At 46.7% G+C, this 144,179-nt stretch overlaps 1 protein-coding gene, 1 long non-coding RNA gene and 1 pseudogene across 2 annotated transcripts; 2 read left to right on the top strand and 1 right to left on the bottom strand.

The window, feature by feature from the left end:
• The first annotated feature begins 40,941 nt into the window (after positions 1-40,941).
• On the top strand, positions 40,942-50,185 carry LOC144105162 (uncharacterized; annotated as a pseudogene).
• A 12,952-nt stretch (positions 50,186-63,137) lies between these two features.
• Positions 63,138-115,524, top strand: LOC144105161 (uncharacterized). The gene is made up of 3 exons (XR_013308714.1): positions 63,138-63,224; positions 64,495-64,642; positions 115,463-115,524. It is a non-coding gene; the product is annotated as an uncharacterized LOC144105161 (long non-coding RNA).
• Positions 101,103-102,878, bottom strand: LOC144105040 (uncharacterized). Its single transcript, XM_077638255.1, has one exon. The coding sequence runs from the start codon at positions 102,876-102,878 to the stop codon at positions 101,103-101,105; it is 1,776 nt and encodes a 591-aa protein (XP_077494381.1).
• Positions 115,525-144,179: the final 28,655 nt, after the last annotated feature.

A 144,179-nucleotide genomic window follows, 5' to 3' on the forward strand; every position in this document is an offset into this window, starting at 1 on the left:
ATCGGCGTATATTACAAAATGAATCGAAGGATCTATGCTAACAATATCATTTATGTATGCATTAAACAAAAGGGGTCCCAGTATGCTCCCTTGGGGACAACTGATAAGCAAAAGGGAAGAAAGTTCATTATCTACAGACATCGACTGACTTCTGTTTTGAAGGTAGCTTTTAAGCAAACTGAGTGGTTTACCAGGAATACCGTACATTTGAAGTTCGTTAGCAAGAATCGAATGGTTTAAGGAATCAAACGCCTTACTGAAATCAAGAAAAAGGAAACAGGCGCATTGTGCCTTTTTCCAGGTTTCTAATACTCAATGGTGTGCCGTAGTTTACTGTCGTCTCTTTTGTGTTGAGTGAGAATAGACGTGGAGATGGCGCCAACAAAAACAGAATCGTCGTCGGGGTCAGCTCGGTGGTCGCCATAGGAGCACGAGACAAACAGTCGGCATCACTATGCTTGCTTCCAGACTTATCGACGATGGTGACATCGAATTCTTGAAGTGGAAGGCTCAAGCGTGCAAGCCGTCCCGAGGGATCTTTGAGGTTCGCCGGCCAACACAGTGAGTGGTGGTCACTGACGACCCTGAAAGGGCGGCCATATAAGTAAGTGCGAAATTTGGTTACTGCAACACAGGCATTCTTTTTCGGCGGTGGAATAGTTCGCCTCAGATCGGGACAAGGTGCGGCTCACGTATGCGATTACGCGTTCGAGACCATCCTGCCTCTGCACAAGGGGCGCACCGAGGCCGATGTTGCTGGCGTCTGAGTGCAGTTCAGTGTCGGCTGACTCGTCGAAGTGTACAAGAATGGGCGTACTTTGGAGACGAGTGTCAAGGTCTTCAAAGGCCTGCTGTTACTCCACGCCCCAGAAGAACGGTTCGGAATCTTTCGTGAGTCGGGTGAGGGGCTCAATGATCTGGGAGAAGTTCTGCACAGAACGCCGAAAATAGGCGCAGAGACCCAGAAATCGGAGCACACTGCGCTTATCGGTGGGCACAGGAAAAGCAACCACGCCACCAGTCTTATCGGGGTCTGGGCTAACCCCTTTAGCGCTCACGATGTGGCCCAGAAACTTCAACTTTTTGAAAGCAAAGTGACACTTTTCGGGCTTCAGGGAAAGACGGGCCGACCGAATTGCTTCGAGCACAGCGCGCAGGCGTCTCAGGTGCTCTTCGATCGTGTCAGCGAAGATGACAACGTCATCCAAGTACACGAGACAGGACTGCCGTTTGAACTGCAGATTGAGCTAGTTGGTGTTGATGCTTGGTGGTGGTTCAACAGTAGAAACACACACAGACCAAGTAAGAGACGAAGTACACAAACCAGCGCTGAACACAGCTATAAGCGGAGAAAGGACCGCTTATAGCTGTGTTCAGCGCTGGTTTGTGTGCTTCGTCTCTTACTTGGTCTGTGTGTGTTTGCGCTGTTGAACCACCACTGCCATTTGAGATCGGCAAGTACGGTGTCCATCACCCGCTGAAAGGTAGCAGGAGCCGAGCACAGGCTGAAAGGAAGCACCCGGAATTCGTACAGACCCCCCGGTGTAATAAAGGCGGTCTTTTACCGATCCTGGTTATCAGCGGTTACTGGGATTTCGGCAGACACCAGTCGGGCACAGCACCTCATTGTCGTTGAGGTCTTCGGGAAAGGTCGTCGATTGGATCGTAGCAGGGAATTGTCGATTTCGGCAGAAACCAGTCGGTCACAGCGTGTCGTCGTTGAGGTCGTGAGGCCAAGTAGTCGTCGGTCGGATCGTAGCCGCGGATCGTCGGATGGAGGCTCTTGACTTTTTTTTAGTTTTCATACTGTTAGTCCCACTGGGACTGTTACAGGAGTGGATTAGTATAAATTAACAGACAATAACACAAGGGCTAGCAATAAGGTTTGATGAAACAAGATAATAATGCATCAATTAACGGTCATATCGAGTGCGGCATAGTTGACGGAATTTTCGCAATTTTGGTCTTAAAGCATGCGTTCAAACACATCCAAAGCAGTACAGGCAATTGGCCCAACATTGGAATCCGTATTAGCAAAGGCCGGCCTTACAAAGAAGCAGGATGGAACCATCCTGTTACATTCCTTCATATAAGTAATAAACTGGGTACACATCGAGCGGGCAACAACATAAAACCAATAAAGACTGAACATGATAATCAGGACTGGCTTGTTGATAGCACCGATGAGGATGCGCGCTCAGCGAGCTTTTCAAATGAAGCCTGTGCAGTTATAGATTTATCCAGGCCGTTCCATGCTCTTATGGCTCGGGGGAAAAAGGAAAAGTAATATGTGTTGTTAGCACAAGAATATTCATTAATTGTAAATTCATGCTTGTGACATGTTTGTCTAGAATCATTGAAACCAATGTAAGTAGAAGGATCCATGTTGAAAGCGTTATCAATTAATTGATAAGGAAGCTTTTGTCTGCGGAGTGTGACGCGGCTTTATAAGGTGTCTAGGCCTGCGCAGGAAAGCAGCTCTGTGGGAGAATCCGTGCGCCGGTACCTATGGTAGATAAACCGAACAGCTTTTCGTTGAACTGATTCGAGCATTTGTACATCTTTTTGCATATACGAAAACAGACGACGTTCGCATATTCTAAGATTGGACGGATAAGGACTTTATACGCGAGTAACTTGGTATCTGAAGTTGCAAAGCGCAAGGTGCGTTCAAGGAAGTATGAACTGTTCATTGCTTTTTTGGTAATGTAGAGCACAGATCATCAGAAATAATCACACCAAGGTATTACTTTTCAGTTACTGTTTTGAGAACGCCGTTGCCCGTGCCATAAGGGAAGTTAAATTTTGTTTTCTTATTTGTGACAGACATCACTACAGTTTTTTTCATATTGATTACCATTTGCCATGTATTGCATCACTGTATGACGTTGCCCAAAGCTGTGTTTAACCTTACCCGGTCTGCTTGAGTGTTTATTTTTTTATATAGCGCACAATCATCCGCAAAGAGACGCACCTTCGCATCAACGTGATATGTTATGTCGTTTATGTATAAAATGAACAAACATGGCGCTAGAACAGAGCCCTGCGGCACGCCTGAAATGACTGGAGCGATATCAGAGGCATGGTTATTGTATTGCACATATTATCGGCGTTTTGCTAAGTAGCTGGCTATCCACCTCGTAACGGGACCCTTACCAAGTATTTTGTTTAGTATTAAATTCAGTTTAGCATGTGCCACACGATCGACAGCCTTTGAGTAATCGAGGAAAATTATATCAGTTTGACTTTGGTAATTGATTCCCTGTGCGAGGTCATGAAATATTTCGGCCAGTTGGACAACAGTGGACAAACCTGCTCAGAATCCATGCTTGTTTTGGTGAATGAATTTTTGAGTCTCAGCATGTTCTTAAAGAAATATTAATAAGATGTGCTCAACAATTTTGCAACAGGTACATGTGAGGGATACAGGCCGGTAACTGGACGGGGATGTTACGCCGCCTGACTTGTGAATGGGGACAATTTTGGCTATCTTCCATTCAGCGTGCAGACAGCTGTCCTGAAGTGACTTAGAAAATATGATATAGAGATATTCTCGGATTGGTTCGCCATAACACCTAAGAAAGCAGTTCGAAATTCCATCAGGACCACAACTCTTTTCATCAAGGTTAAACAACAGAGAAATAATCCCAGGTACATTTATGATCGGAGCGCCAGAAAGTTGTGTTGACTCATTACTATGGCACGCTAATGTTTCTAAAACACCATTGTCGGGGGTGAAGATCGATTGGAAGTAATTGTTAAATGAGTCAGCTTCCTGCTTCCCACCTGTAGGTGAACTAGCAGCAACATTATTTGGTCCAATAGCGGCAGCCCTACCCCCAGAGGACGCCGTCTTCAGTTTTCCCGATGTGGGGACGTCCCTCTGAACTGGCCAGAAGACGACGGACGGCTTGGTGAAGGAAACCGCCTTGGGGATGGCGACCGAGACTGGCGTCACTGCGAAGTCGATGGCTGCACGTTGTCGGACAGACACTGCTCGATATCCCGCGGTCGTTCTCCGTAGCGCGGTCGAGGTGCGGCAGGGGAAAACCCCCGCAAGCCCAATCTCCGGTAGGGGCAGTGACGGAGAATGTGGCCGGCTTCCCCGCAGTGGTAGCAGAGTGGCCTATTGTTTGGAGCACGCCAAACGTGCGCTTTTATCTTGGTGGACCGGGAGTCCTACGGTTCGGTGGGTATAGCTGCAATTGGATAACGCAGTGAAGGTGTAGCGGCGCTGATGATCAGTCTTGATCAGTCTTGCCTTCGTCAGGTTAACCACATACGTTTTTTGGGCGTCACTATTGACTCACGTCTACAGTGGCGACGAGCTGTGGACTCGATTGTGGCTTCACTATCTTCGCGTCTCAATGTGCTTCGTAGAGTTGCTAGTGAGCATTGGGGAAACCATCCTGCTTCAATGATCAGGCTTCACGATGCCCTGGTGACAAGTCGCATAATGTACCAGCTCCCTTTAATTTCTCCCTCGGTATCGCAGCTGGAACGCCTTGAGGTTTTGCACAGAATGGGACTAAGGAGGGCTCTCGGCGTTCCGCAGGCTGCTCCAAGCAATGCAGTACTGTATGAGTCTCAATCGAAACCACTTCGGCTAGCCGCTTCACAAAGACTTTTGCTGCAAATTGGCCGCCTCAGAGAGACTGTTGCCGGGAGAGCGCTTCTACAGCGCCTTCAAAAGAGATCTGAGTCCCGGGAGTACTTGGCTTTAAATACTCTTCGTTCTCTGGGTCTCGACCATCGAGATCGACCTAAGACGTTGAAGCCACCTTGGTCCTTTCCGAACCTCGATTGTTCCTTGACAATTCCCCACGTTCGCGCTAAGCGGAATTCTCCTTTAGCGGCAATGCGTTCGCTTGTACTGGAACATCTTGAGACCGAATATGCCAGTCATCTTCAAATTTTTACAGACGGCTCTGTGGACAAGGTCAGAGGATCTAGTGCAGCTGCTTTTCATATTCCGTCTTTGAAGTATGATTGGTGTGTTCGTTTTACTAAAGTCGTGTCCTCCGCAATGGCCGAAAGCGTTGCCATTGAGGCAGCTCTAAAGAAGCTACGGTGTTGTACGCCTCAACCTACTGTCATAATTACGGATTCAAAATCTGCCCTTCAAAGGTTAGAGTACGGGTTCCCCACTGATGCCTTGAGTTTTAGATCCCTACGTTTGGTGCAGAATCTCCATAGCAAAGGCTTCTCTATACGCTTTCAATGGGTGCCCTCGCACATAGGTGTCTTAGGCAACGAGATAGCAGACAACCTCGCCCATACAGCTCTCTCCGGGATTCCAGTACATAGAGTCCCTCATGAAGTCAAGCAAATGTTCAGAGATGTGGTGTTGTGCCACTTCAGTTCTTTGTGGAGCTCACCTCATCAGCCATGTGTGACCAAGGGTCTCAAAAGGTACCAAGCCACTTTGCTGCACCGCGTTCGCACGGATTTTGCTCGTACGCCGGCGTGGATGTATAAGACTGGCCTAGCGTTGTCACCATTGTGTTCACCGTGCGGTGTGTGTGGTGACATAGAACATTACCTCTTGTGCTGTACATTGTACAACGCGGAACGGGCTGTGTTATTCGGATCCCTCAAGAAGGCAGGAGTTCCTCACAGTTCTCTTTAGGACATTGTTTTCCCGCGCGGGAGCCAGTCGAGTAGAAGGGATGCTTCTCGCCTTCTTCTACTTTACCTGCAAGACACGGATTTGGCCTCCACATGGTGACCTCAGGAGTGTCTATTTGGGTTTTTGCGGATAGTGTTTCTGTGATTTCTATTTAAGTGTCGCTACGGTGGAGCAATTGCCGGCAGCAACGCAAGGCTAATCCCACCGGTAGCTTACAACCACTCAACTCAACTCAACTCGAAGATGAAGTTCGCGCGACCTGCCTCGCGCAGACCAGAAGCTCTCGCTCGTGCAACACAGAACGCTTTGGGCAACCGGCCAGCCAGCAACGTCAACAGCCCGCTCCGCCGGCTCACCAGCCGCGGCTACCGGGACTCCAAAAAATGTGGACCTTCCACCACATCTGGTGACACCGGACGACAGCCCGACGCACGCAACGCCGCTTCCACCGGCTGTGCGCTCCTGCTCGTCCTGTCCCCCCACTTGGCCTTGTCGCTGCACGCCTGTTGTTCGCAACCGGCTTTCGCAGCTTTTCATCGCCATGTACGCGCCTACCACCGCATCCGGTGAGCTCCTTCAGTCCTATCAGCGCTCCTTCATTCCTCGCCTGCCCGGCCTGCCCACTTTTTATGCCAGGGAACCCGTTTTGTGGCTGGCGCTGCTGGACTCGCACTTTCATGTCAACGACGTGCCCAGCCAGCTGCTGCGCTATCAACACGCCAGCCGCGAACTTCTACACGGTTGTAAACTAGGAAGCGCACAATACCAGACGACGGACACAGTAAGGGACACAAAAAACAGGTTCACGAGCAGCTTGCTCTCCTGTTCTACACGGTCTCCTGGCACATCTGCGGTTTCCGCCTCCTGGCCCCGATATATGCGCCAATTTCAAGAAGGGCCTGACGGCGTATTTTGCCTTGGAGCTCTAGCCGACTCTCTGCGCTCCTGTTCCCGACTCAGCAGCGGCGGCACGACACGGCCCACCACCCCTGGCCGCATCCCCTACCCGAGCTGTTTCAGTTTTCAATCCGCCCGCTCCTACGTCAGCGCCCCTCCCCACACCAGTCTCTCCACTATCGCCACCACTGCATGTGCCCCCACCCACCGTTTGGTAAGTGCCACGCAAGCACGCGTTGGTGTCTTGCACACCTTCACACCCAGCTGCCTCGTACTACACCCCGGTCTCTCCCATGTTTGCTGCAACAGCCCCTACGGATGGCCATCCACCTGCGAGCTCCCGTCCCTGGGCGCCTTCTGCCCAGCCCTGCTTCCCAGCTGTGGCGCCTGCCCTTGGGCCATCATCGGCAGCACCCTCGCTCGATCCGGGTCCGGACTCGGTTCTATCCCTAAGTTGGCCTGCTACATCAGGCTCAATCGCAGTGAGTACAACTGTCATTCCGGTCCCGAGGCCCCCTTGGCCGCCAGCCCAGTGCCTTGTCGCGTGTAACGCGCCACTAGAAACGCCTGCCACAGATCCCTGCCCACCTGGCGCCTTCACCAGTGCCTGAGCCTCCGCGACAGACGAGACAGCCTTACCGTATCCTTCTCATTTCGACAACTACACCCCGGACTTGCTTCTTGTTCCCCCAGCCACCCGCCCCACTGCCACAGTGAGCTCGTTTTTGCATAAGGCCGCTCCACCTCGTCGACCGTTTCGACCACTTCCCTACTCGGCCGCCCGAGTGCCACGCAGCATACCACCAGCCCAGTGTCGTGTACCGTCGTTTCACCGTCGCCAGCGGCTGAGGAATCCCCTCCTCTTCAATGGCAGCGGTTTCCGCACTCCATGCCTTCGTCTGCACCCACTGGGCCAGCGCAAAACACATATCGCCCGTAACTCCCGCCGTGGGCGCATTTTCTGCAATGACATTTTCCGGCCCGCTTCAACCCAACTGGCGTCCCCACCAGTAGACCTTCCGACTGCAGCACGCATTGCTCACCTCCATTTTCTCGACTTCTCCCGCCTGTTCCTCACGTCATCATCCTCATCCTTTGGCGTCCATCGCCCTTTGCGCAGCAACCAGGCTCGACCGCCTGAGTTTGCTTCACCCTCCCGACGGCCTTCACGCACCTAATTGTGTCCTGGACTTGGCCCACCTGTACAAACTTGTACATACCGCTATTTTTTCCTTTATTGCGCACCGCGCTAGTGGAGGGGGGACATCTGTAGCGGCGCTGATGAAGACGAAGTTCGCGCGACCTGCCTCGCGCAGACCAGAAGCTCTGAAACAGAGAACGCTTTTGGTAACCGTCCTGGCCACCAACATAACCAGCCCGCTCCACCAAATATGTCACCGATAAACGGTTGACATACGCAGGGCTGCTTTACTTGCGTTACTTATACGCGCAAGATGTTGGGACGCGCAAGGCAACAGGCAGCACGAGAGATGAAGACGACAAAACATCTAGCCCCTAGATGACTGAAGGCTTGCCAACTGCCAGGAAATACAGCGTTACGGCGCCACTAGAGGAGTTAGTAGTGTTGCAATATACAAATATGCACTTCGCCTCAGGCTATTGTCGGTGTGGAGAGCGCGAAAGAGACCCAACAACGACAGAACGAAGCGAGGAAGAGACAACGCGCTCAAGAGACGCCAGATGAACGCACCGCACAACTCGAGAAGCTTCTTAACGAAGATGCGGCTAGAAGTCGTCCCACGTCCCGGAGCGACTCTTAAACTGCGGAAGAGACCGGTTTGAGTTCTCGAGAGCGTCGGTTGGTTGGCTGGTCGGTCGGTCGGTCCGTCGACCGTTCAGTAGCCACCAAGCATTCCTTTTTATTTTTTCTATATATATACTTAACGCGCTCCCGGTGTAATAAATCAGTTTATGAATTCACAATTTTCTTCATCTGCATTTTTTATTGTCGCCCTTCTCACCTCATGCAACCTCTCTGCTCTTGAGGCCGCAGAGGTCCAACCGCTTTTTGCTAGCTTTTGCCGCCGATTCATCCACATGACCAGTGTTGTCTCTACACCCTGGGGTCTCAGGGAAAGTGACTGTGCCTGCATCGACCTGCGAACAAACACCCCTGCATTCTAGTACACAATGTCCAGTACTTCTAAGGATTTACCACACACAGCACATGTGTCACATTCTTGGTTAAATTTCTTTTTTATATAGCTTCGTGTTTTAGGACAGGTTTATCTAACTGTAAAGAGTAGGCATCACCTCAAGAGTTGTCATTGAATGATGCCTTTCTTAATCGCTTTTACAGTTCTGTAAAAGCTCTATTTCTATTTGAAATAATTAATGAAAGCACCGTGCGCACAAGTGTTTCTCTTTTTTTGAGTTCCTTCTCACTCCACATTCTCCTTCCGCTCGCCGGTAGCAGACATCATTTTTGTTTTTGTTGCTGTTTCACTTTCTTGGGCACTCCTCTGGCATAATTTTCATTCCGCGATGGATAAAACGCGATTTCTGCCAAAAAAGAACTCCTTAAAGTTTGTTTCAAAACAAAGCACCCTTAACTTCGAAATATCTGGGTATTCACCACGTTTCATTAAGGTGCCACTATACAGTTTCAAACATACTTGGTTCGGTCAAAGGAAACATTGTGACGGAGAAGATGAAGCTGGCAGTGGCGCGGGACGAAAGCTCGCGCTAGGCCAGCGGCAAACAAATCACCTCATTGCCATCAGTCAAGCCGCCTCATTCTTCGGCTGGCCGTCACGCAACATTTGGTGGAGATGCTGGGTGTCATCCCCAACCTGGTCCCGGAGATTTGGCGTCCTGCGTCAGCCATGGTCGTCAGCCGTGAGTTCTTGGCCTGCGTCGCCCGGCCAAGGCCCCAGCCTTTCAGACCTGAACCGACCTCGGCGCTCCCCTCGCCTCGCCCACCCCAGCCTCGACCACCTGACATGACAAACTTGGCGGACGCAATGATCAGACCTTCCGACCCCACCGACACAAGACGCCGCCCATTTTCGAGGACACAGCCCCCCTGCACATGCTGTCGGCGCGTCCAAGCGTCCAATGGCTTCGGCCGTCGGCTCCTGGAGACCTGTTGCCCAGAAGCTTCGAGGGCCGGAAATTATTCCGCCATCTGCTTCATCATGGCGGCCACCACCTCACCATTTTCTCCTGCCTGTCCCACCAACCTCTGAAGCCCATCACCACTTCGTGCGTATTTTCTGACTGATCGGGACGACCGCTCAATGGCCCCGAGTAATGTGACGTAGAAGACGAAGCTGGCAGTGGCACGGGACGGAGCGCTCGCGCTTGGCCACCGGCCATCAGATAATCTCGTTGCCATCAGTTGTCTCATTCTTCGGCTTGCCGTCAGGTAACAATATGCTATGCAATACATAACGAGAGAGTTGTTGAGGTGTACGCGCCGTTCTCTGCTCAAAACGATAACAGAAGTGTAAGTTTCAACTCTTTTGCTATGCGAAAATGTATTAGGTCCCTCGCTCTACCAGCAATAACAATTTCCACAATGTTTCGATCTGGACTAACGCAGTGCATCTGATTTTCCTTCACACGGTCGGTAACAGTAACGTGCGTTTGCGTCGTCGTGGCCGCCACCTTATATAAAAGAGCACATAATCTGGTGAAGGACAAAGGAAAACGCGGCAAAAGTGTATCTGCTGTTCCCATAAGTGGTACTTCTTGATAACTGCTTTAGGAACCTAACTCACAGCGGATTCTGGCGACTTTTTTTGGTTCTTCTTTTTCGTCTTCCTTTGTTAGCGACATCTTTATCAGATGTCGCTAACAAAGATTACTTACAGATTAAGAAAGCAAGTCCTGTATTTCATTTTTTTTCCTGTGTAGAAGCAAGCGCTTTTTAAACGAGTGTTGAGCGTGGCTTTCATAGCGCAACTTTATGCTAAAAGGGGCACCTTCATTTCTCATATTCGTCTATATCTTTCGAAATTGTACTCAGGCCAGACTGCAATTTCCTCAAATTCAAGAATGCTGCTCCAATATTTAAGTTCACAGTCCTGATGGTTGAACTCCAAGTGCCTAGGCTCTCTTTTAAGCGGCCGGAGTAGTCCAGACATGCGTTGTTTGAAAACCTGAGCGCGTTTTTCCTCCTTTCTTCGCTGCATTTATCGAAAGCGTCCAGGTGTTGCGAAGCTGACGGGCGCTTTCCCCTTAAATTTCTTGCTCATCCAGCGCGCCGAAACAGCGCGGTATTTAAATTCTGCGAGCTGATCCTTTGCTGAAGGCTTCTCACAGGCGGGTGGGTTGCTTCTAAGCAATTTCCAGCGCTACAGCGATTTTCTTTCTACATTCACAATGTTATGTACTTGTAAGGAAGTTGATGAAGCCACAAAAAATTTCTTTCTAGATTACTTTTCCTCAAAAAAGCGCTCAAAGTTTGTCCCCGCTACCATGAAATATATTTTCTGCAAAGCCAACACTTTTAGGAAATATTTGTGAGAATATTCGTTTATTCCACTTTCGCTTAATCCGAACGTTTTTATTGTGACCTAAATTGTCCTGAAATACCCACATTAAGCTTAATCACTTCTGCACACATCTCGTAATGTTTGGGAAGAAAGCTTAGTTGAGGCTCTAATTCACTAAAAGTGCTTGTTAATCAAGCCGCTAACCTCTCCAAGTTACAATGCTCAGCATCCATCCTGGATGGTAAAAGCGTTAAGCCCTAATAAGGCTTGAAGTTTGTTACAATAAGGAAGTTCGCTTTCTTCTTTCTACTCGAAAGCGCAGAACCATCAATACTAAAAAGAAGGCTAAGCGGTCCCTGGCTGTCTGTTACTTCGAAGAAAAGTACTCTGTTGGACTTCGCAAAAGCTTTCGACAAGGTCTCATAAAAAGTTGCTTTGCAGATTTCATAACACAGTAAAAAGTGGCAAAATTGTTAACTGGATTTCATCATGCCTTAATAACGGTCAACAATATGTATCTTATGGTAGCCATTACTCTGAATTCGTTTCGGTTATCACTGCTGTTACACAGGGATCGATGCTTGGGCCACTTTTGTTCACTATATGAACGAGATAGTAAAAGAAATTCCAGTTCACATAAAACTATATGCCAACGTCAGTGTGCTATATTCCGAAATTAAAATTAAGACAGGCCAGCTGATACTAAAGGACGCTTTTCAAAAACATGACGCATGGTGTGACTCGTGGCAAATGCCAATCAACTTAAAAAAAACCATCTTCATGAAGACAACGCGGAAAAAAGATCGGCTCATATTCCATTATTCTTCCTCCGATAACATTCTTTCCGAGGTTGAACATACAAATATCTGGGTCTGTGGATCACTGACACTCTCGACTGGACTAGGCACATTAATCAGGCTTCAAGCAATGCAAACCATAAACTTTTCTTTCCGAGTAGTGTACTGAAACTCTCCACCCCCCAAGTTCGGCTTCTAGCCTAGAAACCAATCGTCCTCCGAATACTAGATTAGGCGGTGATAATTTTGAATACGCTCACGAAAACAAATATTGATAAAATAGAACAAAGAGCAGTCCGTTTTCTTTACAAAAGTTATGGACATACAACAGTGACTAACCTCTTGCATAAAGCTGGTTTGATACCATTAACCAAGAGGAATCACGTCTCGGCTCAATTTTTTTGTACCAACTCGTAAACGGTCAATTCAAGATTAATCTTGGTGAAGTAAAATCTTTCTCTTCAGGTTACAGCGACCCAATCTCAAAATTACTTCTTTTAGCCCTCTTAGCAATTGCTTCAAATATTCTTTTTTCCCAAAAGAATTAACGGACTGGAAACGATTTACAAACGACAAAATTTTACAGCAATCTGTGGCTCGTTACTAGAAGTCTAAGTTTTCCCTAATTTCTGCTTTAGTGTTGCATTTCGTTGTAGTTGCTCATCAGGTTTAAATATTTTTGTTACTGACCTGTTGTAATACTTGCGCTACGTTTTACTTTCTCTGTTTACTGCCGATGAGCGGGTTTTCATTATTGTGACTTTTATATCTAAGCTTTTACCTGAACTTTTGAGACTTGTACTAGTAACTTCTTTTTTGTATTCATGTATGTCATTTTTTTTTAAATCATGCTTGTACCACCCTGCTAAAATCCCCGTGAGGTAATTGCAGTATCTACAAATAAAAAATGAAACCCAACCTGCTAAAATTTCTTGTCGGTTTGGAGTATTGATAAATAAATAAATAATTAGTCTTTTTCCTCACCATCTATTTTGAACCAAACCACTTAATATAACGTGCACCTGTTCTATCAGGGCTCAGGTGTTAGTCACAAGCACAAATTGGGGATAATTTTACGTCGAAACAACACTTTTTTTTACTCAAAGGGATGGTGCTTTGCGCAAGCAGACACAGACTAAGCAGACGATATTAGACAATTAATGTAACCCTAACGTCTACCGTACTAAGTCTACGTCCGTTTGCATTTAACTCCGTGCTATATAGCGAACTGCACCAAACTGCTGAGCCTTCCACTCTCACCTTCCCTCCAAAACCACGCTAATCACCGCCACCAAACATTCTCTTCATGGTGCCATTATTTCCATTGTTACTTTTTTTACCTTGCACGGTAATGCTATTTTATTATCGGTGTTCCTCTTATTCGTTTACTTTCTATTTCTTATTTGCCTTACTGGGCAGTGTCTGTAGAATGTGTGGTTTTCGTTGTTTCTTACGTTCTATGTTACATCTACTTCCCTTCTGAAACCTTTTTGCGTGTCACGGGGTGCGCAAAATACGCAAATAAATGTAAAAATTTGTCCGGACATTCAGTCGCCTTGTGTGGACAAAATTCTGCCACAGTCTTTGAACATTAGCATTATTATTACATCGAAAGCTGCATCCGCAAGGTTCCCAGATTCCGACGCGTATGTATGACCATTATCACCTGCTGCACGCGCACACCTGTCATCAGGTGGAAATAGGTTGCTCGTCCCCGAGATTGGCCACCCATCCAACGCACCGATCAAGTACCTACTTTGCCCTCCGTACAGCATTTCAAGTCCTTAGGTCGGACGCGTGGCTGTAAGATGGGGTCAAACGCTCAGAAGCGCCTCTCTGACACTCAATGATTATCTGCGTGAGGCGTAATGAGCTCTTACCGGGAAAGCAAAGAGTGCAGTACGTTTTGTAGTTGGTAGAAACCTGAACATTTGCATGAATGAAACGATTAAGTAAGAGGAGAAGTGCGCAGAAATTGAAAAATGAAGATGTTCACGCTGGCTCGCACTGTTTCTCGTCTTCCGCACCATACGTACAAACCGTTTCCGTTTCACAAACCGCCTCGCAGCGCCCAGCCACCCAATGCATTTCCCAGGCCCTTTACACCATAATTGATTCTGCGTCATGTTTAAGAAAATTAACTGTCATAGCATATTCTGAACATTTTTGGAGACAGTTGACCTCATCCAGGTACCGTAGGCCAAAACTGTCTTTGCGTCATAAAAACACATTATCATAATTTAAATATTTCAAGGGTAAATTTTTGCTGGGATTGTTGGTGCTGGATACGGACCGAAAAAGCTGCAGCTCAATCAAAGGCAAGAAAATAACGCGGCTAGGCGCTCTCCCGGAATATTTTCTTGTGTTCGACTCTGTTGGCGCTTCTTTGGTTCATCACCGTATTTTACTGCATTGTTATTGTGACCTTCAGTGACCACTACGGGAGCTGGAAGTCAGCACAATTTTCTCTCCGGGGCTCTGAGGCAATTGTACTCTTCATAAGTTATTATGCACCCTAAGTAACAGCGCCCGCTCTGTTCACGTCTTGGCTGACACTTCCTGAGTTGTAAATATTTGCACCTGATTTGCGAAAGGCCGCTCGTGCGCTATTACTCGATGGTAATCTAACACAGTGGAAAGTACTGTGCGGGAATTCCAAAGCCATGCAAGTGCACATGATCGTTGCAAACGCCGATATGTTTTATAATCAAGATACTTCTGCCTGACTATTTTCAACTCAGAGAAAATCTACAGGAGTGAGGTACACTGTCATGCACAAATTTCTTCGACCTACATCTTTAACACCAAAGGTAATTAACATGGCTCTGCGACAAATTTATTGTTTCAGAAATGGCTTTTTTGCGTCATTTATTCACTTATTTCAATAGCCTGATCACTGTTTAATGAAGTCAAGTGACATGGACAACTGTTATTTCCAATGATGCATGACTTAATAGTCCAAAAATTGGTGTTGTAATGACTCCGTCTGTCATAATGAGTTTGTGCCGTTGGGCACTGGGTCTACTGCTATGACCGAGGTTGTATAGGCGGAGCGGTAAGTAAAATAAGTGAGGGTAATTTAAATTTTGAGCCTTCTTCTGATGTAGCAGACGTATAGCGTATTTTTTACCAGGCACATTCGGGAATTATCAAGTATCATATTGCCCCGAACATCTGTAGTGTTTGTTCATTCTTCAAAGCTGCCGCCACGCCGCTTTATCAAATGTGGATGCAAGAAGCGAGCAGATTTACCTTGACTGATCACATCCAGGCGAAGCCGATTCTACCTTTAACCGTATTGTTCTAGAACTTTGTAAGTTTTATCTATAAAGTTCGCTATCAGCTTTAAATTGAGCATGGCCGGTAGCGGCCGGCCTTCTGTGCAACGACTGCCGAGCACGCTTGCTGCTACGCGGCAGCCTAGCCGTTCAGTCTATTGTGGGCGCAAGTCAGCCCCAATGAAGAGTTTTGTTGAGGCAAATTTCAGATGTATTTCTCCTCTCCGGATCGCAGTCACCACTTCGCGAAATCTGGACGGAGAGGTGCGGTGTAGCCGTCCATGTGGCGGACACCCCCTTCAAGTCGTGACGCCAGAACTCCATGTTTCGCACCGGAGGATACGACAGCAGTTAACTGAGCAAGCCGACGTCTCCAGGGGGAGCAGCCTGAGTTCATGACCCTGCCGGACCTCAGCAGACAACGAAAAGACGCCGCAACGTCAACTATGTCCACGTCAAAGACGTAGACCCCGATCGTCCTGCAGCAGCTGCGAATGCCGCCACCTTTCAGTGGCTCCCCAGACAAAGACCGCGAGGAATGGTTGGACCAATTCGAGCGCGTTGCATCGTTTAACAGTTGGGATAATGCGACTAAGTATGGCACGCAATTTTCTCACTGGAGGGATCAGCGCGCACGTGGTACGAAAACCGCAAGTCTTCCCTGACGGTATGGGGGCTATCAAGAGAGAACTTTTGAAGATATTCACCAGTGTCGTGAGGAAAGAAAGAGCCGAACGACTCCTCGAGTACAGGGTCCAGCTTTCGAGCAAACCCTTAGGCAGTTACGTGGAAGAAATGAAGCGCCTCTTTCATCGCGCTGATCCCGACATGACTGAGGAAAATAAAGTTCAGTTTTTCATTTTTAATGCGCGGTGTCAAAGAACAACTCATTGCCAGCCACGTCCGCGAGCTGCCAAAAACCGTCAAGGAATTCATGCAAGAAACTTGCACCATCGGGAAGACCGTCGAAGTCAGGGACTCGGCCATACAAAAGCCCTGCTTATGTCTTTACAATTCGTCTGGACACGATGACCACCACCAGCGATAGCTTGCGGGAAGTTCACCGCGAAATCGTTCGCGCCAAGTTATGACGACTGCTGCCATCCTCCGTACAGCCCCAAGCAGCTACTCTCATGGATGTGGTGCGGCAAGAAGTGCAACTTGGTACCCAGGTCTCCACAGACCCCCAGGTCATGACCTACGCCGCTGCAGTGCGCACTCCTCAGCCGCAACGACACCCCCTAAGTCCTCTCTGAGTTGAACCACTTGTTTCATAACGGCGCCTCCTTCCCTCCACACCCACCCCCCACTCAGCCTACGAGGACGGTCAAGCCCAAGGAGAACGGCAGATTGGGCGAGTTGGAAATGCTCAAACGCATGTCCAAGGGAATGCGTCGCCTGGAGAACTTCCGACATCCGGCAGTTGTGCTTCCATTGCAGTGCGGTCAGCCATATTCTTCATCACTGCCCGTACCGACGTATCGGTCTTCGTGCATTTCCCGTGACGCACCACGACCAGACTTCAGCCAACGTCCGCAAGAAATCGACGAGCACCTGTGTCGAGAGGAACACGCGCCGAAGCGCCTTTTGAGCTCACCATCCCCGTGTACCTCGCGCTTTGTGTTGCTACGCCGCGGATACACACCCGCGGTACGAGGAAGGTCTCCCGGCCCACGTAGGAGAAACTAAGGCAGCAATCTCTGGAGGTCAGGTCGCTCTCGAGCGAAACTCGATCCTCCAATGACCAGGCCATATGAAGACGCCGTATACGATGACAACCTCGACCATGCCGCGAACCGCCTTCAAAACGACGCCGCCAACGAGAAGAGCTTCGACGACACGCCCTACCCGCGACTCCCATTAGAAGAAGTGGTTATAGACGGCCGGAAGGTTACCGCTCTAGTCGACACAGGAGCCGATTACTGGGTGATGAATGGATGATTCGCTACGCAGCTGAGGAAATTCCCGACTGCTTAGGACGGCACACAAATTCCCACCGCAGGGGGCCACTTCATTACGCCATCAAGACGATGCACAGCGCGTGTGACTGTCAAAGCACATACCTCTCCTGCGGCCTTCGTTGTGCTACGGCAATGTTCCCGCGAAGTCATCTTCGGTATGGATTTCCTTAATGAGCATCAGTGATCATCGACCTGCGATCCAAGCTGATCACGCGTCCTACGGACGAGGGCATCCCTTCGATGAAAACTCTCGAAAACCACGTTGCTCAGAGTGTCCTGGAGTAAGTGAGCATCCCACCAAGTTTAAGCGTCATCGTCACCGTACGCGCCACGAAGGCGAATAGCACTGAAGTTAACATCGAAGGGAACATGCACTTGCTTCTAGACCGAGGAATCAGCATCACAAGATCCATCGCACATTACCGCAATGGCCAGGCCGAAGTACTGCTAACTTCAGCGAAGAATACCGGCACATTAAAAGAGGAACGACGATTGCTTTCTTCGACGAAATATTCAACGTACGAGACTCCTTTGCCCTCTCCGACCCATCCGCATAAGATTCGCCTGACCAAGAGACCTCACACGCTTTCGACATCAACCGAGCCCTGCACCGGAACAAACAAGTCCAGATCATCAGTCTGCTTCGAAGCTGCAGCGAGTGTTTTTCGTCATCGCCGAAGGTCCGACAAACGCCGATTGCCAAGCACCGCAATATAACCTACCAGAAGTCCCGACTTCATCTCCAAAGCCCCTACCGTGTGTCGCCGCCAGAACGACAAGCCATCTGGGACCAAGCTTCGCGACGACGTCATCAAGCCCTCAGAGCTCAGGGGTGCTACCGGTTGTTCTCGTGAGAAATAAACGCGGCACACTTCGATACTGCGTTGATTACCGCCGCTTGAACAGCTAACAAAGAAGGACGTCTACCCCGCCAGCGTCAACTGACGGGCTAGTTGGTTTTCCATGGTGTTTTTCCACCGCAAGAAGACGCGGATGAAGGAACAAGGACAAAGGCAAACGGGCGCTGAACTGCAACTTTATTTTGGAAAAACGCAAAACCCTTTCATATATACCCACAGAGCCACCTCACACCAGCAAAAATAAAAACTCGTGAAATTAAAGCACGTGTCAATCGTCAGGATCAAAACGGCATGAACATAGAGTCAATCTATACAGACGAACAGATAACAAGCCAACCCCACATGGGTGAAAAAAAAAGCAGCGCAAAAAAATTGCGCGAAGGAATTTTTTCTCCTCTCTTTTTCCACATAAACGAAAAGCTGCTAATGAAACGCGACACGAAAAAAACACGCCCTTAAAAGTGAAAAACAAAACAAGGCAATTAATACACAGTATGGAAGCGCTAAGACCATGGACCCGATGAAAAGTATGATGCACTTGAAAGAAAACAAAGAAACACGGCTATACTAAAGTCGAGGTGGACGACAAAATGAGTTAAAACCAAAAAATGCACCTGCGAGCAAGCGTGTCATTAAAAGCGAAAAAAAGAGAGACGCGACCTTAAAAAGCCTTGAAAGGCGAGAAACTGTAAAAACCGTAACATGAAAGCAGTAACAGAATACAATGAACACAGCTATGCAACAAAATATTGAGGCAAATGACAAGAAGTGACAAGAGAGAAGCTAAAATATTAAAACTACAGGGGGAAGACAAGGCATGGAATGGCTACTATGGACGGTGGGTAAAGATAGGTAAATTCAATTAAAACCTAACAGGAAAGCAATCTCCTTCTCTGAAAGTAAAACAGAGGGCGTACTATCACATTCACTCTTGAGATTTAAAATTTTTGCTGTTTCTATTGTTTCGCGAGTCAGCTGATTGTGGCATTTCTTCAGAATCGTGGTTTTATCAAACTCGGGGGCGCATTTTTTATCAGTGCCTAGTTGGTCGTGCTGATTTTCCTTACAGTGTTGTGGAAGGTCTACCCCCGCCCCCTCCCCTGCACCGACGACACACTGGACCGGCTCTGCAACGCCAAGTATTTCTCATTGATGGACCTCAAGAGCGGCTACAGGCAAATTGAGGTCGATGAAAGAGATCGCGAGAAGACGGCATTCATCACTGCGAATCGGCTCTTTGATTTCAAGGTGAAGCCATTTGGTCTCTGTTCGGCACCAGCGACGGTTTAGTGAGTAATGGATGCAGTTCTGGCAGGCCTGAAGTGTCAAATTTGTCTCGTATATTCAGATGACGTCGTTTTCTTCGCCTGGAACATTGAAGAGCACCTCAAAAGAGTTCGAACAGTAAAAGACGCCATCAAGTCGTCCGGCCTAACCATGGAAGCCGAGAAATGCCACTGTGCCTATGAAGAGCTACTGTTTCTAGACCATATAATTATCAAGGAGGGAGTACGCCCAGACCCGCACAAAACAGCTGCTATTGAGCAGTTTCCATCACCGGCCCATAAGAAAGCAGTGTGCAGATTCATCCGACTGTGCGCATATTGCCGACGATTTGTTAAGAAATTTACTCGCACCGCCGAGCCCCTGACCCAACTGACGAAGGCAGACGTGCGATTTAAATGGGAAGTGCCGCAAGCAGAACCCTTCAAAGAACATCAGCGTCGTTTACAGTCCCCAGCGATCCTCGCGCATTTTGATAAAACCGCTTACTCAGAGTGCACGGCTCGCGCCTGAGGGACAGCATGGCTGAAAAGATTTTGCCCGTTTTGCAGGTCATGTCGTGGGTTTCTGATGCAGTGATCACTTGTGATGGATTCCAATTCTATCCTACAAATCATCTGGACAACGACATGCTATCGGATGCGACAAACGTGCAAGCCACGTGGGCCGTCATTCCTACTTGGCCGAATGGACGACATGAGGGCGGATTTGCGATTCGTCGGCCAGCTTCTTTCGAAAATTACGTCCACGGCCGAACTTCTGCAAAGGCAGCACCTCAACCCCCACGTCCTCAGAGTGCATGGCTCGCGCCTGAGGGACAGGATGGCTGGAAAGCTTTTGCTCGTTTAGCAGGTCATGTCGTGATTTTCGGAACAGTGATCACTTGTGATGGATTCCAATTCTACCCTCTAAGTCATCTGGACAACGACATGCTATCGGATTCGACAACGTGCAAGCCGCGTGGGCCGTCATTCCTACTTGGCCGCATGGAGGACATGACGGCGGATTTTTGATTTACCGGCCAGCTTCTTTCGAGAACTACGTCCCCGGCCCAACTTCTGCAAAAACAGCACCTCGACACCAACGGCCTCAGAGCGCACGGCTCGCGCCTGAGGGACTGCATGGCACTGAAACTTCTCGTTTTGCAGGTCGAGTCGTGGTTTTAGGATACACCGATAACTTGTGATGCATTGCCATTCTGCCTGCCTAGTCATCTCGACAACATGCTGTCGGATGTGACAATATGCAAGCCGCGTGGGCCGTCACTCCTACTTTTCCGTATGGAGGACATGACGGCGAATTTATGATTTGCCGGCCAGTTTGTTTCGAGAATTACGTCCCCGGCCGAACTTCTATAAGGAAGCACCTCGACACCCAAGGCCTCAGAGTGCACGGCTCGCGCCTGAGGGACTGCATGGCTCTAAAACTTCTCATTAGGCAGGTCATGTCGTGCTTTTAGGATACACCGATAACTTGTGATGGATTGCCATTCTGCCCGCCTAGTCATCTCGACAACATGCTGTCGGATGCGAGAATATGCAAGCCGCGAGGGCTGTCACTCCTACTTGGCCGCATGGGGAACATGACGGCGGATTTCCGGTTTGCCGACGAGCTTCGTTCGGGAACTACATCCCTGGAGGAACTTCTACAAAGGCAGCACTTCTACACCCACAGAATCAGAGGGCACGGCACGCGCCCGAGCGACAACATGGCTGTAAAGCTTCTGCACGTTTTGCAGGTCATGTCATGGTTTTTATGATACAGCGATAACTTGTGATGGATTCCCATTCTGCTCACCAATTCATCTGGACAACGACATGCTATCGGATGCGACAGTATGTACTCCGCGTGGGCTGTCATTCCTCATTGAAAGCATGGGGGACATAACGGCGGATTTCAGATTTGCTGGACGGCTTCTTTCGAGAATTACGTCACCGGCGGAACTCCTACAAAGGCAGCACCTCGACACCCACGACCACAGAGGGCAAGGCACGCGCCTGAAGGACAGCATGGCTGAAAAGCTCTTGCTCGTTTTGCAGGTGGTGTCGTGGTTTTCGGATACAGCGATAACTTGTGATGGATTGCCACTCAGCCCGCCAAGTCATCTGGACAACGACATGCTATCGGATGCGACAACATGCAAGCCGCGTGGGCCGTCATTCCTACTTGGCCGCATGGGGGACATGACGGCTGACGGCAGATTTTCGATTTGCCGACCAGCTTCTTTCGAGAATTGCGTCAACGGCGAAACTTCCACAAAGGCAGCACATCGACACCCACGGCATCAGAGGGCACGGCACGCGCCTGAGGGACAGCATGGCTGAAATGCTTCTGCTAGTTTTGCAGGTCGTGTCGTGGTTTTCGGATACAGCCACAACTTTTGATGGATTGCCATTCGGCCCGCCTAGTCATGTGGACAACAACATGCTATCGGATGCGATATCATGCAAGTCGCGTGGGCCATCATTGCTATTTGGCCGCATGGGGGACATGAAGGCTGATTTCCGGTCTGCCGACCAGTTTCCTTCGACAATTACGTCACCGGCGGAACTTCTACAAAGGCAGCACCTCGACACCCACAGCCTCAGAGGGCACGGCACGCGCCTGAGGGACAGCATGGCTGAAAAGCTTCTTCTCGTTTCATGTGGTGTCATGGTTTAATGTTAGAGCGACAACTTCTGATCGATCATTCCTACTTGGCCGCATGGGAGACATGACGGCGGATTTACGATTTGTCGACCGGCTTCTTTCGACAATTACGTCACAGGCGGAACTTCTACAAAGGCAGCACCTCGACACCCACAGGCTCAAAGGGCACGGCACACGCCTGAGGGACAGCATGGCTGAAAAGCTTCTTCTCGTTTCAGGTCGTGTCGTGGTTTTATGTTACAGCGATAACTACTGATCGATCATTCCTACTTGGCCGCATGGGGGTCATGACGGCGGATTTCCGATTTGCCGGCCAGCTTCTTTCGACAATTACGTCACCGGTAGAACTTCTTATTTTATTTCAAAATACTGCAGTCCAGCGTTGGCCAAGCATGAGGGGCATGACAAACCACAAATCACAACACTACGTGAAATACATTTTATGTGACACAGCAAAATTGAAAATTAAATAATTAACACAGCAAAGACAAAATAGAAATGCATGCTCAAAATTGAACACGGGAGAGTCACTGTCCTTTTATTTGAGCAAAAAGTTTTTGCGCCTGTTCCACGTAAGGAGAGTTAAAAATCAATTCAGGGATTGCTTTCCAATCTGCTATTGTTTGAGGGAAGAAACTGTGCTTAAATGCGTTTGTTTTAGCAAAAATAAGCTTTAGGGAGTGCACCCTACTATGGCGCGTCCTTCGAGCAGTGGAGTGCCTGAGGATTGAAAAGGGAGAAATGCTAAGCTTGTGGTAATTTTATGAAGGAAAGAAGTGTGGTTAACTTTGCTGTGCGTACGGAGCAACGGAATGTATTCTCTTTCATGAGCTGTTTTGGGGAGTCACACCTTGTATATTTATGAAACATGAAACGTTCTGCCTTCCTCTGGATGAGCCCTAGTTGATAAATATCTTTCTTGGTGTGCGGGTCCGAAATTTCAGAATAATATTCAAGTTTGAACTTGACAAATGTGTTATGAACCCAAAGCTTAATATTTTCAATATTTTTAGAAATATGAGTATCCATGGTTAATCGGTTGTTAAGAGCAATTCGTGGATATTTATATTGTGAGACCACTAATGTGGCTGTGGTGAAGGCAATATTGGTAAGTACTAATATTTTTTTCTCGTAACACGGAGAACTACACTCTTATCAATGTTTAAATCCATGGTCCATTCTTCACACCAGTGACATATTTTGAGGAAAGATTCCTGAAGCAAATGATGATCTCCAGTTGATGCTATTTCTCTGTATACAACGCAGTCATCTGCGAACAGTCTTATTGAGACAGACGGAGGAATGGTATCTATTAAATCATTTTGTATATATTAAAAACGGCAAAGGTCCTAACACACTACCGCTGAGAAACACCGGAAGTAACAGGAAGGGATTCAGAAAGAGTACCATTCACATCAACACACTGAGTTCTACCGCCTAAATATGCTCGGACCCATTCAATAAGATAAAACGGAATACCAAGTAACTGCAATTTATAAAGGAGCTTTGAATTTGGCACCTTATCAGAAGCTTTCGCCATATCCAAAAAAAGAACACCGATCTGTCCCGAGTTATCCAGCACTCTAGGAAAATCATCAGTAGTCGTAACTAGTTGAGTGGTGGTCAAAAAACCCTTCCTGAATCCGCGCTGAAAAGGGCACAGAATATTTCTTTTATTTAAAATGACAATTATAAAGCGGGCCACGATGTGCTCTAGAAGCTTACAGGGTGTAGAGATAATTGATACCGTTCGGTAATTAGTCACGAGTAACTTGTCCACAGTAAATTCAAGATGGTTCTTTGCGTTTCTTCGGAGGGCACAGGACCTCTTCAAACGTGAATTCGACGGTTTGAAGGAGCAGAAGAGGATTTATGCCAGATGATGGAGACAAAGAGAAAATATATCTACAGGATGTACATTGCCAAACTGCGTTACAGGTTGAGTCATGCAGACAGTCAACCTGTAACTTAAAAAGAAAAGATCTCACACAGAGAAACTCGACAAGACCTTACTCATCGACCTGAGGTTAGAGTCTAAGTCTATAGAATTACGTGCCGCTGCAGGGAGCCTTTAGCTGAACTGGACAAGACTGCCCTCCACTGATTTTACATGCAATTTTAAAGATTTTTCAAACAAAAAAGTTAGGGCGGTCATATTTCGAGGCCCGCCCTAAGCTTCGATAACCTGTGAAGGTAGCCACAGCCCTGAAGGTTGGACCCAACTTCAAGCCCGGGGCTTCGCTAAAAAGAAAAAGAAACACATACAACAAGCATCCTGAAAACCCTCTCCCGGGGGGGGGGGGGGAATTCTCGCCCTTATTTCTTGATGCTTTCCCTTTCCCTGCCGCACACGCGCGTCGCCTCTCGAATGGCGCGTTCACACTTGGACATTCGGCGGCGAGAGCAAGCGGAATCCGCTGCCGCGGCAGAGATTCCGCCGGAATACCCAGCGGAAAGGCCGATCGGTCCAGGACCGAATTCTGCCGCCGGAAAAAAAATCCGCTGAATCTCGTCAGTCAATAGGAAGGCGAGTACCCGCGGCGACAAACATGGCGGCGCCCTTCGATGCAGGACGCCTTGCTTGGGACTGAATTCGTCGCTGTTACTGCCTTTTTTAGCGCGTTTACTGTTCATAAAAGAGCTAGCGCTCTTTGGACTTGTCTTATCTCGCCCATAAGAAAACGTTTGAGCTATAAATTTGCTTTAATTTTTATGTCGGGTGACGATTCTTCCCCTTTTAGGCTTAAGAAGGGCGTCGGTTTGTTGACAACAATGGTTCCTGTCCTAAACACCAGATGGCGCCACAAGGCGTTTAAAATGTGAGAATGTTATAAATGGCATAACATCCGACAAAATAGCTGCGTTTAGCGTACGCAAGCGTACATACGGTTTTGGTATGTAGACACCAGCGATTAAGCTCTTGCACACCTGTGTACGCCGTGAGCAGACGACACACAGACGATGAGCGGCGACGCGGTGACCCGGAAGTGTGAACGAGATAGCAATTCGGCGGCCGCGGATTCCGCTCCCTCTCGCCGCCGAATGTCCAAGTGTGAACGCGCCAGAAGCACGAAACGTGTTTTTTTTTCAGCTAATTGGCGGGACCACTAATCCACTGGCTCGCCGCCGGAATGTGAGACGCCGGAGACCCGCGACGCTGCGGCGCCATCGAGCATGCCAAAAAAAGGGGCCCATCGCGGAATGCGAGGTGGTTCGCATATTTCCGCAGACGCGTAGTATCGGGGTCTGCCGCCGTGGGAATGCTGCCTAAAGCCCCAACTCGATGGACACATCCTACGCGTACCGGTGGATAGTTCTTCCATTGTGAAAGGCAGGTCTAACGCTGGCACTGCCGCCTTTGGGATGCCTGTTTGACAATCTGCGGAGAGTGTCGAATGCCCTGACCCTGCTGACAGCAGCTTGCAGTATTCTTCTGAGACTTCTTTTATAGATTTTTGTTCATGAAGGGAGAGTGCAGCGAAGGGGTGGAGTTGTTGAAGTGGCGTGCGCATACCTCTAACTATCCGCCAAATATTGGTTACTGGTTTGCGCACATCCAGCGTAGAACAAAAGTCACGCCACTTTTGCCGACTGAGTTTATCCATGTAGCGTCGAATGTGACGTTGTGCCCGTCGGCATGCACGTAGGTCATCGAGCCTTTTTGTGCGTAGAGCTTCGCGGAGACAAACAGGCACACGTCTCCGGGTCATGATGAGGTGACTTATGACGCCATTGCAAAGCTACCCCACACCTCCCGTCTTCGACTCCTGGAGTATTACAATTCTTCCTGGATGGCTGGTGAGGTGGTGGTGGTAAAAAAGTTTATTTCCTCTGAAAAGAGGGAGTTACATGGAGGGTGCTCTGGAGTCAGGCTTAGTGCCCTTCCCCTCACAATCACTAGGTGGAGTCCCTAGTACGGGACCCCAGTGGCTTCCGCTGCCGCCATAGCTCGTTCGACCATCGCCTTTTGGGCTTTCAGGTCGCAACAGGCGAGTAGGGTCGCCTCCCAGTCCTCCCGGGTGGGGTTTGGAGTAAAAGCAGGGTTGGAGGGGCACGCCCACACCATGTGGTAGAGGTCCGAGGACCTCTCCCCACACTGCGGGCACTCCCCGGAGAAGGCAGGGTCAAAGTGCTTTAGGGAGGCCGGGCACATCATGGTGTTCGTGACAAGGCGGAGGAACAGGCGTTCCTCCGCTCTCGTTAATCCTTTACACGGGTGGGGGTACAGTTTATGTCTATCTTTGTATAATTGTGTTATTTCCTTGTAAGTGTAGGTCGGCGTGGCTTCCGCTACTTCTTCAGAGGAGGCGAGGGACGAGGTTGCCCGGTTACAGAGCGCGCGGGCGGCTGCATCTGCTGCCTCGTTTCCTCCTAGCCCCGAGTGGGCCGGAGCCCAGACTGTGAAGCGGTGAGATGGACCTCCCACGTACGAGCTGTTTTGCAGTAGCCGGTAGGCCAGGTACGGGACCCAGCCCTGTTGGACGTTCCGACACGCCCCTCGCGAGTCGGTTATGATTGTCTTGGAATCGGAGTGTGTTGCCGCTAATGCGATGGCGACTTCCTCTGCTTGAGTGACGCTTCGGGCTTTGAAGGTGAGCCCGTTCACCGTTTTGGACTCGTGGATCACTGCCGCCGTGTACCACCCGCCTTGGTGCGGGCCGGATGCGTCCACGTAGTATACCTCGGGTTTCCTTCCGTAGTGGTGAGCTAAGGCCTCTGCCCTGGCCCTGCGTCTACCCTCGTGGTCGTCCCTGGACATCTTAATTGGGAGTGGTCTTACGTGCAGGGCGTAACGCCACTCCTGAGAGAGTCTTACTCTCTCCTCGGTTAGAGTCGTGTGTTCTGTGTGCAGACGGGCTAAAAGGCGGCGTCCTGACGGCGTCTGCGATAATCGCGTGTATTGACCTGTGAGGTGGGCTTCTCTAAGTTCATCGAAGGAGTTCGTCATACCCAGACCTTGGAGTCTCAGGTTAGACGTGGTTATCGGGAGGTCGAGGGCCTTCTTCGCCATTTTGCGTATTATCACCTCGATGATGTTCTGGTAGTGTTTGTTGAGGCGGAGATAGGGGGTCGAGTACAGGATTCTGCTTGTTACAAAGGCATTGGCCAGCCGCAAGGCGTCTTTGCTTTTTTTTTAATTGGTTTTTGGGGGGAAAAGGAGATGGCGCAGTACCTGTCTCATATATCGTAGGACACCTGAACCGCGCCGTAAGGGAAGGGCAAAGGAGGGAGTGAAAGAAGAAAGGGAGAGGTGCCGTAGTGGAGGGCTCCGGAATAATTTCGACCACCTGGGGATCTTTAACGTGCACTGACATCGCACAGCACACGGGCGCCTTAGCGTTTTTCCTCCATAAAAACGCAGCCGCCGCGGTCGGGTTCGAACCCGGGAACTCCGGATCAGTAGTCGAGTGCCCTAACCACTGAGCCACCGCGGCGGGGCGTCTTTGCTTCGCAATCCCCCTTTCTTGTTCGAGACTTTGCGGACCATTCGGCCCACCTGATCTCCCACCTTCTTTAGTTTGTCGAGCGTGGTCGTCGCCAGCCGACGCTGGTGGATGAAAAGACCTAGGACTCTAATTTCTTTTCTTTCGGGTATCGGTTCCGATCCAAGTCTCAATTCTATCTTGTTTTTGCATTTTTTGTTGGGGCGAATGTTCACGAATTCGGATTTTTGAGGGGAGCAATGAAGGCCACATCTTTTCGCGTACTCGTTCACCGCGGTGGCCGCCTCCTGCAGGCTGGCCTCCATTTCACCGAGAGAGCCCTGCGTGGCCCAAATGGAGATGTCGTCCGCGTACAGCGCGTGCTGCACACCCGGGACTTTCTCCAGGTGGACCGGCAGGTTCTTCATTGCCAAGTTGAAAAGCAAGGGGGATAGCACCGCTCCCTGTGGCGTCCCTCTCGTGCCTAATAGAAAGGGGCCGTGTTCCGCGTTCTGGATCCTCACGTAGGCCTGTCTGTCCGTGAGGAAGCGTTTTATGTACTCGAAAGCGTTCCTGCCGCATCCCGTCTCTGATAGGTGTGTGAGGATCGCCTCGTGTGTCACATTATCGAAGGCTCCCTTCAGATCTAGGGCCAGCACTATCTTATCCCCGTTCGGATGTTCGATAGGGTTTAGTACCTCCCTGCTGAGTTGCAGCAGGATGTTCTGAGCCGATTTATTTGGCCTGAAGCCGTACATCGAGTCGGCGAAGACTCGCTTGTTTTCTAGGTACTCAGATAGTCTATCTCTGACCATAGCTTCCATCAGTTTGCCCACGCACGAGGTGAGAGAAATAGGTCTTAGGTTATCCGTATCTATGGCCTTGCCCGCCTTGGGGATGAAAGTTATCAGCGCCGTCTTCCACTCCGTGGGAAGTGGAGCTTCGCCCATCCAAACCGAATTAAAGTGTTTTAGGAGGGATTCGTATGCGCGGTCCAGCAGATTGGCTAGGAGGTTTACCGAGATCCCGTCCCTTCCAGGCGCTGTCCCGCGTTTCATCCTCGCTAGAGCGGCCTTGAGTTCGTATATTTTGAAAGGTTCGTCCAGCTCAGCATTTTGGGCTCCACTGTATCTGTAAGCTTCTCCCCTTGGATCTTGGGTCGTGCTCAGGTATTGGTCCCGAAGCTTCAGTGCGAGCTGGGCCGTATTTCCTTGAAATGCATGTACCGCTCTCTGCAGGTGCTTCTGCGTCTCGTTGCGCGTCTGGTTGGGATCTATGAGCGCCCGGAAGAGGCGCCACGTGTTTTTGCTAGACATCTGCCGAGCGGCCGCGTTGCACCTATCTACCCAGTTCGCGTCCGCGAGTTGCGCCGCGTACTCCGCCGCTTCTTTAGTGATTGCCGCGATCCGAGCTCTTAGCTTTCGGTTATGCTTCTGTCTACGCCATCTTTTGACCATGCTGCGTCTGGCTGCCCAGAGGTGGAGGAGGTGGGTGTCCACGTCCGTCACCGCCTCTGAGAGCTTTACCTGCGTCTCCGTCGAACGCAGGTTGATCAGCAGCTGTTTTGTCCAGGCTTGATAACCCTGCTCCTGGATGGAGCTTACCTCGTATTCCTTTCTAAATTTTGTCCAGTCCGGCAGCATAGTGTGCCCCGTAGGCCTGGTAAGGGGTTTCGTACGGATCGTTATGGTGATCAGGCAGTGGTCACTACCGAGAGTTTCCTCCGTATTCGTCCACTCCACTCGCCTCGCGTTTTTCGTGAAGGTTAAGTCGGGACACGTGTCCCTCTGCACCGAGTTCCCTATCCGCGTGGGGCACGCCGGGTCAGTGTGTAGGGTTAGACCTAACGCGGACGCCGCCTCCGCTAGCTTCCGTCCTCTGCGCGTTGAAATCTCCCATTACTAGTAGCGGGTCTCGTCCTGCTTCCCTGATAGCTCTGCTCAGGAGTGTGGAGAAGGTTACGTTTTTTGCTTTAGGTGGGCAGTATACGTTCATGATGTGTAGCGGCGAATCCTCCTTTTTCAGTGGCAGAAGAGTCACCATCACGTGCGAAAAGCTGGTTTGTAATTCCAGATCTACCAAATTTGCAGTGAAATTTTTGTGCACAAAGATGCACGTTAGGGGGTCGAGTTGGAACGTTTTGTAGTTTGTGAGGCTCACGTTCCCGCCAGGTTCCTGTACGGCCACTACTGCCGGAGTATGCTGGTACGTAGACCGGTGCATCCTAAGATCCGCTCTCTTAGTCCTCGATTTCGTGCCTCGACTATTCCACTGCGTTAATGTTATGGAACTTTCTTTAGTTTGTCTCGCCATGTTGTATCTGGAGATTGTTATTATTCTGGAGGGGAAATTGCTCCTGGTGGTCTTCCTCCTCGTCCTCGCTCAGCACCCTACGCATCCTGTAGGCTCGGGGATTCTGGAGTCTCCTCGTGTTAGCGTATTTGCGAAGCGTCATCGCTTTCGCTATCTGTTGTGAGACTATGGTGGGAATGGATTCCTGGACCCTTCTTATCATAGCTTCTAGTTTATTTTCAAGACTAGGTTCTGTGTCGCTTTCCATCGCCTCCTCTTGCTGAGGTGCCTGGGGTTTAGCTAGCGCACTTTCTAGTTTGCTCGTTAGCACCGCGATCTGCGCTTTTAGGGCTGCTATCTGGTTTCGTAACTCGGTTTCTACTGGGTTGGGTGTGGGTGGAGAGGAAGGTTTGGGAGGAGGAGGAGAGGCGGTCCCACTCACCGGCCGCTTCCCGTTCTGGACTATGCTGGCCCAGGTCCTCTTTTGCTTGGGTTGATCAGAAGTCGACTCCCTGCTAGGTGGAGGGGGCGCGAGATTCCCGCTTCCTCCCTTCTTCTTCTTGTTTTTTTCTTCTTTTTCCTCCTCTTTTTCTCCTGATTGCTGGGTTGTTGCTGCGCGTTCGTGCGGAATTTCGCCGTGCAGTCTCTGGAGTTCGTGGCGTGTTCGCCGCCACACACCGCACATTTTGGTTTGCACACGTGAGGGGACCGCACCCCCTCCACAAACGGGGCTAGCGTTCCGCAGAGTCCGCAGTTTTCTTGTCTCGGTGTCGGGCAGGTATCTGGCCTATGTCCCACCGTGCCGCACAAGTTACACGCTGGTATGGTGCGGCGGTACGTTGCTACCGGTATGACTTACGTGTTGTACAATACAGCTCTGGGCTTGTACTTGCCTTCGAAGGTGATTCTGGCTTTGTTCGAAGTTCCGAACTTTCGGATCTCCAGGATGGTGCTTTCTCCGTGAAAGCTTTTCACCTTCCCTCGTAGGGACTCGGTGGTTTCCAGATTGGCCACTGTGATGACTCCGTGAACCACGTTGTCTTCGCTCTGTTTTACGTGCCCGTGCAAATGGAGGTCTGCTCCTTCTTGGATTTTTATCGCAAAGTCCCCGACCAGTTTGTCTGACGCGTGGATGCTCGACGTGCCCACGATGATCAGGTTTTGGTCCGGGGATATTGTGAAGTAAAAGTTGTCCGCTTCGGCCTCCCCGATTCGTTGTCGTAGGGCTAGGCCTTGCTCACCGTGTTGTAAGTTCTTCAAGCTTGTCGCCGTCAATGGTTTGATGATTAGCACCACATCGTCTGGTCTAAATCTGCAGAGAAACTTGGCTTTCCATGCAGCTTTGACTTGCCTTGGGCCTCCGGCTGCGCGCTCATCAGATGCCTTGTCGGGTTGCGCATGGTGGCCTCCGTGGGCTGACGTGGCCTTCCCTTGCGCGCAGGCTTGTAGTTTCTGGGCTCTTTTTTCAAAAGCCAGGATCACATTAGCGTTGCAGGCTTGGTCCCGACTGGTCTGCGGCACAGTTGACCATGCCATGCTTTCCGGGTCGTAGCCGCGTTGCTGGTTTGCGCTTGCCATGTTGGCCTGGAGCGGCCTCCCCGCCGCCGAACGCCGGCGTTCAGCCTTGAAGCTGCGTCGCGGCGCTATGGTGGATGGGAGGAAAAAACGCTAAAAAAAGGTCAACAAATCGGCCCACCTGGTTGGGAGTGGTCTCCCTGCGTGCCGGCTGACTTGCTGGTCCTGTCAAGTCCAAAATTGTCGGGATCCAACGCGTTGGTCCGCCACCACGGTCAAAAATCTGGCTTTTGAGGTCTCCACGGAATGGAAGCTGGCGAAAATCGTGCCCGTTTTGAAACCCTGTAAGCAGCCAACAAGCTACGCATCATTCCGGCCCATTGCCCTACTGAGCTACGTAGGTAAGCTCATGGAGCGCATGATCTGCAAGCGCATAACTTGGTTCCTAGAAAGCCGAAATGAGTTCCCCCAAGAAATGAACCGGTTCCGTCAAAACAGGTCTGCGAGTGACAATATCATCGCCCTCGTCTCATCAATTGAGGAGTACCTTCACGCTGGGTACATCCCAACAGCCGTTTTCCTAGACATCAAGGCCGCTTTTGACTCCGTCTTTCACCATGCAATTCTCGCAGCCTTTGGCAGTCTTGGCCTTGGAGGAAGGCTATACAAGTTGATTGGGCATTATTTAAAAGAACGACAAATTTTTATTACCACTCCAAACGGTCCAACACGCTTTCACGCAGTGGAGAGGGGCGTACCACAGGGAGCGGTGCTTAGCCCTCTCCTGTTCAATATTGTCCTTATTCACATAAGAAGACACCTTCCGCGAGGGGTCCGCATAACAATTTATGCTGATGATATCTGCATCTGGACCGCGTCACGTTCGCGCTATATTACCCAGCAACGTCTTCAGAGAGCACTATTGCACATTTCGATGTACCTGGCTTCCAGAGGTCTTCGTCTCTCGCCAGAAAAGAGTGTTGCAATGGCGTTTACAAGAAAAACGATGACCCGATATCCGCTGCTCCTAGGCGGACGATCGCTGCCATATGTACGATCTCAGCGATTCCTGGGTGTTGTAATCGACTATAATCTGTCATGGTCACCTCAGATCAAAAAACTTCGTGCGAGGATTACTGCAGCATCGCAAGTGTTCAGGTTCATGGCGGGAACAAGGTGGGGTAGCAACTGCCGATCAATGCTTCTGCTTGAAAAAGCCTACGTTGAAGGAACCTTGCGCTACTGTCTACCAGTGCTTCAAAGATTATCTACATCAAGCAATAAGACTCTCAATGCCGCACGGAACAACTGCCTGCGAATATGTCTTGGCCTCCCAAAGGGTTCCTCTGCATCAGGAACAGTAGCGGAGGCAGGATGTCTCCCACTAGAGGTAATTGCCGCCCAGGAAACTATGCGTACCCATCTCCGCCATGTCCTGCAAGGGAAGAAGCACTTCCTACACCGTGTCCACCTAACTCACAGCAACTCTAGCTTTGGCCAGGCAGTGCAGCTGCTGCCCCTTCCTACTATTATTCAGCCTCAGAAACTACTACCTCTGGCCTTTCCTCCATGGACACTCTCTCCTCTAAAGGTGAAGAAGTCTGTTCCAGGTGTGAATGCACAGTGTCGCATGCCACAGGCAGCACTTCTGCAAGCTACTCTCGCCTACTTAATCGAAGAATATACGCAGCACACCCATGTCTTCACCGATGGTTCAACTACTAAAGAAACTTCTTCTTGTGGCCTTTATGTGCCCTCAACAGGCCATGCCCTTTCTTACCGGCTGCAGCGGAGGACCTCCTATACAACAGCTGAGCTTCACGGCATTAAGGAAGCTGTTTCTTACATCCTGCGCCGAACCGCCGGCCGTTGGGTTATCTTCACCGATTCAAAAGCATCTCTGCAGATCCTGGCCAACCTGCTGAAGAAAACGAATCACCAGCCAGTTTACCTGGACATTGGGTATATCCATCCTTTAGCTATTGCCGTAGGCCACTGCATAACATTTCAGTTGGTACCTGCTCACTGTGGCATTATGGCTAACGAAAAAGCAGATGAAGCGGCCCGTAAGGGCCATCAACATCAGAGATACATTCGAAGTTTTCTCACGAAATCTGATGCGTCCCAAATGGCTAAAAGTTTTGCGTACGAAGAAACGTATCGGCTTTGGAGTTTGCCGACACATCACTACCAATTTCTTCACTCAATCGACCCACATCTTAGATCAAGACTCTCACCCAGAATTCCTCGACAACTCGAATCACTTTATCACCGACTTCGTCTGAATGCTGCATATACAAATGGCCTGCGATACCGTTTTGGACAAATGAACAGTCCGCATTGTGACAACTGTGCTTCGATAGAAACTGTGGAACATATCCTGCTTGAGTGGCCTGCGTATGCTAACGAGCGTGCGTACTATGAACATTGCATGCAGAAGCTCTGCCCAGTGCCCCTAGCAATGGACAGAGTTTTAGGCCCCTTAGCCTGCTTTAGGCAACAGAGACTTGCAATGAACTTTCTTTTTACATATTTAAAAGACATTGGACATCGCGATAAGCTCTAAATTCACTTGCAGGTTACCTTCATGCATTCTTCTTGCAGTGAACTTCGTCAGCCCATTCGTCGGACTATGCACTCCATCATTCCATAGGTTACATCAATACTCGCCACTGCATCCTTAGTACCCATTTCATTGCTGCATTATATCTTCGTTTTTTTTTCCACCTCTTCCACGCTGCTCTCCTTCAGTCTTTATCTCCCAAATTCCCCTCCCTACGCAGAGTAGCATGCCAGCGATATTGAAACGCCGGCTAAATTCTCTGTTTCTTCATTAAAGAGTGTCTCTCTCTCTCTCTCTACCGGTGGAGCGCCCACGCGCACGCTGGATCCTGTCTGGGCATGCGCAAAGTGCGACGCGCGCGCAGGCGCGAGCAGGTTTAGATATCTGTTTATGTCAGATATCCGCGCCTGAGCGCGCGCGGAAGCGCGCGCGTCGGAAGCGGGGTTTGGTTTACAACAATAGGAGGACCGCGGGGCTCTGGGGGACTCTTTTCTTTATGGCTTGAAGCTCTTTCAGGTTCCTGGAACTTTTCTTCGCGGTTTAAGTCATCCTTTCAGCGCCCCCCAAATCCCGTTTCTACACGCTTGAAATTCCTTCAGTCGGCTCGAGAGGGGAAACGCGCCAGGACAGGGAGCATGGAGGTGGATGCCTTTTTTCGACACCCATCGCGGCGCGGCGCTGGGCGAGTAGGCGCTCCGCCGTACGCCTAGGATGTGTGCATCGAGTTGGGGCTGTAGGCGCTCCGCCGTACGACTAAGATGTGTGCATCGAGTTCGGGATTAAGGCCAAGCGGCACCACATGCTCGTTGTGCGCGCCTCGCTTGCTTTCTTGGCGCGCTTAACAAAGCCAGGTATCTTCGGCCGTCACAGCGGTGCTGTCAAGCAGCCAGTGCCTCCTGCGCCTTTGCCACTGCGCACTGCGCATGGGGGGGGGGGGGGGGATGCGGGTAGGGGGAGCTTGGAGCTTCACTGAGAGCCCTCCGTGTAGACCCGAGGCCCGCAGTGACCGCAAGCTAAGGGAATAAAAAAAATGTACGCGTTGATGAAGCGCTGCCTTACATCCACTTTTTTATGAATCGGAACAACACGAGCCTTCTTCCAATCTTCTGACCACTCACTGGTTTGGAGAGATAAAGTGGAAAGTTTAACCATATGCTCCGAGACCTGGACCGCGTGACGCTTTAAAAAAGGAATTTGGAATGTCGTCCAGACCTTGGCCCTTCCGAATATTTATTTTTCGCAGCAGAGAGAACCTCTTCTGCGGAAATAACAGGAACTTCCTCAGGATCGATAGATTGTTTGCGTGCATCAACAACCATATCTTAAAGGCTCACGAAAAGACTTTTAAAGTACCTGTTAAAGAGTTGAGCGATATCCTTCACTTCAGTGACGAGGCTCCCATTCTCACTTCTTATTTCTTTGAAGGCTTCCTTTTGTTGACCAAGCTATCGCCAAAAGTGGCTCGGATCTGTTTTTATGAATGATTGAAGGGTGAGAATAATGAAGCGCCGACCAAGAGGTGTTGTCGAGATGGAAGGACGTTTCGACTTCCACACGGAAGTCTTGTTCACTGATGGAAAAATTTCGCACACAAAGCTTAAGTACGTTGTGCTAATCGTCGCAGGCATCTAGCGTACGAGGGCGGTAGATTGCCGATGTTACGGTTGAGCGTCTGATCTGTTGTCTGGATAAACAGAGACTCCAGATATTGGCGTGACATCCAGTTTTTCTCACGGCCGATAATTGCCGCTTCTTCCCAAGCGATATCATGCTTCGTGTTTTCAACGTGTTCAGCCAGTGCGTTGGAAAAGCCTTCTTTTTCTTGACATCATTCTTGTGCTCATTCAGCCGTCTTTCAAAGTTTCCGCTTTCACCTATGTAGGAGTGATCGCAGTCTGAGCAGGGGATTTTATAAATTACTCCGGGAAACTTTTCCTTTTTTAGCTTGTCCTTTACGGACACCAACTCGTGACGAAGCTTGCACGCAGGCACGTGAGCTATATGCACATCGTAGGTGCGAAAAATGCGGGCAAATGACTCGCTCACGCCTGGCACATAGGGTATTTCAGCTCGGGCACGGCAAGGTAGGCGAACGGGCTGAGCTGGCCTCGTTGTCTGCTGTATTACAGCGCTCACGAAGTGCTGTGGGTAGCCACAATTGTTGAGCTCGCGTCGCACTTGGCGTATGACAGAGGCTTTTTCTTCGGGTTTCGAGCATATTCTTTCCGCACGACGGACGAGGGTAGAAACGACGGAGCGCTTATGGCACGTAGGATGGACTGAATTAAAGTGAAGGTATTGGCCTGTGTGCGTGTCCTTTCTGTACACCTTGAATGATAGGCGGTCATCACGTCGCTCCACCATGACGTCCAGAAAAGGAAGACGGCCAGAAATCTCCTCCTCGACGGTAAACTGGATGGAATCTTCCATGCTGTTCAAATGGTTCGTGAAAGCAGCCAAGGCATTCTTTTTGATTATGCAAAAGCAGTCATCAATGTACCGCACGAAGACCTTCGGGCGCGGCTCGAACGAAGCCAAAGCGCGGCTTTCCAGTGCTTCCATTGTGAGGTTTGCGGTTGTGACCGAGATAGATGCTCCCATGGCACTGCCATGAACCTGCTTGTAGACAGTGCCCCGAAAGATGAAGTACGTGTTCTTCAAGCAAAACTGCAGAAGCTTCAACAGGTCCGATGGATCGATGGGTGTCCTAGCACTCAGTCCGTCGTCGTCTCGAAGCGCTGAACGGCATACCTCCACCGCCAGATCCACGGGGACGCTGGTAAACAGTGATCTGACGTCAAATGACACCATTATCTCGTCGCTGTCAATCGTGATTTCGCGTATTTTTTCAGTAAAATCAAAGGAGTTGCGTACGAAAGTCGGTCTCTTGCCAACGAGTGGCGAAAAAACTTTGTGCAAGTAGCCTGAAAGCCGGTACAAGGGAGAGCGGGTAAAATCCACTATTGGTCGCATTGGAACGCCTGGCTTGTGGATCTTCGGGAGGCCATATAAAGCAGGGGCAGATCCATTGTGGCAGAGGAGCGTGAAGTATAACGACCTGTGCTGTGGTGGAACAAACTGGAAGACGTCTGTCAAAAGCCTTTGCAACTCTCGCTCTACCTTGAGTGTAGGGTCCCGCTTGAGTCGCATCTACGTGCCATCATCCTCCAGAAGCTTCGTCATTTTCTCAAAGTAGTCGCTGTGGTTTAGGATGACGGTGGCGTTGCCCTTGTCAGCAGGTAGGATTACGATATCCGTATTGCTCCGCAGGCTCCTGACTGCATCACGCTCCTGAGCAAGGAGTGGGGTGGGGTGCCGATGTGGCAGCTTGGCGAGTATGCTGATCGCACGGGTACGAGCTTCTTCTCGGCGATTGTTTTCCACACGTCCCACAGCCTGTTCCACGGCACAGATGATTTTTCTTTCGTCCGGAGCCGCTCTCGTATTGAAGTTCAAACCAAGCTCCAGAACGGCGAGCTCTGTTCGAGTAGGCCTCTACGAAGACAGATTGTGGACGGTGGGGGTAGGTCTGTTGGCCGGACTCCCTTTACGGCCAGGTAGCAGTCTGATTAGCTTCTCTTTGTGTGTGCGCCCAGCTGACCAGACTGTAGACTAGGTACGAAGTTCGCGTGCAACTGGATGCTGACGAACTCGTTCGGACACTGGTGTTCAAGGCGGCGACGGGCAAAAAAGGCTTGGTTCTGAAGGTGCCTTATTGAGTCCTTGCACTCCAGGATTCTGGCTTGAAGCAACTGTCGTTCTGCTCTTGACACCACGCTATGACCGAAGGGCGTATCGACCGGTCGTAGCAAGCGGAGGGACCGCGGGGTTAGGTTCCTGGCTTTGCATATGAGGTTGAATTCTAGATGAGCCTTGAACGCAGAAAGCCGGACGGTTAGCGAAACGAACTGGCGCACTTGAGTGATGAAATTCTGGCCATACGACCGTCGTAGCATGATGAAATCTAAGGTTCGACGAAGAAGCGGCAATTATCGGCCGTGAGAAAAACTGGATGTCACACCAATATCTGGAGTCCGTGTTTATCCAGACAACAGATCAGACGCTCAACCGTAACATCGGCAATCTACCGCCCTCGTACACTAGATGCCTGCGACGATTAGCACAACGTACTTAAGCTTTGTGTGCGAAATTTTTCCATCAGTGAACAAGACTTCCGTGTGGAAGTCGAAACGTCCTTCCATCTTGACAACACCTCTTGGTCGGCGCTTCATTATTTTCGCCAATGTATTCACCCGACCAGACGAGATTTCGTCGAACCTTAGATTTCGATTGAAGGGTGACCTTAAAGAAATGTGATTTTGAAGTAGACAGTGCCTGTGCTAATCGTGTTTTAATTTCTGCACATACTGGGAAGTTAACGAGCAATGTCGCCTAAGACGTTTAAGTCTGCGCTTCATATGAATAGTATCACGACTCACCCGGGGGATCCTACCCTTGTTTCTAATTTTTGGCGAATGTACCAAATTTGCGGTACAAAATATAATACCCTTCTTTACGCGTTACCATAAGCTGTGTGTCACCTTCATTGGTACACATCAGCACATCATCCAGATAATCAATAATAGAAGTGTCGTCAGAGTGATCAAAATCATTAACATAGGCAACCGAGAAATTCCGGGTACTTTTAACGTGATCAGTAGGACAAGAAAAAAAAACAACTGGTGATCCGAAATGTCAGGTTCAACTCTCAATTCACCATTATTGAAAAAATCACTGACAAAAACAAATCCAACAGAATTTTTACGGGTACACATCAGCACATCATCCAGATAATCGATATTAGAAGTGTCGTCAGAGCGATCAAAATCATGAACATAGGCAACCGAGAAATTCCGGGTACTTTAACGTGATCAGTAGGACAAGAAAAAAACAACCGGTGATCCGAAATGTCAGGTTCCACTCTCAATTCACCATATTGAAAAAATCACTGACAAAAACAAATCCAACAGAATTTTTACGGGTAAACATCAGCACATCATCCAGATAATCAATAATAGAAGTGTCGTCAGAGTGATCAAAATCATTAACATAGGCAACCGAGAAATTCTGGGTACTTTTAACGTGATCAGTAGGACAAGAAAAAAAAACAACTGGTGATCCGAAATGTCAGGTTCAACTCTCAATTCACCATTATTGAAAAAATCACTGACAAAAACAAATCCAACAGAATTTTTACGGGTACACATCAGCACATCATCCAGATAATCGATATTAGAAGTGTCGTCAGAGCGATCAAAATCATGAACATAGGCAACCGAGAAATTCCGGGTACTTTAACGTGATCAGTAGGACAAGAAAAAAACAACCGGTGATCCGAAATGTCAGGTTCCACTCTCAATTCACCATATTGAAAAAATCACTGACAAAAACAAATCCAACAGAATTTTTACGGGTAAACATCAGCACATCATCCAGATAATCAATAATAGAAGTGTCGTCAGAGCGATCAAAATCATGAACATAGGCAACCGAGAAATTCCGGGTACTTTTAACGGGATCAGTAGGACAAGAAAAAAAACAATTGGTGATCTGGAATGTCAGGTTCAACTCTCAATTCACCATTAGAGAAAAAGTCACCGACGAAAACAAATTCAACAGAATTTTTATACAATTCGGCTAAGGTTTGAGGCTAAGATAACGTCCATTATTACATCCCTAGAAACGTTCTGTAAGTTAAACTATCCCAGTCAAGGCCTGGTAAATTAAAATCTCCCGTCCCAATCACATTATTTTCACGCTTGGCTCTCAGATGACCATATAAGCTCTAAAGAAATACTATTTCATTGTCAGGAGCGTGATAAACTGCACATAATAAAAAGGTCACACCCCAACACGACACGTTTAAAAATAGACTTTCATGATCAGGAATTTGGTCGAGGATAGTGAGCGGCACAAATGAGTTCACTATTTCTGCGACACCCCCGCCCCTTGAACCACGATCCTTTGTGAAGATGTGATAGCCAGGGGCAATAATCTTGTCTTTACTCATTTTAACATGTAACCATGTTTCAGAAGGAACAAGATAGTGTGGGTCATAAGAAAATAGTACAAGTTCAAGGGCGTCCGTTTTGTTCTTAATACTTCTGGCGTTAAGCTACAACAGGCATAGATCATGCGCTTGGGCCTGCAACCGTTATCTATCAGAAGTCTTGCCTCCTCTGATAGGCGCTGGAACACATGAATTCGAGGCATCGTCCCACGCGTAGTAGGTGTTATCAATTCGCAGGTTGTCATGCGAAAGGGAAACCTTTTTGCCACCGTCACCTTTTTTTTTTGCACTCAGCCAAAGTAATTAACTGTTTTCGACTGCTTCCGCAGAATAGTCATTTTGGATAGACACTCCGGTCTCTTTTAGCTTTCCAGCACTGCTCCAAACCTGTTGTTTTTCAAAGTAATCCTGGAAGCATAAGATAACTGGTGAATTCGCACCTCGGCGACCTAACCTGTGAATGCGGGCAACAGAAGGACACGTAAGCCCATGTTTATCGAAAAAACTTCGTCGATCACCTTTCGGCGCAATATTGCTTCAGTCTCGACTTCTTTTTTAATGCCAAATACAATCATATTGTTCCTGCGACTTTTATCCTCTTGATCAACTAACCTTGCAATCTGCGATTTCAGTGATTCTTGGACTTCTGCTAAGCTTTCATGTAGGCCATCTATTTCCTTCGTCTTTGCGGCTATTATTTTCAACTTTTCCTCAAGTTCGCTCTCTCGCAGGCCAAAGTTCGCTAGATTTTTTTCTCTCTGTTCAAGCATACTGATAACATCGGCCAAGTGACTGCGTATAGCTTGCTGGCCTATAACAAGTTGCTGAAGCAATCCCGTGACAGAGAGATCTGGACCAGGGTTTTGCTCAACGTCTCCGCAAAGCGACAGTATCGATGTACAGAAACGCTCATAACCAATGGTCAAAACAATATGTGGGTTAGCATCACGGCAAAATACCTTTCGTCCTTTCTGTACGAATTAACCCTACTAACCTGGACAGTAAAAGGAATCTTTGCGTGAGCGACATGATCGAGACCGCCTGGCCGAGACCACTGGTGAAATATCGCTGAGGACATGGTTTTATATTGCAACGGATAGAAGAAGAGATGAATGAAGACTCTCGGAGGCGCGCGTGCTCTGGGATTCGGTGCTCTGTGCCTGGTGCTCTGTGCGGGCCGCCCTGTGCTCTTGACCTGTGTGCTGTGTCCGGGCGTTCTCGCGTCGTTCTCGCCTGGACACGTAAAATCTTTGGTGGAGGTGCGGATTTTACTCTGCGCCCACCACGCAGCTTCGTAGTACTCGTCAGGCCGGGACTACCACCATGGCTCCACCCGGCCGGTCAAGGAGCCCCACTACCCCCACTACCACTCCTTTCGTCATCATGGCTCCTCCTCGCGACACCGGCACGTTTTCCGGCACAGAAGGCTCGGACGTCGAAGACTGGATTAACATCTACGAGCGTGTCAGCAACTACAACAGGTGGGACCCTACGCTAATGCTCGCGAACGTCATCTTTTACCTCAATGGCACGGCGCGCGTATAGTACGAGACCCACGAGGAAGAGCTAACAAGTTGGGACACCTTTAAGGAAAAGTTTAAGACTCTATTCGGTAGACCTGATGACCGCCAGCTCGCCGCCAAGAAACAGCTGGCTACTCGAGCACAGTCTTCTACCGAGAGCTACGTGGCCTACATTCAGGACATCTTGGCTCTTTGTCACAAGGTCGACGCCGCAATGAGTGAGACCGATAAAGTGGGCCACGTGCTCAAAGGCATTGCCGACGATGCGTTCCACTTGATTGTTTGCAAAGACTGTACCTCAACTGACTCCATCATAAACGAGTGCCGTCGATTTGAGCAAGTCAAAGGCCGCCGCATTTCGCCGTCGTTTTCTCGCCTTCCCAACACGGCCGCGACATCTTCCTGTGAGGACCACCGATCACCATCCCGCACGCCCTCGGACGCCCCTGCCGTCACCGATTCAGTCACCCGGATCGTCCGACGTGAACTGGAGGCCCTCGCACCTGTGATATCCCCGCCCTCCATCCCTGATACAACCCTGCCCGCTGTGTCGCTGATTCAGGCCGTCGTGCGGCAGGAACTCGCTCATCTGAACCTCGCTCCGGCAGTGTGCGCCATCAGAAGCCCGGACACCCCCCAGCCCCCTCCCTGTGCTTTTCGTCGCACCTATTATTCTCTGCCCCGTTCCCGCAATACCAATGACTGGCGCACGGCGGACGACCGTCCCATTTGCTTCCGGTGCTCTCGCATTGGCCACATCGCCCGTCATTGCCGCAGTCCATGGTCTTCAACGCCCCGCAACGTCTTCCCCTCCTTCTACAGTCCCGCCTCATCCCACAACTTCTCGACCCGCGCCCCGTCCGAACCGTCTGCACCAGCCGTACCCCCTCCACGCCGATTCTCCCGCTCTCCGTCCCCGCAGGGCCGCCGCTCTCGTTCCCCCCTGTCGCCTTCTCGCAGCCGCTCCCAATTGGAAAACTAAGTGATGCAGCTCCCGGAGGTGACGCTGCATCAACGACCCTACTACAAATCCTCTCTCGACCACTCGACCTAATCTTCTGAACGTCACTATCGACCGTGTTCCTGTGCGCGCCCTGATTGACACCGGTGCCCATGTATCAGTGATGAGTGCTGCCCTCCGCCATCGCCTCCGCAAAGTCCTCACGCCTGGAACGTCCCGTGTGTGTGTCGCGGATGGTGGCACGCCTGCTGTGGACGGTATGTGTACCGCGCGCGTTACTATTGCCGGCCAGAGTATACCAGTTCAGTTCACCGTGCTGACCACCTGTGCCCATGACCTTATCCTCGGCTTAGATTTTTTGACTGACCATTCCGCCCTCATTGACTGCTCGGAGGGTGTTCTACACCTCGCCCTTCCAATACTGGATTCAGACCCACTTGATGTATCACTGCGACTGTTCAGTACCGCATATGCTCGCCGGTCATCCCGAACCGCCTCTTTCGTTCCATTGACCCCATCTCGCCCAGTTCCCGATGGCGACTATCTCGTTATTCCCAATCTTGACCTCCTCCTGACCCGTAACGTTGCCCTACCTCATACCATTGCCACCATCCAAGCCAACGCCCCCTCTCTGCCTTTCCTCAACTTCGGCCTCACTGCTCAAGTGCTACCGTCCGGCATCTGCGTCGCTACGCTATCCCCTCTCGCTCCTTGCCACGTGGCTACATTGCCCGCTACCCCAGTTCCAGAAACCGCCGCACCGCGCCGGCAGTCTCTTCTGTCGACCGACACCTTCACAACCATGATGGCTACCGACCTCCATCCCGATCAAACTGCCAAGCTTCGTGCCTTTCTCGAATCTTCTTCGGATATTTTTGACTTGAACAACATCGCGCTGGGTCAAACTCTCGCCGTCAGGCACCGCATTGAAACAGGCGATGCCCCTCCCACCCGCCGCCGCCCTTACCGGGTCTCTCACGCCGAGCTTCAAGTAATCATTGCGGAAGTTACTGAAATGCTAGAAAAACACATTATCGAACCCTCACACAGTCCCTGGGCCTCACCCGTCGTCCTTGTCAGGAAAAAGGATGACTCATGGCGTTTTTGCATTGATTATAGCCACCTGAATAAGATCTCTAAAAAGGACGTGTACCCCCTGCAGCGTATCGATGACGCGCTTGAGTGCCTCCATGGTGCCAAATTCTTCTCGTCCATAGATCTTCGCTCCGGCTACTGGCAAATTGCTGTAGATGAACAGGACCGTGAGAAAACCGCTTTTGTGACTCCTGATAGCCTTTATCAATTTAAAGTTATGCCTTTCGGATTATGCAACGCACCAGCCACATTTGAACGCATGATGGATGCTCTTTTGCAAGGCTTTAAGTGGTCCACCTGCCTGTGCTATCTCGATGACGTCATTGTCTTTTCGCCTTCGTTTTCCTCTCACCTCACTGACCTTTCTCAGATCCTTTCCCTCTTTCGTCATGCTGGCCTGCAGCTCAACTCGTCTAAGTGCCGTTTCGCGCGCCGTCAACTCGCCATCTTTGGTCATGTCGTCGATGACACGGGGGTGCACCCTGACCCTGATAAGATCCGAGCCGTTAAACACTTTCATCAGCCACGTTCCTGTAACGACGTCCGCAGCTTCTTAGAGCTGTGCTCCTACTTTCGTCGATTTGTTGAAGGCTTCGCCGACATCGCCCGCCCCCTCACCGACCTCCTGAAAAAGGATGCCACCTTCATCTGGGGACCCGACCAAGCACACGCGTTTTCCACCTTGATATTGAAGCTTACTACCACGCCAGTTCTGGCCCACTTCGATGTGCAGCTCCCACTGAAGTCCGCACAGACGCCAGTGGCTATGGCATCGGCGCTATTCTCTCTCAGAGGCAACCCGAACAGCACCGCGTCATCGCCTACGCCAGCCGCCTCCTCTCCGCCCCGGAGCGCAATTACTCAATTACCGAACGTGAGTGCTTAGCCCTTGTCTGGGCGGTTGGGAAATTCCGTCCATATTTGTACGGCCGCCCTTTGACGGTTGTCACCGACCACCATGCGCTCTGCTGGCTCTCATCACTGAAAGATCCTACTGGCCGCCTAGGTCGCTGGGCTTTACACCTCCAAGACTACGACTATACCGTGGTATATAAGTCCGGTAGGCTACAGACTGATGCTGATTGCCTCTCCCGCTATCCCGTTGACTCTTCTGATCATTCTGGCAGTGATTCCGCCGCTGACCTCTTCTCGCTCTCTGCTCTTACTCACCTTGGCGATGAGCAGCGACGAGATATCGAGCTCCGCTCTATTATTTCCCGCCTCAGATCCTCTCCATCTGATCCTGTCCTGCGCCGGTTTGTACTTCATCATGACACACTCTACCGCAGAAGCCTGAACCCCGCCGGCCCAGACCTACTGCTCGTTGTCCCGAAGCATCTGCGCAACGACGTCCTCCACGAGCTCCATGACCTCCCCACTGCTGGACATTTGGGTGTCTCGCGTACTTACGCCCGCGTGCCTCGTCGCTTCTTTTGGCCCTGTATCTACCAGTCCGTCCACCGCTATGTTCGTGCCTGCGACCAGTGCCAGCGCCGGAAACGTCCCGCCACGCTCTCCGCGGGTTTGCTCCAGCCTGTTTATGTGCCCCCTGAACCATTCTATCGTGTTGGCTTGGATCTTTTGGGCCCGTTTCCGGAGTCCACCTCCGGAAACAAATGGATTGCCGTTGCGACAGATTATGCTACTCGCTATGCCATCACGCGGGCCCTCCCCACCAGTACTGCTACCGACGTGGCCGATTTTCTCCTCTACGACCTCATCCTCCGTCATGGTGCACCCCGCCAACTTCTCACCGACAGCGGCCGTTGCTTTCTCTCTAAAGTGGTCGACGACATTCTCCGTTCCTGCTCAACAAAACATAAGCTGACCACCGCCTATCATCCCCAAACCAACGGTCTTACAGAGCGCCTCAACCGCACTCTCACGGATATGCTCGCCATGTACGTTTCCCCGGACCATCGGGACTGGGACATTGCCCTTCCATACGTGACCTTCGCCTACAATTCTTCTCCTCATGAGAGCAGAAAGTTGGGCTAGTTGGTTGAAATGCATACTGAAGAAGTTGGCGCGGAAAACGAGGACAAGCGAGACAAACAAAGACGAGCGCTCGTCTTTGTCTCGCTTGTCCTCGTTTTTCCGCGCCAACTTCTTCAGTATGCACGTTCTCCTCATGACACTGCCGGTTACTCCCCGTTCTATCTGTTGTACGGTCGTGAACCCCAATTACCTTTGGACACGCTGCTTCCGACATCTCCTTCCCCGCCTTCTGAATATGCCCACGACGCTATTGCCCGCGCCGAACACGCCCGCCAGCTGGCTCGCTCCCGCCTACAAGCCTCGCAGGCCTCACAGCAGGACTACCACGACCGCCGCCACCGCATGGTAACTTTTTCCCCTGGAGCCCTCGTCTTGCTTTGGTCGCCCACACGCCGTGTCGGGCTTTGCGAAAAACTAATGTCCCGCTATGTTGGCCCATACCATGTGCTCCGCCAGGTCACCGCCGTCACCTACGAGATTGCCCCGGCCTTTCCGGAGACCACCTCCGGTGCATCTCAGAGTGTCGTTGTCCACGTCTCTCGCCTCAAGCCCTACGTGTCGCAATCCCTTGCCCCGCCCTAATTTCTACCGAGGCGGTGTTTTTTTTGCGACCGGGGGCCATGCAACGGATAGAAGAAGAGATGAATGAAAACTCGGAGGCGCGCGTGCTCTGGGATTCGGGGCTCTGTGCCTGGTGCTCTGTGCGGGCCGCCCTGTGCTCTTGACCTGTGTGCTGTGCCCGGGCGTTTTCGCGTCGTTCTCGCCTGGACCACGTAACAATATACCATGCTAGAGACGTCATTGATCCGGGAAAATTGTGAAGTGGAACGCTGCAGAAATTCCGAATCCGGTAAAGGGCAGCTTTCACCGACGGAGCCAACCCAAGTGGCAACACGAGCTTGAAATCGTTGACGCACCGGCTGTGGCGAACAGGCCAACTTGGAGAGTAAGCAGGAATTTTTGCGTTAGCGACATGATCCCCGCCGCCTCGCCGAGCCCCTACAAAGGCAGCACCTCGACACCCACGGCCGCAGAGGGCACGGCAAGTGCCTGAGGAACAGCATGGCTGAAAAGCTTCTGCTCGTTTAGCAGGTCGTGTCGTTAGGATACAGCGATAACTTGTGATGGATTGCTATTCTGCCCGCCATGTCATCTGGACAACGACAATGACAACGACATCGGATGCGACAACATGCAAGCCGCGTGGGCCGTCATTCCTACTTGGCCGCATGGGGGACATGGCGGTGGAATTTCGATTTGCCGACCAGCTTCTTTCGACAATTACGTCACCGGCGGAACTTCTACAAAGCCAGTACCTCGACACCCACGGCCTCAGAGGGCACGGCACGCGCTTGAGCGACAGCATGGCTGAAAAGCTTCTGCTGGTTTGGCAGATTGGTTCGTGGCCTAATTCTATTTCCTATCGCAGTGAGGATGGACTTTCGTAGTTGTGCCGTGCCCTCGCAGATGTCGAGCAATTTTGGTTGACTGCAGGTCAGTGATGCTGTTGTTGCTGACATCGGGAGATATTGAGGAGAATCCTTGGCGCCCCACCGAAAGAGTATTAAGGCCATCCTAGACAGCCAGGCAGAAACCAGCCGGAAACTTAATTTAATTCAAGATCACATTTGTGTTCTCTAAGCAAGGACAGAAAAGCTGTGAATTTACCTAGTGGTAATACAGGAGATGACCAGAAAAAGAAATAAGCTCGAGGTTACTGTCAGGCAACAGGCCAAAAAAATTAGTTGAGCTTCAAAAACGTGGGTGGCGCAAGAAGCTTTTAGTGTTTGGTGTCCCTGAAGAGGCACGTGAAACAGAGCCAGATCTCAGGGCAGCCGTTGCAGATAACAAAAAAAGCTAGGTGTGCATGTCACCACAAAAGAAAGAATTCATCGTATTGGTAGGAAGAAGCCAGAAAAACAAATACCTATTTTAATGAAATTCTATGACAGCAGAGAAAAAGAAAGCATTCTCAAAAATTGCGAGAAACGTAAGGGGAAATCTGTTCACGTCAGCAATGAATATGCAAATGCAACAGCAGACGGTGGAAAGAAATTATGGGAATCTGCCACTGTAGAAAGGGACAAGAAAAAGGTGTGTCCGGTTCATGACAGGCTTAAGATTGATGAGTAAACCTGAGATTTGAGCGAATTGGTAAATATTCATGGTGGGTGAACAGCGCAACAAAGGCGGGACAAAGCGCATGTCTTGCCTTTGTCCCGCCTTTGTTGCGCTGTTCACCCACCATGTAATATTGATGACCGTCTACATGCCTGAGAGCACAGTCAAAACGAGCGTATTCTTTGCCAATAAGGCCTTGACTAGGGCCGCTATGGTAATCGCAAAGTGTCAGGGCAAACTGGCGATGGCAAGGAAGGCATGCCTTGCTGCAGTGAAAATACAGCATAGTTCAGAATGGTATCGCTAAATGTCCGCACTATTCTTAACAAGCTAACTGAATTGGAATATATATGAGCAGCGCGAACACAAAACACAGGAAAAAAAAGGAGAAGATAGTACAGAGCGCTGAACTTCCAACTTTTATTTGAAGAAAACTGAACCCGCACTTATATACATACACCAGGTAGAAGCCCACCAGGGGGAGTGGTCAAGGCACGCGAACGAACTGGGACCCACACGATGTCCAGGGCATTAAAAGATAACAATAATCATGCTATAAAATGAGTTCTATGATAGCACGAATGACATGTGCAAAAAGAGCTTGTCCTTCAAGGGTCTCTCATGCATAGACAGGAAAAGGTCGCCCAAAATTTAATCCTTGAAGGAAAAGCTCGAGTCTTCAAGCGTTCTCAAAATTTCCGGTACGTTGATGACTTCTTGGATCTCTTAGATTGCGACACTGAAGCTTTTCAAACAGAAGCAACTCAAGTCCTGCACGTTTTTTTAATACTTTATTACCTCTTGAAGTTACCCATGAATTCCCAGAACAAGACGCAATGCGGTTTCTAGAGTTAAAGGTCTTTTTCGGAGAGAACCACGTCAACTGGTTATTTGAACCAAGAGCCAATAAGCCCATTCTGCCTTACGACTCAGCCCACTCAAATCTTGTTAAAAGGAACATCGTGAAGTCAACTTTTATAAAACACTCACAAAATCTTGTGAACACAAGTTGCATGACAGTTTTTCGAATCAGGTGTTGAGGCTGACGCAATCAGGGTACCCGCAATCTCTCCTGTCGTTAATAGCAAAAAAAGTCCTGATAGAAATGAAGCATGATAGGGAAGCACCGGATGACACGCGACAGCGGAACAAAAGGGTTGCTGTTATGCCGTATCTGCACTAAATATTTCATAATCTTAAGAAAGTTGGTAAAAAAGCAGGTGTAGACGTTGTCTTTTCAGCCCCACTGCGCTTGTCCAGCCTGTGCAATAAAGTGAACAAAAAGAAAAAGAATAGTAGCTGTACAATCCGGCGCCGAGACACTTTTGTGCCTTGTGTGGAAGGCGCCGTGTATTCCATCCCTTTAACTTGCGGTAAGGCTTACATAGGCCAAACAGGAAGTTGTTTAAATGAAAGTTTAAGAGAACACAAGAACGACTTAACTGGGGCGCCAATGAGGAACTTGCCCGCACATTGCCGGGTATGTGACAGCAAAAAGAAATGCATTCCTAACTTTAAGAAAGCAACTGTCTTGAAAAAACATAAAAACCAAATAACGCGCGAAATCGTTGAAGCAGCCCACATCTCAGGGCTGAAGGGAGGTTTCGTAAGCTCCCAATCTATCTCATTATCTCAAAAGGAAATCACCTTTTTAGGATTTCATCTGTTTTTACCTGGATTTTAGAGGCACCCTTAAAGGCACCCTTCACATGTTCAATTGTCGTTCTAGCCGTGCTAACTGTTGGAGCTCATCCTTCGTTTCGCCAATCTTTTCACCTTCTTCTCGCCTTCTCATGTTTTTAGCAAAATTCGCGCCCTCAATTCTGTTTTTTATTTTTACCCTTTTTTGCTACTCGCGCGCCCTCAACCCTGTTTTTCCAGTCTTTTTACACATGTCATTCGTGCTTCATGTCAGAAAACTCATTGTATAGTGTGATTCTTGTCATGTTTTGATGCCTTCGACATCGTGTAGTTCGCGCACCTTGATTACTCCCCCTGGTGGGCTTTTGCCTGGTGTGTTTGTGTATATAAGTTTGGTTCGTTTGTGCAACGCCCCCGTGACATTCGAGCGCTTTATGGACTCTGTCCTTCGCGGGTTAAAATGGGAAATATGCATGTGTTATCTGGATGATGTCATCATTTTCGGCAAGACCTTCAGGAGCACAATGCCAGACTGCGTGTTGTTCTCGAATGCATCGGCAAAGTGGGACTCATTTTGAACTCTAAGAAGTGCCATTTTGGGGGCCGCCAAGCTCTAATTTTTGGCTTCCTCATCGACAAGGATGGCATCAGGCCCGATCCGCAGAAGATCGCTGCAGTCCGTGATTTCGAAACTCCACGCACCCTGAAAAGCCTTCGGAGCTTCCTGGGACTCTCTTCTTATTTTCGTCGTTTCATTGCTGGCTTTGCGCAAATTGCCCACCCCCTCACATCTCTTCTGCATAAGGATTCACAGTTTGTGTGGACCCCTGAGTGCGAGTCCTCGTTTCATCTCCTCAAATCTTCTCTCACTTCAACACCCCTCCTGCGGCACTTCAACCCTTCTGCTGTGACGGAGGTTCACACTGACGCCAGCGGCGTCGGTCTTGGGGCCGCACTTGTCCAGCTGCATAGTGGGGCTGAGAACGTTGTTGCCTACGCCAGCCGCACGTTAACAAAATGTGAGCGTAACTACACTGTCACCGAATTGGAGTGTCTCGCAGTTGTGTTCGCTGTGCACAAGTTCCGACCCTACTTATATGGACGCCACTTCACTATTGTCACAGACCATCATTCTCTATGCTGGCTCATCGGACTTCGCGATCCATCTGGTCGTCTGGCGCGCTGCGCACTGCGCTTGCAAGAATATAACTTTGCTGTCTCGTACTAAAGTGGCCGCCGTCACGCTGATACAGACTGCTTGTCCCGCCACACATTGCCGACTTCAGTCGCCGATGAAGACTGTTTCGACGGGTGTTTAGCCTCGCTCGCGTCGACCTTCCTCAGTGAGGCGACCTTTCGGCGCGATCAACGTCGCGACCACTCACTGCAGCCCTTTATAGCAGCGGCAGAAGGAGGAGTAGATTCAACGCCCTTTACGGACGAAGATGGCATTTTGTTCAAGAACTACTACTCCGTTGATTGTGCTGCCCTGCTTTTGGTCGTTCCAAAATGTCTCCGTCGGCAAGTTTTGCACGCTATGCACGATGACATCACATCTGGACATCTAGGTTTCTCTCGCACTCTGCACCGACTTCGCCAGCGTTTTTATTGGCCGCAAGTTTATAAGAGCACCAAGTAGTACGTTGCAAAATGTGAAGAATGCCAACGATTTAAGCCACGAACCATCCCGCCGGCCGGTCCTTTGCAGCCCGTCAAACCACCCACTTCCCCTTTTGAAGAAGTTGGAATTGACCTTCTAGGTCCTTTCCCAAAGTCTTTTGAGGGACGCCGCTGGGTTATTGTGTGCGTAGACCAGATACGTGGAAACCGCCGCTCTCGTTACCGCAAAGGCTGATGCTGTTTCGACGTTTCTCCTACACACTGTTATTCTTCGCATGGCGCACCCCGTGTTATAATAAGTGATCGCGGAAAGCAATTTACTGCTGAAGTCATGGAAGAAATGCTCCGGCTTGACGGATCGGACTTCCTACACTCCACACCCTACCACCCGCAGACCAATGGTCTTACCGAACGCACCAACCGCACTCTGACGACAATGTTGTCCATGTACGTCTCGTCTGATCATCGAAACTGGGACGCAGTGCTGCCATATGTGACGTACGCTTACAACACTGCCAATCATAAGGTCACCGGATATTCTCCCTTCTATTTGCGTTAAGGCGCGCTCATATTAGCGGGAAAACGCGCAACGCAGGACGTTTTCCGCGCGCCGCTTCCCGCACAGCCCGGTTTTTCTCCCGCAGACAGCCTGCTGTGCCGTCCCGCAGAGCGATGGGTCCGGTACCTATTTTTCCCGTGCCGCTGACGAGAACAGCCAATGGGCGCCGACCGTGAACCGTGACGTCGGTCCCAGTTCAGCGACCCCGTCGGCGGAGGCCGAGGCTGCGCGCGTCCGGCCGGCCGGCCGGTCGGCCGGGCACTCGGCGGCTGCTTTGCCAGCATGAACATGCGACTTGAGACGGTGCAGAAGCGACGGTGCAGAAGCAGCGAACAAACAAAGAAAGTACGATTACCGTAGCCAACAGCTCATCGTTCGAACCAGTCATCCTCGAGACAAAAAGGGCGACGGGAGGAGAGCTAGCAGACGATCAAGAGGATGACGCGAGAAAAGGGCGCGCTTTCCAGTCTTCTCTGGTGTCACGTGACTATCCCCTTCTCTTTCTGCTCGTTCGGGTCCTCCCTCAACGCCTCCTCTCTAAATTCCAAGACAATCGCAGCGAGAAAACGCTCGCAGTGTGAGCGTCATTCCGACGAGCTGCGAGACAGCGTCGACGTTGACGCTGTGCCGCTGCGCTGCGGGAAGCTTCCCGCTGGTGTGAGCGCGCCTTTATGTCAGAACTCCCCTCGTTTTTATCGACATGATGTTCCCGTTTTCCCCCAACGAAAACGAGTCGGTTGGCCAGATACTATGCCGTGCCGAAGAAGCCCGTCGTATTGCCCGTTTACGTACCCTGGCCTCGCAACGCCGTTCGAAAGAACATTACGACCTGCGTCATCGTGCCGTGACTTACTCTCCAGGAGACTTTGTCTGGCTGTGGACGCCAATCCGCAAAAGAGGGTTGTGTGAGAAGTTCCTGTACAAGTACGATGGCCCCTTCGTCGTGCTGGACCAACTGACTGACGTGAATTACGTCGTCGCCAACGTGACGACGGATAAACGCCGTTCCCGCAAGACACAAGTTGTTCAAGTGGCTCGCTTGAAGCGCTGCCATCGCCGATCTACCTAACTTTCTCGGGGACGAGAATCATCTGCACCCGGGGAAATAGTTACGCCGCGGAGTTCGAGGAAGAAGAGGAGAGAGGCGCGCACAGTCTGATCTGGGCTCTGGGCCGTCGGCGACCAGCTTTCATCCACCGAGCTTTCACCTGTATTAAAGCCATTTTATCCGCTACAATATCATTATTTTCCTAGAATCAAATGGCCTCCATTCCGCATGCCAGCATGGGTTTCGACAGGGCATTTCCACAGTGACACAGCTCATTGGGACATTACACGATTTTTCCAAAGCTATAGACAACCGTGAAGAGATGGATGTTATATGCGTTCATTTTGCCAAAGCCTTTCATATGGTCCTCATTGTAAATTACTGTTGAAACTGTACAAAGCTGGTATAAATGACGACATTCTAAAATGGATTGAAGATTATTTAACAAACCGCAAGCAGGCAATTTGCGTTGATGTTTGCGAGTCTGGTTTTCTAGATGTATACTCAGATGTATGCTGAGTGGTTATCATATTATTTGCAAATTTTATTTGAAAAGTCATTGCGGGATCATTCTTTACCTCGTGACTGGCGCAGCGCAATAGTAGTTCCGGTATTTAAAGGCGGTAATCGACTTCTTGTAAAAAACTACAGGCCAGTTTCACTCAATTCCGTATGTTGCAAGGTTTTTGAACACATAATAGCTAAACACATCCTTCATTTTTTGGAAATAAATGACCTATTGTGTCCATTTCAGCATGGTTTTCGGACCGGCCTTTCGACAGTAACGCAGTTAATTGAAATAGTGAACGACTTTTGCAAGGCTATAGATGAACGTCAGCAGATAGATGTGGTCTGGGTAGACTTCTCGAAGGCTTTCGATAAAGTTCCGCATCATAAGCTTCTTTTTAAACTACGCAGATTAGGAATCGCTGAAAATATAGTACTATGGATTCAGGCCTATCGAAGTAACCGCTGTCAAGTCGTCAAAATAGAAAGTGCAGTATCGAATAGGCGTGAAGTTCTGTCGGGGGTGCCACAGGGCTCCGTTTTAGGTCCGCTTTTGTTTTTATTGTATATAAATGATATTTCTGCTATCGTCGAATCGCCTGTCAGAATGAAACTTTTTGCCGATGATTGTTTAATTTACTCTCCTGTGGCTTCCCCGGCAGATCAGATGAACATAAATAGGTGTCTTCAGTCGTTAAAGTCGTGGTGCCTGAAATGGGGTATGGAAATAAACTACCAAAAATCTAATTACATGCAAGTAACAAGGAAGCAGAATGTTATGATGTTACGATACAATATCGATGAAAATTCCTTATATCAAGTAAAGTGTCTCAAGTACTTGGGAGTGACATTAACAAGTAATCTTGACTGGCGCACCCATATTGAAAATGTCTATTTAAAAGCCTACCAGAAGGTCTGTTTCCTGAGGAGGAAGTTGCCGAATGCGACTAGAGAAATTAAATTGATTGCGTACAAGATGTTCGTGCGGCCAATCATAGAGTACGCAAGTGCAGTGTGGAGTCCTCAACAAAAGGGTTTAAAACGGCAACTGGAAAGATTGCAAAGGATGTCAGCACGTTTTATATGCTCTAAATACCGCCGCACTGATTCAGTCACAGCAATGCTAAAAGAGCGTCAGTTAGAATCACTCGAAGTAAGAAGAACAAAGCAGAAATTGAAACTTTTTTTTCTGGTAATGAATGATAAAGTCAAAGTTAATAAACATCACTATGTTACACCTCCCCTGAAGCGTTGCCCTCGGAAAAATCACAGTAAGGTATTACAGCCTATTATTACACGTACTGATGTCTATCACTACTCCTTTTTTCCCGATGCTGTAGAAATTTGGAATCAACTACCAAGTGACGTTGTGGACCAAACAGATGTAGAAAAATTTGTGATAGGTGTGAACGCGTTCCTGGAAGATTGCTGTGCAAATCTGTAATTCTGTGCATTTGAGTGTTTCTTTTTTTTTGCGAAGTGAATTGCACTTGTGTCTGTATATGTTTCCCTCCCTGTAATGACCCTCATGCAGAGGGTTAACACTATGAATAAATAAAAAATAAATAAAAAAAGATTTATTTTTGAACAGAGGTTGTCAGGTACGCCATTAAAATATATTAAAAAAAGCAGAGGTCCTAGAAAGGAGCCTTGTGGCACTCGAGATAAAACTGGAAAGGTGAAGGAGTAAGCGTTAATAGCGGCGACAAATCGTGAACGATTACTGGAAAACGAGCGCAGCCACCTAAGAACGCTATGGTCAAGGTTAAGTTTACTCACTTTAAACAAAAAGCGGTTGATGAGAGACCTTGTCCAGCGCCTTTGAAAAATCGGGTTATATGCAGTCGACAACGGAACAACTTATCAAGGAATGAATTAAGATCATGCATGAAAGTTAAAAGCTGGGTTTCACAGGAAAACAACTTCCGAAATTCATGTTGACTGTCAGTAAAAAAAGAAAGCATTAGAATCAAAATGATGCCAGGGGAGAGTAAATAACATGCTCGACAATTTTACACGTAATGCTGGTAAGTGAGATGGGTCGATAATTATGCAGGGAATGTTGATCACCGGACTTCTGCAAGGGAATCACCTGGTATGCAGGCTATTTCGAGAGATTGTTGAAATAGGTGAGAAAGAATTATTTCGCTGTACACTTTGGTTTTAATCAAGAACTTATAACTAAAAATATAACACCACATAATAAGAAAATCTTTTGTTTTCTATTATTTTTTTCACTCCAGCAGGATCAAAGAGAACAGAATCCATCGGTTAAAAGTGAGCACTGGTATAAGCAGGGGTCACAGAACACAAATTTTTGGAAAAAGCTGAAACGAATATGCTGTTGAGGACATTTGCACATCTATTAGGTCGGATTGCTCGTCACTGGAGTCTTTAAGGTTGATGAATGAATTGTCTTCTTTTGTAAACTATAGTCCAAAATTGCTATGGTTATTCGATTATTGGGTTAGGAAGGGTTGGAGCGGCACAGGACGTTGTGCTTTGCGAGTGTAGGCGCCCAACCAATCCGTGGTTCAACATCGGCCTGTCTTATGATGGTGTGGATAGGAAATTCGACATCGTAGCACGCAACCAGATCCTTAGGCTTTCTCATCTTCAACCGCGCCGGTGGCCTATTGGTTTGAGCATCCGCCTCGCATGCGGGAGGTGCGGGGCTCGATTCCCAGGGCCGCCAGGTCCCCACCGGTGACACAATGGCACATGCTTCCCCGTGGTTTGGTGCTCGGCTTATTTAGGATGAAACGCTTGGGAAATATTCGACCCCACCTTGAGAAGTCGAAGATGCCTTGTGTCATGGCGCTCTTTAGTGACCTGGATAAAACAGCTCAACGGAAGACGACACAAAAAGGACAAATACCAGCGCTGACTAACCATTAAATGGTTTATTGCTACAGGTGAGGCAACATATAAATGAAATGGCAAGAGTAACAGTGTTGTTTTGGAGTCTATTGTAGCATATTTTTGAAGCTTGGAAAAAAAATCCACCTTGGCGCAAATAAATTCACACAGACAAAGCCAAACAAACAAGAAGACAACAGACAGGCGCCTGTCCGTTGTCTCCTTGTTTCTTTTGTATTGTCTGTGTGATTTTATTTGTGCCAAGGCAGGTTTTTTTCCAAGCTTCAAAAAATGCTAAACCAACTAGCCCAGCAACATGCTTTATTGTAGCGTTTTGTTTATTTTGTTTTGTTCAATGAAATTGTACTGAGCTGTAACTATAATGTATGGGAGTGCATACGATTGCTCCGTGAGTTTATTGCGCGCTACCATTTCTGTGTTATTTTTATGCTTTGCAAAAAATTACGTCTGTGATGAAGACCGCATTTGCCTAATCATGAATTTGCTGGCATTCCCGCTTTTCCCAATCCAAATAGTAATAGATCATATATACTTGCAGAAAGCAATTTAATATGGCGAAGGAGTTACCTTAACAAAAAAGGTTTTTGGATACATTTGGGCTGCTTAAAGTTTTCGCTTTTGACCACATTCGGCCCACTAAGGAGGCCAATTTGGCTGTCTGTGGTTGGAGTGTGGCGCACAGTGGTACCACATACGGTGCGGCCACATTTATTGCTGCTGGTGCTGTGCCATGGAAGAGGGCGGTTTGTGCTAGCCTCGAGGAGCGGACGACGGCTGCCGTTCGAGTCGGGCACCTAACCTGTTCTGTTCTGCTTGTCTTCGCCAAGCCTCGACATGATCGCGCGAGCAGAAGCAGTGGCGCTACCGTTGCTATATCGCAACCCTGGTCAGCGCATGTGTGTGTGCTCGTTACTTTCGCCTCATCTGTTAGCGCTGCCCAGTTGCTTCCCGTTGAGAAGGGTATTTAGTCCTGCCGCTAACCTTATCAAGGCGCGTCCGGAAACTTTTTTCTACGAGAAATTGCCTTTTGTCTCTCGTAGGACAACGTTTGTTGTCCTCCTTGGAAGGTTTCCGACAGTTACTGCCCTATTTCCATTTCCCCCGCTCCGTTATAGTTATCGCACACCTCCCTCTCTCAATATTCCTCCACCTGTTTGGTGTTATCGCTTTAACTCTGGTGTGTTCCTTTCCCACCCTCGTATTGACCTCCTCTTTTGACTCTTCCCTTTTCGTCTCCATGCTGTCACTCCCTTCCTTCTGAGCCAATTGAGTCTCTCCAGCTGCTCTAATTCCACTTTCTGACCTATTTTATTCCTGTTTTATTGATTCCTTTGATGCCAGCACAGTTCTCATGTACATGCTCTTCACTGGTATCAACACCATTACCGCTTGCAATGGAGGTAGCGGTCACTATTTCCTCTATTTCTGCCAATCTTTCCTTGGGTTGCTAATGCGGCAGCATTGGGAGTGACATCTTTCTCACCCCGGTTCGTAAATGGGTTTGGGACGGCAAAAGATGCCGCCGCAGACGGAGCAGCGAGAGCCGCAGGGGGCTGGAGAAGATTGTACAAATTTTGTTTACATTTTTGCAGCAGTCAAGCTCTAGACGTTAGAGCACGTGAGAAAAAACAAAAAAGGCCGCGTTTGGGCGAGTGGGTTTTTCATGCTGAACATAAAAGCGCAAGAAACAAGGACATAAAATAAGGCAGACAGCATGAGCGCTCACTTCCAACTGATTATTTTACATGCAAGAAACAGAATCAAGGACAACATGTGGCTTTCAATAAACATAGTTGGAGTCAGCGCCCGTCCTGTGTGGTCTTTCTGTGTGGTCTGTGTAAAAATTAATAATAATAATAATAATAATAATAATAATAATAATAATAATAATAATAATTGTTTTTTTAGGGAAAGGAAATGGCGCAGTATCTGTCTCATATATCGTTGGACACCTGAACCGCGTCGTAAGCGAAGGAATAAAGGAGGGAGTGAAAGAAGAAAGGAATAGGTGCCGTAGTGGAGGGCTCCGGAATAATTACGACCACCTGGGGATTTTAACGTGCACCGACATCGCACAGCACATGGGCGCCTTAGCGTTTTTACTCCATAAAAACGCAGCCGCCGCGGTCGGGTTCGAACCCGGGAACTCCGGATCAGTAGTCGAGAGCCCTAACCACTGAGCCACCGCGGCGGGTCGTAAAAATTAGCGCTCTTCTTACTTCTGTTACACAATGTTACACCAACTAGTCCAGCAAGAGGTACTATATTCCTCGAACAGCACTGCTAGGCTAGCGTCACTGGATTAAGTTCTAGCGTTAAACGTTGCCAGGTTCAGATTCCAATGGCGGCCTGTCCGGAGCCAGAAATTCTTAGCACCCTCCGCTGCGTCACAGGTCTGACCGCCGCCGTGGTCACTTGCTCCGCAGCCGCTAGGACTGAGGGCCGAGGGTTAATTGGTTTGTTCATAGACGGTTGTGGCCAAGTACTACACCCTAGTGGCCAAATCCTGCTCTGGTGAGAGAGTGCGTTGTCGGTTCTGGTCACCGAGGTCCAGCCGCACACCAGGCCTGGTTATGGCCAATACCCGATCGTAACAGCTCGTCCGCAGCCAGAGTGGTCGCACCTGAACGGTGCACCATGAATGGGCACCAGTGCGCAAGTTGTCTCGTCGACAGGTTAGCCCGGAAGCCCTGCCCAGCTTGCGACGGTCCTCAAAATGGAGGATTAACGATGAGATCTGCGGCAAGCCCATAGCACTACCTGGGCAGCATGCGGCTAACGCCTGAGAAATGCCAAGTGTCAGGACAACCGAGCCTACTAATTTTGATATTCTGCGCAACTGTCGCTTCGGGAGCACATGTTTCGATGTCTGTTTCTGGGCAAAGTTCAGCCACTTTTAACGCGATAGCGCCAAGGAGCTCTTCTCGCAGAGGTTCTGGTGTCAGTGTGGAAGTCGTTGTCCGTAAGCGAAAAATCCATCTTGTGCCGTCACCACAACCTGGCCTCCGCTTTCTGAGAAAACAGCGCACCATGGCAGGTTGCTGTTAAAATAAGGATTTTTCGCTAGACGTTGCTCGGCAATAGTAATATGGGCCGGACTAGCCCCACCGGGGGCAGTGCCTGCCACCTCAGAGCAGTGGCGCTCCGCTTAATTGCTGCACCATGAGTAGTACGGGGACTCCCGGGGATCTGTGAATGTTAAGCAGAGATAAGCAGTGCTGCTATCGCGTCATTATCCATAAGGAGCACCTTAAGTGTCTCCGCCGAGTGTTTTCCTTTTCCCTTTGACATGGAAGCATTTGCGTCCGAATTTAGGCCAAAGAAAACTGTTCAATCTTCATCAGAATATCTTCATGAAAAGAAAAAAAATCCCTTTTTTTTTCCCAGGGACATTAAGCGTTTCTTGCAGGCTTCCTGACAAAAACTCTCGTTGAGGCAGTCGACGTTTCCTCGTCGCTTTTTATAGGGGACCTAAATTCGTATTTATCACGACAATTACCAACGCGCTCGTTTGCCCTTACTCGCAAAATTTTGCGCAACATCGCATCCAAAGTTTCTTTAACCTTATTAACTCTTAAAAGAAAGTGGCTCCGGGAGCTCACGCGAGCGAGGTAATCGAAAATTGCCCATGTTGGGCTTCCGCGTCTCAGCGAACTGAAACGCTACATCACTGCCTCGAAAAGTATTAAAAAATAAACAGTAATGCATTCAGGCATAGAGACTCTAAAATTACAGGAAATCAAAACAGAAAAAGCTAACGGTAAACTCAAGAGACGTTCGGTCTCAGAATCTGTTAGCGACCCGCGTTGTTAGTCGAAGGCGATGCCTATTCCTAAGCGGCCTCCATTCGCGGTCGGACGGCGGCTATTGGAGCGAAGACCCGAAAAAGGCCGCAAGGTCTAAGCTTTCTTCCGCGCTCCGGCAGCGTGTCGCCAATGCCTCAGCAGGGTATGAAAAGGTGAAAGCAAGAGGTGGACGATGAAGTGTGGAGGAAATTCCTTCTTATACTCGTCTCTGGGGTCATGTCTGCAGATCCTTATCGTCTGTGGCCGCTCGCGTTCCGCGGCGCTTTTACCACACGGCAGCTGAGCGTAGTTCTAAGTGGCCCAGGCGAGTCTCACCTGCATACATTTACGGCCAGGTTAGTGACCTTCTAAGTGCCGCGGGAGCAATTTAGGGAGGACACACGGATTCCTAGCCTTTAAAGTCCCAAACTTCTTCAGCCGTACATTTTCCTTTATCTCATTGCGATGGGTTCCCTTCACCCGAGGCCGCATTCTCGAAACTACCACACTAAACATTCGACGAAACACATAACGGGAGAAACACAAGGACTGGCGCAACTCGTTCATCTGTTTCACCATGCACCAACTAGGCCCAACAGAAGTGTTATTGAACTACCACACTAGTCTGTTAAAAGCGTCTCTAGTTATCTCAGTGTGGTTAGCGCTCAAACTGGCACACGAAGCCTAAGAAGCTCCTTTAGGCTCTGAGCCGCTCGTCGCGTGCAGGAATTTTCTCCCCCAGCTTCTCTTGTGCCTCGCTCCCAGTGCCAGTTGATGCATTCTAAACAAAAAGGAGCAAAGAAGAAGTAACTATACTCTAGAACACTCTCTTTTATCAAAGGGAATACCCTAGAGTACAGCTTATTTCGTATTTTTATTTTTTTTATTCAATTTATTACATACTGCCAACCTCTTCTACGAGGCTGTTGAAGTATTGGGCGAGTAGAACACTTACAAAAACAAATGAGAGGCCGGAATATACATATAAGGAACCTTGTGAAGACTTAAGAGGCACTGAGGAACATAAAAAGTTAATATTAGTGCCAGCAGCTCACAAAATTCACAACCTGGAACAGCATGAATAAGCAAGGATAACAGTAGCCGCGACAGGCAAATTCACAATAGTAGCACAAAAATATATAAAATAAAAATCAATAGAGCCAACAATAAAAAGCGAGAAGAGCATTGTATATGTTTCAGTCGAGAAGGGACAATTCCGAAAAAAAGGTATTCAGAGCCAATGATCAGGCAATGAATTCGTCTCAAATTGCTTGTGCAAAGAAATAAAAGAAAACCTAAATGTATTACAGTGTGTTTGATATTCTACTAATTGTTTTGAATGCGATGGGTTTCCCGGGCACAAAGCACAGAGCACAGCACTTCACAAAGCGCAAAGCGCAGAACGGCGTTCGCAGACAGTCAGCGGCTCCAGCAGCACCATCCCGAAGCACGCGCTCGCCGAGAGGGGTCTCGCTGCCGCGCGGGCACTTCATCGTTACAATAATGTTTTACATTTGCGAAAGCGACAAATACTTGTTCGAGTAAATGTTAGAGTCAATTTTTAATCCCACATAGGTGTGTTTGTGTTTAAAGTGCGGTTTACCTGAGAAGTCAATTGCTTTCGCAGTTTTCTACGAGCACGCTACATCGTAGTGGTTACATGTGAACTTCACTTGACAGTATTCATAACCCTTTCTTGGTTCGCTATTGAGTGTGGTCATCGAAATATCTATCAGTCATATTCAAAACGCATTTAGTATCAGCTACAGTTCCCTCTTTGTGACAATTAGCCAAAGTGCTCTTCTTTGTGGATCTGGTAAAAAACCGCGTCTATCAAAGTATAGGCCGACACCATTGGCATAATAGTCACGAAAAATGCTGAAACACATTATTCATAAGCGCAACATGATTTTCTTAAAATCTAATAATTTACTGCCTAAGGTTCAACACGAGTTTAGGCGCGGTTTTGGTACAGTAAGACAGTTTCCTGAATTCACGCTTGAGATTTCATAGACCTTGATTTTTGGTAAGCAAGATGGCTGTCATTTTCATTGACTTCTCGAAGGCATTTGGCACCCTATTGCATGATAAACCTCTTGTTAACCTAATGCTATACTATATAGTCCTCACCGAGTCAAGTGGATTTTCATCTTCCTAGCACATCGCTAGCAGTTGTTTTCTTGCAGCTGCACTAACTCTGCTTCAATTGTCACATAAAGAGTTCCTCAAGGCTCCGCCCACGGGCTATTACATTTTAAAACATATAAATGATATACTTAACAACATTTCGTCTAACAATGGGCTTTGTTTTCATGAGTGTGATTCATTTCTTTAAGTTATTATTCGCTATATTGATCTTGTTCGCCTATAAGATTCATTTGCCTTGTTTTGTACTTAGTGCACATTCGGCAGATGAGTATTGACTTCGATAAAACGCTCTTGCTTTCTTTCTTTAATAAACTTTTTTCAAATTTAGTTACTCGTTAAATGACTGTACCCTATGCAGTGTTTGCGAGTATAAATATCTTGGCGTGCTTTTCACGTATAACTTGTCATGGAGTAATCTCCTTGATTACTCCATACAGCTCACTCTTACATATTAATAAGTTGGAGGCTGACCAAAAAGAAGCTGTACATTCTATGTTTGCCGTTGCGATCGCTATTCCTCATCCACATAGGAATTTCATTCTCAGAAACTAACAAAACATTCTGCACGTCACCACATCAAATCGTTAAAATTTTGGCCTTTCATTATAAGTTTCTCAGTCACGCTCACATCCAACCAGTGCACTTTTGCTACAGGGACATCAACCTTAAGGCATCATGAACTCAACTTGACTTCTTTTTACGCCCCTGTTAACGTGTTGAAATATAGTTTTTTTTTCTCGCATCATTGATTCTTGGGGCGAATAAATAGAAGCATTCGCAGCTGTGATTAGAAACTTTTGTAACGGCCATTGAAAACACTCTTATTTATATTCATGACTGCAACCCTACGGTAATCATTTGCTGCTGTCTTCTTGGTGTATTTTTTGTCTTCCTGTGCATCATTAATTCTATTTATTTTGTAGGTATTCCTTACATTTTTTGTTTAATCTGAGTATATGGCAATGCTGAACACTCCACTGTATGTTTCCATGGATGTATAATCTTACTCACCGGCTCCTACCACACTGGTTCATTGCACTGCACTATGTATAGACAGAAATAAACACAATTTATTTTTTCTCTTACGGCGCCCCTCCTTTTGCGCTGTTTTAAACAGTAAAACATTCTGTATCTTCTCAATGTAGCTTATTAGGATGGAGTGCATGGAACAAACGGAACACATAAAATTTGTCTTGGCCCATAATATTAGTTCTGTTGTATTTTTTTTCTCACATTTGAACTTTCACTGTTCTGTGCCTGTGTAAATTGAATAAAGTTAGAAATAAACAATACCTGGGGGTTTTTGAAAGAAAATAAATTAAAATGCTGTGCTCATTGCAAAGCTTGGAGAAGCTTGTATTAAGCCGCAGTAAACACTCCATAGAGCATATGGACAACTTGATGGGCGAGTTGGTTTCTGTATTCTATGGGTACAGAGCAAAAGAAAGACACACGACATATCTGCGTTATGTCCTCTTTACTCCATTTCCTCAATTGTGCTGTACCCAAAAGAACCCTATAGAGTACTGTTAAGAATATTTTTATGCGCGTGTTGAGATTCTCACATGCAACAACTTTCGATTTCCTGGTGCTGTCATTTCCAGGTGCACTTAAAAAGCACGTTTGCCGTGAACATTACGTATGTAGAATATAAGCATTGTGGTGGAAGTCTTATTGCTCACAACTACGTCGTCACGGCGGCGCACTGCTTTTCCAACCCGTAAGTTTATATTTTATATTGCTACAGTATGTAACCTGGAACAACTGTAAATAGCACTTACTTTCATTGCATGTAATATTTCCTGTCGCATTCTTTAGCAGGAGTATAAATTCACAAAATCTCTTGATATAGGCTGCTGTGAAATCATTGTACTACTTGCAGCACATTTCTGAAAATGGCTACTTCATTTTTGGGTGACTCAAAAAGAATTTTTTCTGTAAAATGTAACTTGTGGTCTTAGATGGGCGGCATGGACTTTTAATCATTTCCACCAAACGACCACTTTAATTTGAACCGATATCTCTGTTCATTTGCGCACACTTAGATTTTAAGAGAAAGAAAGCCCGAGATGAAACCGCTGGCTGTGTCTATTGACTGACATTTTAGAATAACGACATAATTCTTGAACGCAACGGCCACAAATAAAATCAAGGATATGCCTTTGGAACGTTCCTAGTGTTGAAGAAAGTTTGAGTCTTTTTGATGGCAGTAAAAAAAAAGTGCTCCTTTCATGTGTCCCTAAGACAGTCGGAACTGCCATTTACCAGAATGATCTGAAGCAACGGGCCGGAAGAACATGCTTGGTGGCGGCTCTAACAGAGTAAGTAGTTTTTAAAAGAGAGTAGGTTTGTGGCCTGTTTGCATTTTAAAAAGTTACCGCCCAATATGGCTACGAGAAAAGCGTCACATTCCACGTCATTGATGTTAGAGCAAATGAGGCGCTGGAGCATTGTGAATACAGAACGAGAACAACTGCTTGCCTAAGACATGCCCTGTATTCCTTTTGTAAGTGACGATAATAACTGATGTAATAACTGTAAGGATATAGCGGTGTTATATTTGTTTATTATTCTTTGACAAAATGACTTGTAACTGCGTCATCGTCCTCCGACTCGACCTGACCTCTGCGCTTTGTGTCTCCTGCTGCAGCCTTATTTCTCTCGTACGGATGCAGGTTTTCTACACCATTTTACGTTCTTCTACGTTCCACTAAAATCAATGAAAATTGACTCAACTTTTGCTGCATTTGTTATCCCCAAAGAGTTTCGTTTCAGAGCGTTACCTTTGAACGTTTCTAAAAATCAGAGCACCCCTAGGCCTGGTAGTCCAAGTGAAGACGAAAGTATGGAGTGTTTGCTGAGGTTTCTAGATTTGTTTCTAGGTTTATATTCTATAAAAGAATGGATTTGTTATTGTGAATCATTGCTGTTGCATTATGATAATCGTTAACGCATGAAAAGTTTGAAGAATTTTTTGGCTTGCTTTTTAGGCATGTAGAAGGAAAAAAGGCTGATGCTGTAGCTGTTTACTACAACACGACTACGCCAAGGCGAGGGCCTTCAATAAAGGGGGAGGAACAAATACTGCATCCTAATTACGATGGAGACACAGTCGAGAATGACATCGCATTGTTGAAGGTATGTTGCAAATTGCATCACAATAGCACACTTCCTCTAAGATTCTTTACAAGTAAAATGCTTCTAGAAAAGGTTTTAGTTTAGGGTGTTTAATATCCCAAAGCAACTGAAGTTATGAGGGACGCCATAGTGAAGGGTTCCGGAAATTTGGACCAATTGAGGTTCTTGAACGTGCACTGACTTAGCACAGTACATGGGCCTCTCGAATTGCGCCCTCATCGAAACTCGACCGCCGAGGCCGGAATCGAACCCGCGTCTTTCTTGGCAGCAGCCGAGCGCCATAGCCACTGAGCCACTGCGGCGGTTCTTCAAGATAGATTGCCGGTCGTTCTGAACAGAGATGAATGGTTGCGTCTGCCGATAAGGCTGCACAGTAATTTGTCGACACCACACCCTGTGTATATACACCACACCCTGTGTATATTCTGCAGGACTCAATTCTTCAGTACACAAAAGTATTAACAACATTCTTCGCATCTGCTATACGGTCCGCACAGCTCGACAGCATGTATTTGTAACTGTGTTAGTCGATAACACAGCACAGTGATGTGTGTGAACTTCTTGCCAGAGGCCTAACGTCGAGAATAATTTTCACAAGCCTATACTGCAGTGTCATCCTTCCAGCGGGACGACCGCACTGACAGCCTGATCGTGCAAATAAGGAAGTAAGTTGCCTGCATTGTGCACGCCGATTATTTGAAAAACAAGCCCGGCGAAAAGAATATTTTGAAACTATGACGCCAATGTGTGCCTGTAAGCAAGCGTTAAACCAGATAGTAGCACGAGAGAGAAGGAAACGCGCCTCAGGTTTTAGAGTAAAATGAAAAAATCCTGTTCAAGACAATTTTGTTGCAAAGCTAATCCTATGAAGGCAATTTTTAACAGCAAAATATTGTATAGTTCGCTTAACTACATAGTCCAGCAAAGCACGAAATTGTAACTATAACATGAGTAGTCTGTGATTTTTACATCTCTCAAATTTTGTTGCATAGAAGGTTTGCATATTGAAACTACTGCCGCCGTTGTCAGATATTCTCACAGTTAAATGCCATGCCTAGACCAAAATCTGTTCATCCGGAGCATGATTGCGGTCTGTAATGTATACGTGATAATGCAATCAATCCATCGATCATATTTGATATCACGATCATCAAAGGATACTTTGCACTTAGAAACAAGGACGAGAGGGGTACACAACAAGCGTAGACTCGCCACAGATTCTTATGCAGAAGAAGACTCATCTTTTATATCTTAAAACATTCATATCAATGACAGTGCTCAGTCCAAAAACCTGCTTTCCATGTACATAAGTTGATTGACAGTTGACAGAGAGTTATTTCTTTTCTTTCTTAATAAAGACGCCTCCGCAAGCTCACCGGCCACCTGGTGACGGATTCTCCTCAAAACGTTTGTTCCTGCCGGGCGTGCGCCGAAGTGAAGGAGCAAATATGACCTACTTCTTGACTTCAACGAAAGCTGGCGTTCTCTTAATCGCTCATTTAGAAGTCGGCCTGCCTGAACGATGTATAGCCTTCCACACGTTAGGGGGACTCCATACAACACAACGTCCGTCAGGCAGCTAACGAAAGGCGCTACATCGCGTTTCAGGCTGTCCGCCATACTCTTCCCTTCGGGCATGATCTGAAAGCGCTTTGAGGCAAACGTGCACGGGGTGCAAAACGCAACCGGCGCACTGTTGCGATTCGCCACATTCAAATTGTAGGTAACCTTATGAACATAGGGCAGCACGGCTGGACTTATTTCTTTAGAACGGCCCGCTATCCAGGCAAATTCTGGCTTTTAGTTTCTGTAGCAGCTTGTCTGCCAGAGCCACAGTGACCGAAATTATATATCCAGCCTTCGTTATTCGATTTACCTGATTATTCAGACTTTGAGGCACCGGGTAGGCGCAAGACTTAGGCAAGGCGCCCTGCTATCAGTGCGCTCGGATGGACACATTCACAGTTTCAGAATGTGCCGACCGACATGGCAACAAGTCCGTTTGAGCATGAGGCGAGCACATTCAGCATACGTGATCCTGTGTTAAAGCCAGGTTAATACTTAAAAACTGCAGCTTTCATGGCCTGGTAATTCGTGAGTAAAGGTTAGACCCTTCCCACGTCGTCGAGCAGCCGATAAAACCCCTTCCGTGGTTACAGTGTGTGTCACATCGGGTTGATCTCGGAAAAAATCAAATACTTGTCTAGACGTCTAAAACTTTAAAGTTGTCCCATCATCCAAAAGCCGGACGAGGACACGGTAAATGCCGGCCAGGAAGATCCGAGCCAGTACAAGCGCCACACACGTACCATTGCAAATACCTAGACGCTGAACGAGGACATGACTGTTAAAAGACAAAGAAGTTCAGCCAAGATAAAATTTAAGCAAAGACATCAAACTTTTCACCGAAAAACTGCAGGCGCTCTGAAAAGCTATCACACACCTACCTTCAGTACAAAACCTTGTTTGTATGTGGGCAGTGATTGTCTAACTCGCGCAAGACAAAGTATACATATTTTTAGCGCAAACAGGACAGGAACACAAACAACGAAACAAAAACACCAGCGCTATCTACATCACTGTGATCTTGAAAGAAACGAACAATGTCAGTTCAATTATTTACGAGGAAGAGGTCACTTATATGTTTGTTTGTTTGTTTGTTAACCTGGCTATGAATAATTAGAAATGAAAGTTTTAATCAGTTAAACTTCTTTCCTACTTCTAAGAGGGAGAGGTTTGCACGCCTGCATAGTGCAGTAGGGGAGTGCACGCTCTGGTATTTATTAAATATGAATCTTGAAGCCAGTCGTTGAATGCCGTCCAAATTATGTCGCTTAGTGGGTCGCATATTATTTTAGAATACTCAATGATTGCCATTTTTAGCATCTTCTAGGCTATGATTTTCGCTTCAGGAGTAGCATTATACAGTCCGCGCCTCAGTCCCCACAGAACTTTATTTGCCTTGCTACATACTTCATTGATGTGCGTGTTCCACCTGAAATCCGGAGTGAACATTAGCCCTAAATATTTATATTCTGTAACCCCTTTTAGTCCGTGTGGAACGATACTGTAATTATAGCTCAGGGGCACCTTCTTCCTAGTGATAGCCATACAGACTGATTTTACTGGGTTCAGTGACATTTGCCATTCATTGCACCAGTTCAGAATTTTTTTGTAAATTGTTTTTAACGCCTAGCTGGTCACGTAAAGATTCAGCCCTAATATATGTGACGCAGTCTTCTGCGAACAATCTTATTGAGACAGTTATATCAGAATGCAAATCATTAATAAATATTAGAAATAACAGAGGCCCCAAAACAGTGCCTTGAGGTTATCCAGACATAACAGGTTTAGACTTGTATTTAATTTTATTTATTTCAACATACTGCTCTCGAAACTGAAGGCAGGATGTAAACTGCTTAGTAAAATTAGGATTTCGAAATATTGCATTCATGTTTAGCAAGAGTTAAGGATGTGATACTTTATCAAACGCTTTGGCGAAGTCTAAGAATATTATGCCCCTCTGTCCTCGGCTATTTATTGTTTGTGAAAGATCATGAACTGTCTGAACAAGCTGTGTTATTGTAGACAGCCTCTTACGAAAACCATGTTGCACTTGTGATAATAAGTTGAAAGTTTCCTGATAATTTGAGAAATGATTACACACTATGGGCTCAAGCAGGTGCTGGTAAGAGAAATGGGCCTGAATATACCTACGTCTGATGTGCTCCCACTTTTCTGAACCGCAATTATTTTGGCTTGTTTCCAGGCTGTACAAAATGTTCCTTGGGTAAGCTAAGGTTGAAAGATTACAGCAAGATATGCTAAGTTGGAGCTAGTGACCCACTATATTGAAGCTCATTCGGGATGTTGTAGAAGCCGGTGGATTTCTTTTTGTTATCGGGCAGAAGGTTCAGGACTCCTTCTTCGTTGATCAGAAGGTCAGAGACTGGAGGGTGACCAGGGGAGCCATAAAATATGGAAGTGTGCCATCATCGTTGGTGAACACGGAGGAAAAAAAAAGAAATTGAAATTTTCAGCAGTTACTTAAGTATATCGTTCAACCTCAGCTTTATGTTGTTTCTTTGTGGGGTTTACATGTCTCCAAAACTTGCTAGGTGATTCACGAAGAAACTTTTTCAGTGTTACATTAAAGAATCTCTCCTTGGATTACTTAACAAGACGATTCAGGTCTAGCCTCACGCTATGAAGTGAAGTCTTGTTCTGAACACTCGGGTCTCGACAACAAGCATTCCGTTTCCTTTTAATCCTCCGTTTGACATGAAGTATCTCCCTTGTAATTCATGGACTCTTTCTTTTGCACTTTTTGACTTTTTCTGGAATAAACTTGAACGGAGTGCGCTGCGTGCTGCTGGGCGGGTTTGAGATTCTGATCACTGAAGCGCTGGCAGACGACGGACGAAGGGATGACGAGAGACACAGTGCGCACTGCGTGTCTCGTCCTGCCTTCGTACGCCGTCTGCCAGCGCTTCAGTGTTGAGAATTTTGGATGCTCGATTCCTTGTGCATGTAGTACGAGGACATGTTCAAGGACAAAATAACCATTTTATGGTCGGATAACTCTTCATCAACAAGGCATGCGTTCAAATATGTTGTTAAAGCACTGGAGATTAAAATAAGATCAAGTACTGATGATCAAGTACTGAAGAATAGACGAGATCGGCGTCGTCAGCTTTCGGAATAAACCGGAATAACCCAAGACAAGTCCATCAGCCTACTTGAGTTTTACCTGCAGTCCACAGTAGTGTCCTACAATGACCAATTCCTGATACAAAAATCAGGAATATGTATTGGTTCGCCCATCGCCCCAGTGCTCTCAGATACTTACTTGACCGCCATGGATAGGACTGTTCAAGAACATCTGCATGACAAGCACATCATCAAGATCTACCGTTATGTGGACGATATCCTACTTGTGTTAGATAGTGCAGCGGTCGTCCACATGCCTGAAGCCGTAAAGGATATCGTCGGGGTGTTCAAAGCCTCGTCTGGATGAATGAACCTCACGTGGGAAATACCAAAAGAGAACAGGATCCAATTTCTAGATCTGATGCTGGTTTTTAGTGGCGAGCGTGTGTCTTGGTCCTGTAACGTTGGGTCGAAGAAAGGTTTGCTCCCCTTCGACAGTGCGCATTCTATACTTGTCAAGCGGGCAGTCGTAACTGGTGCACTTAATGCGGCACTAGCAAAGAGTTGTGAACACATGGCTGATTCTAGCTTCGACAACCAGGTTCAACGCCTTCTTTTGGCTGGCTACTCACCTTTCCTTTTATCAGGCCTGTGCGAAGCCTTACTCCAGATAGTAAAGCTAGGCGAAGCAGAGAAAAGAAACGTTTCGTCGTCATTCCATACATCCACAAACTGTCGCACAATGTCAAAAAGGTTGCAGCAAGGTATCATGTTAACGTTGTTTTTTCTGCCCCGTGTAAGTTGGCTAAGATATGCCCGACGGTTAAGCGGAGAAAACAGGCGACCTGCACCGTTAAGCATTCGAAACAGTACACCGAATGTCGCTCCGGTGTAGTTTATCGCATCCACCTCATGTGCGGTAAAGTAATCGGCCAGACCGGACGCTGTTTCAATGACAGAGCAAATGAACACCTCCTCAACGTAAAAAACAAGTCTGGGAGCCACATGGCAGCTCATTGTAATCAACCCCGCCACGAATGTCGGCATATGTTATCCGCCACTATGTTTCTGGCAACAGCAAGCAGTAAAATAGAGAGGGAGGTTATTAAGGGATGTTTGATTGAAAAGGCTGGGGACACGTGCATCAGCAGCCCTTAAGTCTGTCTATTTGAGAAAGAAAGACCCTTCTTAGAACGGGCGCGGTTCTTGCGTTTTAACCACACCTAGACATCCTGGCAAACGGTTTTTTCGCACCTCACCTCATTGTTTTTTATTTGGTCTTAGTTATTTTGCCGTGTTGCTTGTTGGCCATACGCGGATCGTTTCACCTTTATGTTTTTTAAAGGCTTTAATGGTGTTTTTAACGTCCTAAATGTTTCTCCGGTGTTCGTTTTATGTACGATTTTAACGTTTTCCGTGTTATTTGTTGGCGTCGGTTACATTTGTCGTTTTCACCTTTAGCATCCTGACTGTGCCTATTGCCATAGTTTTTTTTTATTCATACCCTGATATTACACCCCCTTTTCATCGCCATTTCACCTGTGATCATCGCGTTTCTTTTACTGGTTACTGCCCCCGGCACCGCCGATGTTAATGGCAGAGGCACAAGCACGATTCTCTTTTATCTGTGGTCCGCTTGTTATTACTTTAGTAATGTTTTTGCATGTTACTGTTTGCACGTGTCATGAGTGCCTTTTCACTGTGTAATGATCGCCAGAGTATGAGGCACTATTTCGCAGTTTCCACTGGCTGATAGTGTATCAGTGGTCCATGTGAAAGGTATAAATTGAGCTGGTTTTTATGACGCAATAAAAGTTGGTAGTCAGCGCCCGTCCTGTGTTCCGTGTTTCTTCTCGTGCTCGTTCCGTTGCGCTGTGTCTATCTGTGTCGTAGAAAGTATGCACCTACTAGGCCACACCAGAATCCTCTTATAACGTATTCAATAATCTCTCTTTCCATCCGATCCTTTCCACGCCCAAGAAATTTATTTTCCCCAAATATGGGTTTACACTTACAATTCCGACAGTGGATAGCAAGATGACCACTTTTTCCTTCTTTCACCAGATTGTAATGCTCCCCAGCTCTCTCATTAAAACAGCGCCCCGTTTGACCAATGTACACTCTATTGCAAGTGAGCGGAATGCTGTACACTACCTTAGTAGTGCGACGGGCGAAACCGAGTTGGTGGTTTATAGTGCAAATCGGCTTCTTCTTACTAACCATCATTGGACAAACTTTTGATAGCTTGCTTGGGACGGAGAAGAGCACGTTAACATCGTATCTGCTTGCAACTTTCTTAAGATTATGAGAAACTCTGTGAAGGTATGGAATTACTTCAGTTTGCAGCCTCTGATCTTGCATATCTCTCTTTTTCATGCGCTTTTTCTTTGTGTAGCAGCGTCTCTGCAACAGCTCTGTGATGACCCCCATAATGCGCAGGTCCACACGGGACGGAGAGGCAAAGAGACACCGTATGGCTCAGTTTAAACAAACGGATATATTCAATAATTATACATGATTAAGATTCAGAGGCTGGGGCGTCCGAGCTTACGTGCCGACGACTTCATGGGGGCGATGGAGTGGCTCCGGAGTTGGGCTCGAGCGGTTGCTGGCAGAAGCTGCACGCCGTCGGGCTTCGGCGCTGAAGGCCCTCTTGTCGAACGATGTCGTCCTGAGCGTCCCTCTTCCGTACTGCTTGTCGATTTTTATATCCTCTTCTCCACACTCCCTAGGGTGAGGACGCCCACGCCGGAGGGGAAGGAGGGGGGCTAGGGCTTTCACTTGGGTGCACAAATATACCACCGCACTTATAGTCTCGCCCCCCTCACGTGTTGAGTCCGAGGGAAAGAAGGTTGTCTTCGAGGTAGCGCATAGCGTCGGCTGTGGTAAGGCGTGCTCTGGCCCGCTGACAGTTCCCGCGGGTCACCGGCCTCCGCTCTCCATCCATCAACTGACACTCGCTCCTCAAGGTAAGGCGCGCTTTGGCCCGCTGACAGTTCCCGCGGGTCACCGGCCGGGAAAGTGGTCCCTTGTCCTGGAATGTGCTCGGGAGGCCTCCCCTGGAACCGCCACGCCAATTGGGGAGGATAAAGCCTGTTTCCCCGCGGCGGCGGCGGCGGGTCCGGTTGGGTCCGGTTGGGCTTAAACCCCTTCGTTCTGGTCGTCACTCTCAAAGAGCATGGCTGGGTAATTGATGATGCCGCTGTCATCTGGGTCTCCGTCTACGCCGCGCCGTCGAACTCGGAACCTCGTAGCACATACCAGGAACGTCACACTCGCTCACCCTCCAGAAGAATGTTCTCCGAACATTTGAGTCCATGCAGCTCCCCTTGTCCTTATGAATCGCCTCGCACAGTGCGTCCGACAAAACACTTTTCGCTGCACTCAACACCACTGCACAACACCATATGCCTCCGCTGTCATAACTGGCGTCTCCAGGGGCAGCACTGATCTTCTTTTACAGATAAACATAAAACTCAGCACCCAAGCCTCTCCTTATCTCGTCCAAAAAACCGTGCTTCCCTTTTGATTACAATTTTGAAGTCATGAATGTCGCAGCATTCAGAGGACATTTGCTTTTGAGACCCCACTTCTGACACCAGTGTGATGACCCCCATAATGCGCAGGTCCACACGGGACGGAGAGGCAAAGAGACACCGTATGGCTCAGTTTAAACAAACAGATATATTCAATAATTATACATGATTAAGATTCAGAGGCTGGGGCGTCCGAGCTTACGTGCCGACGACTTCATGGGGGCGATGGAGTGGCTCCGGAGTTAGGCTCGAGCGGTTGCTGGCAGAAGCTGCACGCCGTCGGGCTTCGGCGCTGAAGGCCCTCTTGTCGAACGATGTCGTCCTGAGCGTCCCTCTTCCGTACTGCTTGTCGATTTTTATATCCTCTTCTCCACACTCCCTAGGGTGAGGACGCCCACGGCGGAGGGGAAGGAGGGGGGCTAGGGCTTTCACTTGAGCGCACAAACATACCACCGCACTTATGGTCTCGCCCCCCTCACGTGTTGAGTCCGAGGGAAAGAAGGTTGTCTTCGAGGTAGCGCATAGCGTCGGCTGTGGTAAGGCGTGCTCTGGCCCGCTGACAGTTCCCGCGGGTCACCGGCCGGGAAAGTGGTCCCTTGTCCTGGAATGTGCTCGGGAGGCCTACCCTGGAACCACCACGCCAACTGGGGAGGATAAAGCCCGTTTCCCCGCGGCGGCGGCGGCGGGTCCGGTTGGGTCCGGTTGGGCTTAAACCCCTTCGTTCTGGTCGTCACTCTTAAAGAGCATGGCTGGGTAATTGATGATGCCGCTGTCATCTGGGTCTCCGTCTACGCCGCGCCGTCGAACTCGGAACCTCGTAGCACATACCAGGAACGTCACAGCTCACAATAAATCTGGAGGAAAGCCGGACAGGAGCAATCGCTCCGTTTGCATTTCAACGCTTTCAAACATTTGATGCGGGCATGATTTTTCCAAAGTTGAATTAAGACAATTCGTGGCTATTGCTCTTTTGATTATTTTCGAGATGCAGCAAGGAAGCTTAGGCACGCGCAAAAAACCAACGTGAACAGCGGAACGTCAGGCGACATTGACACGGCGGTGCCGCCATGTCCACTCATTCAAGACTATGGCACTCATTCGAAACTCGTGGGCATTCAAAACTTTTAAAAGGAATTTACTAACACAGTGTCGCAACGTGTCACCTTCATTCACAATGGTACGAAATGAAAAATTCAGTTTATATGTCTTAACGCGAAAGAAAACATGGAATGCACCACTTTCACTGACACTAATATCGCTTGCGAGCCTCTGAATATCTAAAGGCTTGCAAAACTAGACTGCTTTAGTCTTAATTCCAGTTTGCCCTTCTTTAAAACGAGTGAAGTTCTTGTTAACGGCCAACGTAGCTTTTTCATCGTGCATGGACCTTGTCAAAGCAACAAAGCCGCCCATCTTATCTGCCTGCAAAAGAGTGAAAGAGGTCATTTTGCTTAAAGAATTTCAGTAGATTCTGCAAACGATCCTCAGTACCATCAGGTGCAGTCTCTTTTACATTCTTGGCAACGCAGTCTAGACCTTCCATGAGACACCGTTCCTAGTCTTCCTGAGGAGCCTTCTTCGCTATCCTCCGATTCAAGGTAGTGAGCTCGTGGGGAGCAGCGGAAGGTTCCGGCCCGAACTTGGGACCCTTCTCAAGAAGGCTTGATATGTTGGTAGGAATGGAAGCACCACCCACTACAATTAGGCTTCCCCTTCGGTGTTCAGGCTTTTTCGGCTTCCCCAAGCCTTCGAAAATCCATCGAAGGTTGTGGTTCCACCATAATTCTGTCAAGCGTGCAGCTTCACGTATCAGGGGGAAGAATTTCGTTCCTGCTAACCATTCTTGGCGCTGAGCAAAGGTGGATACCTTCAGCCAGTCGCAGTATAAACGCAGTATAGAGTAAAAGTATTAATTATAAATCTTCTCATGACTAACATCGTTTCAGCGACTGGCCGTGCAAGGTATCTTGGATTCTGCCTGAGGAATCGCATTACACCGCTGGAAGTAAGTGTCCTGTTAGGTCCTATTTCACCATAGAGGGGACATGCGAAACGAGTGTTGAAAATTATAAGATCTGAACTGTGGCGGCAAGTGCGTTTATACTTTGACTGGTTGAAGATTTCCACCTTTGCTAAGTGACCAGAATGGTTGGCAGAAAGGAGATTCTTCTCCTTGAACCTTGAAGCTACACTGGAAGCACTACCTACGATGGATTTCTGGAGGCTTGGGGAAGCCGAAGAAGCCTGAACATCGAAGGGGAGGCCTAATTGTCGTGGGTGGTGCTTCCATTCCTACCAACATATCAAGCCTTTTTGAGAAGGGTCCCGAGTTCAGGCTGGAGCTTTCCGTTCCTCCCCACGAGCTCACAGCCTTGAATCGGAGGATAGCAAAGAAGGCTCCTCAGGAAGGCCAGATACGGTGTCTCTTGGAAGGACTAGTCTGTATTGCCAAGAATGTAAACGAGACTGGACCTGATGGTGCTGAGGATGTTTTGCAAAAGATGGTAAAATTCTTTAAGCAAAATTACCTCTTTCTGCCTTTTGCAGGCAGATAAGATGGGCGGCTTTGTGGCCTTGCCAAGGTCTATGTACAATGAAAAAGTTACGCTGGCCGTTAACAAGAACTTCACTTGTGTGAAAAAGGGCAAAATAGAATTAAGGCTAAAGAAGCCGAGTTTTGTAAGCGTTTAGATCTTCAAAGGCTTGCAAGAGATATAACTGTCAGTGAAACTGGTGTGTTGCATGTTTTCTTTAGCGTTAAGATACAAACTGGATTTTCCATTTCGTAGCATTGTGAGCGAAGATGGCACGTGGCAGCACTGTGTTAGTAAACTGCTTTTAAACGTTTAGAGTGTCCTCGATATAAGTGACCCCTTCCTGGTAAAGAATTCAATTTACATTGTTCTTTTCTTTCAAGATCACAGGGATGTAGATAGCGCTCGTGTTTGCATTTCGTTCTCTGCGTTCCTGTCCTAGTTGCGCTAAATATATATGTATACTTGTCAGGTATCCAACTAGCCCAAAATCTAACTATTTAAAAGTATATTTCGCGCAAGAACTTTGACGAAAATATCGTCCCAGCCATCGATTTCAAAGCAGCCTTTCACAACGTCGCCGTGACGGGGTCCTGACGGGTATAAGCCGGCTAGGCAGCTCCAAGAAGATCCACGACTATATTAGAGCCTTCCTAACAGTGCAGTCAGCAACCATCGGAGGAGGAGAAAAGCAGTCGGACAGGCTGGCAATGCCCAATAAAGGCACACCGCAAAGCTTAGTTATCTCCCTTCCCCTCTTAGGTCGCCGCGGTGGCTCAGTGGTTACGGCGCTCGGCTGCTGACCCGAAAGACGCGGGCTCGATCCCGGCCGCTGCGGTCGAACTTCGATATAGGCGAAACATTAGAAGCCCGTGTACTGTGCGATGTAAGTGACCGTTAAAGAAGCCCAGGTGGTCGAAATTTCTGGAGCCCTCCACTACCGCGTCCCTTATAGCCTGAGCCGCTTTGAGACGTTAAACCCCCCTAAACAAAAGCAAACCTCCTCTTCAACATAGCATTGTCAGAGCTCCCTGAAAGTCTCGACCGCGTGAAAGGTATTCGTCGTGCCGTGTACGCCGACGATATCACGGTGCGGTCAAACGAGGGATCCCCGGGGCAAAAGAAAAAACGAGCAACTCCAAGAAGCCGTGATCTGCATTAGCCAGTACGCCAGGAAATTCGATCTCTCCAGCTCACGAGAAAATTTCGAAGCCGTACGCATTTATTCACGTACATACAAAAAGAACCTCGGACTAAACGTTCAGCTCGACAGACAGGAGATTCCTAAAGCAGTGACACTAAAGATCTTGGGCATGCGGCTACAATCTAACCCCTTAGGGGATCACACGCTCAGACTCCTCGCCAAATGTACCGCCCAAGTGACTCGGATGATCACTTGAGTAGGCAAGAGAAGACGTGTTTTCAAGGATGTTTATTTATTTATGAAAAGCTGGACATCGACAGCGATATATTTATCCGGGACGGGACAAAACAAGAACGGCAGATAATTTCAACCCCCCCCCCCTCACCCCCCAAAGCACCTTCCACATCACACATTCAGGATAAGCATCTTAGGCTTCTTAACATAAATTCCCGGAGTGTTGTATGTAAGACTAGCCAACTTGAAGGGGTTCTTTTATCCTATGACCCACACATCACCGTCATTACTGAAACTTGGTTGCACAGTGAAGTCAACAACGACGATTTTGTTCCTCCATCTTTCAAAATTTATCGCGAAGGCAGGCCCACCAGGGGCGGTGGAGTAGCTGTAGTAATCAAATCGGACATAGAAACCGTTCTTCTTCCAGACCTAGGTGACGTAGAATGTTGATACCAAAAGGTGAAGGAATTTAGGCATGTCCTCTTATACCCCTGCCACACGGCAAATTTAATGTCATTTCCATCGAATGACATTCGTTCAAAACGACATTAGTTTGCTGCCACACGAGAAAATATAATGACATTCGATGAAAACGACATTAGGTATCGAATGAGTTTGGGGAACTCATTCGCCAGCAAACTCCGAGCTAATGTGTTCCCTCGACACCAGAGACTTGGTGAGAATATGCACCGAACATAAATTTCAAACGCGACACAAGCATTATAATATTTCAACGCCCGTTTAATTCTGTGGTCGTTCATTTATTTATATAATAATACCGAATAGCACCAGAAAAAAATAAAACTGTCACTCTCGCTACCAGCCAACCGGAATGGACGAGCAGGCATGTTTTTTGGCTTTTTTGTGTAGCGTGGCCCAAAGCCAGCCGTAGCCAGCCCATGAGCCAGCGGCAGGCGCGTGCGTTGTGTTGCCGGAGTCCGGAGTGCTGGCTGAGTCAATTGCTGCGGTAGTTGTGCGCTCGGAGTTTTGTTATTTATTCTTGCTGGATCCGCGATGGCCGAGGGCGGAGCAAAAAACCGAGCTCAGTGGACAGAGTCGGAGACTTACGCTCTAATCAAAGTGTCTGCCGCCGCTGGCTGAACTTTGGCTTGGCTTAGACTCCTGGTGGATAGCAGTGATCAGCGCGTTATTGAAACGAGGATTAAAATTTTGAAATCGGTTTCCATTCGCAAAACAATACTTTTCGAAACATATTGAAGCATAGATCGAAATGTTTTTATGCTGCACTTTTTCTCCATCGCAATCGCTATCATTTGCAAATGGCATTACTTTTGGCCGTGTAGCAGCACGCAGAATAAATGACAGTAAGTCGAACAAATGTCATTCGATGGGAATGACATTAGATTTGCCGTGTGGCAGGGGTATTAGTATGCAGTGTACAGGCCACAAGAGTCGACGCGTGATCTCATAAAAATAAGGGATCATATGGCGCATTATAGCAAATATATGATGATAGTGGTTGGGGACTTCAACTTTCCATGCATTGACTGGGACCGTTTGCTTTCCAGTGCCGACTCTGCAATTGATTCCAATACTATGTTTAATATAATGTTTGAGGATAATCTCGTACATATTGTCAGTAAGCCTACACTTGTAGGCAATTCTTCTAGTTCTATTCTTGATTTAGTTTTTATTTATTGCGCTTTTCATGATTATCAAGTGTCTGTCGATTCCGGCTTATCCAATCATAAAATTGTACCTGTTTTCCTAGCACTTGCTTCTAAATCTGTAAAGAAAGATCCAGTGGTCAAAAAAGTGAAAGATTTTGAGCGTACCGAGGATGATGCCATTTCAGATACTTAGATGCTTAGAATAACGGCATGAGGGGCGAGTCGGTGCATGATGAAATGAATGGCGGCGCAAACAAGGACACGCATGAGGTGCCTCTTTCTTGTTAGTGTTCTTGTTTGCGCCGCCGTTCATTCCATTAGATTCTCAGTTTGCTGACTTCTCTGATGATGACGCTGTTGCTGTTCTTTGGAACATATTTAAGAATTTATGCAACTTTTGTTTGAGTAATTGTGTACCTGACAAATAGAGAAAACGACCAAACATACGCCATAGATGGACCAGGCATATAATAAATTTAAAACGGAAGGCCAAACGCGTACGCAAGGAAAGAACAGCATCACATGCTTTCAGCAAAGCTCGCGCAGCTCTTTCCGACGCCATTACACATGCAAAGTCTTTTATTTTAGCACTACTGCCCCGAACATCATTTCTGAGGATCCTCAAGGCTTCTGGAACTTTATGAAGGAAAGCAACAGGCATGTGCAAGAAATATCTAATAACGATGCAGTAGTCACTCATCCCAAGGTTATTGCACAACACTTCAACCCATATTTTCAGTTTTTTCTCCACGCCCGCTGCACCTTCATTTTCAACATTCCCGTCACATTTCCCGAATGTCACTGATTTGATTTCGCATGAAGGAGTGGTTAGCATGCTGCTCAGACTTTAAAGTTAAATCTTCACTGAGACCTGATGGTATACCAGGCGCATTCCTGCCCCGTTTCGCTGAAACGCTGAGCAAATTCCTTGTAGTTATATTTCAAGCTTCCATTAGAACTCCGTCCGTACCTGACCATTGGAAGACTGCGCATGTGGTGCCCGTACTGAAGAAGGGTGACCCACTTTCTTTATCCGACTGCTGCCCCATATCTACATTATGCTCTTGCACGTTCATGGAGCACATCGTGGCTAACCTCATTTCAAAATTTCTTCAAGAAAATAACTTTCTGTCGCTACACCATTATGGCTTTATGAAAGGGTTTTCTACGATTACTCAGTTAGTCGCCATATTTCACTTTCTTGCTTCCGTCGTGGATAGCGCCGGCCAGGTAGACTTAATTTTCTTGGATTTTAGCAAGGCTTTCGACCTAGTACCCCATAATAAATTAATTGAGAAACTTGAACTGATAGGACTGCCAGATTTTGTTATTGTTTGGGTATCAATGTATTTAGCACAATGCAAACAGCACGTAACTAATAACGGAGATGATTCTTGTGCTCCTCCGGTCACATCTGGTGTCCCTCAGGGCAGTGTGCTGAGCCGCTGCCGTTTTTGATATGTTGCAACTATATTTTAGATGTGGTTGATGAACCTGTACACATTTGCATGTATGCTGCTGACTGTATTATGTTCAATGTGATCCGGTCAGCTGAAGACTAAACATACCCTTAATAATATCCACGCATGGTGTAATCGATGGGGCGTGAAACTTAACTTTGAAAAGCCTGTCCTACTACGTATTACAAGAAAACTTAGTCCATTCATATGCTCTTTTTTTGGGTTCAGGAGAAATTACTCAAGGAATAGAATATAAATATCTCTGTGTTACATTAACAATCAACTTCAGCTGAAACATTCACGTTTCTAACACTTGCTCTTCTGCCTTACGAAAACTTTGTTTGTTGCGCCATAAACTAAAGGATACACCACTTCAGATTAAGAGACTGGCATACGAAACATTTATAAGGACTGAATTGGAATATGCGTGCATTGTATGGGATCCATATACTGTCACTAACATAGAAGCGCTTGAGCGGATCCAAAGGAAAGCTATGCGATTAATGTTTTCGCAATAAAATCGAAATGCTTCAGTTTCTGCATTAATGAAGTCGAATTTCATATCAACCCTACAGTCCCGGCGCAAGTTTCTTCGGTCGAAGTTGTTATTTTTGTTATTTAACCCTTAACTTGGAATAAATTCTTCACCGTATCTTATACTACAGAACACCAGACGAACTCGACACTCCCACCGCTTTTCTCTGACCCCGTACTTTGCAAAGACTAAATTATTTGAGCACTCTTTCTTTCTGCAAACCATCAGTGGTTGGAACAGCTTACCAGCTTTATGTCTGTGATCTTTTGACCTAATAAGTGACCATTGTTAACTTTTTAAACTTGTTTAGTTAGCTTGTTTGTGTCTTTTCATGTTATTTCGCGCTGCTCGTGTTCTGTTTGCATTTTGGTATTATTTCTCAATTTGTGATCTGTTTCTGTAATCCACTACTGCTTGGGCCTCACGGCCTGCAGTATGTCATAAATAAATAAATAAATAAGTAAATAAATAAATTATAACAACCCACACCGCCAAGGCATTACAGTGGGGTGCGGGGGGGGACACAATAAGAAGTACATAAAGTACACAAATTATGAAATCTTGCTCATAGGCAGAGTAAAAAGTATAAGCAGCAGAAAAAGACAAAAGAAATGCACAAAGTGCTAGACATGCACATCAATTTACAACATAGAAAAGAAAGCACCACTTGATACAGGCCCTACGACGTCACTAGGCAGCTTATTCTACTCTCTAATGTTTTTAGGAAAAAAAGACATCCTAAAAAATTCAGTTTTTGTCACAATTTCTCTAATTTTAAAATCATGGTTAACACGTTTAGATTTCTAATAAGGCTGTTGCAAATACCTCTCTCGTTCAACACGAATAGCTCAATAATAAATAGAATGAAAAAGCTTCAAAACGTGATTTCATTTCGCAAGTGACGACTTCTTGAGTTCTTCTTTCGTATGCGATGCACTGAACTGAGACCCACGTACGTCCGTCACAAAACGAGAGGCGCACTCTCCAACTGATCTTTACGTGGAGCAGTACGCGGATCCCAAACCGTACATGCATATTTCAAAGTCGATCTCACATACCTCTTGTAAACAATTTCCCGGCATGACATCGGGAAAGTGCTTGCATTTCGGCGAAGGAATCTTATCGTTTTACATGCTTTGGCAGTACATAATCGACATGACGGCGCTAGTTCAAATTAGCAGTGAAATACACACCTAAATATTTAAATTCGAATACCTGTTCCAACAGCCTATTGTTAATAACACATGAGTGCACGTCAAGGCTTCTCTTTTCTTAAAGTTCATGTAAACTTTCTTAGACAAATTCAACTTCATATTTCATTCAACGCGCCGCTCCGAGATTCTATGCAGGTCTTCATGATACGTTTCAACATCGCGATCACAAGTTACTGCTCCATAAAAAACGTAATCTTCCGCAAATAACCACATTTGAGACCCTATTCCGTCACCGATGTCATTGGCATAGAGCAAGAACAACAGCGGCCCCAACACGGATCCTTGAGGAACACCGTAGCCAACTTGCATCGTTTAAGGCTTAGCGCCACTCCCAATTACATACTTTTGACGTCAAATGTAGGTAATCCTTCACCCACGATATCACTTGAGGGCTAATATTGCTAAGCGCCATTTTTCGTAATGATTTAACAGTGCTTAACAGTGTCAGACGCTTTTTATAAAATCCGAAAACACTGTCCGCAACCAGCCGCTTGTCGAGTGCCCCGCCAGATCTTCCGCGAATTGAATCAACTGCGTAGTACAGGACAGGCTCTTACGAGTACCATGCTGACGAGGATTAAACAATGAATGTATGTCCATATGTGATACAATACTGGTATACAAAATATGCTGAAGTGTTTTGCACCCAACAGAATTCAATGAAACTGGCCTATAATTTGACACAATGTCACGAGGACCAGATTGCTTAATTGGCGCAGTGCTTGGAATTTTGCACTCATCTGGAAGACGAGATTCGTCAAGTGGTTTTTCGAAAATAATCTGCAAATGACTGAGCACAAAGTTTATAGAATTCGTCTCGCAAGTCATTAGGACACCCAGCCTTAGCAACCTTCAGATTCTGCAAAAAAGACTGTATACGATTCGTGCTGATGACAACGTCATCCATAACACTGGTCCCTGCTTGGAAAGTCAAGGTATTCATATCATCATGATCGATTTCAGAGCTGAAAACAAAGAATAGTCATTAAAAAGCTCAGCTTTTTCTGCCTCATCACAAAGAGACTTGTTATCAGACACAAGTGGTGGTATAGCTACAGCGTTTTTTTTTTCATATCTCTTTACATGCTCTCAAAATTATTTCGGGTTATCTTTTAGTTTCGACTTCACTTACACGCTGAATTAATATTTCGCTGCTGTCACTGCACTGTTCAATCTCTCCGTGATTTCTTGTAACTTCAACCATTTTTCACACGTTGGCTTACGTTTGAATGTACTATAAGCTCGTTGCCTTTTGCGTGTAAGACTACGAACCTCCCGAGAAAACAAAGGTTTGCTTTTACTTCTTTTCGTTCATATCTATGAAGGAAGAAAGCGCTGCCGCAGATCAAACGGCTTTTCCTTAAATATGGACCATAGTTCCATTACACTAGAGCTCTCGGCATATGTTTCAAAAAACCGTTGGGCTTTTTTTAAGTTATATACTCGTCTGTTTACAGTTCTATTGCTCCTTAAGTGTTCAACATTCATTTCGCAAAGCACAGTACTGTGATCGCTTATTCCAGGCAGTGCCTGAGCAGAACGGACAAATTCTAATTGATTCCTGAGAAACAAATGTTATATGATTTAAACGTGTCGCCTCCCGAACAGTTTGGCGCAATGCAAAACATTCAAACATCAGTTCTTTCCTGGACCGGCCCGCAGAAGAGAGGAAATGAGGTTGATGACTGCAATCAATACCAGGCAAATTGAAATCACCTCCAACAACCGTGAAGTCAATGTGCACCGCGTCAACTGCCGCTGCCAACTGCGTAAGCGCATCAACGGATGAATCAGGCGGGTGATAGAAAGAACACGCCACAGTAAGAACTTTGTTATCATTAAGGCTCATTCTACACCACACAACTTAACCTTCGTCGACATTTGCATTTATCTGATAAGAAGAAATTCTATTATCATCAAGAATAAATACACTTCCCCCATACAGGTTTCGGTCGTTTCTCTTACATTTAAAGAAGTCTAGAAATACTTCACTGCAGCAACTTCAGCTGCTAACCATTATTCATTACCAAGAATGACGGACAGCTTAACCATAACAACTAGTATTGCGAATTCATCAACCGTGTTTTTAACGCTGCGGCAGTGAATTACACGAAAGGAAATCACCGTTGCATTACTGCGATTTTGTCACGTGACCGGTACTACCTCATTCGTTGAGCCAGTGCTGATCTCTGCTACCGGTACTACCCCACTTGAATTAAGATCATACAAGTACTTTTCGCTGTTTATAACGAGCGTGTCGTACCTGAGACTGATTTTGTCTCCACTCTTTTCTCGGGACTTCGCAAACTTCCATAGGTGATTTCTTTTTTATCTTAAGGTACGAAACAGCGCAATTAACACGAAGGACCAGAAAAAGAGAAACACGAACACGCGCTGCTTCCGCGGACACGCGGACACGCGTTTCTTCTTTTTCTTTTTCTGGTCCTTCGTGTTAGTTGCGCTGTTTCATACCTTAAGACGCAGTACCAACTCGCCCACTTTGCTGTGTTGCTGCAAGTGATTTCGTTTTTTACGTCCTTGGGTAGAAAAGTCCTCCAAGATGCTGACATTGCTACCATTTATTTATAAGCACTCTTTAAATTCTTCTGCTTCTCAGTGAAGGAGGCAAAACTCGCTATTAAAGGACAGTGCTGTCAGATTTGAATTTCCCCAGTCTTTGAGCACAGTTTTTACTGATTAGATTCCTAATTTGGATTTGCACGCATCACTTACACATTCTCCAGAATCTCAATTCGACTCACTAGGTTACATATCTTATATGCCAAAAAAAAGCAACTTGCAACGCCTCCTTCCATTGTCAGGACGGTCAACCTTCACCATTACTGAACCCAACATCCGCTGCTGTTTTCCACATCCTATTTTGCATTATTCAACTGCGCAGTTCATCTGGTCAAGACTTGATAGTCTTGACTCTATTGACGTGATACGGCTGCTGAAATCATGCATTACACGTCTACTTTCAATTTGGAACAGTTCCATTGCATACAGCTTGGCCTTAATCATATCCTGATCATCTGAGAGCTTCTGCAAAGTTTCTGCGGTTCGCGGACCAGGATTAAGCTCGACGTCGCCACATAGAAGTAACTGGAACAGATAAAATGAAACACGGCGCAACGATCGAAAGCGACGTAGCGAATTATCCTTGAGCTGCGAGTGTGTTCTAATGCGTGAAAAGAACCCATGACTACAGCGCCACGAGCGGGACGTAGAAGAAGGCCACAGGCAGGAACGCAACACAGCGCTGAAAAAAAAAACGAGTTTTTTTCAGCGCTCTGTTGCTTCCCTGCCTGTGTCCTCCTTCTACGTCTCGTTCGTTCCGCTGTAGTCATGGAATATCGAGACCAACTCGCCCAGCAACTTACTTTGATGAAAATAACACTTGGGGTGGAACCGGCAAAACAAAATGCATTCGAGAACATTGCAAGTCTAAATTACTCACCTGCAAAAGCAGCAAGAAAAACAAACGGTAACACTTCTAGCAGGTCGGTTAAACGCCCCTCTGCATTACTGACAGATCCAAGTATTTGTAGGCTGTCGATAAGGCGATTACTGCACCAGTTTCATAGACCGTCACGGCACATCTGTCGAAGTCAGCGGCGATGTCTGTCGAATCGTCCACGTCAGGAGATGACGATGTTCCGCTCCACGATCTGTCGACGCATGCCCCATTCCAAAAGGGTGAAAGTGAAGGGGATGCGCATGCCACAACACTGCAGAAACACTTTCTCAAAGCAGAGGTGTGATGTGCCTGCAGAAACAGCAAGAAAAACATGAGTGGCACTGCTTCTGCCATGCCTGTTCCACGCCCGCACAAAGTAATAATGATACAAGCTCTAGTCGATAGTAGAGCCACGTACAGCCTGCCGTAACAAATCTGTAGATCACAAGGTGTCGAGGAGCCATGTAGACGGCGCTGGGTGTACCTCTGCGAACATGTACGCGTAAATTAACCAGTCGTGTGTGCCTCGTCTCTTCGCTGTGTTCCGTCTTTTGACTGTTTTTTTGTGAAGAACATGAACCAACTGACCCAGATTTCAACTCTACTAAATTAACGGTCCTCGGTCTTTCCAACACACATCTAGAGCATCAGGAAACACTGCTTATCCCTCAAAAAGAACTTCTTCATGCGATCACTTGCAGTACTTTACCCAGGCTATCCTGACAGCCACACAAAAATCCAAGAGACCGACGACATAGCGGATGACATCAGATCAACCTACGCAGTACTACCCAACCCAAAGGACATGCACCCACAACTGCACTGAAGCAGGAGGGTGGCAAGCGCGCTGGAAAGGTGCATCGCTAGCAAAAAAGAACCCGTTCTCGTAGATGCAATCAGATACACAAGGCACAACGCCATGGTGGCAGCGCCAGTCGACTACGCTCACCATGAGCAAGCCAGAGTGACCTTAAATGATTGTAGTAAGGTTGAAAGTTCGGCGAGTTGTATTGATTCATGGTGAAAGGTAGCGCAAGACAACAAGGAATGGAGGAAGAGGCACGGCACGACACGAGCGCTCTTTTGAAACAAATCTTTGCCCGTCACAATGAAACGACAGCGGTGATTTCAATCAAACATGAGAGCGACCTCGACAAGATATGTGCTATCAATGACGTCTCTGAGCTTTCGTCGTAAGCTTTTGTATAAGCTTTAGTTGCTTAGTCATGGCGATTCTTCCAGAAGATCTCCAAAAAACAGTTCAAAATAACCAAGCCGTCAAGTGCTTCAAAATATTTCATCTAAACGCTAGATCTGTCCGACCAAAATGGGATGACATACTGCTCCTGTTGGAATCATGTGGCACAAAGTTCGACGTACTGATGTTCACGGAAACCTGGGATAGTGATGACACAGAACATTTAGTGTTACCCGACTACAATTATTTCTTCTTGAACAGAAAAGAGAGTAGAGGAGGCGGGGTTGCTATACACACATTAAACCCCGGTTTTAATATCGTATCGTGATATAGTACAGTGAATATCGATTACGAAATGTTGTGCATCCTGAAGGGAAAGAATATGCTCGCTGTTCTGTACAGACACCCCACGGAAATGTGGCGGCTTTTCTAAATTTCTTGGTCGACGTACTGTCTTTTGCAAATATGAATGGATATGTACTGACTATCGGCGGTGATCTAAATATTGACATTTTGAAAACTTCAAACGCTGCTAGAGAGCTGTCAATGGTTTTAGAGTGCCATAACTATCGCAACTGTATAGCAGCTCCCACTCGTGTTACACCCGCGACATGTTCCTTGATTGGCATGTTTATTACAAATGCATCCGACGATTCCATCATAACTAACGTCCTTAGCTCTGACATCAGTGACCATTTACCTATCATTTTACTCTCGAAACAGCATTTGTCATATCAGAGACACACGAAGCCTGAAGTCACGCACCGCGAAGTATCTTATCAGACGATGGAAACTTTCAGACAAAACATTTCATCTGAAAATTGGAGCGTAATATTCTCCATTAGGGACGCCAACGAATCATATGATGCATTTTTAAATATGTTTAAAAAACACTATTACGCATCTTTCCCGATAAAAACACACCGTGTACATAAAAAGTCGCGTAAACCATGGATTACCAGGATCCTCCTAAAACTCATTCGTGTCAAAAATAAAATGTATCAAACTTTCATACACTCTCGTGATGAGCAGAAGTTACGCGAATACAAAGTCTTTAGGAACAAATTAAATAAATCTATAAAAAATTCAAGAGAAAATTACTACAAACAAATATTTGAGAATTGCTGCCATCACAACAGTGATATGATGTGGAAAAACCTAATAAGGTTCTAAATAGGCAAAAGGCAATTACCAACAATGCCTGCATTGTATTGAATGGTACAGAAGTCACTGGCGCAAGCCTTGCAAATAAATTCAATGACTTCATCGAAATAGGCAGCTCAAATCCTTCTCCTGAAGCGGCATTGTGCATTTCACCTTTACTACAGTCTATTTTTCTCCAGCCTACATGCGCCTCTGAGGTTACTTCCCTTTTTCACGCCCTTAAAAACAGCCACAGTCGCGATGCTAACTACATTGAAATAAGACCGGGTAAACACGTCATTGATATAATTGCCCCTGTACTAGCCCACATCTACAACTGCTCATTTTCCACAGGTATTTTTCCCAATAATATGCAAATCGCAAGGTTAATCGCAATCCACAAACATGGTGACAAAAATACTTTTGGCAACTACCGGCCAGTTTCGATACTACCAGTTTTCTCTAAGTGCCTTGAGAAGGCGATCAAAATACGCATTGATAACTTTTCCCAGAAACACCAACTCATAACCAGATACCAATTTGGCTTTAGAAAGAACCGTACAACAGAAATAGCGTTGTTGGCGCAAAAAGAAATGATATTAAAGAAGTTTTAAGATAAATTAATAGTTCTTGGACTATATATAGATTTTAGTAAGGCCTTCGACTGCGTGAATCACACAATTTTGCTGGATAAACTTGAAAGATATGGGTTTAGAGGAACCGCTCAAAAACTGATGCACTCATATCTTGAAGGCCGATTACAATTCACTGACATAAGTAATCACAAATCGCGGCTCAGACGTATAGAATCAGGGGTTCCTCAAGGAAGTATCCTTGGGCCCATTTTGTTTCTATACTACATAAACGACATCGTAAAACTAGACAAAGAATGCGAGTTCATTATTTACGCGGACGATTGTACCGTTTTTTTCTCTGGGGAGGACATGGCAGAAATTGAAAGTAAAGCACGGGCTTTTTGTTGTAATTTGAAAGATTGGTGCAAAAACAATTAATGGGTTCTGAACGAATCGAAAACGAAATGCGTGCTATTTCGGGCTCGTGGCTCATCAGTTGATGTTCCGAAGACCGTTGTTTTGGGACCGTATGTAGTAGAAATAGTAAAATGTGTTAAATCACTTGGGGTGATTTTTCGGAACATATGTCATGGAATGGTCATGTTAACTATCTTTCCTCAAAATTATGCAGGGCTGTAGGAATGATAAACCGGTACCGCCATTTCCTTCCAACTAAAGTAAAACGCGCGATTTATTATGCCCTATTCCATTCCAACCTGTGTTATTGTGTTTTGGTGTCTAACGAATTGGCAGAAAATTACCGTTCTCCAGAAACGAGCCCTCCGAGCAGTTGAAAACGTGTCGTTCTCAGAACACACAGCACCATTTTTTCACAAGCACAAGATTATTAAGGCGCAAGACATGTACGTACATAAATTACTCTGCTCATACAAAAGGGCCAATGCAGGTACCTTAGATGTATTTTTTGATTTAGCGCAACTAAAAAGACCTTTGATTAACTACTGCTTTCGTCATCAATCACCTTGGCTAGTTCCATCATCACGAACTAATTACAGTAAAATGATGACTCAACATACGTTACCAACAATATTAAACCACTATTCGTATGCTTCACAAATAGACATTGAAAAACTATCCCTTAAACGTATTACCGAGCTGTTCATATATATTTTGTATACTGCCACCACTACATATTGCACTAATGTAATATGCCTCGTTTGTTTGTTTGCTTTTTGCTGTTTTTGTTTTGTTTTTCAGTTCCAATATTTTCTGATGTATGCTTCTCTTTTTTTTCTCTCTCTCTTTCCGCTGTGTATTTTTTCACATAAGAGCATTGTTCGTCGCTGCTAATGGGTGATAGGTGACTGGAGCTTAGTCAAGCCGCAATAAAGCGGATTTTCTTCAGTCACCTTTTTTTCGCTGTATTTTTCCATGCGAAAAATAACTTGATTGATTGACTGATTGAATGAAAACTTTATTGGAAAGAACACAAAATGCACACCCACATCTTAAAAAAGTAAGCAAAAGGATAACACAATGAAGGGCGCAAGACAAAAAAATTCAGAAGATGGGAATGCTGAGTAATAAGAGATATGTTACAAAAAGCAAGAAACGCCATTGTCACAATCAAGACCAAATGAAATTGAAAGAAAAATTAGTTTCACGCATAGGCTAGGTATGCTAGTTCTTTTGCAGTTAAAGAAATTGATGGGGTGCTAATACATGAACTTCCCAGTCCTGATGTGTTAAACCATGAAGATTTATCGTGAAAGTCAACTCTGCCTTTGGAAATCTTTCACACTGGATAAAAATAAATATGACGAAGAAGGCAGGCGACGACAAGTCAAAAAAGAAAAAAAGCTGGTGGTGCCATACAAACACCCCCATTCGCATAATCTCAGCAACGTGGCCAAACGCTAAAATATAACATTAATCTTTCATCGCCTAACAAGCTCTCAAATGCTTGCGGCCGGGTCAGCAGGAAAATAACAAACCGCAAGGGACAAGATAGAAAAGATACAAAGCGCGTCATAGCTCCGTGCAAATCGGGCATAGTATACAAGTCCCAGTTTCCTGTAACAAGACCTACCTAGGTGAGACAGGACGCTGTGTAAACGTGCGTCTGAAAAAAAAGAAAATTTGCTCTCAGGATCGAAGTCCTCCAAATTGGTTGATCGTTCCCTTGAAAAGAAAGATTTTAAGCCCCTTTATGAAAAAGCTAAAACTTTAGCAACCCTTTTAACAGTACCTCTTTCTGGGCTAGTTGGTGTAACATTGTGTAACAAAAGTAAAACCAGCGCTAATTTTTACCCTAACCACACAGAAAGACCAGACAGGACGGGCTCTGTCCTGCCTGGTCTTTCTTTGTGGCTTGGGTAAAAATTAGCGCTGTTTGTACTTTTGTTTAGCTACTCATAAGAAGCAAGTCTCACGAGAAATCATCGAGACTATTTACATATCAAGACAGGAAAGTTCATTTATTAGCAAACCATTTACTTGATTTATTCACAAATGAAAATTGGGTCACTGACCAAGTCGAAAGATGAAAAATGACGTTTCGGGTCCCATACGGGGCCCTTGTTCACAATGAGGCTGTCACAGAAGAAGGAATGGTTATATACGCTTCAGAATCTTCTGCAATCTTTTCACGTAGATAGGATGTAGCGTGCCCTGATTCTTGTTTAGCGTGTTGGCCGTTGTCTGGATGATTAGGGATTCTAGATGAAGTCTTGCAGATAGGTTTCTTTCCGTCGCCAATATTTCCACCTCATCCCAGCCAATCTCGTGGCCAGTGGACAGCACGTGCTCTGCAACTGCATTTTTGCTGCGCGCTTGTTTCTGACGTCGCCCTGGTGCTCCTTCATGCGCCGCTGGAAGTTCCCGGTTTCCCCAATGTAGACGGAGGGGCAGTCGCTGCAAGGGATCCTATAAACAACGCCAGGGAACTTGGCACGTGGTAGCGGGTCCTTCACGAGGCCCTTTCTAGGATTTTCCGTAAACACGAAGTGCACATTGCACACGTGCCAACTAGCAAACTGCGAGCCGATGTGATCAACGTGAAGGACCCGCTACCACGTGCCAAGTTCCCTGGCGTTGTTTATAGGATCCCTTGCAGCGACTGCCCCTCCGTCTACATTGGGGAAACCGGGAACTTCCAGCGGCGCATGAAGGAGCACCAGGGCGACGTCAGAAACAAGCGCGCAGCAAAAAATGCAGTTGCAGAGCACGTGCTGTCCACTGGCCACGAGATTGGCTGGGATGAGGTGGAAATCTTGGCGACGGAAAGAAACCTATCTGCAAGACTTCATCTAGAATCCCTAATCATCCAGACAACGGCCAACACGCTAAACAAGAATCAGGGCACGCTACATCCTATCTACGTGAAAAGATTGCAGAAGATTCTGAAGCGTATATAACCATTCCTTCTTCTGTGACAGCCTCATTGTGAACAAGGGCCCCGTATGGGACCCGAAACGTCATTTTTCATCTTTCGACTTGGTCAGTGACCCAATTTTCATTTGTGAATAAATCATGCTTCGCCCTGACCAGACGGTGTTCCGTCGAACCTTGGACTATGTAAACCATTTACTTCTTTAAGCGCAAAGGAACTTAGACACATGTGGAACTGACTTTTATTTTCAGTTTCTTTTGCTTTTCCTTCATTGGAGCAATTGTGTTTCCTGCTTTTTACGTCATATTTTTTGTTATTCAGCATCCCCAGCTTTTTAATTTTTTGCCCCGGATTTCTGATGGTGTTGTCATTTTAGTCGGTGGTCACTTTAACGCCCCTCATTCGGACGGGGGGTACCCCACTTCAAGCCACCGTGGTAGGCGTGTGCGGGACGCACTCGCGGATGTGCTGTTTGCTTTACTCACCCATCCAGATTCACCAGCGCGGACTGTGCGCCATGCTCGTAGTCCAAAATATGCTCTGGACCTTACGTGGGGGTAAAGACCCGGAACTCCCTCGTGGCACCTGGAGCCAGACTGCAGGGGAAGTGACCACCATCCTGTCATCATCGGTCTCCATCCATCAATGGCCCACCGATTACGCCGTTGGTGTTCTGTGGTCAATTGGGACACCTTTCGCACCACCGTCGAAAATCTCTCTCTACAATAATCTAGACTACTTGTGGACTGCACACAAACTGCGCTGAATAAGGCTACTGCTGTCACCTGGACTTACGTGAATCGCCCGGCGCCGGATGTGGGTCTGCTTAACCTGTAGGCTGCTCGCCGACAAGCGGAGATGGCAGTTTCCCGAGACCCCACTTCTGCGCAAGCACAGACAAGGCTGAATTACCTTACTGCCAAGGCTCGCATATATGAACGCGATCTCTCGCGACGGCAGTGACATGCGTGGTGTGAGCAGTTCTCGACAAAGTCATCGAGTGCTGCTCTCTGGCGAACGTTCCGTGCAATGGAACATGGTTTCCGTCGTCCTGACGCAGCGGCCACAGCATGGTTTGCAGTTATGTTAGCTCCGGTTGATTTCGCCAGAGAGGCAGCGCGGAAGGTTTTCCCTAAGTATGATGCGTTGCCTCCAAGGGTCATAGGAGCTCCCTTGGCTGTCATTCAACCATATGACGATAAGCTCGCATCTACAGCCCACGCCGAGGGAATTGCAAGCCCATTTTCAATGCCCGAGTTGCTTGCAGCAATAGACGAGGCCCGTCGGAAGACTGCGCCCGGTCCGGACTCCATTCCGTACGAGGTTTACAAGAACTTAAGTTCCGATGTACTGCCTCAACTCCTCGCCACTTTTAACAAGGTATGGATAGAAGGCGTCGTACCAGAAACCTGGAAATCGGCTATTGTGATCGCCATACCCAAGCCGGGGAAGCCGCCGACAGACCTAAGAAATTTCCTGCCTATATCGCTTACGCCAACATTATGGAAGCTTACCGAAAACTGCTTGCCACACGACTGTCGTGGTGGCTTGAGCACCATGGTTTCTACCATCCCGCCCAAATTGGCTTTCGTACGTCCATAGGTTCAGAAGATGGACTGGCTGTGTTGGCGTCAGCAGTTCTGGACTCAACTCGCAGCCACAATGTACGTACTGTACTGGCCATGGACGTTGAAAAGGCGTACGATAATATCAGTCATGCTGCCTTCCTGGAATCGCTTGAAATGCTGCATTTCTCCGTTAGAGTGCACAATTTCGTTAAATGGATGGATGGATGGATGGATGGATGGATGGATGGATGGATGGATGGATGGATGGATGGATACGGCTGAACCCTTTACATCGGGTGGTGGCTCTAGCCACCTAGCCATGTCTTGTGAAATTTTACTCCTGTCTTGCTTTTAGCCACCAATCAGATAACCTTCGCTTGGTTACTTCTAACCTCTTAAAATCCACTTTCCCTTCACTATCCCTAAACCCCAATGCCTTGGGTAAGTCAGCCCCGCTGCCTTCCACTGTAGGGTGAAGCCCTTTACAGAAAAGTATCAAGTGTTCAACAGGGTGAGTTGTTGGGATAGTTGGTGTTCGGATTTTACAGGCATATTTTTAGCGCAAAGGACGGGACGAGATACAGACAAGACGAGCACGGGCGCTACTGACAACAGCTTTATTGAAGAAAGATCGAGGCATATAAATACATATCTGGCCAGCGCCAGCGCTACCTAACAAGGAACTTGGAATCACAGCAGATGACGCGATAGGAAATTGATCTCAGCATTATACAAAACGACAGACGTGTCACTAACGCAGTTCTGACCCCCTTTCCTGATAAAGAAAGCTTCCAAAGTTTCACGGGCAGTTTTTTGACAACTTCTGCCAAGGATTGAAGCACTCCGGAACCGTGGCTCACACTTGGTGCAAGCAATGCAGTGGGCAACTAAATTCGTGCGTTCCTTATTGTAGATATCTTTAGCATGCTCCCGGAGTCGATCGTTTACGCAGCGCCCTGTCTGGCCGATGTACACCTTGCCACATGACAGGGGAATCCTGTACACGACGCTCATAGCGCACTGCACAAACCGTTTTTCGTGGTTCTTATGACAGCCCCTTTTTTTGTCTTCGCAAGTAATGCGGCGGCTCAGCTGAGCAAGTTTCTTAGGGGCTGAAAAAACCATAGGCACGTCAAACCTATTAGCCACCTTTTTCAGGTTGTGGGATACCTTGTGCAGGTACGGTACCACTTCCGGCTTTTGCTTACCATCCATAGTCTTTGCTGCAGATGTGCGCTTACCAGGATTCATTTTTTTGAGGAGCGTTTCCGCGACTGCCATCACGACCGACCCAGGGAAGCCGGCTGAAAACAGCCTACCCAATTGGTGCTCAAAACTTGCCTGCATCTCATGGACACACGACTTCCTTAGCGCCGAATCCAAGCAGAGAGTTGCTATGCCTCTCTTTACTATTTTCGAATGAGAGGAGTCGTACGGCAAGAGCTCTTTTTGTGCTCGGGGAGAATACGCCCAGCAGACGTGCTTTTCCCTGAACATAAGCCTCAAGTCTAAAAACTGAAGAATCCCTTCGACTGGAAGTTCGTAGGTAAAACTTGCATTGATGAAAATGGTGCTGTGGCTTTCCAGAATGCTGCAGGTTTGACGGTAGACAACTTTTTAGGCCTTTTAGAATTTTATCTTCGTTCCACTTTTATCAAATTTGACGACCAGTTTTATCTACAAAAGAAGGGCATTTGCATTGGTTCATGCATCGCCCCTGGCTTGTGCAACATTTTTTTATCATATATTGATCGCTCTTTACACGATCATTTTAATCATTTTAACAATGACAAAGTCCTTAAAGTTTTTCGTTTTATGGACGACTTTTTAATTGTTTTAAACAACCTCTGCCCCATTTCTAATGAGCGAACACTACAGTGTGTTCTTGATGATTTTAAACTACATGGCAGAGGGCTCAGTTTTACCTACGAACTTCCAGTCGAAGGGAGTCTTCAGTTTTTAGACTTGAGGCTTATGTTCAGGGAAAAGCACGTCTGCTGGGCGTATTCTCCCCGAGCACAAAAAGAGCTCTTGCCGTACGACTCCTCTCATTCGAAAATAGTAAAGAGAGGCATAGCAACTCTCTGCGTGGATTCGGCGCTAAGGAAGTCGTGTGTCCATGAGATGCAGGCAAGTTTTGAGCACCAATTGGGTAGGCTGTTTTCAGCCGGCTTCCCTGGGTCGGTCGTGATGGCAGTCGCGGAAACGCTCCTCAAAAAAATGAATCCTGGTAAGCGCACATCTGCAGCAAAGACTATGGATGGTAAGCAAAAGCCGGAAGTGGTACCGTACCTGCACAAGGTATCCCACAACCTGAAAAAGGTGGCTAATAGGTTTGACGTGCCTATGGTTTTTTCAGCCCCTAAGAAACTTGCTCAGCTGAGCCGCCGCATTACTTGCGAAGACAAAAAAAGGGGCTGTCATAAGAACCACGAAAAACGGTTTGTGCAGTGCGCTATGAACGTCGTGTACAGGATTCCCCTGTCATGTGGCAAGATGTACATCGGCCAGACAGGGCGCTGCGTAAACGATCGACTCCGGGAGCATGCTAAAGATATCTACAATAAGGAACGCACGAATTTAGTTGCCCACTGCATTGCTTGCACCAAGTGTGAGCCACGGTTCCGGAGTGCTTCAATCCTTGGCAGAAGTTGTCAAAAAACTGCCCGTGAAACTTTGGAAGCTTTCTTTATCAGGAAAGGGGGTCAGAACTGCGTTAGTGACACGTCTGTCGTTTTGTATAATGCTGAGATCAATTTTCTATCGCGTCATCTGCTGTGATTCCAAGTTCCTTGTTAGGTAGCGCTGGCGCTGGCCAGATATGTATTTATATGCCTCGATCTTTCTTCAATAAAGCAGTTGTCAGTAGCGCCCGTGCTCGTCTTGTCTGTATCTCGTCCCGTCCTTTGCGCTAAAAATATGCCTGTAAAATCAAGTGTTCAGCTGTTTCCTCCTCCTCTCCGCACGCAATGCACAAAGTGTCTATCTCCTGGTACCTGACTCTATACGTCTTAGTCCGCAAAACTCCAGTCCTGGCCTCAAACAACAAAGAACTTCCCCTACAATTACATAGATATTTTCTTTGACAATTTCCTGTTTAAAGGTCCGGTATGTTTCCAGTGCCGATTTCGTCAGCATCCCTGTTTTCCACAAGGCTCTCTCTGTTCCTTTAACCTTTTTCTTAACCGATAATTGCTTATTTGGCCCCTTACTGCTGTCCAGATATTTGCTTGTCAATTTTCTAGTTCGCTTTTGCCATTTCGTGTCAACATTCTTTATATACAGGTATCTGAAAACATTCCTAGCCCACCGCTTTTCCTCCATCCTTCTCAATCGTTCCTCAAATGCCATCTTACTGCTAGCCTCTCTGCTCTCGAAAGACGCCCATCCCATATCACCCTGTACCCCCTGATTTGGTGTATTGCCATGTGCTCCCAAAGCTAACCTCCCTACACTCTAATCTCGGTAACCCTTAATATAGGTGCACACTTTCACAAATTTGTGCACCGATAATTTTCAGAGTTACAGCGTACCGCATACGTTTTAGCAGTTACACTGTACCTTTGAATTTGGTGTCTGCCATGAACTGGATGCAGGTTACGCTGTAACCCTAAGCGTTGCTCTCATTTTTGAGAAATTTAAAGGTTAAGCGGTAACCCTCAATCTTACCGTCAGCTGTTAATATTTTGCAAGTTACGTCGCAACCTTAATCCTATCTTAGTACTTCACAGGTTACATGTGAACTCTCAATTCCTTCTTTCAATTTATGCACTCATGCATACTGACGCCCTTGCGTTTCACCTCCGAAACGCAGCTCGGTTCGAACATAAGACCTCTGGCTCAGTAGCCGAGGTCCCATGGAGGTTCGAACCACTATGGCGGGTTAATGTGTCAACAAATAAGTCTTCGACCCGTCCAAGTTGAAGATAACTGTACTGCGCAGTAGTAAAATGCGCGCTTCAATGTTAAGCCGCAGTTGTGCACGTGTAAAAAGGAACAAATGGTATGAGGCACAATTTGTTTTATTGAACCTCACTGCTTGAAAATAATATACATAGTGAGAACGGGCCAGACTTTGGCTGTGTAAAGATTACTAACAAACCTTCGCGGCAAGCTCCACAGCTTTACAATATCTTATTCAAAACAGTCAGGAACTTCCTCAGGCGCGCTGAAACAAGGCCCCTAGGAATAATTTCCCCCGGCAGCACTATTTTTTGCACCAGAAAAAGAATTTCTGAAAAAGCAGAGGGATACTCCAAGTTCTTGACATAATAGATGAGAAGACAAATAATTAATGCACGCTGCAGGCCACCTGAGGACACTCTGATGACTTCGTTTAGGCTGCCAGCAAAAACAAACGTTCAGTCCGTGGAAGAGTAGATGTGAGGCGCCATCACTTGTACTTCGCCTGCCGGCAGTGCCGCCTACAAAAACAAAAGGAAGAGGTACTTAACACAGAAGTGAGTTACCTGCTCCCATACGAAGCAGTTTAATAGTGCTCTAAGAGTCATGGTTGCGACATACAGGCGAGAAAGATTTATCGTACACTCGTTTCACTGCTTTATCTCTCCTGTTATGCAGATTTTTAAAGGAGATTGGAAGCACAAGGTGCACCTCAATTACACAATTCGGCCGCCGCGGTGGCTCAGTGGTTATGGCACTCGGCTGCTGACCCGAAAGACGCGGGTTCGATACCGGCCGCGGCGGTTGAATTTCTTTGGAGGAGAAATTCTAGAGGCCCGTGTACTGTGCGATGTCAGTGCACGTTAAAGAACCCCAGGTGGTCGAAATTTCCGGAGCCCTCCGCTACGGCGTCTCTCATAGCCTTAGTCGCTTTCGGACGTTAAACCCCATCAAACCAAACCATCAATTACACAATTCATCTTTAAATCTCATTCAGCTATCTAAACTTTAGCAAGGCTGTTGACACACCCTCACGCCTTGAGGCAATGGAAATCACGGCGGCAAGCGAATAGACACGGGAAACACGCATTGTACGCCGGCCGGCATGATGGATGGAAAGCGCTAGACCAAGTAATGCATAGTAACAGCGCCTCGCGCCATGTGTTCGCCCGACATTACATTGCCTACGGGATCGGCCTATTCACCAATTACTGGGAAGATAAAGAAGGGTAGGCTCAGAAGTTCGCGCCTTCACCGTACCCTGTTCTCTCCCTCTTTCATATCCCTCTCCCATATCTAAACATGGCAGCGGCCGACTGCCTATATATAGTCACGGTCATAGGTGCGCGCTCTTTCATCTTTCTTCAATCTCACGAAAACAAATGCCTTTCAGCCATCGATACCCTCCCATTCCCTTGAGATGACGACGGCCACTATCACTTTATAATAATGCACTTGAAGCTAGCGGGCTCTTCGTCATAATCAGTATTTTCGGAGCCCCCGCGCTATCGCTTTATTTTTATAATTCGCAATTAGTGCCCAGAAAAATTTGGTACTGATGCAGCAACTCCGTTACTCTTGAGAAGATTTTGTCGTAGATTTACCTTCGGGTTCGCAGTGCTATTCTGCACCAAATTAATGTCGAAAACCTCTTCAATGGAAGCACGTGAGGTGCAGTGGAAAACAGGATATTCTTTTTTCGATCATGTAATCCTGAAATAGGCTGTAGCAGTGTTTCGTGGATTATGACGAAGAGTCCGCTAGCTTCAAGTGCATTATTATAAAGTGATAGTGGCCCTCGCCATCTCAAGGGAATGGGAGGGTATCGATGGCTGAAAGGCATTTGTTTTCGCGAGATTGAATAAAGATGAAAGAGCACGCACCTATGACCGCGACTATATATTCTTTTTCGATCATGTAATTCTGAAATAGGCTGTAGCAGTGTTTCGTGCTTGCTGTCGTTGACATCATTACAGGGGGAGGTCAGTAAAGAAAATACGAAACCCTGCTTAATGAGAATGAAAACTTGAAAAATACTAGTAAGTTATCAAAAGGTTCCCATGCAAATATCATTGCTTGCTTTGCAATCCATAACTAAAATATACTTATTCAAGGATTTGAACCGCGTAAAACACTGCACAAGAAATTAGCCACACCAGGCCATGAAGCAACACAAGCAGTGGTTTTTGCTACATCATTTCTGCCCTCTTGCCTATGATGATACCATGCTTTGCACTTTTCAGCCCTTCAGGTACAAGTTATCCATACTCCACATCTTGCTGCCGTAAAAGGTATTTCCCTAATGATATTTATGGGCGTCATTTAAAACTACAACCAGCCAATGTAAGGTTAATTGGGTCAACACGAGATCCTTCCTCAGAATGCCTTATAAATGCATACAAAACTCCTATTGCAACACAACACAACAGATAAAATATTGGAAAGTCTGTACTGCAGTGCTCCCATCATGCATCCACCTGCTACTGAAAGATGTGCATTATAAGAGGAAACAAAAATTTGGATGGCTCTCAAAACATCGAGGGTGGACTCTCTTTGCTCCTTCTCCGAGAACACTTCTGCAGCAGTTGCAAGCCTTTTTTCAAGATCCACAATACTGGCATGAAAGCGAAGTTCCACTTTAATGCAGACCTGCAAAAATACCAAATGATCAAAATGAGCATTATTCGGCACTATATGTAACTCATTAACAAAAAACAAACTCATTTCTTGTAGACTACTTTGCAATATTAGAAATCACTAGATGTGATTCTTCCACACCTTTGGCTAACCTATTATAGGATCAAATATATGGTGTAGAGCAATTAGAAAAAGAGATGCTGATGGCTTGACACATCACACTACGAAAAACGTTATGAGCTACTGAATCATTTAGGCCGACCAGATGTTCTACTTGAGAACACAGCGCTTGCAGACAAAGGACCAGAACAAGAAGGACACACACCTGCGCAGGTGTGTGTCCTTCTTGTTCTGGTCCTTTGTCTGCAAGCGCTGTGTTCTCAAGATGTACCCCAACCAACTCGCCCAGCAACAAACCTTGCTCAGATGTTCTAGGCAACCCTGGCAGATAATGTTACAACACTCAGCAAAGCAATCATGAGATGTCACTCTACACATTGTTTTCGGAACCTCAAGCCTGACAGAATTACATCTCACACTCTTGTGCCATATCACAGTGCAAGAGCAGTTGCGAGCTTACAATTTCTTCCATCAAGAAGTACTGTGGGAGGGGGTCCATGTGTGTTTTTAGCCGGTCTGGAAGTGTAATCTCAAGTAGGACCCTCATTCTTGCAATGTCGTAGATAACACCATTCAAGCTGCTTGAAGATAAGGCCTGAAATGAATGTGAGCAATGTACAACAACCACAAATTCAGATGCACAGCTGGCGTGAAAATGCTGAGACATTTTAATTAGCAAATGTGTAACTGCAAACCTGCAACTCCGCAGCAGCATCCTCTTTTGTAATGGCTGGGGGAGATTGAGCCACGGTGGAAAATCTTTTTTTTTCCCTGTGCCTCCGAACTTTTCTTCCAATTGACAGCCTCCTTATGAACACACTCTGCAACACAAAATCACCGTGACGGCTGAATATTGCATGTCTTCAGATAGACCAGCATGCCTGGTTGAATAATTTAACGTTTGTTACTATTAAAACCTCGCCTTCTAATTTCATTACAAGCATTATTCTCCCTTTCTACCAGGATACCAAACATGCCTACCTTTAGGTCATTTAGTATCACCCTAGATAAATGACTCACATAAACCTGGTTTCGTGTTCGACGAAGATTGCTGCCCGGTTGGGGATCATCCCACTTGAGAAGTGGGTACTTTGTAAGAAGTGCGTCTCCAAGAGCCTTGTACAGCCAGTGGCACTCTGCTGTGTTGTTGCTCATTATAAGATCATTTCACTACAGGTTATGAAAGAAAAGAAACATGCTAGACATGTGGACAATATCAGAAGCATGCAATAGCATTTTGCTGAGATATAAAGCAAATAAAATCTGTGCATATAGATGAAAACAATAGCATTCATAAGCTTGCATTCTGCACATAGTAAAGTTGCACTTACTCCAAAAACAATGCAATTTCTGCACGGAGCTGCTTGCAGAGCCTTTTTTGCTTGATTTCAGAAACCATTTTTCCGTACAGGACTGGTTGCACACCTTCAGAAAATGCTGGCATGTTTCGAAGAAGCCAATCATAGATTTCCTGGGATGAAGAAAGTCACTTTATCGCAATAATTTACACTACATCTGCAGGCTCCAAATTGTAAAAAAAAAACAGTGTTTCTGCAAAATCACTTAAAGTGGGGACTCGTGCAGGCACCTTGTAATGGCGTAAAGCTTACCATGTTTCGCATATGTGAAAAGTGGCCATGGATAGAAAAGGGATTCAGGATTGATGACCAAGGAATGTGTAGTTTTCATGAGAACATAGGCATTCACACGCTTTGAGTATGCGGCATTAAGCAATATATGCACCACGAAGAAAAGGCTGTCTTTCCAAACTACAATGTTTTCTAGTTCACCAAATAGTTGCTCACCATCTTCGCAAAATACTATGACATTGGACACAGAAAATTTCACATTAGAAACAAAAGCAAATGGCACAGATGTAGCAGCCTGTCCGATTTCACTTGATTCTAACCCACAGCGCAGGAAGGCAGCAGTCAAAATGAAAGGCATACCTAATTGTATACCGCCGTTGTGGTGTGCACTTGCTACCTTAGGGCGATGTGGTCCTTCCCACAAGTCACTAGACATCTTCATCTGAAAATAGTCAGCTACTGATAGTGGAATATTTCTAAAATTCCAAAATTTTTTCGACTTTGGAAGGCTATTTTTGCTTTCGAATCGCATCGTCCAGTGATGATGAGAAGGACCAAAGCGCCTTATTTGTGTTGTCATATGCAGGAGCATGTGCAGTTTCAGCAGGAATAGATCTGAGCCATAAAGTTTCACAAAAAGTTCACTGTGGCGCGCAATTAAATCCTCAACATTCCCAAGTGCATCTGAAGATATTACGGGTGAAAGCAACAACTGGGAGATGATGCATAGCAACAGAAAGCACTCACAATGTAGCTCATCCTCAGCACAGTCTGGCATAAAGTTATCTATCATAAAAAGAAAGTGCAACATGAGTACAATGCTAGAACTAGCTGAATAAGGAAAACTGCAGTCTGGAACAAAAGGTCGAGGATAGTCACTTTTGCTCACAAGTTCATGAAAGCAAAACTGGGATATGACATTGTTGAGTTGGGTTAAGATAACCCATGATGCATCTCTAACAATAAACTTGATAAAGAGTGACAACTCATGGGGAACAATGCCCTCCAGCAATATATGCATGGGGTCATACAACAGATCTGTAAGGAGTGAAAAGTGGGAGATCTTCTCGAGTACAGACCTTGAATTGATGCCACATTTTGCAGAAAGTTCAGTTCGATTTTTTTTTGAGTCAGCAGTATCCAGCTGCAGCAACCAGTTTTCATACTGGCCCTGTGTGCGCAGTGGGCACTCTATCTCATAATGAAACAGGTGAAATTCTGTTGTTGGCACCATGCATGATCTGCATGCAAGGCAAACATTCCTGCTAAATGCTTCTTTGAATCCTCCGATGTTATGGCACGACAAAGAGTCGCCAACGTAAGCAAGCACGAATCCAAAAAATGTGTTCTCACCATGCAATGTCTTTAGTTTGCACCCAGTTTCTAAATCATTAACTGTAGAAAAGAAATCATAAAGTAGACTGCCTTTTGCTTTTGCTGGCTTCAGATCTTTTGAATTTCCTACTGCCAGAAGAAAAATGTTACTTAATTTAGACCTCTCAGATGGTGTGATGTTAACAAATGAGACATAAAATACTGTCAGTTTGCCTCTTAAACCACGTTTCATACCAATCACATTTGCCAATTCAATGTCATCACAATAAAGCAGCATTACAACCAAGTTTTCTTCATGAGAGCGCACAACTGGGTGGTTTTGAAATCTAGTGCCATCGGTGAAATCTTTCAATAGATGGCTTTCTGAAGAACCAGCTATGGATTGAAAGCGGCTCAAAAAGCTTGGGTGGTGCATCAAATTTTCAAGTAGGTCTCTTAAAGGAATAAAATAGCCTTTCTCTCCAGAAGGAAATATCACTTCCTTTGGAGGAACATAGATTCTTTGAGAAGTGTACATTGCCTTGCGTGCTTTAGAATTATTAACAGCAGAAACATCAAGTGTTACACCAGCGGTCATCAGAATATCCTGCACTCCGTTTACTACAACATCTACAGCTGCTTTCGAGCAACGGTGCTGTGCCTCAAGTTGTCGTGCTAGACATGACAGCTTAGTCAGCAAATGTGAATTTGATGATGTTTCGGAAGCCTCTATACAACTCTCTGTATCAAAACCTTCAAGGCTCAGCTGCTCACTGGAGCTACTCGCAGGCCAAACAGTTGTAATACGTGCTGCATGTCCTCCAGCCTGAGCCCCACAGATCCGCGTGTCATTCATATCAACGTACACACAAACATTACTTTCATCAGCTTTTGAGCAATCATTATCAATGTGCAACTTGTAATGTGACATGTGGAGAAACCATTTGTGACACTTTACACACACTAATTTTACGTTATTCTTATGTACATCTCTTATGTGGCATGAAAATGCATAAAAGTATCTTGTGGTGAACCTGCATGCAGTGCAGGTGTGCCTTCTGACCTTGGGCTTTGTGGGCGGTTTTGAGAGCTGGCAGATGCGGCTGTCGTCTTCCATGCCAGAGTTGGTATGGTGCACCTCTTCTGTATCTGTAGACATGAGAATGACTGAAGTGAGATACCTGTATCTGACTTCATGCATTTTGTATGCTAGATCTGGCACAGCATAAAATGTGCATTTTCCATCAGTGCTAAACTAGAAGAGAGAGTACGGTAAGGGTGCAGGAAAAGTGTATACTGCAAAATTTGTGCTGATCGCATGAAAGTCAAAATTATTGCACAAGCAGGTATACTGCAGAAAGTCCCACATCAGATCGATCAGGATTTCAAATTGCTGTACTCTTAAAGATTGTAAATGTTTATCTGCAGCTACTTTAATTTGTAGCTCAACATAGGTGGAAAAGCAATTCTAAAAAAAAGCGTTCCTGCCCATTCCGCCAGCTGTTGTTTCTAGATAAAGAACTCAAATCATTATTGTTTTCATACGCTGCCCACAACAAGGGGCAGGACACTGTGTATTTCGTCTGAACCTTATGCCATCATAAGGGGAAATGCCTTCAATCCAGCAGACGATATATACATAAATAAAACTGTTATTCATGTGCTATGAGGTAAAGCCACATTCCTGTTTGGTGATGAGACGCACTTTGTGAAGTGCTAGGTGGCGCCAAAAATGAAGAATGTGGATCGCCTTGCGTGCCGTGATCACTCCAATCTGAAAGTTTATGCAAATAAATATTTCATGACAACCAGAAACTGGCACGGCTGATATGCTGCAACACCCCCAAATTTGTGCATGCAGTTTAATTTTCATAAATAATTCCCAATATCCTGTAAAAGCCACAGCATACTATGCAATCACTAAAAAAAGTAATATCTCTTTAGCTTAGGAGTAACACAAAATTTCCACGTCTTTCAGAAAATATTAAATATACAACCATTCTCCACCAATTATTGGATATTATAGCTGAAGTTGGGTCCCTACAAAAACAAAACCTGCAAAATTAAAAAAAAACGGACTGCACTGTGTTGTCAACACACGACAAAGCCTTTGCATTTTCTAGCAGATGTCGGTCTAAATACGTTGCTGCACATTAGGCGTACTAAACAGTCTCGGCCTTTCAAGCAACACCGAACACAGCAGACCTTGTCGGGAACATAATTACTGCCTCTCCCATACTCGAGAGTAGATATAAGCATGAAATTGTTCTATAGGGACCCCAGTGGATTTGGCGCATAGGGACATGAGCGGCAGCATAATCATGGCTTTCTATGCAAGGGCAAGCAGTCTTCTGCTGTGGTTTATACCTCACAAAGCGATTGCTTCCTGCAAGACGCTTTTCACCTCTTCCTACATGAGGCTCCATAATTTCCATGCGCAGAGAATGCATAAGCTGCCAAATGTGCGGGTGTCCCACCTATGTTTTGAAGTCACCACTCAGTTGCCCATTGTCAAAATAGGTAGGATACCAATTTCAGTCAAATTCGGATGAAGGCAAATTTTTGAAGACCAGAGGGCCAACTTTTGGAGGCGGCCCACCTAAATTTTAACGCCACCACTTAATTCGCCAGACTGAAATTAGGCTGGACACCAATATTGGTGAAATTCGACAGGTCAAATTTCTAGGGCCCAGAGAGGCAACTTTCGGAGGCGGCCCACCTATATTTGGAAGTCAGCACTGAATTAGCCATACTCAAAATGTTTAAACACCTATTGTTGTCAAATTCGGACAGGGCGAAATCTTGGGGGTCCTGAAAGGCAAATTTTGGAGCAGGCCCAGATAAATTTTGAAGTCACCGCACAATTGAACGTATTCAAATTATCTTCGACAGCAGTTTTGGTCTAGCGCAAGCCAGTTCAAAATTTTCACATTTTGGTGGTTCAGAGGGTGATTCTATTTTTTTTTCGGAGGTGGGGGGGGGGGGGGGTGGCGTACTCGGACACATGCCGGTCCTGTGCGAGGGGTTAGAGAACAAGGTCATCTGATGAATTCCCGTTTTTCAAAATATTTCCCCTAAACCATCGTGATTAATCTACCTTGAACATTAGCTTCACAAAAAACAAAAATTTGTCGCGCATACATGGCACACTGACCATTTTCGCCCACCGTTTCTTGCGTGGAGACGTCTGGCACATCAACGTTGGTGGTTGCTTCTATTGAACCTGCATTAAAGCAGAGTGCCAGATAGACCGTACACTAGATAAAAAAAATCGGCAAACAACACAATCTCGTGATGTCAAACAAAAGAGAAAGGCGACGCTCAGTTTACCGAGTCAAAATGTCTTCATGCGTTTCCAACAACGCGGCGCGCAGTTCTAACAAAATTCACTACACTGGCTTCACAGGCAAGTGCACATGAAAGCAAAAATACGAGTTCTCAAATGACATGACGTGAGAAATGCTTATCGCGGGGATTCTCAAAACTGCTGTGACTGAGTTAGCCGCAATCTAATGGCACTGCAACCTGCGCTGGGGACTAGAAAGATAAATTGCCCTTTTCGTCGCCAACAGTACAGCTGCAAGGGTGAAATTCATTGCGGAAAAAGCTTAGCCCATTATACAGCCGGCTCCCTAACTATATTTCGATATGCTGTTATAAATATAGCTACTAAATATACTCGCCCTACAGTGTACTTTGTTAAACTAAATATATTTAAGGCACATAGGACATTGAACATTACAAAAATTACGAGGACGCTTAAGCTTCGCTTTAAGAGTAGACGCGACAGCGCCTACCCTTCCTTTTTGGGATGTCCCGGGCCATATTTGGAGGTCTCCATCGTGTTCGCCGTAGTCGAATTAGGCTGGACAGCAATTTTTGTCCTAATCGACCAAGGCGAAATTTCGGGGTTGTGGTGGCTAAATTTAAGAGCGGCCCAGGTCAAGTTTAGAGGTCGCCATTGTGTTCGCCGTAGTCGAATTAGGCTGGACATAAATTTGGTTCAAATCAACCGAGGTCAAATTTCGCAGGTGGGCAGGCCAAATTTGGAGGTCCCCATCGTGTTCGCCACAGCCGAAATAGGCTGGATATCATTTCTGGTCCATATCGGCTGAGGTCAAATTTCGGAGGTGGTTGGGCCAAATTTGGAGGTCACTATCGAGTTCTCCGTAGTTGAATTAGGTTGGGCATAGATTTTTGTCCAAATGGGCCGAAATCATATTTCGGGGGTGGATGGGCCAAATTTGGGTGTGGCCTGGCCCAAATTTGGAGGTCACCACCGTGTTCGTCATATTCGAATTAGGTTGGACATCGGTTTTGTTCCAAATCGGCCAAAAACAAATTTTAGGGGTGGGTGAGACAAAGTTGGGAGTGGCCTGGGCCAAGTTTGGAGGTCGACACCGTGTCCGCCGCAGTCGAATTAGGTCGACTATGGTCCAAATCGGCCGAGGTCAGATGTGTTCACATAGTCGAATTAGGTTGGACATCGAATTTGGTCCTCAGGTGACCTCTGGTTTGATAGGGAGGTAGACACTTTGTGCCCAAAGGAAAAGGATTTTTCGCTCACGTGCAACGCCACCCAGCCACCCTTCACCGACTGTTCCTCCAACACAAATTAGTGCTCCATAGTGCAGCCTATCATAAAGACACCTGGAGAAGAAGGCACGCTGCTTCCGAAACGTGAGGCTCAATTAAGTCGACATTGGATGGATGGATGGATGGATACGGCTGAACCCTTTACATCGGGCGGTGGCTCAAGCCACCTAGCCATGTCTTGTGAAATTTTACTCCTGTCTTGCTTTTAGCCACCAATCAGATAACCTTCGCTTGGTTACTTCTGGCAGCATTGCGCCATTCATAACATACACAATACTCGCAGTCAAAGGCGGCGCAGTCACTATGCCACGTGTGAAAACAGAACAACAGGAATCCCGCACATGTGTTCCCTGTCGAGCTGCTGAGCTCCCTGTTTCATCCGAAAGGTTTACTCACCAAGTCGCACTTAGCGCACAATAATGCACGCAAGCAAAGCAAGAGATGCGCTACACAGAGTTCTACTAAGGCGCTCAATTTCCCCCCTTTGTTCACGTGCAAACAAGCTTGCTACAACAACATAAGTAACCACGAGGTAAAAATCCACGTAAAGGTACTCACCGATCTCGTTTATCTTCTGAGATTTTTCTGAGTAGAAAAACACGAGCGGCTAAGACAATTGTGGAAGCGTTCGTTTGAAATACACTTATCAAACAAACGTAAAAGTGTCAAATAGAGCTGCAAAAATCTGTTAAGAGATTGTCATGCAAAACAAAATGCAATCCATTAGAAGCTGTTGAAGTATTTTAATACTTGCTTTGTAGCAGTGCGCAGGTATATCTCTGGGAGATTGCCACGGGTCCGGTTAATCGTGTTACAAAAGAATGAGGCAGTCGTGATCCTTCCGGCCGACAAGGGGAACGCCACTGTGGTGCTAGATCGGATTGAATATATAAAAAAGATGTCGGCACTTTTGGAGGACAAAAATACCTATACAAAGATAAACCGGGACCCGACCAGAAAGATAGAAGCTGAACTTCAGAAGCTTCTCGCTGATGTATTCAAATACGTCCCCCCGTCCGACGGTCAATATATCTACAACAAGCTACTGTGTCACAATGGCGCCGCTCCTGCCATCTACGGCGTACCAAAAGTGCACAAGGAGGGCACACCGCTCCGTCCAATTGTGGACTTTACACGGTCCCCGTTGAACAAGCTCTCTGGCTACCTTCACCGGGTGCTGGCCCCTCTAGCGGGAAAAACCGCGACGCACGTCCGGAATGCAAGCGACTTCGTCGAGAAGCTAAAGAATGTGCCCATTGACGACACCCAAGTAATGGCTTCTTTCGATGTGAAGCCTCTGTTCACATCTGTGCCTGTGGATTTTGCGGTGGAGTGTTGCAAGAAAGCCCTGAACGAAGACACGACTTTGCCTGAACGAACCCCGATTGAAGCCGACGACCTCTGCCGACTCCTAAAATTCTGCCTCTCGAATACTTATTTCACCTTCAACAAGAACTTCTACAGACAGACTTTCGGAACAGCCATGGGTGCCTCAGTTTCTGTAGTATGTGCTAACCTTGCCTTAGAATCAATAGAATCCGCAGCACTTGCCTCATTCGACCCCCCACCGCAGTTTTTTGTACGCTGTGTCGATGACTGCTTCTCTGTCATCAACCGGCCAGACGTACACAGGTTTCTAGCGCACCTCAACACGTTCCAGCAAAGCATTCAGTTCACCCTAGAGGAGGAAGTGGATGGCCACATCGCTTTCCTCGACGTCCTCGTGGAACGCTCACCGCATTCTCTGCAAACCACCGTCTATCGTAAACCCACTCACACCGGAAGGTACCTAAACTTTCAGTCATCTCATCCCATCGGGCACAAGCGCTCAGTCGCGGCGTCTCTGTTCAACCGCGCATTTAGGATATGCTCAAGTCCTAAGCGCAGAGCAGCAGAAGTGAAACAGGTCAGGCAAGACCTGATACGGAACGGTTACCCAGCCCAAATACCACGATCCCAGGAACGACGCGCCTCTGCTCCGACTATCCGAACTGACGCATGCGCAAAGAAGCGGGTGCCGATTCCGTATGCCCACGGTGTGAGTGAGAACCTTGCTCGCATCTTTTCAGATTATAACATTCATGTGGCCCACGTCCCGTCGTGCAAACTTCGGCAACGCCTCTTGCAAGTCAAGGACCCTCTTGACATCGATATCTTTCCCGGCGTGATCTACAAGATCCCCTGTCATGATTGCGACGCTTCCTATATCGGAGAAACAGGTAAACTCAAGACAACGCTCAAACAGCACCAAAATGACGTCGCCAAAGGAAAATCTATCTCAAACGCTTTGGCGCAACATCATCAAGAAACTGGCCATATCATCGACTGGGACGCAGCACGTGTAATTGCAAAGGAAAAAAATCATTACCAAAACGCCTTCTCATAGAATCATTGTGCATTCAATCCACGCCAAACACGATTAACCGGACCCGTGGCAATCTCCCAGAGATATACCTGCGCACCCTTCAAAAAACTGCCCATATATAGCTCACCTGCCCGTCCTTCGCTTCTTTGTGATCAAGGCACCCGTACGGGCGCCGAAACGTCAATTCATTCTTATTTTCTTTGAACCTTGGCGAGTGTATGTTTTCTTCATCAGTATGAATTTTCCCCGCCAGACGGGATTCCGTCGAACCCTAGACTTCATTACTCTCCGCGAAAAGTACGGGCCGCCAGCCGTAACCAAGATTCGACAGTTCGTCGCACTGAAAACGAGGCTTACCTTCTTCCTGTGCCACCTACGCTGCAACCTCCGATGCAAGAGCCATGGGTTGGTCCCGAAGTCCATGCGTCTACCAATTCTGGTATGTACCCCGTTTGGGAAAAATGTTATCGCTAGAGCCGAAAAACTTCTACTACAAGCGAGAATTCTGGAGACAAGATCAACGATTAAGCGTCTGGAGAACGACATCTTCTTCGCTCAACAGGCACTAGAACGTACCCTAGCTATGGACGCCTTTGATGTCCTGCTCTACGCGAACAGTGTGGCAGCGAACACTCAGGAACAAAGACAGCAGAATCAAGAAACGAAGTTCCGGTTGCTCCTAGGGCGGCAGACAGAAGAGACAGCAACTTCTTGCGTACACAACCTGTCTTCGTACAAGCTAGACCATGCTGAACTCTCGCTTCTTAACAAGGGACTCAACTTCAACACTGGACCCGTCCCTGACGCGAAAAGCATGACATGTGCCGTTGAGCTAGCAGTGCGAAAGATTGACGCCAGCCTACGCGACCAAGCACGTTCTCGTGCCATCGGAGCACTTTCAAAGTTACGAAAAGAAAAAGACAGCGCACTCCCACGCCCTGAAAAGGAAGCCCTCAAAAGATTACAAAAGAATGAGGCAATCGTGATCCTTCCGGCCGACAAGGGGAACGCCACTGTGGTGCTAGATCGGACTGAATATATAAAAAAGATGTCGGCACTTTTGGAGGACAAAAATACCTATACAAAGATAAACCGGGACCCGACCAGAAAGATAGAAGCTGAACTTCAGAAGCTTCTCGCTGATGTATTCAAATACGTCCCCCCGTCCGACGGTCAATATATCTACAACAAGCTACTGTGTCACAATGGCGCCGCTCCTGCCATCTACGGCGTACCAAAAGTGCACAAGGAGGGCACACCGCTCCGTCCAATTGTGGACTTTACACGGTCCCCGTTGGACAAGCTCTCTGGCTACCTTCACCGGGTGCTGGCCCCTCTAGCGGGAAAAACCGCGACGCACGTCCGGAATGCAAGCGACTTCGTCGAGAAGCTGAAGAATGTGCCCATTGACGACACCCAAGTAATGGCTTCTTTCGATGTGAAGCCTCTGTTCACATCTGTGCCTGTGGATTTTGCGGTGGAGTGTTGCAAGAAAGCCCTGAACGAAGACACGACTTTGCCTGAACGAACCCCGATTGAAGCCGACGACCTCTGCCGACTCCTAAAATTCTGCCTCTCGAATACTTATTTCACCTTCAACAAGAACGTCTACAGACAGACTTTCGGAACAGCCATGGGTGCCTCAGTTTCTGTAGTATGTGCTAACCTTGCCTTAGAATCAATAGAATCCGCAGCACTTGCCTCATTCGACCCCCCACCGCAGTTTTTTGTACGCTATGTCGATGACTGCTTCTCTGTCATCAACCGGCCAGACGTACACAGGTTTCTAGCGCACCTCAACACGTTCCAGCAAAGCATTCAGTTCACCCTAGAGGAGGAAGTGGATGGCCACATCGCTTTCCTCGACGTCCTCGTGGAACGCTCACCGCATTCTCTGCAAACCACCGTCTATCGTAAACCCACTCACACCGGAAGGTACCTAAACTTCCAGTCATCTCATCCCATCGGGCACAAGCGCTCAGTCGCGGCGTCTCTGTTCAACCGCGCATTTAGGATATGCTCAAGTCCTAAGCGCAGAGCAGCAGAAGTGAAACAGGTCAGGCAAGACCTGATACGGAACGGTTACCCAGCCCAAATACTACGATCCCAGGAACGACGCGCCTCTGCTCCGACTATCCGAACTGACGCATGCGCAAAGAATCGGGTGCCGATTCCGTATGCCCACGGTGTGAGTGAGAACCTTGCTCGCATCTTTTCAGATTATAACATTCATGTGGCCCGCGTCCCGTCGTGCAAACTTCGGCAACGACTCTTGCGAGTCAAGGACCCTCTTGACATCGATATCTTTCCAGGCGTGATCTACAAGATCCCCTGTCATGATTGCGACGCTTCCTATATCGGAGAAACAGGCAAACTCAAGACAAGGCTCAAACAGCACCAAAATGACGTCGCCAAAGGAAAATCTATCTCAAACGCTTTGGCGCAACATCATCAAGAAACTGGCCATACCATCGACTGGGACGCAGCACGTGTAATTGCAAAGGAAAAAAATCATTACCAAAACGCCTTCTCATAAAATCATTGTGCATTCAATCCACGCCAAACACGATTAACCGGACCCGTGGCAATCTCCCAGAGATATACCTGCGCACCCTTCAAAAAACTGCCCATATATTGCTCACCTGCCCGTCCTTCGCTTCTTTGTGATCAAGGCACCCGAACGGGCGCCGAAACGTCAATTCATTCTTATTTTCTTTGAACCTTGGCGAGTGTATGTTTTCTTCATCAGTATGAATTTTCCCCGCCAGACGGGATTCCGTCGAACCCTAGACTTCATTGCTTTGTAGCACAACGAAAGAAGTCTTAAAGGCAATAAAACAAAGCGGAACGAACTTTCCCAGGAACGTACTGAAATCTATCAAGTGCGCGACATGCCATCAGACATGTATTTTGCGCTTTAATTCAACTTCAGCGAACGCTTGCTGACCACTAAATATTTTTCAACACGTCACAGTAGTGCTTCACTCAGCCGCTTAACTCTGAAGCTGTGGGCTACGTAGGTTACGTGACCCTTGATGTCATCCCAACGAGCACACCGAATTGTGAGCGAACTGCCCACCATGGCAGGTAGCAATTCAATTAATTGGTGGTTGAAAGAAGCTGCTTTGGAAGGGAGTCTGGGCCTCACAAACCCCACCAGTGCTACCACCTGTCATTGCAGGGCTGTGGCTCATGGTTTAAATACTTCCCCACAAAGCCAGGAATGAAGCCGCCGTGGTGGCTCAGTGGCTATGGCGCTCGGCTACTGACCCGGCAGACGCGGGTTCGACCCCGGCCGCAGCAGTCGAATTTCGATGGAGGCGAAATTTTAGAGGCCCGTGTACTGTGCGATGTCAGTGCACATTAAAGAACCCCAGGTGGTCGAAATTTCCGGAGCCCTTCACTCCGGCGCTCCTCATAGCCTGAGCGGCTTCCCACCCAACCGTAAACAAAACCAGGGATGGTGAGGACACTAAGCGATATATAAATGTTAAGTAGAGAATTACCAATTCCGCGAATAGGAGCATTAACCCATTAATGCTATCGCGTCATACCCTTAAGACGGAGATTTGTTCAGAATTCGCGGATCTTTGCCTGAAGCTTGTTTGACGTTGAAAACCGAGCCGCGAATCCAAATCGCAGTGCTAGAGCTCGGAACTCGCGCTTGGGATAACCGTGCTACATTACCAGCAATTTTTTTTTTTATTAGATCATCTGTACGAAGACTCCTTCTACAATATTTGTAGGAAGGATTGTGACCCATTGAGAGTGTAGAGTTAACCGCTAAAGATATTTGATGCTACTTGTTTCAGACAAAGTTGTAGACATTTACATTGGAAAGATATTTTTTACAATACGCAAACTATTAGTTTTCGGTAAGCATTATTACTTGAGACATATTAGATAATGTTGAACTTAAAAAAATATTTCTACTACTACGCCCATCACTGAACGCATCGATTGGCATTGCTATCAATGAAAGGCCTTAAAGCACTTGGGTAAATCTTGTGAACTCCATGGCTTTGTTTGGGTGATTGGCTCCACTGGATGAGTTGAAGTTGCTTAAGAGTCATTCATCGAAGCGTAAACTTTAAATTTTCATTACATGTCATGTGGCACCATAATTCTGTTCTTTGTACTTTTTTGTTCAATTAGCATGCGTAATGTTTCTTTCATTCCACATTCAATAACAAAGTATAGACTCAACAACTCCCTTTTCTTATTCATTTACGTTTACCTGTAAAGTTTAACACAAGTTTCTCAAGGATGAAATTGTCATGATTTTCCAGCGCATTCGTCTCGTTCACAAAAATGACCGCCAACAGTCTTGATATGCAGTTTTTTTTAGAAAACGGATGCTGTAATTGGAATCAAATTTCCGATATATTTACTGATAATTAGTTACCTTTGTGCAATGATTGTGTTTTCAGTTTGAAAGGTGCAGATTTCTGCAGTGCGTAATTGACATCGTCATGCAGAAACAAGTATAACCTATGGAACAGAAGCCACACCAACTCGCCGTCCAGTTTTTTTTTTTTTTCACGATCGGCTGTTGATCTTAGTGTCGCGGGTTGGATACCCGCCGCGACGGCCGTATATACATGAACTTGGAATCCGAAAAAGCCCTGTGCTGCGCGTTGTCAGAATATCTTAAAAAATTTCAGATGGTTTAAATTATTCCCGAGCCTTCCGCTACAGTGTCGCCTTAAGTGCGCGTGTCGCCTTGCGCCGCTAAACAAAATGAAATTACCGGGGGAAATGAACTTACGCGCGAGTAATGCGATACCATTGCAATTCTGTTGTAACTAAATTTTAACTTTCCTCCAAATGCATTTCAATTCTATGCCTATTCTATTCTAATCCTATACGATTCCTTCGTAGTTGAAGCAGTTAAAAGTACTAGTACTGAGTATTGCTGGTTTGCGTTTCGTATTTTCCCGCCAGTGATTACTTCGCACTGTTTCTGTCAACTGCGAGTGTTTTAACTCCACCATTTTCTGGGCGACCCCAGGTTTTTGTTTAGATGAGCCTTTTGATGCTTTCACATTGAAATTACAAAAAAAAATAACTAGCCTGCAACATACCCAATGCAGAACAGGTTGTTTAGGCAAAGTGAAGGCTTTAATATACCAGTAGTGCCTGCATTTCTGTTGAATATATTGTCGCAGTCACCAGTAAAAAATCGCGATATTGCTGTGCAAAAATGATGAGGATAGTACATGGTTAATAAGCAGTATTTTCGAAATTGCAGACTTGCTGGATAACTTTTTCAGCGCCGAGCACGTGTCAGGTTAAGGTAAAAAACGATGCTTGACAGTAGAAAGGTATTTTATGTGAAATGCGGGAACTTTCACACAGCAGCCTTCAAAGAAGTAATGAACGCGGCCATGTGTTTTAGGGAAAGATCTATTTTGATGATTACAAGAGAGGTGTACCTGGTAGTTAACCTGGAATACTAGTCGAGGTAGTCTCTAGGGAAAAAGAAAGGTGACGTACGTTGAAACAAGTGTACAAAACACTCGCGCACTCAAACATACAGGATTTTTAAAGGGTGTGTATCAAACCCGCGTGTCGTATCCACTTAGTTTGTTTGTCATCGTCTTTCTCTGCTAGAATTCCGGTCAAATATGCACCAACAAGCTTGCGAGAATATTTTAGCAAACCCGTCTCCTTGACATAAGTTAGTAGCACTTTTCTCCCGCGCATAACTCAAGTCGCATCACACCAGTTTCCGAAGAATTGGTGCAGGCCCTGGACGCCGTCCTGGTCGAGTCCTAAAATATATTGCAATATCTTCCAATATGCATTAAAATTCTGGCAGCAGGCGATCACGTGTTCAAAACGTTAGCACCGACTGCTTGTCGGGCATAGAGGGCTGCTGGAGAGACCAAATTTATGAATGAAGCTTGATTGTAAAGAAAACGTCCAAGCGAATTCTGCGCAGGCAGTTGAAATCACGCCAACCTAAATTGCATGCCATCTGAAAGTGACAAGTAGCACCCATTATTCCACAGTAGCGAGCCTTAATTTTTTGACATATTTCTTTTCTTTTCGTCTAGCTGCCGAGGTCTGTGGATATAGACCACTTTGTAAGGCCGGTATGCTTACCAGAGAAAAAGACGAAGCTCACTGGAAAAATGGTGACTATTGCCGGCTGGGGAGGGACCTTTGAAAGTAAGAGAATTTGGCGTCCCTTCTTTTTTCAAAGCGGAGTGTCCGAAAAATTGCACGCATAGCTTTTATTAGTAGTAAGTGGTCCCAGATGAAAATAAGTGCAATAAAAATGGCACGCCACATGAGAATTGCGAATGCAATTTACACATCAAGCACGAAAGTAAGCAGTAGAAATTACGAGTCACTGCTGCGTTAAAAGAAAGGGTGAAAAACGTAACAAACATGGCCATAAATCAAAGACAACGTTTCCTCACAGCCGAATTTCTGTGCGGTCAAGCAAACCCTGTGTAGGGATGCCAGAAAAATTGCGCTCTGGTTTATTGTGGCTGAGTTTTTCACTTCATATATGGGTGCCATTAAATTTTGGCTGTCTTCGCACTAGATTTTCATAAATGTTACAACAATTAGTGCTACCGTCGTTAATATTTGCTGCTGCCTTTTGTCAACGGTAATGTGGATAGTGTAGAGATCAGGATATCATTATTTTGAACAGTTTTTACTACACCAGTTTGATACTTTAATATTTGAGTGACAAGATAAGCACCAAATTTTTCCTACAGCTAAGGCAGAGATAGTATCGAAGAAGTGATGAAGGGTGGTGATTTGGGCTCGTTGGTTCATCACGGAAGAGGAAATATGCAGCGTAAAAAAAGACGCACTGCGACAGAAAACAAACACAAGCGCTGACAATAACAAATAAAACAGTTTTATTTTTACGTGCAATAAATGTCGTTCAAGGAAGGAATGAGTTTGGTGATGATGACGATCATGATGATGAATTTTTATTGCGCAAGGGCATCTGCGCCAAAAAAGCGCCATGCCACGAGGTGTTCTCGTTTTTTCGAGGTGGGGTCGGACACCCATTTCCCAAACATTTACCCCGATTACGCCGAGCACCGGGCCAGGGGTAGGTTGTACCTACTGTATGACCGGTGGGTAACCGGTGATACTGAGGATCTAATTCCGCACCTCCTACATGCGAGGCGGATGCTCAACCACTAGGCCACCGGTGTTTTTTTTTCCTTTATTGCCTGGCTTTGGCCCATAACATTTAAACAAAAATCACTAAACAAAAAACTCACAAAACGCTATGTACATAGGACACCGCCGTAGTCAGCTAGCATGAGTCTAGCTTCGTCATACTAAAATTCACGAAGCATACAGAGCGGCTCTAGTCTCGAGAACCATTCGGGAGTTTCCGCAGCGGCTTTCTGGATGGCCAGAAAGCAGTCGATTCTTTCCCGAAAATACCGGTAGGTCGTGCGTCTTTGTCACAGTAATAGCCTGCCTTTCTGGAGCGCCATATACAGTGGAGGCCCAAGAGCATTTTGAGATCAAATGGTACCCCATCCTCATTGTCAGTGTATGAATAACGAATTTCCTGCGCGTCAAGTGGTAGCTCTTTCTTTATGGTCCTCTGTAACACATCCCAAAAATAAAAGCAATGCAAAAAAACATGGTCTATTGTTTCGGGCTGTCTACAAATTAAGCAGTTCGATCCCCACGGTAAAAAGAAATCCTTTCCCTCCAAAAACTTTTTAACTAGTGTCCCGGTGTGTGACTTAAATAAGAAGGTCTTTACTCCTGGTGGCACTTGCATTTTCTTCACCCTTTTTAAAATATCAGCTCCCGGACCTCCATTGTACAAGGCCCTGTACATGGGCTCTGGGAAAACAATATCACGAAGATCATGGTGCAACTTTTTTCTTTTTGTTTTATACAAATAATCCCTCGAAAAACGCGCTGAAAGAAACCTAACACTTGCTACAATCTCTTTGTAGTAACCAAAAATACCACCCGAGAACTCTTCTGTGGAAACAACAAACTCGGGCTGCAATCGCCGTAGCCTCACCTTGCACACGGTGCGCAAAAACGGGTCTGAGACGTCGCGAAAAAAGAAAAAACGGTTCCCCAGCTGCCTTAAAAAGAGGTGCCCTAGCCCCTGGCCCCCGTCTTTTACTCGCCGGAACAGGTTCGTTCGGCTGCAAAGTTCCCATTCGGATGCCTATATAAAGACGGCAAAAATCCGGTGTAGCTTCTGAATGTTCACCCGAGAGCAATGCAAAACCGGCATGACATACCAGAGCTTGCGAATAAAAAAAAAGGTTGCAGACTGTAGCTCTGGCGAAAATTGAGAGATTGGTGTCTTTCCATTTTTCAGCTCTGTCACGTGCTTCTTTCGTATGCTGTTTCCAATACTCCTCGCTTTCGCGATAAGCATCGAACGGAACGCCCAAATACTTGCCCGGGGTTGTCGCCCACGGTGCATTGCAAAATGGTCTGAATGGAATGGCCACCATCCATGCCAAAGTCCAAGGCATTTGGACCAATTACCCCGATACCGGTGACTTCGCTGAACTCTCGTACACACCGGACAGCTTCGCTTATGCTCCCTGATCAGCTGTGAATGCAGCAACGTCGTCAGCACACGTCAACAGCTTAACTTAAGCAGTTTGTAACCGAAAGCCATTAATACTATTGTTTTCTATTATTTTCCTACAGAGTGTTTCGATGTAAATACAAAATAAGAGAGGGCTGAGGGGGCAGCCCTGACGCACCGAACGCTGCACGTTAATGGGGGCCCCCAGACACTTGTTAACGATCAATCTTGTCGTGCAGTTTCGATACGCCAGGGCTACACCCTCTATAAAACAGAAAACAAGATTTCAAGAGAAACACAATCACAAGCCTTTTCGGGAACAATCTGAAGCATGGCCACTTGCCCATTAATGTCATCGCAGCTTTCAAGTGCACTGCGCGCTTTGTCAATGTTGGAAAAAATCGATCGCCCTTTTATTCCACATGTCTTGTGGGGTCCAACAGTATCCGATATCACTGTCTGTAGCCTTCGCGCCAATACCTTCATAAAATTTTTGTATTCCACATTAGTGAGTGCTATCGTTTGCTATGCGGTAACAGGTTGTAATTGCTCTATATCATCAGTTTTCGGTATGAGTACTGTATGGGAAGTCCCAAAAGACGGAGGCAAAAAGTTTTTTCTATAGGCTTCATTAAACATTGTACACAGCACCGGGGCAATTTCATACTTATATACTTTATAAAATGCCGCACTGAATCCATCTTGTCCTGGTGATTTTCCGAGGTTTAATTCATATATCGCGTGCTCTACTTCGTTTTCAGTTATTGCTAGTTCCATTTTCTTTTTCTTTCTTCGTCCAGCCGTGGCATTGCACCACGAAACTGAAGCTTTAATGCGACTGCGTCTACCGGATGCCACGAAAAAAAGCCTCTGGTAGAATTCTTTAAAGGCTGCTTCGATGTGGTCATTGTCTGCCGATAAGATACCCCCCCCCCCCTTCGATCTATTTTATCGATGTGATTACTTTCAGCATGGGCTTTCTCTAAACCGAGATAACGTTTTGATGGCGCTTCGCCAGCAGCTGTGTCTTCTGCCCTCGCCCTCACCAGTGCTCCGCGATAACGTCGTTCTTCCATCCGCTCTATCTTTTGCTTGGTTATCCTGACATCTTCTATCCATTTCCCAGGCGCTTTGCATTCCTGCTCCAGCAACCTTTGCAGTAGTGCCTTTAACTCAGCTTCGTCCTGTTTTTCCTGATAGCGGATACAAGTGGCCCTTTCTATTGCTTTGACTTTTAATGATTCTTTGCTTAGCTCCCACTGTTGTCAATTGTTCAGGTTCTTGCACGGGTTTATTTTTCCTATTTCATCCTTTACTTCTCGGTAGTAGACATCGTCGCGAAGAAGCGTGTTGTTTAGCTTCTACATTTCCCATGAAACTGCCTTGCTTCGCTTCACACTTCCCAGGCAGCACTCAACTAAACAGTCTTCTGAGAAGGACACTCCCACAACTTCGTACTGGCTGCATTCAGGGGCAAGGTCAACTGGCGCTTAAATGCGGACCAGCCGTGCATGGCTGGAGCCCTGAAAATGGGTGAACTTCACTGCCCGCGCACCCTCAAGACATTCAGCCACATCCTCGAGGTTTCCGTTCTCAATCATTCTGATCAACACTCTAGTGCTCCTGTCTCGAAACCCCCGGATGCTTGATTTATTGTTTATTTCCATCAGCATGCCGTGTTGGAGGGGATGGGGATAAAAGCGGTTAACGCTTGACAAGGTCCCCACCCCCGTACAGCAAGTGGGCAGTGGCATGCGACGGCACTTCACTGAAAAAAAAATACACAATCACGAATGTGTGTCGAAAATCAATGAGGGTTAAAGCAATAACAATAAAAGCAACAAAAAAGAAATAAGGAGCGCTGTTATAAACAACGTCAACTGGCGCTTAAATGCGGTCCAGCCGTGCATGGCTGGAGCCCTGAAAATGGGTGAACACTGCCCGCGCACCCTCAAGACATTCAGCAACATCCTCGAGGTTTCCGTTCTCAATCATTCTGATCAACACTCTAGTGCTCCTGTCTCGAAACCCCCGGATGCTTGATTTATTGTTTATTTCCATCAGCATGCCGTGTTGGAGGGGATGGGGATAAAAGCGGTTAACGCTTGACAAGGTCCCCACCCCCGTACAGCAAGTGGGCAGTGGCATGCGACGGCACTTCACTGAAAAAAAAATACACAATCACGAATGTGTGTCGAAAATCAATGAGGGTTAAAGCAATAACAATAAAAGCAACAAAAAAGAAATAAGGAGCGCTGTTATAAACAACGTCAACTGGCGCTTAAATGCGGTCCAGCCGTGCATGGCTGGAGCCCTGAAAATGGGTGAACTTCACTGCCCGCGCACCCTCAAGACATTCAGCAACATCCTCGAGGTTTCCGTTCTCAATCATTCTGATCAACACTCTAGTGCTCCTGTCTCGAAACCCCCGGATGCTTGATTTATTGTTTATTTCCATCAGCATGCCGTGTTGGAGGGGATGGGGATAAAAGCGGTTAACGCTTGACAAGGTCCCCACCCCCGTACAGCAAGTGGGCAGTGGCATGCGACGGCACTTCACTGAAAAAAAAAACACACAATCACGAATATGTGTAGAAAACCAATGAGGGTTAAAGCAATAACAATAACAGCAACAAAAAAGAAACAAGGAGCGCTGTTATAAAGATTGTTAGAAGAGCAATGTTCAAAGTATGAATACTAGGAAAATGTGGCATCCAAAATAAAGTAATCGAGGAGGTCAGAGCTGGTAATGTTTTCGATATCAATGTTTGCAGCGATTAATCTATTCAGAAGTGAGGGAAGTTGAAATGTTATCATTTGGCGTCCATAGTTTGTTCTCACTACAGGTACTACACAGTGTGGTTTGCGACGGCGTGGGTATGTGCACTGAAATAACTGAATCTGGGCAAAGTCAGATATATTTGTTATGCATCTTTGTTCTATTTTATAGGTGCGCAATAGTTTATAAGCATATAGGTTGAAAACATTAATAGTCTTGTGCCTGGAAAATAAGTTTTTAGTTGAGCATCTATGTGACAGGTTATGAACAATTCTGAGGGCCCTGTTTTCAAGAACAGCAAGTTTTTTCAGACTCGTTCGTGTAGCAGTACCCCATACTAATAAACAGTAGTTTAGATGTGAGCGAAATAATGCACGATACAATAGAAGTTTTACCTTTCGTGGGAGACAACATTTAAAACGCGTCATAAATCCTATGGCTCGAGATATCTTTAATGCTATATGATTTATGTGATCGTCCCATAGCATATCTTCAGTGAATATTACGCCAAGCGATTTAAATGACTTTACTAACTCAATCTGGTCTCGGTTGTAACGTAGTTCACCGAATTCGCTGCACTATTAGTTTTTTGGATGAAAAAGTATTGCCTTAGATTTTGTTGCATTAACTGAAAGAAGATTGTTATCGGACCATGTCTTTATTTTTTCCAGGAGTATGTTTGCATTTTCAAGTAACTTACTACCAGAACCATCGGATAAATATAAACTGGTGTCATCAGCCTAAATTATAAAGCGAGCGTTGTCATCCACACTAATGATGTCGTTAATATACAGGCTGAAAAGCAATGGTCCAAGAATACTTCCTTGGGGCACTCCGCAGGTGACTATTCGAAGAGTTGACTTGTATTCATTTATTTCGACATGCTGTTTTCTATTGGACAAGTATGATTTAAGTAAGAGTAACGCTGTACCTCTAATTCCATAACATTCATAGTTTTTCAACAAGATGCTACGGTTTATGCGGTCAAATGCTTTGTTGTAATCTAAGAAAATTCCCAAGACCAGGTTCCTATTTTCAAAATTCCTCAATATATATTCCTTCTGGTGCAAAAGAGCAAGTTCGATTTACCGGTTTTTTCTGAAGCCATACTGGCAGTCGGTAATTATGGCGTGTTTATTTAAAAAGCTTTCAACTCGTTTAAGAATCAGTTTCTCGAACGCTTTAGAGAAGACGGTCAAAATACTAATTGGTCGATAGTTTCCAAAACGGTTTTTATTTCCTTTTTTGTATATGACTGCTACTCTAGCAATCTGCATTCTTGCAGGGAAGGTGGAAGTTTCTATGCATAGGTTGTATATGTACTCCAATGGCGCAGCGATGATGTCGATGACATATTTAACTGGACGAATCTGGATATTATCCGCATCACACGAGGTACTGTTGTTTAGGTCACTAAAAGTTGACAAAATTTCTCTGGTAGAGACAGGTTCAAGGAACAAAGAAGGTGGGCGCCTGTCAATGGATATGTGAGATATATCAGCAGAGGGGTTCAACGCAGGAGTAAAATGCTTATTAAACTCTTCTGCGAGCCGGTTACCTGTGTATTCTATGCCGTTGTTAGTAATTTTATCGGGATTAGCAGCCTGTGAAACGTCAGAGGCAAGTGATCGGATTTTCACGCCAGAGTTTATCAGGGCGGTTAGCTGTATCTGCGAAGTAGTTCTCGTAATACTTCAATTTTTCCACTCGTATGTCAGAGTTTAATTTATTTCTATACTTCTTGAAGCGGTCAAGAATAAGGAGATCTTTGGTGTGAATAAATAGCTGATATTGTTTGTGCTTTTCTTTAATACGCGTTTACAGTTCGCGTGATATCCATGGCTTTCTTATTGTTTTTGGTCGCCTCTTTAATTTTGAAACAAAGTATATGCTGTAAGCATGAATATAGTTGTCAAGAAATAAGTCATAAGCGCTCTCCGCACTAGCCCCTTTGTATATAACGGACCAGTCCACGCCTAGAATATGCGCTCAAAATCTATCTAAAGCTCCTTCTGTTATATACTGACACATAACTTTCTCTCGAGGGTCACGCTTCGGAACCTCCTTCTGGCAAAACAAATATATGCCCATATGATCACATATGTCACAGCATGTAACTCCTGAGTGAGTAAATGGAGAATCAATATTTGTTAAGAATAGATGTATGCATGTTTGGGAATTGGGAGTTATACGGGTTGCTTCGGTTATCATATTTGTAAAGGTATAACATCTAAGTAAGACATCAAAATACACACTGCTGCTCGTTGAACATGACATATCTATGTTAAAATCGCCTCCAATGATTACATCATATTTATTCCTAATTACAAAGCCTAAATAAGATTCCATTATTTCATGAAACATACCCATATCACCAGACGGTGGCCTGTACACCACAGACATTACAATGTTTCCTGATTTAACTGAAAAGATTTCAACGTCAACGAACAGGAAACACAAATCGTTTAAAATTTCACACTGAAAGTGGGCATTAACAAGTATGCATACACCACCTCCAGGAGAAGTTTTTCGATTTAAAGAAAAGGTTGTAAATGAAGGCAATTTAAAGGTATCGCTGTCGGTCAGCCAGGTCTCCGAGATCATAATTACATCGAAAGGGAAGCCAAAGTTACTTAATACAGAAGACATCTCGCTTGTTCCTGACTGACCAAGCGTTCAGTTGAAAACATTTAAGAATTGACGGGCTTTTCTAGTCCAAAGAAACGCTGCTACCGATTTCGCACGGGAGAGGGTGCGCATCCGGTGTCATCATGCTACTATGTCACTGTATGCAACATTCACAAATGGTACCTATTCACGGCACAGCATCAACAAGGTCACTCTCATCTCGAATGATGTGTACAGAATCACCTTCCCTTTGGCGAACAAGCACCTTCCCGTTTGAACACCAAACAAACCGGAATTTGTTTTTTCTTAGCCCAATCTTTCGTTTGCAGAAGCAGCCATTTCGTTCTTCGAGTCAGGTTTTCACACAAGTACATATTTTTGCCTTTCTCCACCAGACATTTTCTTTTTTGAAGCCATTGGTCTCTTTGGGCTTGTCGTTGAAACCGCACAATAATGGCTGGTATCTTATCCATTTTTGCAGGAAGCCGGTGACTTGCCTCAAGGTCACTCTCACTAAGCTCTGCAATATTAATTTTTTTAGCCACTTCTTTCACTTTGGCTAGGAGGTCCTCATGCTCGGTTTTAGAAATGCCATGAATTTGTATATTCTTTTTCCTGCTTCGGAATTCCAGCTCATCCAAGTCGGTATTAAGCTGACAAAGTTGTTCTTCACATCGCATATTTTCAACCTGTGCCATTCTTTTCCGTAGGTGCGCGATTTCTTTTTCTTCGGTATCAAGACGCTTCATGATCTCATCAAAATGGTCGGACATTGTCTGGACGGATTGTTCAATGTTATCTACCTTATCTTTCAATGGCATTAGACTATCCAGTTTTTGGTTGAGCTGAAGAAAAGCAGCGGCCATGTCCAAAGGAGGAGCGTCGACAGTGGGGAGCACTTTTTCGCCACTAGCAGCTCCCGTTTTACATGTTGGGCAGAAGAATGCTCTACGCGAACGAGTACTCAACGCTTTACCCGACTCAGGAATTCCGGAACAGCCTTGTACATGATAAAGGTACTGACATTCTTTGCATATTATGAGGTCATCAGGAGCATCGTTTTTTTTTCTGCAAGCAATGCAGACTTCGTCGCGCGCATTAACGACACAATTGAAGTCGCCTAAGACGATGAGCTGCCTCTCCGTGCAAACGGGCTCTTGGAGGCTTTGGAAAAAAGCAACTCTTTCCTCAACCACATTCGGCGCATACATGGCAACATTGCGCCACTCAATGCTGTTCATTGAAAAATCAAGGACAATACACCGGCCAGACACACACGAAAAATACGCTTGCACCTCCAACCACGGCATCTTCTTTACAAAGAGCACGCAACCAGCCAATGTCCCCACTGCATGACTGACATCTTTTTGGTTACAGGCGCGAAAACAGACAACACAAGGTAGAAAGACGGGACGGAGCACGTTCTACCTTGTGTTGTGTCTGTTTTCGCGCCTGTAACAAAAAGATGTACAGTTACCAAATTGCCCAGCAAGACGTTCTTTTAATGCATGACTGACGACAGCAAAAAATCTAGTGAACGTCACACCATGCTGTCGCTTCCTTCGTTGCCGTAAACTTTAGTCTCTTGCACGGCCAATAGGTCTATCTAGCGCTCCGTAATAAGTCGGTACAGCTGGCCTTGTTTTTTCCTGGTCGCCAGGCCCCTGACATTTAGCGTAGAGACTTTAAAGGCGGAAGCGGGAGCCATTTTTACTCAAGAGGAAGGACCCAACAGCATGGCGCTTACCTCCCACGCCTAGTACGCTGCTAGACGCCACTGTTGCCGCCGGTATCATCCGGCGGAAGAACATCGTTTAGAAGAACTTTTTGTTGGGCTAGATGGTGCATTCTGTAACAAAAGAGCTATAGCGCAACCAAGGCGAACACAACAAAGAGGCACACAGGACTAGCGCTGGTCCTGTGTGCCTCTTTCTTGTGTTCGTCTTGGTTGCTCTACAGTTCTTTTGTTAGAGAAGAACGTCGGCCTGCTCGAGGAGTACTTTGTCGCCGTTCGGGCGCGGCCGGAACTTCGGACGCCCGGCTTGAGAGGTCTTTGCAGGGGGTTCCTCGACGCCGGGCGCTACCACCTCGCCCCCTTCTGGGCTGGTCTGGTCGTGGGGACGCTTCGCCGGGGCGGTGACGGGGCACGTGACGCTAGTTGTGCGGGCGCCGCTCTTTTCGTGGTTTTCCTCGCCCGGCTCTTTTGCCTCAACGGCCTCGGGCTCTGTTGGGCTAGCCCCGTTCCCAGATGTCACGTTAGCGACTCCGATGGAGTCGCTAACGTGATGGCACCCACAGATGGCACCCCATCTGTGGTGCCATCTGTGGAACTCACACACGTGACAAGCGTTGAAGCCGACTTGCCCGCCTCATCTGTGCCAGTCGCTCCTTCCTCCGCCTCGGCGACGTCCATGAGTTTTGCGGTGTCGTTCGCTTTTCCGAGCCCGGTAGCCAACGCGTAGGTACGGACGCAACCCGCGTCCGCGTGTCCACAGCGCCTGTACTGGGAACACCTGGGCACCTTGCAGTCGCGGCGAAAATGACCCGTGCCGTGACAACTCAAGCACTGCATCGGTCGCGCGGGCACAACTATGAGGGCCAGCTCACCAGCTTCTCGCAACTGGTGTGGCAAATCATCCACCTTCATTCCCGGCTTCAACTTGAGTAGCACAGTCCTGGTGGTTGAGCCTTTCTCCTTCATCCCTTGGACGCGCCAACGCTCACGCGTCACCTCCGTCACGTTTCCGAACGCCGCGAAAGCAGTCCGGATGTCGTCCTCAGCCACACCCTGCTGCATCCAATGCAGGCGCAGCTTTACCTGCTGATCCTCCGCTTTGCACCGGAGTCCTTTCACTTGTAGCTCCTTTAACGCAGCAAGTTTTTTTGTGGCTTCAGCACTGCTGAGCGTCACCGCCCACACATGATTAATCTGATACGCCCCCAACGCCACGACGTCGGGGAGCGCACCAGCGTTGGCGTCTCGAAAACCTTCCACCCTGTAGGGCCTCGCTCGCACCGTGCAGAAACACCGTGTTAAGAACAACACGCCTGGTTGGCAGAGTAGGCTGAACAATCTCGTAGTCCTTATCTGCGTCAGCAGCAAACCTGTTTCCGCGGCCATCAAGGGCCGCTCCGCCGGAGCTCATGATTCTGCGTCCGCACCGAACGGTTGCCGGAAGTAGAATACTAGGCCACCGGTGTCCTGGTGGTGGGCCACGTGCACACCTTCCTAAATCTACTGAAATGATACCGGCGGTCGTCACTGGTTGCCTTTGAAAGTGAGATTTACACCCAGAAGAAAGGAGTGTGCATTTGTTCCTGCTTAGCCCCCGTGCTCAGGGACCTCGTTTTCGCCTACCACGACGGGAACCAAGAAAAACAGCTTCGCGCGTTAAGAACCACCCGGATCTTACGGCAAATTGACGATTACCACATCTTGTTCGACTGTCAGCAGGAGTACTATACCACTGACCATGTGTGATCCTTATCTCAAATTGTTTTGAAACGACCAACTCTGGCTTCACCTTGACAAGAGAGATCCAACACAAACAGCTGAGATTCCTGGATCTAGTTTTGACTTTTGACCGACACCACCCATGTCGAATTACGCACCCTGGTCTAAAAAATGTCCTCTACCTAACAAAAGTGGAGGACTCAGAGGTAGTTCAACGCAGTATTGCCATTGCAGCTATGAGAATGCACTCAGATCATGCCCACATCAAGCTTGCACAAACTTTGCAACCCAAATAAAGAGGCTGGAATCGGCTGGTTTTCGCGTGACCTTCCTCATGGATCTGGCAGGGGTGCTCGTGAGAGAATTCCGGAAAGAGAAATTGAAGCGCGACCATTCAGAGGATCACAAGCAGAAGACTGTTACAATTCCATACGTGCATTTCGTGTCGCATCGGCTAAAGAAGGCTGGAAATCGTGCTTGTTGTCTTATCAGCACCAAACCAGCTGGGCGGCCTTTGCCGAAAATTGAGCGAAAAAGGAAAGAAAAAACGTCATGCATCAAAAAACACGAAGCCCGCTTTGCTGCCTGCAAGAATGGAGTAGTTTACGAGATTCCACTAACATGTGGCGGCATGTAGCACCTCGGTCTGACAGGCCGTTGCCTGTCTGATTCTGGGCAGGATTCTGGGCAGGAGCAAGAATAAACAGGCTAGGCTTTTATTGGAAGCCTTTCACATAACGAAAAAGGCAGCTTTGTTTGTGAGTGATACTTCTGTGAATTTGTATACGGCAGAGTACGATTTTCTACGCAAAACTGATAATACGAGGTGAAAAGGTAAGGCTGTGATAAGGCACGTGGAGTGAAAAAAGTGGGCGTATCGTGAGGCTATAAATCTATGTGGTTTTGCTTCTGCAATAAACAGATGGAAGTTGGCGCCTGTCCATTGTCTCCTTGTTTCTTTTGGTTTGCTGTGTGATTTTATTTGCGCCAAGGTGGGTTTTTTTTCCAAGCTTCAAAAAAAAAATCCCAAATTTGTTTCCGGCCTTCTTTTAATTCCTATTTGTTTTACATCCTGCTCGATCACTTTGTGTTTTCTCATTCCTTCCTTCGACGGTATTTATGGCACGTGCAAATAAAACCGTTTTCAGTTGTTCGTTTCAGCGCTACCATCTGTCGTCCGTGCATTTCCTTCTTGCGCTACATATTTCCTCTTCTGTAATTCAATCATTCATTCATTTATTCATTCATTCATTTCATTCACTTATTTATTTTAGCCAGTGTTATGCAGTAAGACGTACATTCAATTCATTTTTGCATTCAATTTTTTCATTTCATTTCATTTATTTACCTTAAAGGTTTAAAGGCCCCTTTCGGGGTATTACATAAGGGGTGGGGTGATCAAAAATTGGTACATTTTTTCACGATGACATATGAAGTTCAATATTGGCGTTGAAGAGTGACGGGCAGGTGATAGCAGCAGCGGAGTGGGAGAGGCCGTTCCAGTCTGACGCGGCTCGTGGAAAGAAAGAGGTGGAGAAGGTTACAGTACGGGCACGTGGACGAGTAACTTGAAGGGGGTGACCAGTGCGATGTGATATGCGCGGCGGAGGTGCGCAGATGTATGGTTCATGGCCGAGTGAGCTGTAATAAAATTTATGAAAAAGAGATAGGGTTGCGACGCGACGACGGCAAGAAAGACTTCGTAAGTTGGACAGTGATTTCAGGGATGTCACACTTACCTCGTATGAATATTGGGAGTGAATTAAACGGGCGGCGCGATTTTGCACGGCTTCAAGTGCACCGATTAGATATGCTTGATGGGGGCTCCAAATAGGGGATGCGTATTCTAGTTTTGGTCTTACCAATGATGTGTGAGCGAGTAATTTGACCTCTTTTGTGGCGTGACGTAAATGGCGCTTCAGATAGCCAAGGGTTCTCTTTGCAGATGAAATAACATTAGTAACATGTTCCCGCCAAGTTAGATCATGACACACCGTGATACCTAAGTATTTGTATGAATGAATGTGCTCTATTGGATTGTTAGAAATTCTATAGGAAAAGGACAACGGATTAAGTCTGCGGTGAAACTAAATAAGCTTGCATTTGTTAGGGTTAAGTGTCATTAGCCAATCATCGCACCATTTTTCAATGCGGTTAAGATAATCCTGAAGGGCTTTTTGGTCGGAAGTGTTAGTTATTGAGTGGTAGATAACGCAGTCGTCGGCGAATAAACGGATATTGCATGATAGGTGTTCTGGCAAGTCATTTATGTATATTAAGAAGAAAAGAGGACCTAGGACCGAGCCCTGAGGTACGCCTGAGGTTACGGGGGCAGAAGGGGATGACTGGTTGTTAACAGCAATTGACTGAAAGCGACACGTTAGAAATGCTTCAATCCATTTTAAGATTTTAGGATGCAAGTTCAGCTGCGAAAGTTTTAGCATCAAACGTCGGTGGGAAACCTTGTCGAAGGCTTTAGCAAAGTCTAAAAAAATTGCGTGTCTGGATTTTTAAGTCGAGGTTCGCATGCAGATCGTGAAGAAAGAGTGCTAATTGTGTGTTACAGGAATAGTTTTTGCGAAATCCATGTTGTGCAGGATGAAAGAATTTGTTACCATCCAGGAACTGCATGATTTCTGTGTAGATGATATGCTCCATGATTTTACCCGGTACACTTGTGAGCGAGATAGGACGGTAATTTAATGATGAATTTTTGTTACCGGATTTGTAGACTGGAACGACCTTTCCCTTCTTCCAATCATCAGGTATGGTGCCTGTGGAAAGTGACTGAGCAAACAGTAACAATAAACATTCGGCAGAAATGCACTGTGTTTTTCAAAAGTTTAGAATTTATTTCGTCCATGCCTGCTGCAGATGAAAGTTTAATTTTATTTTTTAAGGACATTATTTCATTAACAGAAACATTGGTTACAGGCATGGTGTGCAGAATGGTTGTAGGCAGAATAGGTAAGGGCGCATCGGGCTCGCTTGTGAAGACAGAGGAAAAAGCAACTGAAAAGATATTAGCACATTCAGTATCTCTAAATGGCTCTCCTGAATCTTTATTCAGGGTAACTGAATGCGTATTAGTAGGGTCTATAATTTGCCAGAACTTTATTGTGTTACTTTTTAGGATTCTCGACAAGTCCTCATGATAAAAGTGTTGCTTAGCGTTTTTAACAGCTGATAAATACGAGCTCTCGGCGGCATAATAGTTGTCCCATGAGCAGGTGCTGTGATTGGCTTTAGCTGCGCGGAATAGGCGTTTCTTTTTATTTTCGAGTTTTTTCAGTGACTTCGTGAACCTCGGCTGGTTTCGAGTGTCATAAAAAGTAGTCTTCGGGATGTATTTATCTGCCAGAGAGTTAAGCTTTTGTTTAAATATTGACCAGTTTTCCTGGATAGATCTGCTTTGAAAAGTTGCGTTAAAAGATGGAAAGAAGGCGTGCAGCTCGCTATTTATTGCTTCATAGTTGCCTTTATCGTACAGCCGGATTGTCTTTCCCGGACTGTAGCGTGGAATTGGTTTGAAATTAAAGACTGTGTGGATGACTATGGTCAATAATTTCCCGCAAGTAAGTCATGGAGGAGAAACTTTCAGGATGGCTTGTTAATACTAAATATAAAATATTTGCAGTGTCGTTTACTACACGCGTAGGTTCTAGTACAAGTTGGGCAAGATTAAAATTCGAACAGATATCAAGAAATTGTCTTGTATCCGCTCGATTATCTATGGAGTGCACCGGGTTATGCCAGTTAATAGTCGGGTAATTAAAATCCCCGAAGAGGAGAATGTGAGCGTTGGGATACCGCGAGGTTAATTTAGACAAGGTTGCGTTCAGCTGGCGGCAAAAATGGGGAGTGTTGTGTGATGGCCTGTAGCAGACACCCAGCAGCACGGAATGTGGTGCGGATCGCCAGATAAGCCAAATTAATTCAAGGTCAGATGAAATGTTTAAATCCTGTCTGGACAGCCGAGGCATATCGACGGGTGCCGCGTTTGTGTTTGTCTTTCTTCTGTGGTCCGTGCGTTTTTTTTTTTGCGCTGCATATTTCCTCTTCTTTAACATCGTCGGGTGCCTTGTTTCGACAACCATAGATATTAAAATATGCAGCGCAAAAAAAAAACGCACGGACGACAGAAGAACCACAAACTTATTTCTTCCGTTCTTTCACTTCCTCCTTTATTCTTTTCCTTACGGCGCGGTTCGGGTATCCACCCAGATACCAGGTGTCCCAGCTAAATATAACCGAGCTTCACCGATCTGTTGGGGCTTCATCTTTTTAAAGATGAAATGTCCTAGCACCACTGAAACCAACTGAGGGTTGTTCAGAGTCGCGTGGCCTAGTCTGTAGTGCAAAACTTGTCATTAGGCTAGTTGGTAGGCCATGATCTCAGAAGAACCAGCTCAAAAAGAGCAACGGACAAGAAACAAGGAGGCCGACACGGACAGAAGCGCAGAACTTACAGCTTTATTTCTGAAGAATTATTACAACGTTTTTTTACAGTAACCTGTCAGAGGCAATGACGCACAAGCTGATCAAAACAATCTTTTGATCGGACAATGAGTCAGGAATTAAATGAAGGGGCAGTGACAACAAGCAAGCAAAAACCAGCACAGCTCTTTACTATAAAATTTGAAGGAAAGAATAAAACAATAAAATGAAATTTGAGGATGAATGGCCAACAAAGAACACGCCATAAACAAGCAGAGATAAAAACATAGTCATGAAGCTAAAAATGATAAAAGGTATGAAAGGTATAAGAAAATAACGACTTAAAAGGCCAAAAAGTAACACGGCAAAAAGATAAAACCAAGAAATACATGAAGATTAGCTATAAGATGTGGTCAAATGGGACAAAAGTGCTAAAAAAAACCAGTAGACATGGTGGGAGGGTAGCGCAGCTAATGCCTCGAATTTAGTGTCAGATAGGCAATTTCTTTTTCTGATAGACAAACAGAAGGCTTGCTAATGCAGTTGTAATTTAATGATTCTATTGACACAAAATTCGGCGCATATTCGAAAAAACCCGGCGCTGAGCGTAAGCAGTCCCGCCCGCGCGCTGTAGAATAAAACAAAAACAGCGGGGAAGGACCCCCGGAGAGTGCGTAGCTTTGCGTGTGCGGCTACCATTTCCACTCAGCTCGCCGGCGCGGCGCCAAAGTAAACATAGCCACGCGCGGCGACGATTTCTGTAGAATGTCGGAGTAGTTTCTACTCATCGTCTACGGAGAGGGCATGACATTGAGCGCGCTAAATTGATACCCTCTCCCCATCGCTCCCGCGCCGGCGTCTTCGCATGCGAGAAGGAACCAGAAATTTCTCAAAGGTTGTCTCCGCGCTCGACCAATGGGGTTGCGCGCCCGGCGCGAGAAGAAATTGTGCAGTATGTGTGTGCCTGCCTTGGCGCGAAGAACAGACAGAGACAGACGCGGACGGCGCCTATAAATGAGGGGCATCAACCGCTGTCTGTTAGCCCGAGCCGCCGTTTAAGCTTCCGAGAAGTGCGCTCGCTCCACTCCCGGGAGAACACCACTCGCCCAGCCACGGACCAGCGAGGTAACGTGTGCCAGTCTGAGGATAGGCCCCGTCGTGGTCCTCAGGTCGTCGGACTGCCGCAGTGCCCGGTGAAAAAATTGTGTTTATTTATTTGTCTCTCTCTCTGTGTTAGTGCACTTTGGGAGGAAAGATTCTGCTGAATTGTTATATCTGTCTATTGTTACTTTCCATGAGTGGCATGGTATGTTTAAATCACTTCATACGTGTTCGTACGAGTGATTCTGAAATCCTCTGCGTCGTCTCTTTGCTGTATAAACTTTGTTTTTTTCAACCTTTGGCTCTGACCCATTCTCTGGCTTGCGACCGGCGAAAGCTGGGCACCAAGCGACCAACCCCCTTTTCACTTGGTAGCTGGTCTCCGGCTGAGCTTGCCACTCTGAGTCGAGGGCATCTCCTTTGTGACCGAGACCGTTACCCCCAGACGCTCTAAGGGTGTCTGGGAGCGCACACCAAAAGTGCGCGAAGACGTGACATATTCTGGCGTCCGCGAAAGGACCTTTAGTGCTTTGTAAGCGCAGAGAACGGAGAAAATTCGGAAGGAGGTTACGAAGAGGTCGTAAACGAGTGTTTAGCAGCAGAGCGATATTGTTAGGTGGCGCGCTGAAGCGGTTGGAGAGGTTCACAGAGGAGAAGTTATGTGCTGCATCTGAAGAGTTCATGCTCAGGATGAATCTCAAGGAGATAGCCGAGCTAGGCATTCAGAAATGTCTGAAGGGAGCTGAACTTGTTCAGTGGGTGGGCCAGAAATGGAAAGAGGTTCGAGAAGAAAGAGAGACAGAAATACAGCGTTCTAGAGAAACCGCTGAGGAAGAGAGGCAGTGCCAAAGAGAAGAAAGAGAAAAAGAATTTCAAAGAGAATATGCAATCCTTGCTAAGAAGCTTGCTGCAGTTATGCGTTTGAACAATGTCAGTGAGCCAGTGGAGCTTACCCCGGGAGAGGGAGAGTAATCTAATACCATCGCCGTGTGGCTTCCGACATGGCTGCTGTCGATCGTCTGCAAACGCTCAAGTGCATATCGATTGCAAGAAAGATCTCGATGCCGCTCCAGGTGTACCTAGTAGAAGGTTCGAACCTACAAGGCTGTGTTGTTTACAACGTCAACGTTGCCGAAGACCAGACGACCCTCCAGCGTGAGCTGTACTGTCCAACCCACCGTGTAACCCAAGCGCGGTATATGGGAAAGGGGCGCTCGTGCATCGTCACACTACAGGGCCCACCAACTCTCCCAGAACGACTTTACTACTATGGCTGTATTCTGCGGCCTCGTCCATACAAATCGAGTGCTGTCTATTGCTATAGCTGCTTCAGACCTGGCCACATACGCCGATCGTGCCCTTTTGCAACACAAGATGAGGCTCGGCCACAAGGCACACCGTCTTATAGGTGAGGGCTTTGCAAGACTGACGACCACGAGGTCACCTCTCCAACTTGGCCAACAAAACAGAAAGCAAATGAGAAGGTTCACCGTGGGATCCATCAGCAAGTGCCTCCGAATGAAAAGAGAGCCCCGATACAGACATCCAACAGGTTTGCGGCTCTTCAGTGGGATGAAGACGACTGGCCGGAGCTTTCTGAGCCAAATCCACCTGCAGCCCCCGCCCAACAGTCGTACTGCGATAAAGTGCGCAAGGTTCGCCGTCGCCTTCAAGCTACACAGAAGCACAACATACTGGAACCTCTGCGTGAGGACATGGCAGCAGTCGACGACAAATTGCACGCCTTTTAGCCGAGGTCTTTAAGCTACGGCAACGCCGTGAACTGGTTGCTCACCGTAAACAGCCAGCGGAATCCCACTCCACGCCAATCAATGCTGCAGCGATTTCGACTACGTCCAGCCCTCATGCGTTTTTCACAGACTCTACCAGGTCTTCTGCAGCACTGCAGGATAACTCAACATTTATGGTAATCCAGTTATCTAACTTGACATCAGTTCTATTACAACGCCTGCAAGCCTAATCGAAAATGGCGAGTGCACGTTGTTGTGGTGTGCTACAATGGAACTGCAGAGGCCTCTCCTCAAAGCTCGGAAAGCTCAAATCTCGACTTCGCATGAACAAGCTCCAGGTGTGGGAGACCAATGCCTTGCCATCCATTCCGGGCTTTAATGGATACATGTCTCCTTCAATGAAAGACCGTCGTGTGCACACTGTTGCCCCCGCGGGTAAGGCGGCGGTGTACGTTGATGCGCGTTTTCCTCAAGTTCGCCTCTCTCTAGAAAACTGGTGCATCTCGTATCAAGAGGTAGTCGCAGTGGCTGTGAAGCTTACCAAGGCAACTAACTGCTGGCTGTGATCTTGTCATACTATGTAAGACCCGCCGGTGGAGCTCCCTCCTGCATGAATCTGGGGTAGTTATTAACTCTACGACAACAGCACCCAGGGTGGCCTGTTTTAGTTGGTTTTGACTTTAACGCCCCTCATCCGGAGTGGGGGTACACCACTCCAGGCCCCCGTGGTAGGCGTGTGTGGGACGCATTCGCGGATGCGCTTTTTATTTTACCCAACCATCCAGATTCAGCAACGCGGACTGTGCACCATGCTCGCAGTCCAACATATGCTCCGGACCTTACGTGGTGGTCAGGATCCGGGACTACATCGTGGCACCAGGACCCAGACTGCTGGGAAAGTGACCACCATCCTATCATCATCGGTTTACATCCATCAAGAGCCCGCCGATTACGCCGTTGGTGTTCTGTGGTCAATTGGGACACCTTTCGCACCACCGTCGAACATCTCTCCCTATAATCGTCTACACTACTTGTGGACTGCATACAAACTGCGCTGAATAAGACTACTGCTGTCACCTGGACGGACGTGAGTCGCCCGGCGCCGGATGAGGGTCTGCTTAACCTGTGGGCTGCTCGCCGACAAGCGGAGATGGCAGCTTCCCGAGACCCGACTTCTGCGCAAGCACGGCAAGGCTGAATTAACCTACTGCCAAGGCTCGCAGATATGTACGCGATCTTTCGCGACGGCAGTGGCATGCGTGGTGTGAGCAGTTCTCGACAAAGTCATCGAATGCTGCTCTCTGGCGAACGTTTCGTGCAATGGAACATGGTTCCCTTCGTCCTGACGCAGTGACCACAGCATGCTTCGCAGCTAACTTAGCTCCGGATGATTTCCCCAGAGAGGCAGCGCGGAAGTTTTTCCCCAAGTATGATGTGTTGCCTCCAAGGGTCATAGGAGCTCGCTTGGCTGCTATTACAGCATATGACGATAAGCTCCCATCTACAGCCGACGCCGAGGGAATTGCAAGCCCATTTTCAATGCCCGAGTTGCTTGCAGCAATAGACGAGACCCGTCGGAAGACTGCGCCCGGTCCGGACTCCATTCCGTACGAGGTTTACAAGAACTTAAGTTCCGCTGTACTGCCTCAACTCCTCGCCACCATTAACAAGGTATGGATAGAAGGCGTCGTACCAGAAACCTGGAAATCGGCTATTGTGATCGCCATACCAAAGCCGGGGAAGCCGCCGACAGACCTCAGAAATTTCCGGCCTATATCGCTTACGCCAACATTATGCAAGCTCACCGAAAAACTGCTTGCCACACGACTGTCGTGGTGGCTTGAGCGCCATGGGTTCTACCTTCCCGCCGAAATTGGCTTTCGTACGTCCCTAGGTTCAGAAGATGGACTGGCTGTCTTGGCGTCAGCAGTTCTGGCCTCAACTCGCAACTGTACTGGCCACGGACGTTGAAAAGGCGTGCGATAATATCAGTCATGCTGCCATCCTGGAATCGCTTGACATGCTGCATTTCCCCGCTAGAGTGCACAATTTTGTTAAATCCTTCCTTGAAGGCCGACACTGCCATACGCCTAAGTGGTTAGGCCGTCGGATCATTTGTTCCTCTTCGCGACATTCCCCAGGGATCGATGTTATCGCCAACCTTATTTAATATTGCTTTCATCCCCCTTGCTTGGCGCTTACATGATGTCTCTGAGGTTAAGTTCTTATTGTATGCTGATGACATAGCGGTGTGGAGCATTCACAACGACCTGATGACTCAAGCAGCAGGCATACAATCAGCCATAGATATTACGTCGACCTTTGCTTCTTCAATTGGTCTCCAGCTTTCAGTGAGCAAAACCACTTTCGTGTCAGTCGCCAACCGCAGTGGGCGCCGTAAACTGGCTGCAACACCAATTCGTCTCTATCTATGCGGGACTCCAATTCAAGAAAGTTTGGCCGTAAAAATCTTGGGCTTGACAATACACAAGTCAGGAAGAGGTACTGCATGTCTTTCTCGGGATCAAAAGCAAGCAATTCAGGTGTTGGGTCTGATTAGACGCGTTGCTCCTAAAAAAGGCGGAGCCCGCTCTCATGTTGCACGACAGTTGGTGCGGGCGGTTGTGCAACCGCGCTTCGTTTACCAAGCCCAATTCCAGCATTTCACGAGGGATTAATGGATTCGTCTAGAAGATGTTAATCGAGAGGCAATGAGGGTCATCACTTGCCTTCCCCGCATTAGCCCGATCGTGGCGCTCCAGGAACATGTGCAGCTGAATACAGTAGATGAGCTGGTGCAGCAACGACGCGATGCTCGCCGCCTAAAGTCAAGCCTTACACACACAATGTGTGCACTAAGGGCAAATGCTTCATCGCGCTCCATTTTACAGCCGCCCACGCCAGTTCTTCCTCCCTGGCGTTTTATGCCGCTAAGCGATAACAAGCCAGCTGATCTACCACGACCATCATCTACCAGCGCGGCATCGTCGTTTCGCGACCAAATTACAGAGCAAGACGCTAATCTGCCTCATGGCTCCATCGTTATGTACGCTGACGCAAGCATCCAGGCCTGCGAAACAACAACGGGAAGCCTGCTCTGAACAAAACGTCAAGGTTTCGCCTTTCAGAACCTCCTTCCTCCTTCTGTGCGGAGATGCTTGTGCTTCAAGAGGCACTTTGCTGTGGGGCCGCCGTTCCCATGCTTCCCACGGCCAGCATTGTCTATCGCACCGACGCCCTTAACGTCACACGCCTACTGCGACGAGTCAGTCGCACCTCAGAAATCTGCCAAGACATCCATCGTCTAGCGGCACGCATCCCGCAGCAAATCCGTATTGAGCGGGTCTCGCGTGACCTCCTGAGCGCACAAAGCCGCGCAGATTCTGCGACCCGCCTTTCGACCCCAACCTCGTCTCTGCCTCGACTCCTCACTCTGGATGACACCACCCTCCTTTTAACAAGAAAGGAACACCTCCGGCGCCGCACACGTGCTCTAATCCCTCCGTATGTGGTAACCCTCCCTGGTAACCCGTGCAGAGGAGGTTGCGCTTCGGAGGATACGGGTCGTGGTTGCCCTAACTCCAGCTGTGACACGCAAGTGGCCGCATTTCAAAGATTTATATCCTCGCTCCGGGTGTCCAGTCTACAAGAACAGAGGCTGTGAGGCGGATATCGACCACCTGTTGTGGGAGTGCCCTGCGTTGAAGCCGAGAATTCGGCTCTTGGAGGCAATGGTACTCTCACTGGGCAATCCGGATTCCTATATTGCCTGGACACAGGGTCCATATCATCGCTTCTTGATTTCATCTGATCAGCCCACCTTTTTTCATTTATTTAAGCATCTTGCTCATATCTCACATCATTGTTTTTATGCCCTGAGGCAATAAACATCGTTTCAAAAAAATCCCAGAGTCGAGTGGGAAAGTGAGCCACAAAAGCTTCCGAAATATCGGGCGGGGAAAGTTTATGCCGAGCCGACTACATACGCCGATTTTCGAAATATAGGCGCAGGAATGCCTTGAACTTTAGTGCTCCCTCGTTGTGTTGCGTTAATGTTTTGCCGAGTTGCGGCATGAAGTGAATCTTGACAGTTGTCAAGTGTTATGTGCGTGCAGACATCGTTGAAGTGATGTGTGTATCTTGGCATTCGCCATTCAATTTGCGAGCCCAAGCATGTGCGCACGAATTTTATGTTTTGTGAAAATTGTACAATATTCTTAAATTTGGGGGCAGTGTCACAAAATTCGACGCATATTAGAAAAAAACCGGCGCTGCGCGTAATAGCGCCCGCGCTCGGTAAAATAAAACAAAAACAGTGGAGAAGGATCCCCGGAGAGTGCGTATCTTAGGGTGTGCGGCTGCCCTTTCCACTCAGCTCACTCTCAAAAGTGAACATAGCCACGCGCGGCGTCGATAACTCTGGAATGTCCGAGTAGTTTCTACTCAACGTCGAAGGAGAGGGCATGACCTTGAGCGCGCTAAAGTGAACCCTCTCTCCTTCGCTCTCTCGCCGGCGTCTTCGCATGCGAGATGGAACCAGAAATTTCTCGAAGGTGGTCTCCGCGCTCGACCAATGGGGTCGCGCGCCCGGCGCGAAAAGGAGAAGGAGTTTGTGCAGTTGAAGCTGCCTGTATGTGCGCGCCTGCCTTGGCGCGAAGAACAGACGCGGACGGCGCCTATAAATGAGGGGCTTCAACCGCTATCTGTTAGCCCGAGCCGCCGTTTAAGCTTCCGGGAAGCGCGCCCTCTCGTACAACATGAACTGGTGGGCAAGTTGGTCAGACATAGTTCTTGTAAACCAGCGCAACGGCTCGAAGCCAAACAGAAAGGGACAAAACACAGAGCTCTTCAAGAACTGCGCCCGCTCGACTCCCGGGAGAACACCACTCGCCCAGCCACGGACCAGCGAGCGGGGCAACGTGTGCCAGTCTGCGGACATGCCCCGTCGTGCTCCTCAGGTTGTCGGACTGCCGCAGTGCCCGGTGAACAAATAGCGTTTTGTTTATTTGTCTCTCTCTGTGTTTTAGGTGCAAAGATTCTGTTGAAATGTTATCTCTCTCTATTGTTACTCTGCACGAGTTGCATTGAATTTTTACATCACTTCGTACCTGCTCTAAAAGAGTGATTGTGAAATCCTCTGCATCGTGCCTCTTTGCGGTATAAACTTTGTTTTGTTCTGTGAACCTTTAGCTCCGACCCATTCTCTGGCTTGCGACCGGTGAAAGCTGGGCACCAAACGATCAAGTCCCCTGTCTCCGGCTGAGCTTGCCACGCTGAGTAGAGGGCATCTCCTTTGTGTCCGATACCGCTACCCCCCAGGCTCTAACGGTGTCTCGGAGCGCACGCAAAAGTGCGCGATGTGGTGACAGCTATGTCGACTGCTTCAATGATCTCGCGGGGCATCTTGCTTCCGTTCCTCGCTATTACTATAGTTTTTTTCTTTCAAATTGGGGCAAACAGCCTGTTTCCACAGCTTCACAATCCCGACAATGAATACCTTTTATATGTTTTATCATTTTTAGCTTAATGACCATGTTTTTAACGCTGCTTGTTTTTGGCGTGTTCCTTGCTGGCCATTGATCTTCAAATTTCTTTTTATTGCTTTTTTCTTTCCCTTATACTTTATAGTAGAAAAGCTGTGTTGGTTTTTGCTCCTTGTTGCCACTGCTCCTTCATTTAATTGCTGAGTCCTAGTGCGATCAAAGGATTGTTTTGCTCTGCTTGTGCGTCATTGCCTCTGACAGGTTGCTGTATAAATACGCTGTATTAATTCTTCCGAAATAAAGTTGAAAGTTCAGCGCTTCTGTCCGTGTCGGTCTTCTTGTTCCTTTTCCGTTGCTTTTTTTTGCGCTGGTTCCTCGGAGATCTAGTCTGTAGTATTTTTTTCGTTCTTCAAAGTTAATAATTAGTTAAGTCTGATTAGCTAACTTCTTACTTATTGAGTTGAGGAACAAAGAGTCAGTGTAAAAGTTGTAGATCGTCTCAACAAACCACTATCAGCGCTGTTTTCGTTGAGGTACGATTTACGTTGCTTTATTTATTGGCCTTCAACGAAAGCTAACATGCGACCAGCTCCTGGGTCGCATCTCTGCCCCAATGTGCATTAAAAGTCTCACCGGTGAGAGGACATCAGTAAAAATGGATTTTGTTCTCTGAGACGCGTCTTGGGACATTTAAATTGCACCATTGTCACGTGGTCGCTTTTTTTTTATCGTGCGAGCTAGGGCTTAAAGCCAGAAAAAAAACTACTTCACGTTAACGGTATCTTGGTGCAAACGTTGCATTCAACTGTTTTTCAATGTGATCTACTATTTTTCTATTGATTTATTTTATTTACTTATTACCTGCATCGCCTTTCGGCATTACAGCTGTGGAGCACTTTCACATTCACAAAACAAGAAATCATGAACTTAACGCGCGAGAAAAGGCCTAACTGTTGATCATTAACAATATGCTGCGGCAAGGCATTTATTTCGCGAACTGTACGCAGAAAAAACGAATATCGGAGTACGTCACCTTTAAAAGGAAATTCATAAAGCTTAAAATTGTGGTCCCTTCTCTTTGAGACATAGAAAGGCGGCTTCAAATATTTCGTTCCGCCTATACCAGTTTTGGAATAGAAAATATTGCGTAAAAACTTCAATCTCAGATTTCACCTTCGAGTTTCAAGTTCTGGCCACTGATGATTCCTTTTGGTTTCTAAAATACTGAGTGTCCTGTCATAATTTCCAAGGACAAAACGGACTGCCCTATTTAAATTTTTTTCCAATTTATCAATAAGTTCTTGCGTGTGCAGGTACGAGCACACTGATGTATATTCGAGTACCGTGCGGACGCGAGTATAATATAGCTGTTCTTTGAGATGCTGTGGAAGATGGCTGAAATTTCTTCTTAACAAACATAGAATACCAGCAGCTTTCTTTACGATGTAATTAACATGCTTTGACCACCTCAGGTCAACAGTAAGATAAACGCCTAAGTATTTATAATTTTGTTCTTTTTCCAAGGCCGCATGGTTTATAGTGTATATAGAGGAAGGGTAAGAGCGCTTCCTCAAAAAGTTGACGTGTACACACTTCTTAGTATTCAAAGTCACGTCCCAATTATTACACCACACAGCTATATTGTCTAAGTCATCCTGCAAGCTTTGCACATCAAGTGCACTATAATTCTATAAATCATGAAGTCGTGTGCGAGCATTCTAAATGAAGAAGTAACATCAGCATTAATATCATTTATATATAACAAAAAAAGAAGCGGCCCCAGAACACAGCCCTGGGGGACGCCCGAAGTTACAGGGCCATAGTTCGAGGAGCGACCACCAACTACACACTGCTGTCGTACAGATAGGTATTCAGAAATCCATACAATGACTCTTTTGTTCAAATTGTAGCTGCGTAATTTACAAACAAGGAGATCATGTGCAACAGCATCAAATGCCTTCTGGAAGTCCAAAAAATACAATCAATAACTTTATGTTTAACAATAGCAACTGCATTATCATATGTAAACTCAACCAGCTGTGTTGAGCAAGACATACTTTGGTGAAATCCGTGCTGAGCAGGGTTAAGTAAATTATGTTTAATAAGGTGCGACATAAAAGAACCGTAAATTACATGCTCCATTGTATTGCAGGCTATACTTGTTAGAGACGCTGGCCTATAGTTTTGTACCAAATTTCTCGGTCCACTTTCATGGATGGGCAAAACGCAAGCCAATTTCCAGTCTTTTGGCAGAGTACCTTCTTGCAAACTCTTTTGAAATAATCGAGTAAAATATAATGACAATGTATCAGCACAATTTTTGATAACTGCTGCTGGCAAATCATATGGCCACTTGCAACCGATGGGTTCACATTACGCAATAACTTGTGAATACTTGCTATGCTAAAGATAACTTCTGGCATCGGATCAGCACTTGTTGAAATCTGTAGAACTCGCGAGTGGGAGAAAATAAATACTGACAAGAAATATTTACTAAAGCTCACAGCTTTACATGCGTCATTTTCAATGAGCGTTTCACCACTTTTTATCGTTGGTACCGAGCAGTCATCATTGCCGCGACTTCGGACATGTTTCCAGAAGTGTTTGGAATCCTGTACCAACCTCTTTTCTAGTGAAGAAAAGTAAGAAAGTTTTGCCGTTCCTGCCAGTGATTTAAACTCAGTCTTCAAACTTTTTAGTTCAGCTATATTCGCAGGACAAAGCCTTTTTTTTAAGTTTCAGGTAGACTCTGTTTGTTCTTTTCGTTAAAGCGTAAAACTCGCTTTTGAACCATGGTTTGCTTTTAGCTCATCTATGATTATATAGTTCGCGCGGAGATGAGCATGTCTTGTAGTTGTAGGAGTTTTTTTTCTTTAGAATGGTCCATAACTGCTCAGTACCAAGTTCATCAGCTAAAGTATCGAAAACCGAAAAATATGATTCTAATTCTATGTTAATGCTATCATAATTCCCCTTACTAAATACATAGACTTTTCGCGCGAGTTTCATTGCGACTGACACATTGCCAATAGAAATGTCAGCTATCACTATATTGTGATCACTTATTCCCGGCAGTACTTTAACATCTGTTATAACGTTTGGGGTATTACAGAGCAAAAATCAAGAATATTCCCAGAGTCATCATTGCGAGACGAAATGTTGGCCATCATTGCGAGACACAATGATGGCTCTTTACACTTTATTCCCCAAGGTATTAATTAAAATGTTATCTGAGGAGACCTAAATAATTAGGTAACTTTGAATAACGAAAAAAAATACTGCAGACTAGGTCATCGCACTCTAAACAACCCTAAGTTGGTCCCACGTGGCTAGGACATTCTGTGTTTTTTAAAAGCTTGGTTACATTTAGCTGGGACATCTGGTATGTGAGGCAGTTTCTGCGTCATTTCTTTTCCTGAAAGCCAATTCTCACATCGACGGGACAGCTACTTCTGACCCCACACAAGCAAGGCTGCCCTTTCAAGCACTGCGATTTAGGTCATAAGCAGGAAACGCTGAAATTCATTTGACTTTTAAGAATCAGCAGACTGAGGAGAATCTGTATTCAAGTTTCAGAAAAATGCGCTACTTTCGCAAAAATCTCAAAGTTGTCGGACAAGACAGTTCCAATTGGAAAAGTAATTCTGCGGCTGGCATTTGCAAGCTGAAAATAGGGTGTTGCTTGAGGCCACAACATTGTAGGAAACGAAAGTAGGAACGAGTGACAAGACCAGAGGGGCTGAGATTAAAACGAAAATTATACAACACTCATGCTTGTCAAGATTCTACAGAGTAAAAATATATTAACTAAAAAAAACGGCAGGAACTGACACTATCACAACCACGGCTAAAGACAGTCAGTAGCTTGCTTTATCTATTATCTCATCTTATTCTTAATTTTCTTTCGTTACAGCCTTCTTGCGCTGGCAAGCAGCTTTCTTCTCTACTCTGAGCCGCAAACCATTAGGTCACATTTGTGCGTTCTTGGCAAAAAAATGAATTCGCACTATTATAAATTCTGCCCAAAGGTTTCATCGCGTATGCTCTAAACAACATATGTTCAGCTAGAATTGAGTGTGTAGCACTAATTAGTACTGGCTGAAAACCCACAACTTTCTGCTTGCATACGGGTGTTTCTTGAGCGGTAGCATGAACGAATGCCAAATCATACCAGTCCAACAACCCGTGCATTGAAAAAAGCGCTCAGCAGTGCTTCAACTGTCTTAAAAGTTGTAAAATATTTCAAGTTCATTAGATCCACTACGCAGCGGAGCTGGTCATTGGAACTTATGCAACACGTGAACTAGTCATAGGCTTTGCTATGATGTCTGACTTGAGAGTGATAAGCAATAATTTACCTGCCGACTGCGTAAAGTGTCTTGCCGGGTCTTTAGTATTGCGTACTAAAGCATCCTACATTAGGATCAGAGAAGAAAAGGCAATATAACGGGAGAGTGCTTACGGAATTTACTATTCCTTCCATTTAGTTTTCGAAACAATAAAATTTAAGGCGCAAGAAAACACCATTTCGGCTATAAAACGAGCTACAGTAAACAAAATATCTGGTAGAAGTCAAAAAATGATCACTT

This window comes from Amblyomma americanum, chromosome 9 (genome assembly GCF_052857255.1).
Source record: "Amblyomma americanum isolate KBUSLIRL-KWMA chromosome 9, ASM5285725v1, whole genome shotgun sequence".
In the NCBI taxonomy this organism is placed as follows: Eukaryota; Metazoa; Arthropoda; class Arachnida; order Ixodida; family Ixodidae; genus Amblyomma; species Amblyomma americanum.

Coding starts and splice junctions, on each gene's coding strand:
- LOC144105040 (XM_077638255.1), bottom strand. CDS start 102,878: ATGCACCACCCAAGCTTTTTGAGCCGCTTTCAATCCATAGCTGGTTCT.